The sequence below is a fragment of the Schistocerca nitens genome, chromosome 6, assembly GCF_023898315.1.
Source record: "Schistocerca nitens isolate TAMUIC-IGC-003100 chromosome 6, iqSchNite1.1, whole genome shotgun sequence".
NCBI classification, from domain to species: Eukaryota; Metazoa; Arthropoda; class Insecta; order Orthoptera; family Acrididae; genus Schistocerca; species Schistocerca nitens.
The window spans coordinates 22,416,905-22,561,083 of record NC_064619.1 but is presented as its reverse complement, the minus strand read 5'-3'; the positions used below and the strand labels follow the sequence as shown (position 1 = coordinate 22,561,083).

At 43.8% G+C, this 144,179-nt stretch overlaps 1 protein-coding gene across 1 annotated transcript; it reads right to left on the bottom strand.

The window, feature by feature from the left end:
* Positions 1-44,248: 44,248 nt before the first annotated feature.
* Positions 44,249-143,891, bottom strand: LOC126262720 (odorant receptor Or2-like). Its single transcript, XM_049959510.1, has 7 exons — positions 143,592-143,891; positions 116,744-116,977; positions 89,941-90,206; positions 74,809-74,911; positions 69,626-69,727; positions 62,174-62,329; positions 44,249-44,305 (listed from the first exon to the last, which is right to left on the bottom strand). Exons 1-7 carry the CDS (start codon positions 143,889-143,891, stop codon positions 44,249-44,251), a joined length of 1,218 nt encoding a protein of 405 aa, XP_049815467.1.
* Positions 143,892-144,179: the final 288 nt, after the last annotated feature.

Sequence of the window (144,179 nt, the reverse complement as noted above, 5' to 3'; positions counted from 1 at the left end):
AGGTACGACAAAAATATTGCTACACATTTAACTTTCAGGCAAAGCCGTCTTCAGAAAAGAAAAGAAAACCTTATAATGTAACGGACTACTGAAACTACTGATACCACTGGCTGGTGAGGTGTGCAGTGCCGTCAATCAACCTGAAGGAGCAAGTGAACTTTAACTACGTAAAGATAAAGTGAAATATTATTATTTTGTTACAAAACTGTTAATATGAGGGCAATCATGAGGTATATTTCCACAGAACTATATTGTAAACACTTTTCATTTTTCATACTATGTTTTCATATATGTATAAGTGCGATGTGTAAAATATCGATATACAACCAAGGTTGGCAGTACTGCACAGTTTGTAAGCTCTGTGAACAGGAGCCGGTTGTTGGTGGGTGTAGAGACAATGGGCAGTTGCCAGTTAGTGTTGAGACGTCTTGTAATACGCATGCTTTGAGAAGGTCAAGGATAGAGGGAATGAAATGATGTATTGGAAAAGCTGTTACATTGAAAATTATTGAATATCATCATGATCAGCATTTATAAAATAAAAGTTGGAAGTTTAACTGTGTGTCAGTTCGAACACAGCAAAATACACACCCTGGATCTCAAATTGATTTAACAAACAGCAGATGGCAAGATTCATCACTGGATGACAAGCGTGCAACAACGACCAATAAAGGTAAGAAAGTTATATTACTCTAAATTCAAATTGTGATACTACCTATATTTCTCCATGTCTTCAACCCTGTATGTACTCTGTTGTTAGAGTGAACAGCGTGACAGGGACTGGTGGTCAACTAGGCACACCAGGGAGACCACACAGGTTTAAAATGATAATATGTAGCTTAATATACTGCTACTGATAATAATTAATATTTGTCCCCTGGAGAAAGAGGTGCATTGCAACCTGTAAACATTTTCACACATGGAAGTAAACCTCATACACCTCTCTGACCGTTATGGCAGTTCATTTTTAGAGCTTCTGTAGCCGTAGAAATGCTAGCATGTGTGTGTTTAATGTAACTGAGAGTCACATACTGACAATAAACATTGTTTCAAGGACAACAAAGGTAAAACTGAGCTCCTATAATGAGTAGCCTTCAATACTTTATAAATAACTGTTTATAAATATCAGTTACAGGCTTTTTAACAATTTAGAGTGTGAAAAATAACTAATAGTGTTACTATATTCTATTAAAAAATTTGTTATGTTTATACTTCTACAGTGACACAAAATTAATTTAACCTCAATCTCTGGAGTAGTGCCATTTAAACCAACTGCACGAAATGTCAGCTTTTGTTGAAAAATATTTAGCAGCCGAGCATTTTTCTAGTTCAGTATCCAACCTTTACATCAAATGTACTTCCTTATTCTATGAAATAAGTATCATAAGGCCAATATTTTTTATTAAACATACAATATCAGATAAAGTAATCATAATTTTTGTTGAATAACAGTTGCTAAACAGATAGTCCAGACTTAAAAAAGTTGTTACAATGGACAAGTGTGGAAACCATTGTAGAGCAGCAAGTAATGGTCAACAGTGTGGAGACTGCCAATACTTTTTTAATGTTACATGATGTGATGCAGCCATTGTGGTATAGATGTGGCTAGCCTCTGGGACTGTAGTGCTCCTGCTTATCAATCCAAGGCTTTGGAAGAGGAATCATTGATATTAAAACTCAAATTGTATCTGACTGGTGGGAATGTGAAGGATTGCGCAACTGCTGCAGGCAGAAAGAGCTTGATAAACACTGGATACAAGCTACCATATGTTAAGTGTACATTAAAAGCTGACTTATGACTCTTCTAGAATCATGTTATCATTCCACCTGCAGTACAAGAAGGAATTTTGAATGATCTACAGGCAGCCCATATAGGTATCATTCAAATGAAGGCCATTGCACATGCCTTCATTGACAGACCATTTACATCAAGCCAACCCCCGGTACATGCACTTCTTGCAGACATTTTTACATGGACAATAGAACCTGTGATGACATCGAGGATGAGCTAATATCTGACACTATTCCTAGCAACATGCAAATAAGGTAGGACTAGAAATGGTATCTCATTTCACACCATAGCAAGTAACTGCATTTGAGGTCCATAGAACATGCAAATAGCCAATTAAATGAATAAAAAAATATAAGAAGTAAACACTCACAGATTATAGAGGTACAAAGTTGTGAAAAGCCACATAAATGAGACTGAGAACTTTGTTAGCGTAGGTTGACAATTGTACTCTCCCTTGTTGGAGGTGTAGCCAGGAGTGGAAAGTGATGTGGGCCTGTAATTTAATTAATACATGATGCTCAGATTTAGAAAAAGAACCCATATCTGTGTTTTTGCTCTTGGAGATTACATGGTGGGGATTGCCAGGAGGATGAGAGAAAGAGAAGATAAGTCCAGTAGACCCCAACCCATCTCAAATGAGAAAGGAAAATTGAAAGATGAAGGAACTAAGCCATTTAGCATCTCCTCTAAGTGGCAGCTTGAAACAGAAGAGAGAGACTTTTTTGGTCATGGCTGAAAGAGCCCTCAGTCTCACCTGTCAGGTGATCTCGCAACATGGTTTAATTGGCAAGGTGTCTTTGTTGATGATGATTCAGCTTATTCTAAGGTGAACTCATTGATTGTTATCACATTAGCTGAAAGATGATGGATGAAATAAGTGGACTCTTTGTAAAATTTAAATAACAAAAATTACTCATATTCGGAGCTCCGGGGTATCTTGAACTGTGATAGTACAACAGCTCATCTGGTATGATGGGATGTGTTAGGTGGAATGAGTGAGGAGAGGAAGGAGGCAGGGAGAGGGAGGGAGGGAGGGTTGGGGAAATGTAGCTGATAGCTGGAAATGAGAAGCAGCAGGTACATGGGAATGCACCAATACTGGTGAATTTGTTCAGGCCAGGCAAAGGAAGCTGTATGTGACACACGTGAAATATCTGCAAAGGAGCACCCCCTCATCATCATCCTGGACTGGAACAACTCAACCATATCCTTTGCTGAGACTCTGCCTGTTAATCATTGTGTCCATAAATCCTATCCATAATCCTTTCCATCATTCCCAAATTGGTATTCTGCAGTCTACACAATCTACAAAATATCCTATTCCATCTTTATGTCACACCCAGTCTCAGCCCCAGTCCCTTACCACATGGGTCATACCTCTGTGGAAGACTAAGGTGCAGGACCTGTCTAACACACCCACTTAGTCCTGTCACAGGCTTATCAAATCCCTATCAGGGGAAGAGCCACTTGTGAAAGCATTCAGGTTATATACTAGTTCTGCTGTAATTTCTGCGCACCATTTTATGTCAGCATGACCACCAACTAACTGTCCACCTGAATGGATGGCATCTGGCAAACTGCAGACAATGTAGATTTGACCAATCACCAGTGGAACACATTGTGCTTGATTTCAGTGGCTACTTTACAATGGGTATCATCTGGATCTGTCCTCCAGGACCAGTTTCTCTTAAGGGGATACGGAATCACCTATCCCCGCAATGTTAATATATGCCTACTATAGGGAACATTTTCTCACAAACTACTGGAGACAGAGAGGTAAAAATTTTACTGTATGTGCATTCATATGTTACAACAATACTGAAACAACAGTTTATTGTCAAAGTATTTTCTTACAGAGATATTGTACATTTATTTTTAAGTAAATTTTTTCCATCGCTTTTTACTAGACTATCACCCCTAAGTCTTTTGTAAATCAAGTAATTAAAAAATCGTTGTTTCAGTATGTAATAGGGACCTATGTCACTACGTCATAAAAATTTCAGACTTCTAGGTTGACCAGTACCTGAGATAATGTTCCTAGATGAAGTAAAAAGTAAACTTACGGGAAACGGAGAAAGAAGATTAAAACGTTCCTGATCCGTAGCTAATACCCCCTTCACAGTCTTCATAATCATCTTCAAGTCTTCTTTTGGCACCCCTCTGCACCTGTCTTGCTTTTTTCACTAATGTCTTGATTATATTATCAGCATGCCTTAGTCTGTGCTGATCTAAAAAGAACATAGCACGTACCGTACGGGAACCAACACACATACCCAACTTTTGAAGGACCTGGCATTTAGTTATATTTCCAAGATTGAAGGTTGCCATAGCATCATACACACCAAAATGTAGTGTATTAATTCCGACAAACACTGTTTTTGGGAGACGATGCCATATCACACTATTCAAGCACTCGTTGGGGTTCTGCGTTTTTCCGTGAAGACATTTCATCAGAAGACTTCTGTCAGCCAGATCTCTGAAAATGGGCTTTATTTCTGCCATGATGGCTGATGGTAGACTGTGGTGGTGAATGTATTTCTCTCCTGTTGTTAGTCCCCTATTGTATTTACACCAGCTGTTTTCACCTTTGGGGCACAAACCATGTTGTGGATGCTCATCCGTGGATGCGGTGTGGAAATATAAAGCCCATATAGCTCTCCTCATTTCTTCAAGATTGCCTGTATTTTGCCTGATTGCAAGGCCATAGCAGTTCTGAATGTGGTCTATTATGGAATCAGTCAATCTTCCTCTGCCATCCAAGGTTTTCCCATCATCTAGTTTTTTCCCTTTCATAACTGATTTTAACTTTCTCAGCCTGGCACCCATTCTCTTCTGCACATGTCCTATACATTCAAGTTTGCTTATATTTACACTGTTCCCATATGGTTTGCTTTCCAAAACTTCTTTGAATGCTTTAGAGTCACCATCTCCCAGATATTTGACATAGCGAACATTATACCACTGTGAAGAGCGATGAAAAATTTTCTTCACCCCAGCAACCTCCATGCCACCACTACTACCATAATAATTAGCAATACAGTCATCACTGTGTTCATTTTTCAGCCTGCCTGTGCACCTACAGTATTTAGACATTATTGCAACATCAATAACCTTGCCAGTATCAACACTAGTTGCTGTTACAACACCATTGTTGGAGGTGTGGCCCCTTTTCTGCCACGTGCCATCAAACGCCACTGTGAGGTCACGACTGCCGTCATTTTCTTCCACTGCTTCTTCCACAGCAACCTGCATTGACTTCTGTGCTACATCTTCAACTGCAGATCCTAGTACATAATTGTAAGCTTCAAACTTTGAAGGTGCACTTGGAAGATTTAGAACACCACATAGCATATCACCAGCTGCTTTGCCCTTACCAATTGCTCGCAATCCATAAACTAACCTAATATTTACACTATAAAGTTCAGTTTTCTTGTATCCATTATTTACAGTTACTGAAACCGAACTTGGAAACTTACAGCTGTATTTACAAACACTGCATATTAAATTAAACTGGGCAGCCAGGCCAACATGGGATTCTACTTTCAGAGAAACGTTTCCATGACATTTTTTGCAGCACAAACTGTTTTCAAGAGCTTCACACAATATATTCGTATCAATGAGTTCAAAAACTTCATTCCCTCTATCAAGTAAATTATATTTCTCTTCCAAATCTCTTAGTTTTTTATGAGAAGCACTGTTTTCATTTGGTGTAAGTTCGTTCGGCAAATCAGTAATAAGTGGATTCACATTTTCCAACAGTGATGATGATGAACTGCTTTGCTTTGCTAATGAATCATTATTTCTTTTCTTTTGCCAGTTCACACGCTTTTTAAATACTTTTGCTTTACCTCTAGGCATTTTCACTGCGAAAAATGAAGCACTAAATACGAAATAACTCAACAACAACTACTTTCTTATATCACACTGTTTACAAAACAGTCCCGCCACAAAGTCAAAGAGTAACTTGAGGAAACCAGAGAGAAACATTTTCGGGCAACTAGTGTATAAATAGTCGCTGGAAACCGGGATATTTGAATTCATGTCACTTTAAAGGTACTGCCAAAAAGTTCATGGTCAGCCACGAGAGACGTGTATAACTAAAGCGCAATACCCGATCTCACAAATATATAAAAATAAAATAGTTATAATTGTAGTAGAGCTATGTATGATACGTCATTTTAAAGAGGAAACATGGCAGAATATAATACGCCAATAAAAAAAAATTCGATTTTTTAACCCAAAATCCGATTCCGTATCCCCTTAATTACACAGATGTGAGATGTTTTTGCAACATACTTTTCAATCTTGTAATCCTCTTGGATTCCCTCTCCACTAGCCCCTATGACATCAGTACTTTTTAATTATTTTATTTTATCTTAATTTAATTAAATAAACTGTAGATCAAGTTTTACTTAATTCCATTGACATGTGAAGACAGCTGTATAATGGCTCTCTTGCAGCAGCTTAGGTCATCCATGATATTGGACACCACAAGGAAATACCTCCTATAAAATGCTTCAACAGAAAATGGTACTACAAACTACGAACTCAATGTGCTGAAAGATTCAGACCGGTGAACAGAGCAAAAATAAGCAAGCAAAAATACATAAATTTATGAAGAAATTATGGTAGATACCTCACTGCTCCTCCCCACAGTTACTTCCACCACTGCCCCAGGATTCTAACTTTACTTGTATTTCATCCACACCCTCTTCCCTGCATTTTCCCTTCCTGAGTTCTATCTTTCCCTCCCAATCCAGTCCCTCGTGTCATAGTGTGCTATGCATAACTCTCCCTGCCTGTGACCAGCAAGAGCTCACTGCTGCTCTCCCCTATACCTACTGCCTCTCCCCTCTACATTTCACCCATTGTAGCTGCTGCCTCTCACTCTCAGCCATCAGCCATCCTTTCAATGATTCAGTGCCTGTACTATTCAGTTAGTGTAGTCAATAAAGGAAAATTAGGTTATAAAGTTATGTAGTTGCAAATTTTAGCACAGTGGTGGGAGGGAGTGTCCTGAATAACATATTACAAATCCCCACTGGTGGGGTGTGAGCATGGGGGAGGGAGAGAGGGTAGGGGGAGGGGCATTTAAAGGCCATTTTTTTAAAAGTTTTTCTTGAACAACTCAAAAACTGTGGCTTCTAGTGAAAATGGTTCCCAGTGCAAAATTACATTACATTCAGTTTCCTGCAAATAAGATCTTACTCATATTTCCTCTTGGACTAGTAGTTTCTATGTTGCAGGTGGCAGAAAACTGTCAGTTTATTAATAATAGTGTTTAAATGGTATAAAATTAATGTTTATTGTTAAATGAAATAGGTTAAGGAAAACTATTAAATGTGTATACTGCATCTTACTGCAGTAGCGGCATATTAAGAAATAAATTGTACTCTGAGGTTGTACCACTGTGGAGGGGGAGGGAGGGGTTTGAGGGTAGAAGCACAAGGGAAGGTAGAGCATCAGATTGTGGTTATGTAATTCCCTCCTCGATAGACCTGCAAACTGAAGAATGAGCAGCTGATTCCCCACTCTCTCTACCTCACTACATCACATGAAGCAACTACTGGGTGGTTCACAAAGTTTTACAGACCCTCCACAGCACATCTTATGAGATACTGGTGAAGTACAGCACAGATATATCTAGGTATGTTTCTTTTCCTCAACATGCATTAACACCACATGGAATACAGATATGACCTACTGCTAATACTAGCTCAAAAAACACACATGGATTGAATCTACGTAAATCTCTGCACACTGTTCTACACCGCTAGAGGGGAAACTGATTATTAGTCATCCTGTATGGGAGCTGTAACACTCTTCTGGGAAAGGCAACTTCACACACCATGAACACCACTTGCTTGCATTTTACAAACGGACTAAACGTCCCCAACATTTCCTGCCCAGTTCTCTCATGTGAGTAGGCAAAATAACTGTACTGATCTTATGTTTATATAGTAGTTATTTTCAGTTTATTAAATGAATTGTTACGTGAGCTTTTATGTAAAACACATTCCTATAATCAGTGGCCGAGAAATGTATAATCTGTAAGTCTGTTGTCATCAGTGACCTTTTTAGTGCTGGTGGGAAAGGCACTAGACTGGTAAATGTGGCACTTTACTGCTGTCTGTTGTCAAGAATAATAAGCCATTACACAATTTTTTCTCCTGTTTGACGTTTTTGGTCTTCATTGACTAGGTTAAGTTGTTATCTTCAGTCTTCAAATTATTTAAATTTTACATTCCACCAGAACTTTACACTAACACAATTTTTGGTATTCCAGGAGCATAACTGCTCTTGCACCACTTACAGATTAAGTTTGTGTGTTGTCTCACTCACTGCATCATTTACAGGAAGATATCTAATACACTGGATCTGATGAGCAAAAGAGAAAGCTAATTTTTGATTGATGATGTGTAATTTGAAATTATATTTAACTGAATGTAATGTTTATTGAATAAGTGTGCTACCTGGATGGATTATACATGGTGTTACAAAAAGGTACGGCCAAACTTTCAGGAAACATTCCTCACACACAAAGAAAGAAAATATGTTATGTGGACATGTGTCCGGAAACGCTTACTTTCCATGTTAGAGCTCATTTTATTACTTCTCTTCAAATCACATTAATCATGGAATGGAAACACACAGCAACAGAACGTACCAGGGTGACTTCAAACACTTTGTTACAGGAAATGTTCAAAATGTCCTCCGTTAGCGAGGATACATGCATCCACCCTCCATCGCATGGAATCCCTGATGCGCTGATGCAGCTTTGGAGAATGGCGTATTGTATCACAGCCGTCCACAACACGAGCACAAAGAGTCTCTACATTTGGTACCGGGGTTGCATTGACAAGAGCTTTCAAATGCCCCCATAAATGAAAGTCAAGAGGGTTGAGGTCAGGAGAGCGTGGAGGCCATAGAATTGGTCCGCCTCTACCAATCCATCGGTCACCAAATCTGTTGTTGAGAAGCGAAATGTGCAGGAGCCCCATCGTGCCTGAACCACATGTTGTGTCGTACTTGTAAAGGCACATGTTCTAGCAGCACAGGTAGAGTATCCCGTATGAAATCATGATAATGTGCTCCATTGAGTGTAGGTGGAAGAACATGGGGCCCAATCAAGACATCACCAACAATGCCTGCCCAAACGTTCACAGAAAATCTGTGTTGATGACATGATTGCACAATTGTGTGCGGATTCTCGTCAGCCCACACATGTTGATTGTGAAAATTTACAATTTGATCACGTTGGAATGAAGCGTCATCCATAAAGAGAACATTTGCACTGAAATGAGGATTGACACATTGTTGAATGAACCATTCGCAGAAGTGTGCCCGTGGAGGCCAATCAGCTGCTAATAGTGCCTGCACACACTGTACATGGTACGGAAACAACTGGTTCTCCCGTAGCACTCTCCATACAGTGACGTGGTCAACGTTACCTCGTACAGCAGCAACTTCTCTGACGCTGACATTAGGGTTATCGTCAACTGCACGAAGAACTGCCTCGTCCATTGCAGGTGTCCTCATCGTTCTAGGTCTTCCCCAGTCGCGAGTCATAGGCTGGAATGTTCCGTGCTCCCTAAGACGCCAATCAATTGCTTCGAACGTCTTCCTGTTGGGACACCTTCGTTCTGGAAATATGTCTCGATGTAAACATACAGCCACGGCTATTGCTCCGTGCTAATCCATACATCAAATGGGCATCTGCCAACTCTGCATTTGTAAACATTGCACTGACTGCAAAACCACGTTCGTGATGAACACTAACCTGTTGATACTACGTACTGATGTGCTTGATGCTAGTACTGTAGAGCAATGAGCCGCATGTCAACACAAGCACCGAAGTCAACATTATCTTCCTTCAATCGGGCCAACTGGCAGTGAATCGAGGAAGTACAGCACATACTGACGAAACTAAAATGAGCTCTAACATGGAAATTAAGCGTTTCCAGACACATGTCCACATAACAACTTTCCTGAAAGTTTGGCCGTACCTTTTTGTAACACCCTGCATATTTTCATTTGCCAACTGTGTTTGTCAGCCTTGACTATAAGCATTCATTTATTTAACAGATGAACTACACTGATGTAATCAGGTTTGCTTAACATCTGTTAGGTATTGATCTGTTCTTTAGATTGTGCCAATGCTATAACTTGACCTGTTACTTGGATTGTGCAAAACATTTGTTTCCTTACTTTGTATCTGAAGTATGTGCCAATTTTCACTGAATATATTGCAGATGGCTTCATGAAATGAAAATTTGTCACATTTGTGTTGTTCTCTAGATTTGTAACAGGTCGTTGCTGTTATTTTGTTTACTTGTTTCATAGTGTCAGGGCTACATCATTGACTCACCTTGTGTGACAATGATGATTACTTACTGTATTTCATATTTGATGGAACACTATTTAATTGATTAATACCTTCCATTGGCACTGGAGGCTTAGTTGTATGAACTTCAATAGTTGTATACTGTAATGCTTCAAATGTGCTTGTGATTCCAAGTGCTTCTGCAAATGTTGTTGGTTTCTTTGCAATAATTTCTTCACATGAGTCACCATGTTCAGACTCACTTAAATTGTAGACATTATATTAAAATCATTCCTGCAACTACAATCCCTATTTGAGGGACATCTTGGTCAGCTAAATGTGTGAATCAGTGGACCGATGCGTGCAATAAGTATTTCAGTTTGAACATATCGGCAATAGAACACCGACAGAATTCTTACGTCACCTGAGATACTCCATCAAGGAAGAAGCAGTGTCAGATTCAGTACTACTTCACATTTGTAACAGTTGACCCAACTGCCATTGCCAGTGAAAACACTCACGGCAACATGTGAGAAAAGTGAAATTAATTCTTTAGTATCAGTAGCAGAAAAACCCATGCAATAATGGAATAGACAAGTACTTCAATGGTGACACATTCAAGTAACAATGTCAGTTCAGATGAGACTGCTAGAATACAACAGGAGCATTAATGAAAAGCTTCAAAGTTTACAATGTCAAATGGACACACTTCAGAAGCAGCTATTAGTGTGGGGTCTTGCCTGCTCGTTGCTTATAGGGGACCTAAAGGATGTTGCATTCTTGGACTGTTATACAACAATTCAAACAAATAACATTAGTAGTTTTATTTCAAGAAAGCAAATTGACAATACTTAACTTTGGTTACAGCAAATGTCGCTAGTGAGAGGCAATATGAAAACAGTAAAGTTCTTGCTATACACGAAGTCCTATTAAGCACTTGATATGGATCACAACAATATGATAGCATAGCACTAATGTGCGTTGCAGACTGGGTCGATCCGAGTGGCCGAGGCTAGCAGGGGCGGTGCTTATATTTACTTCTCGAAGGGGGCACTCCACGCACCATTGGCCGACGTTTCCTCACCGCCCTCTCTGGTCTTGCATTCTGCATCTTTGTTCTGGCAGTTGTGGTTTTGCCAGAACAATTACGGTAGTACTGACAATAAACAAGTGCGTTTGCAGCAGACGAACTAAAGAAGATAGTCACTCATTCTGCCAGTGGAACCAATAGGGCAACCAAACAGAACAATGGAAACATCACCACCCAGTGTGCGGTACCACAGCATTTTGGCTGTCAGGTCAAAAGGTGAATGTCTCCGTGAATGTTTCTGAATGGTCTCAGAGGCCTGCACTAGGCACAGCAGGCTGCACTGTTCCAGAAAAGCGCCAAATCATAAACAAAGGAGCCATCATTAGTCCTGTAAGCACCACCAACCACATAACCCAAATTAACCCAGATGCTGCACTCCAAATTGGTCCAGTTTGCAGCGACAAATCGATCACCACCACACTCGCAGCGACTCAAACGTGTTTGTTTATAACGCTATGCTATTTGTATGTGATGGTTGGGCAAGTGAATTATTGCTACGTTGTCCACTCAGGTTCAGATGTAAGTGCACTATCATACAGACAGAAGGGACCACTAGTGAGCACACCTCTGTTCCTCTCTGCAGCTAACAACTTGCCCATTACGACATGTGGTGAACATGAAGTAACAGTTTGTGAGGTAATGAGCGAGTTGGGGCACCCTGAAAATATTCTAAGTTCGAAGTTGGCGTGGCCGTGCAGGGGCCTCTCGGTGGGCCGCGGCTCGTCGGCTGTCGCGTGGTGCCACACATTGGATGGTGCAAGAGGGGTAGCCCCAGCGCGTGGTCCAGGCCGACTGCGTGGCTGGGAATTCCATGCTGACGCTGTGACGAGGACTGTGCTTTGTGTCGATGAAGGAGACTTGTATGCAAGGAGTGCCAAATATGGCGGACTTTGTGAAACCATAATAGCAGACATTTCACAACTCATGTAGAAATTAATAATAGCCAGACAAATCATGATACCTTAAAAAGAAACATGTACATTACCATTATTTGCACTACGATTCTGATGGTGTAATCAGATTTTCAATATCTTTATTAGTTTAAAGTTAGTATCTAACTGTAAATTATACAAGTAACACCCAGCAACGGATTTCCAAAATCCAAATGGTCCATCCGATTTTGTCGATTGACGTGTTTTTAGAAAGCTATTAGTGTAAACCAAAATTGGTATGAATTACAGGCATGAAACTTGAATAATACATGAGTTATTGGAGGTCAAAGTGGCCGATTACGGTACTATTGATCGTGTCTGGCCATAAGTACTCCACAGTTACACGAAAAAGCGTTAGCAGCATGCTTATAAATATATTTATTCGCCTATGTCTTTGTTTATATCCGATATATAATATTGTTCAAATGGTTCAAATGGCTCTGCGCACTATGGGACTTGACTTCTGAGGTCATGAGTCCCCTAGAACTTAGAACTACTTAAACCTAACTAACCTAAGGACATCACACACATCCATGCCTGAGGCACGATTCGAACCTGCAACCGTAGGGGTCGCGCGGCTCCAGACTGTAGCGCCTAGAACAGCTCGGCCACCCCGGCAGGCGATATATAATATTCATGAAGATAATCTACCTACATCTACATCTACATCTACATTTATACTCCGCAAGCCACACAACGGTGTGTGGCGGAGGGCACTTTACGTGCCACTGTCATTACCTCCCTTTCCTGTTCCAGTCGCGTATGGTTCGCGGGAAGAACGACTGTCTGAAAGCCTCCGTGCGCGCTCTAATCTCTCTAATTTTACATTCGTGATCTCCTCGGGAGGTATAAGTAGGGGGAAGCAATATATTCGATACCTCATCCAGAAACGCACCCTCTCGAAACCTGGACAGCAAGCTACACCGCGATGCAGAGCGCCTCTCTTGCAGAGTCTGCCACTTGAGTTTATTAAACATCTCCGTAACGCTATCACGGTTACCAAATAACCCTGTGACGAAACGCGCCGCTCTTCTTTGGATCTTCTCTACCTCCTCCGTCAAGCCGACCTGGTATGGATGCCACACTGATGAGCAATACTCAAGTATAGGTCGAACGAGTGTTTTGTAAGGCACCTCCTTTGTTGATGGACTACATTTTCTAAGGACTCTCCCAATGAATCTCAACCTGGTACCCGCCTTACCAACAATTAATTTTATATGATCATTCCACTTCAAATCGTTCCGCACGCATACTCCCAGATATTTTACAGAAGTAACTGCTACCAGTGTTTGTTCCGCTATCATATAATCATACAATAAAGGATCCTTCTTTCTATGTATTCGCAATACATTACATTTGTCTATGTTAAGGGACAGTTGCCACTCCCTGCACCAAGTGCCTATCCGCTGCAGATATTCCTGCATTTCGCTACAATTTTCTAATGCTGCAACTTCTCTGTATACTACAGCATCATCCGCGAAAAGCCGCATGGAACTTCCGACGCTATCTACTAGGTCATTTATATATATTGTGAAAAGCAATGGTCCCATAACACTCCCCTGTGGCACGCCAGAGGTTACTTTAACGTCTGTAGACGTCTCTCCATTGATAACAACATGCTGTGTTCTGTTTACTAAAAACTCTTCAATCCAGCCACACAGCTGGTCTGATATTCCGTAGGCTCTTACTTTGTTTATCAGGCGACAGTGCGGAACTGTATCGAACGCCTTCCGGAAGTCAAGAAAAATAGCATCTACCTGGGAGCCTGTATCTAATATTTTCTGAGTCTCATGAACAAATAACGCGAGTTGGGTCTCACACGATCGCTGTTTACGGAATCCATGCTGATTCCTACAGAGTAGATTCTGGGTTTCCAAAAACGACATGATACTCGAGCAAAAAACATGTTCTAAAATTCTACAACAGATCGACGTCAGAGATATAGGTCTATAGTTTTGCGCATCTGCTCGACGACCCTTCTTGAAAACTGGGACTACCTGTGCTCTTTTCCAATCATTTGGAACCCTCCATTCCTCTAGAGACTTGCGGTACACGGCTGTTAGAAGGGGGGCAAGTTCTTTCGCGTACTCTGTGTAGAATCGAATTGGTATCCCGTCAGGTCCAGTGGACTTTTCTCTGTTGAGAGATTCCAGTTGCTTTTCTATTCCTTGGACACTTATTTCGATGTCAGCCATTTTTTCGTTTGTGCACGGATTTAGAGAAGGAACTGCAGTGCGGTCTTCCTCTGTGAAACAGCTTTGGAAAAAGGTGTTTAGTATTTCAGCTTTACGCGTGTCATCCTCTGTTTCAATGCCATCATCATCCCAGAGTGTCTGGATATGCTGTTTCGAGCCACTTACTGATTTAACGTAAGACCAGAACTTCCTAGGATTTTCTGTTAAGTCGGTACATAGAATTTTACTTTCGAATTCACTGAACGCTTCTCGCATAGCCCTCCTTACGCTAACTTTGACATCGCTTAGCTTCTGTTTGTCTGAGAGGTTTTGGCTGCGTTTAAACTTGGAGTGAAGCTCTCTTTGCTTTCGCAGTAGTTCCCTAACTTCGTTGTTGTACCACGGTGGGTTTTTCCCGTCCCTCACAGTTTTACTTGGCACGTGCCTGTCTAAAACGCATTTTACGATTGCCCTGAACTTTTTCCATAAACACTCAACATTGTCAGTGTCGGAACAGAAATTTTCGTTTTGATCTGTTAAGTAGTCTGAAATCTGCCTTCTATTACTCTTGCTAAACAGATAAACCTTCCTCCCTTTTTTTATATTCCTATTAACTTCTATATTCAGGGATGCTGCAACGGCCTTATGATCACTGATTCCCTGTTCTGCACTTACAGAGTCGAAAAGTTCGGGTCTGTTTGTTATCAGTAAATCCAAGATGTTATCTCCACGAGTCGGTTCTCTGTTTAATTGCTCGAGGTAATTTTCGGATAGTGCACTCAGTAAAATGTCACTCGATGCTCTGTCCCTACCACCCGTCCTAAACATCTGAGTGTCCCAGTCTATATCTGGTAAATTGAAATCTCCACCTAAGACTATAACATGCTGAGGAAATTTATGTGAAATGTATTCCAAATTTTCTCTCAGTTGTTCTGCCACTAACGCTGCTGAGTCGGGAGGTCGGTAAAAGGAGCCAATTATTAACCTAGCTCGGTTGTTGAGTATAACCTCCACCCATAATAATTCACAGGAACTGTCCACTTCTACTTCACTACAGGATAAACTACTACTAACAGCGACGAACACTCCACCACCGTTTGCATGCAATCTATCCTTCCTAAACACCGTCTGTACCTTTGTAAAAATTTCGGCAGAATTTATCTCTGGCTTAAGCCAGCTTTCTGTACCTATAACGATTTCAGCTTCGGTGCTTTCTATCAGCGCTTGAAGTTCCGGTACTTTACCAACGCAGCTTCGACAGTTGACACAATACCGATTGCTGCTTGGTCCCCGCATGTCCTGACTTTGCCCCGCACCCGTTGAGGCTGTTGCCCTTTCTGTACTTGCCCAAGGCCATCTAACCTAAAAAAACCGCCCAGCCCACGCCACATAACCCCTGCTACCCGTGTAGCCGCTTGTTGCGTGTAGTGGACTCCTGACCTATCCAGCGGAACCCGAAACCCCACCACCCTATGGCGCAAGTCGAGGAATCTGCAGCCCACATGGTCGCAGAACCGTCTCAGCCTCTGATTCAGACCCTCCACTCGGCTCTGTACCATAGGTCCGCAGTCAGTCCTGTCGACGATGCTGCAGATGGTGAGCTCTGCTTTCATCCCGCTAGCGAGACTGGCAGTCTTCACCAAATCAGATAGCCGCCGGAAGCCAGAGAGGATTTCCTCCGATCCATAGCGACACACATCATTGGTGCCGACATGAGCGACCACCTGCAGATGGGTGCACCCTGTACCCTTCATGGCATCCGGAAGGACCCTTTCCACATCTGGAATGACTCCCCCCGGTATGCACACGGAGTGCACATTGGTTTTCTTCCCCTCTCTTGCTGCCATTTCCCTAAGGGGCCCCATTACGCGCCTGACGTTGGAGCTCCCAACTACCAGTAAGCCCTCCCTCTGCGACCGCCCGGATAATAGGTTATTTACTGTGTTTTAGAAAGCACAGAGACATTAGGCTACTGGCCTATCTTTTGTTTCTATTCCTTTGATATACGCTTGCCGACCGGAGTGGCCGAGCGGTTCTAGGCGCTACAGTCTGGAACCGAGCGACCGCTACGGTCGCAGGTTCGAATCCTGCCTCTGGCATGGATGTGTGTGATGTCCTTAGGTTAGTTAGGTTTAAGTAGTTCTAAGTTCTAGGGGACTGATGACCTCAGAAGTCCCATAGTGCTCAGAGCCATTTGATATATACTTATTTGATTTGTTTATGCATTGAATGTGTGTCAGAGCGTGTTTATGGTCCAGCTGTAGGAATATTTATTTAATTTCAAGTTATTTATATGTAAAACCAGTATTTAGTATGTGTTTCTATATGTTTGTGAGTGTGCGTTGGCTTGAAGAAATGGCGGGAGCACTCTAGCCAACCACAGCGCTCGTTAATGTGGAGACTGGATGGAAGTGCATCTAAATCTACATCTACATTCATACTCCGCAAGTCACCCCACGGTGTGTGTCGGATGGTGGGGGGGGGGGGGGGGGGGGGGAGTGTGGGACAGGACAAGGGGTGCTGCTGGACGGGGAAGCAGCGAGAGAGTCGCGGGAAAGACTTGGAGAGTGGAGCAGTTTGCGAGTGGTCACGTGAGATAGAAATATTTTGTAGTGCCGACTCGTGCACTTGTGAGACTTCCGTGGCTTCTGCAGTGAAGATGTAGTATGCATTTAGAAGTGAATATCTCGCGAGCTGTGTTGTTGTTCATAACTAATTACGTGAAGTAGGAAATTTTATTTAATTGCTGGACCATCGACACTAATAAGTGTTTTGTAATAATAAACGGCAGTCTTATAGGTACTTCTGCTATCGTATTCATCTATTAAAGTCGTTATGAATAGCACCTGCAAATTTTATATAATTGCAAATTTTCATTTATAAATGTCTATGTTACATTCAAAATTCGCAATTGCCGAGTCATGGGAACCTTCGACCATTCGATTCATGTGTGTATTCAAATGGTTCAAATGGCTCTGAGCACTATGGGACCTATAATTGTGTTGTACTGGAAGCTAGACAGGAAGTTAATGGCACATAGATGAAGTACAGCATACCACGGTGCACAATATTAAGACAATATGTGGCTACCAGTCTTTCAACAGCCATGGAAATTGGTACCTGGCCGTTTTCCTGCAGCAAAAGCAGAATATGAAGCAATTTTACAGATGTGTATCACATGCAGAGCCAACAGCAGGTGGGCATCACTTTACATCTGGTGAAGAAGAAAATGGCACATAGAGGCCCTGTCAGATTATGATGCTTTGAATTCAGTACCATCCCTGACTATTACCCATTCACTAATAGAGCGGATTTCACGAATGATTACCAGGAGCTACAATTCTTAGCATAACCGACTATAAAAAAAAAATCATAACCAGATTCTAGGGGCAAAAGAAGACGTTTCCAAGATAGTAGTGGTAATATCTTTCGGTCATCTCGAGTATGTATGCATGCCATTCCTTATAAAATAAGGCGCCCAGTCATGGCAGCATGTTGTAGATAAAGTGCTATGAGGATTGAATTTCTGTTTCGTCTATCCAGATGATATTTTGGTGTTTTCTCAGACAGCAACATTACACGAAACACCACAATGCAGTGTTCGACAGGATATTATAACGATACAGGCTTCCCTAAAACTTTAATGAAATGTCTGATGCCACCTTTTTTATATATGCATCCGTATAGTTATCGGACAATTTAGTGCTTCCTAAGGCCTTGTATGTGTGTTTTTATACATATCATTCTGTCCAATATGTTAAGACACTTGATATTCATTGTGAAAGCATATAGAAGGTTATGGAAACAAGCATATTATCATGATTGTCAGGGGATTGTTGTCATTAACAAAATTATGTACAGGTTTCAAATCAAAAACCTAGTTGAGAAGTTGAAGTAACAGATTTAGTAACAAACGTAAAAAGGCCGTGGAAATGTTGGCATAAGTGGCTGGCGCCTCTAATTACCATAATTAGAATTGAATGAGTAAACACAGAAAACATCTTTATCTTGAGAAACAGCTTAAAAGTTATTACCGAGCGATGTATTTTCATTTGTTATCTATTTTTATGTCCTCCTCTGTAATTAATATCCTTTAAAATTACATTTCTAATTAACTCTCCAATTGTTTACATCACAGAATTTTCCGATTTTCAGAATTTGAGGCCTTATTTGTAAACTTTCTCCTACGCAGTCGGATAAAGCACAAGATTTGTAATGTCATTGAATGTTGGTAACCAAATCCAAGCTGTAATTAATTACGTAACTAAAATAAGACAAGAGATATTATTCTAATTAAAGTTCAGATCGATTTTCATATTTAAAACTATTGATGATACTATAAAAATTACGGTATATCAATTAATATTGTATTTTTTACCTTATTCAGCTGTAACATCCGTTTCTTTTCGTTTTGTAAATTTTAATTGTAACATTGAAATTGTACAAATTTAATAATGGACTATTTTGTAATTTATTGCTAAAATTCTGTATAAAGCAAAGCAGCGATGCTGCCAGTCAGTCAGTTTTAGAGAGTCAGTTTTGAAGTTAGTTTTGGAAGTCAAAGAGATCAGTGATGTCAGTGTTTCGTTAACGTGACGAGTGTGCAGTTAAGTTGTCAATAAATTTTGTAAAGTTGGAAACTGTTATTTTCATTCATCAAATGAACTCCAGGCCATGTTAATTTAAGTAACGTTCAAGAATATAGCGACGTTACAGTATGAAAATATAGTTTGACAGTGAATGAAACAAAATGTGTTCTACATAAAAAACAAGTAACGTTCCTCAGCCGTACTGTTCCAGTGACCTGTGTTTGTTCACTGAAAGAGAAGACATAGGTTCTTAAAAACATCTCACATCCAACGGATTTTCAGGAGCTAAGAAGATTCCTGGGAATTGTTAACTCCTATTGCTGACACGTGCCAGAAGCTGGTGGGCTGCCTGAATTCGTGCGCGAATCAGCCTGATTGGCGAACTTCAACGCTAATGAACTTCGAAACGGCGCAACGTATAGAATTTTTTTCGTCACGTTTATTTCTCAGCACGACCTACCCTGCGACACCCCACCAAGCTTTTCAGACTATTTCTAACCGCCCTGTATATTTATGGCTATTGATAGATACCATTGTTGGGCTGAAGCGCTGCCAGTCAGTGGCACCTGTGTAATCACGTTTTAGCTGTTCAGCTCATGTCACTACTGAGAAGAGTGTCAATTTGAGTTGACGCTGTTCCTCGAACTGTCCAAGTTGTGTGGGTTCCAACACCACCATACAGTCAGCTATCATCCCACATGGGGGTCGAGTGCAGGCATAAAAGTCGCCCTTATGTGCCAACAAAACAGCTGGTTCTCACACTATAGCTGGTCGTACTGGGCCTCCGCACAGCTTTCAAAGCAGAGCCATGCATCCCGCCACATTCGCCTGCCTTAACTCGCCTGGAATTCGAGAGTAGGAAAAGGGAGAGAAGGAAACATAGTGGGTGAATATGGATTGGGGGAGAGAAATGAAAGAGGAAGCCATCTGGTAGAATTTTGCACAGAGCATAACTTAATCATAGCTAACACTTGGTTCAAGAATCATAAAAGAAGGTTGTATACATGGAAGAACCCTGGAGATACTAGAAGGTGTCAGATAGATTATATAATGGTAAGACAGAGATTTAGGAACCAGGTTTTAAATTGTAAGACATTTCCAGGGGCAGATGTGGACTCTGACCACAATCTATTGGTTATGAACTGTAGATTAAAACTGAAGAAACTGCAAAAAGGTGGGAATTTAACGAGATGGGACCTGGATAAACTGACTAAACCAGAGGTTGTACAGAGTTTCAGGGAGAGCATAAGGAAACAATTGACAGGAATGGGGGAAAGAAATACAGTAGAAGAAGAATGGGTAGCTCTGAGGGATGAAGTAGTGAAGGCAGCAGAGGATCAAGTAGGTAAAAAGACGAGGGCTAGTAGAAATCCTTGGGTAACAGAAAAAAATTTGAATTTAATTGATGAAAGGAGAAAATATAAAAACGCAGTAAATGAAGCAGGCAAAAGGGAATACAAACGTCTCAAAAATGAGATCGACAGGAAGTGCAAAATGGCTAAGCAGGGATGGCTAGAGGACAAATGTAAGGATGTAGAGGCTTATCTCACTAGGCGTAAGATAGATACTGCCTACGGGAAAATTAGAGAGACCTTTGGACAAAAGAGAGCCACTTGTATGAATATCAAGAGCTCAGATGGAAACCCAGTTCTAAGCAAAGAAGGGAAAGCAGAAAGATGGAAGGAGTATATAGAGGGTTTATACAAGGGCGATGTACTTGAGGACAATATTATGGAAATGGAAGAGGATGTAGACGAAGATGAAATGGGAGATACGATACTGCGTGAAGAGTTTGACACAGCACTGAAAGACCTGAGTCGAAACAAGGCCCCGGGAGTAGACAACATTCCATTGGAACTACTGACTGCCTTGGGAGAGCCAGTCCAGACAAAACTCTGTCATCTGGTGAGCAAGATGTATATGAGACAGGCGAAATACCCTCAGACTTCAAGAAGAATATAATAATTCCAATCCCAAAGAAAGCAGGTTTTGACAGATGTGAAAATTACCGAACTATCAGTTTAATAAGTCACAGCTGCAAAATACTAACGCGAATTCTTTACAGACGAATGGAAAAACTGGTAGAATCCGACCTCGGGGAAGATCAGTTTGGATTCCGTAGAAATGTTGTAACACGTGAGGCAATATTGACCCTACGACTTATCTTAGAAAATAGATTAAGGAAAGGCAAACCTACATTTCTAGCATTTGTAGACTTAGAGAAAGCTTTTGACAATGTTGATTGGAATACTCTCCTTCAAATTCTAAAGGTGGCAGGGCTAAAATACAGGGTGTGAAAGGCTATTTACAATTTGTACAGAAACCAGATGGCGGTTATAAGAGTCGAGGGGCATGAAAGGGAAGCAGTGGTCGGGAAGGGAGTGAGACAGGGTTGTAGCCTGTCCCCGATGTTATTCAATCTGTATATTGAGCAAGCAGTAAAGGAAACAAAAGAAAAATTCGGAGTAGGTATTAAAGTCCATGGAGAAGAAGAAAAAGGTTGAGGTGCGCCGATGACATTGTAATTCTGTCGGAGACAGCAAAGGACTTGGAAGAGCAGTTGAACGGAATGGACAGTGTCTTGAAAGGAGGATATAAGATGAACATCAACAAAAGCAAAACGAGGATAATGGAATGTAGTCGAATTAAGTCGGGTGATGCTGAGGGAATTAGATTAGGAAATGAGACACTTAAAGTAGTAAAGGAGTTTTGCTATTTAGGGAGCAAAATAACTGATGGTGATCGAGGTAGAGAGGATATAAAATGTAGACTGGCAATGGCAAGGAAAGCGTTTCTGAAGAAGAGAAATGTGTTACTATCGAGTATAGATTTAAGTGTCAGGAAGTCGTTCCTGAAAGTATTTGTATGGAGTGTAGCCATCCATGTATGTAAGTGAAACATGGACGATACATAGTTTAGACAAGAAGAGAATAGAAGCTTTCGAAATGTGGTGCTACAGAAGAATGCTGAAGATTAGATGGGTAGATCACATAACTAATGAGGAGGTATTGAATAGAATTGGGGAGAAGAGGAGTTTGTGGCACAACTTGACAAGATGAAGGGACCGGTTGGTAGGACACGTTCTGAGGCATCAAGGGATCACAAATTTAGCATTGGAGGGCATCGTGGAGGGTAAAAATCGCAGCGGGAGACCAAGCGATGAATACACTAAGCAGATTCAGAAGGATGTAGGCTGCAGTAGGTTCTGGGAGATGAAGAAGCTTGCACAGGATAGAGTAGCATGGAGAGCTGCATCAAACCAGTCTAAGGACTGAAGACCACAACAACTAGCCTGCGGCTGACTGCTGCGTTGTGTTGTCCGCACCGCCGGTAGTCGAGCTCATTTGTACTGGGAACAGAGTGCGCGAGCCGCGATGAGCCTTCCAGGCCCGCGGCTCGTTGTGGTACCTGGCCGAGCCCGAAAGTCAACTGGGTTCGGTGCAACAGGGAAGCAGGCAGCGCTGGGAAGGTAGGAATGACTGGCGACACATGAGTGGATTTGCTTTCTAAATCGTCGGCGCTTATCTGAGAATCGTGAACATCTGATGCGCTAGAAAGTGCGCGTTCTTGATCCTTTGTAATGAAAAATAACGCGTAAAGTAAAATAATGTATGTAACACGATAGTGCGTAACACTACAGTGAACATTGCATAAACTAATTTTTATAGGTTTATACAGCTCATCCTTTCCATTTCCTGCTTCCTTCTATGGTCTCCACCTTTCTGAGCTCTTTTCCGAAACTTAATCTCAAATTTTATACGTTGGAATAGCGTCCAAAAAGTTTCAACCACCTATTCCTAACCCTATTTCTTATATTCTTGTTCTTGTAATGTTTCCTGAATGATTTTCCACAAATAAGGTCTTTTTCGGTACAACTTTTTAAGTTTTCCGATGTGGTAAGTGGTCCATTCCTTCACCATACTGGAAACAACTAGAGCTCAGTGACACTTCAGAAACACAGGGAATCTCACGGCCTTTCTGAAAGTGGCCTGGTCCGTTGCTGCTGTGATCCGCACGTATGCGCCAGCTGATGAGACCAGATTGGCTGTTCCGAGAACTGCAGCTGGAGGACTCACGGTAGCGCTGTCCCCTATTGCAGACGGATCCTGCGGGTGTTCCAGAATCCATCGGGAAAATCCGTGGCCCGTCGCTAACATCCGCTCGTGCGTGGCCAGCTAAAGCAGCCCTATGCAGACAGCTCGGCGCAAGGCACGGATCACAGCAGTAGTTTAGGTTTCCTTGACAGTGCTTTTACCCTGGTGTGACTCCTGAATACCTGCAAAACGTTTGCTAATACTCAGATCAATAGTAGAAGTAACCTTCCGGCGACAGCAACGTCCATTATTCTGGAGAAGTGTGTAAGAACATATGCAAGAGATCTGTGGACATTCAGCACAGCTGCAGGACAAGGTTTTCAAGATCTCGCACAAACACTGCTATAAACAGGAGCTCAGTACTCCACTGCAAGTGCAAGAGACATGTTTCACCATCCTTCGACAATTTCTCGCAATCTATAGTCCCCCAAGTGCTGCGTGTGTAAGTATAACTGGCACGGGTACAGACATGTGCACTACAACGCATTATTTGATTCTTACTACTCATTCTACCTCGCGGGAGTTGCAGTGGAAAAATCACGTACTTTCTGTTGCAAAGTTCCCATCTCATACAGAGATAGATGCTACAAACATACGAGAGGAGACGGAAACTACGAGGTGCATTCAAGTTCTAAGGACTCCGATTTTTTTTTCTAATGAACTATTCACCCGAAATCGATGAAACTGGCGCTACTTCTCGACGTAATCGCCCTGCAGACGTACACATTTTTTACAACACTGACGCCATGATTCCATGGCAGCGGCGAAGGGTTCTTTAGGAGTCTGTTTTGACCACTGGAAAATCGCCGAGGCAATAGCAGCACGGCTGGTGAATGTGCGGCCACGGAGAGTGTCTTTCATTGTTGGAAAAATCCAAAAGTCACTAGGAGCCAGGTCAGGTGAGTAGGGAGCATGAGGAATCACTTCAAAGTCGTTATCACGAAGAAACTGTTGTGTAACGTTAGCTCGATGTGCGGGTGCGTTGTCTTGGTGAAACAGCACACGCGCAGCCCTTCCCGGACGTTTTTGTTGCAGTGCAGGAAGGAATTTGTTCTTCAAAACATTTTCGTAGGATGCACCTGTTACCGTAGTGCCCTTTGGAACGCAATGGGTAAGGATTACGCCCTCGCTGTCCCAGAACATGGACACCATCATTGTTTCAGCACTGGCGGTTATCCAAAATTTTTTTGGTGGCGGTGAATCTGTGTGATTCCATTGAGCTGACTGGCGCTTTGTTTCTGGATTGAAAAATGGCATCCACGTCTCATCCATTGTCACAACCGACGAAAAGAGAGTCCCATTCGTGCTGTCGTTGCACGTCAACACCCACCTGGATGACACTTTTCGCATTTTCAGGTCGTCATGCAGGATTGTGTGCACAGAACCCACAGAAATGCGAACTCTGGAGGCGATCTGTTCAGCAGTCGTTCAGCGATCCCCCAAAACAATTCTCTCCACTTTTTCGATCGTGTCGTCAGACCGGCTTGTGCGAGCCCGAGGTTGTTTCGGTTTGTTGTCACACGATGTTCTGCCTTCATTAAACTGTCACACCCACGAACGCACTTTCGACACATCCATAACTCCATCACCACATGTCTCCTTCAACTGTCGATGAATTTCAATTGGCTTCACACCACGCAAATTCAGAAAACGAATGATTGCACACTGTTCAAGTAAGGAAAACGTCGCCATTTTAAGTATTTAAAACAGTTCTCATTCTCGCCACTGGCGGTAAAATTCCATCTGCCGTACGGTGCTGCCATCTCTGGAACGTATTGACAATGAACGCGGCCTCATTTTAAAACAATGCGCATGTTTCTATCTCTTTCCAGTCCGGAGAAACAAAATCGGAGGCCTTATAACTTGAATGCACCTTGTAACATGAGCAAGTAAGGGATATTTACAAGTCATCTGTCGAGGGTTAAATTCGTAGCCGATTAGGGGCCAAATGCTTTCACAAGGCACTTGAGAATCATTGTCGCCTTCTGTGGAACAGTCACCCCCATTGCATTGTTCTACGGCAGGGGTCTCCAAACTACGGCCCGCGGGCTGAAACCGGCCCGCGAGGGCCTGCAAACCGCCCCGCGTTAGCTGGCCGGACATCCCCGGTGTCCGGCCCGCCAAATATTTGAGGTGGTACCTACACTGCCAACTATTGGGTTTCGAGGCCTGTCGCGACCAATAAACCGCGACATTGTCGGAGCCCTATCTTTACGAAGCAGAAGGTCACGTTTAAACTTGTGGCTATTCACAATAAACAGACAGACCATTCTCCGTGTGATAGTGAAAAAAAAAAAAGAACGGTTGACAGACTAGTTTGGCGAAAACATTTTAAGTAAAAAAATTCTTTGCATTTTATTCTACTCACGAGTCTGGTGCAAGTCTTTCAAATGGACGCCACTTCGGCGACTAGCCTTAGTGCGAGGTGCATTCAAGTTCTAAGGCCTCCGATTTTTTTTCCCCGGACTGGAATGAGATAGAAACATGGTTTTAAAATGAGGCCGCGTTCATTGTCAATACGTCCCAGAGATGGCAGATGGAATTTTACCGCCAGCGGCGAGAATGAGAACTGTTTTAAATACTTAAAATGGCGACGTTTTCCTTACTTGAACAGCATGCAATCATTCGTTTTCTGAATTTGCGTGGTGTGAAACCAATTGAAATTCATCGACAGTTGAAGGAGACGTGTGGTGATGGAGTTATGGATGTGTCGAAAGTGCGTTCGTGGGTGCGACAGTTTAAAGAAGACAGAACATCGTGTGGCAACAAACCGAAACAACCTCAGGCTCACACAAGCCAGTCTGACGACATGATCGAGAAAGTGGAGAGAATTGTTTTGGGGGATCGCCAAATGACTGTTGAACAGATCGCCTCCAGAGTTGGCATTTCTGTGGGTTCTGTGCACACAATCCTGCATGACGACCTGAAAATGCGAAAAGTGTCATCCAGGTGGGTGCCACGAATGCTGACGGACGACCACATGGCTGCCCGTGTGGCATGTTGCCAAGCAATGTTGACGCGCAACGACAGCATGAATGGGACTTTCTCTTCGTCGGTTGTGACAATGGATGAGATGTGGATGCCATTTTTCAATCCAGAAAAATTTCGGGTAACCGCCAGTGCTGAAAATATTATGGTGTCCATGTTCTGGGACAGCGAGGGCGTAATCCTTACCCATTGCGTTCCAAAGGGCACTACGGTAACAAGTGCATTCTACGAAAATGTTTTGAAGAACAAATTCCTTCCTGCACTGCAACAAAAACAAAAACATCCGGGAAGGGCTGCGCGTGTGCTGTTTCACCAAGACAACGCACCCGCACATCGAGCTAACGTTACGCAACAGTTTCTTCGTGATAACGACTTTGAAGTGATTCCTCATGCTCCCTACTCACCTGACCTGGCTCCAAGTGACTTTTGGCTTTTTCCAACAATGAAAGACAATCTCCGTGGCCGCACATTCACCAGCCGTGCTGCTATTGCCTCAGCGATTTTCCAGTGGTCAAAACAGACTGCTAAAGAAGCCTTCGCCGCTGCCATAGAATCATTGTGAAAAATGTGTACGTCTGCAGGGCGATTACGTCGAGAAGTAACGCCAGTTTCATCGATTTCGGGTGAGTAGTTAATTAGAAAAAAATCGGAGGCCTTAGAACTTGAATGCACCTCGTTATCAATCATTATGGAAGATGGCTTCTTAAGCGAAGTTTCACTTTCTTTTTATTACGTTGTAAAATACACATAGCAAGTAAATCTTAAAAATATTTTTATTTAAAGGCAATTCAAAGAAAATACAATACCTGGTGTACATAATGATATTGGATATTTTGGTTATAACTGATGTATAAAAATAACTGTGATTTATTTATATCTTGAAAACTCACATTGTTGGAGTATTCACGTAAAGAAATTAACGTCGTATTGATAATTAGTGACTTTTATGTAGCTGTAACTTTCCTTTCATAATTACCTCCAGTTGTGGATCAAGTTTACTGGTAGAGATAATCATCAGCGACTTCAAATGCTCATCACTTAATTTTGATCTGTAAATACATTTTGCATGTTTCTTTTTGGAGAAAGTTTTTTCACATAAATAAGTAGTGCCAAGAGCGGAAAAAAAAACCACGGGCAAATTTAAGTAAATTTGGAAACCGTGTGGATGGAAGACACTTATAAAATTCCAGTAATGTTGACTTTGAATGTTTTTCTTTAAAAAAGTCGCTACATTGCAAATCAATAATTTCAAACTGAAGTTCTGCGGGTAACGCTTCTATATCGACGTCAAAGGGATTTTGAAATATCTTGATGTTGTTTGAATTTGCATCGATATCTGAAAAACGTGATTCAAAATTAATTTTTAAAGCGCCCAAAGGTTCAGTTGCGAAAGTTACAGGAAACGGAATCTCAGTTTGCTGACTGAATGTTTCGCGTGTATTAAAATGCGTGAAGCATACTTTGTTCAACTGAGACTGAAACAAAGCAATCTTTTGTCGAAAAGACGTAACAAGCGTGTATAAATCAGACAGAAGCTGGTTTTCACCTTGCAATTTTAAATTAAGGTCATTCATATGTTTAGTTAATTCTGTATAAAATGCTAGCTTCCATAACGACTCACCGTGAGTGGCCCTTATGACTTCGTGGAGGAGTCAATGTGGCCCGCGGACTAAAAAGTTTGAAGACCCCTGTTCTACGGCCCACTCTTGGGGATAAATGGTTGCATGAATATTATCCTATGTTTGCTCAGCTATGGAAGCAACGTTTACTGTCGTAAATTATTGAAAGAGGGATGGCCATGTGGAAGACTCGTGATGCAATTTACCTGTAAGCAGCACGTTGAAATTCGCTGGACTACTTTCCGTGTCATGCTAAAAATCCATGTTTATGCAGCGTGAACAAATTGCTGAAGTTTTTCGTAAATTCGGGAAAATACACTTGTTTGGGAACTGAGATTACCAGGTAACTGACAAGTTACTTCAGTTTTTCGAAGTACTTATTTCAAGAGACTACCGGGGCAATGGAAGCTGGCAGTGTTCCGATGCTGCAGTTGTTTGTGAAGTGGGTGTTTCAACAACAGGAACACTACTGCGAGTGCGGCAGACACTGAGGTAAGCACTCCTATTTACCTAAAATCGTGCATCTACAAACGAATAAAATTCAAATGTTTCGTTAAATATTTTAAACACCCAGAACTGTGTAAGAGATCGTATTTAAAGATGATGGTATGCCTCAATACTGTCGATCATTACAGAAAACAGCACTGCTGAAAGCACGCGCTCGGAATCTCTTCAGTGAATCAATGGAAATAAAGTCAGTGCATTTGCTCGCATTGTTTCTAGTACCACGGCCCGTCGTCAGAACTCTGGATAAAAGAGAGAGAGGAGGTTTATACTGTGGCACGTTCCCGATGTGTTGTGCTTAGTTGACAAATGTAGTGTAGGTTTGGTATATAAATATTTTGTCTGTAATGACGTCTGCATAGGTTGATCGTATAACAGTGAAAATACGTAAATTCACGTGAACAATGGACCAAATTTATTAGCAGCTACGCGATATAACATATTTATCCACCATGTAGGCAAGTTGTATCATTTGGAGAATCCTATACAGAAGACGAAGCTTCAGCATCGACACTTTCAAAACGTACGAAGAGTGTCTTTGCTTCGTGGTCGGAAGAGGGGAAACTGTTGATGAAGTTCCCATGTATCTGGTGATGGGAAAGTCAGGTGAGGGGCAGTTGCTTCTGGAGTGGTGGAAAATCGAGAGCAACAACTTAAGTGCTAGACTGTAGGCAGAGGCATTCGGTTCTATGTTCACCTGCCTATAGTGCTTTTAGCGATAGGGTAGGGATGCGGTTGTCGTTACTGATTAACGCAGTGGAATATCCAAGGAAAATGTGAATGGCCTGCAGTACCATTGCAAGTTTCAAATACATTTACATAACGTCCATTTTCGTTATCACAGACCTCTGACAAATGTTTGTTTCAGGAATAAATTCATCCAGGAGGTCGATATAACATACGAAGTGAAGAAAATTTCTTTATTTACTTGAAGCAAGAACGTTTTCAGTAATCTTCATATGTTTTTCCTGTCTGCAGTTTGTATTCCTTCATTATTTTGCTTTTAATTCTAACAAATGTATTTGCATCCAACAGATAATTTAATGGCTTATTGTACAACTACGATATCATGTAGGTATTTTTTGCAGATATCTATAAGCAGTGGTTCCTAAACTTTATTTGACCTGTAACCCCTGATCAAAAAAATCTGACACGTGCGAACCTCCATCTTACAAAAAAGAAGAAAAGTGCTTATAGTAACAGGTAAGTAACTTAATTCCAAGCAAACTGTTTAATAGAAAATGCTTTTATATGGTGTACGTTTGAGGTGTATCATATAAAACGGCTTACGAAGGCTTTTGCGTAAGGGTAGGTCTAGTATGCAATATTAAAGTATTCTACACTTTTCTCTCTTTACCTACAAATTTTCATTACGGAATCAACTGGCCAACTCTTTCTTGTAATTCCATGAGAATGTCGACTAGCTTTGCACGACACATAAGTTTGAAATCAGGAACTACAAGAGTTAAAGACAGTCTTTACTTTCCGCGAGAAGTTTGTCTCTGTATTTATTTTTTATATAAATATAAGAATCAAAAGTCTTTCCACACTTACATGTGGACGAGACAAGTAATAAATTTGTTAGCGCTTTATTTGAAAGCATAGGGAGCTCCGCCTGTAAGCCGGCCGCTGTGACCGAGCGGTTCTAGGCGCTTCAGTCCGGAACCGCGCTGCTGCTACGGTTGCAGGTTCGTATGCTCCCTTGTGCATGGATGTGTGTGATGTCCTTAGGTTAGTTAGGTTTAAGTAGTTGTAACTCCAGGGGGCTGATGACCTCAGATGTTAAGTCCCATAGTACTTAGAGCCATTTGAACCATTTTGAACGCCGCCTGTAAGGTTAACAAGAAACTTATCGGTGACAAACATTTATAACGTTTGTGGGACTTAAAGTTTCGAGAACATGCTCATTTTCATGTACACTTCATATAGTTTCAAAAATTATTGTCTCTTCCAAAAGACTACGAATTCACCTGTTATTACTAGACAGAGTAGGGAAGCAATCATTGAAAATTTTTGCAAGTCCATTCAAGTGTTGGTTAATTATGTACTTGACGTTCGAAGTAAGACGAGTTTCTACTAGGAAATCGTGACAGGTATCGAAGTACTCAGTTTGACTGGGATTTAAAAATATTTCTCAGACTACAAGGTTTTTCATGAGCGATTCAGTGTGGTCTTGCATAGTACAAAGGTTTGTGTTTGGTTCCTCAAGTTATAAATTTATATTGTTGATTTTTTAGAAAATGTCTGCCAAATAAGCCACAGTCCGAAGCCAGACTGTCATAGGGAAGATGTAGCTCCTGAGAAAAAGATGAACTTCATACAATATGAAAACAGTTCTGCATTGAGGTAACCACCTAACATCTGTCTGCCTCAATAATAATTTTTAAATACCTCTCATTTCTCATACAAGTATTGCAAAACTTCAATTCTTAATACGATGACCTTTCATAAAATGAACTATTTTCAATACATTGTTAAGTACATATAACGGGTGGTGCATAAGTTCGTACCGATTTTGTTTTCCATCTCGGTTTTCCGGTGGTCATGTTTTTTTTTACCCATTGTCTTTTTTTATTTGTAGCTCGCTGTTGCTATTTGGGTTAAGATATTTTCATTCTGTCATTTGGAGATAGTGAGTGCAGTAGTGCACTGTAAAAAATGGAGTGCCAAGCGGAGAGATCGGAGCATTTCCAGTATATTCTTATGTTTGAGTTCAGCAGAGGGTTGACAGCAGGAGAGGCAGTCAGAAACACTTAGGCCGTCTATGGAGATAATGCCAGTGGACGGAGCACGGCGGGAAAATGGTTTGCTCATTTTACCGAGGATCGTTTTGACATTAGTCATTCTCCACGTTCGGGAAGACCTTCGGGGTTTAATGAAGATCGTTTAAACTCATCAGTCCATAATGATCCACGCCAGTGTACGGAAAAACTGGCAAATGCCATTAACTGTGACTATTCCACCATCATGCGACATTTACGTACAATGGGGAAGGTTCAAAAATTGGGTATGTGGGTACCGTTTGCTCTGAGCCAAAATCACAAAAATCAGCGAGTGACCATAGGTGCTTTTCTGCTTACTTGTCATCAATTGGCTCTTGAATTACACTGGCTATTCCTATCATTCATCGATACCGGTGACGAGGAATAGTGCCTTTATGCAAACATAAGGAAACGAAAGGAATGGTTGAGCCCAGACAGAGCAGCAACTCTGCATACAAAGAGTTGCGCGAATCCACATGCATCTCATGTAACAGCGACGATGTGGCGTACTGAGAATTGCTTCCCTCAGGTGTCGCCATCACTGGTGACATTTACTGTCAGAAAACGAGACGTCTTGCAGATGCAGTCCAAGAACAACGACCAGGAAGACGGCATGACGTGCTACTCCACGAGAACGTCCGCATTTTACCCGACTGACAAAAAACTCTATACAGAAGCAGTGCCGCATTAAGCAAGCGCGGGGCCCGCAGCAAATTTTGTCAATGTGCCCTCGGTTTGTTTAGGTCGTATGGTTTAGGATATAAAATAAAACAAGACTGGTACAAATAAACTTTTTTCGATTTAATTTCGGCAGATTTTGAAATTATATAAGTTAGATCAGTGTCTTTGAGCAAATCGTATTCAATGTTCATTACATTGAGATCATTTTTTAGACGTTTCTGTCCCATCGTATTTCTTAATTCATTTTTAACGCGCTTTAACGTTGAAAAAGAACAACAGTTGGTGATCATTAAGATAAGTAAATGGGCAAGGCCATTTCTACATTTGGAAAACACGATCCTAACGCATTTTCCATTAACAATTTGTAAATCTGTAGTTCCAAAGCTTTATTCTTTTTTTCTGTCAATAGCAGCAGCGATATCCGTTTTCAGCAGCTCAGCGAACTGTACCAGTTCGTCGCCTAGGGACTCTTCTAGATCACCCGGGAAAGCATTCACGATATTAGGAGTTCTTTTCAAGATCTCTTCTGCTGAAAGAGATTTAAAGTCCCATAATATTCCAAAAACATTAGTCAGGCGGTGGTATTTTTCAATGCACTTAGCTAATGTAGCCAGTACATTGTCAATTATTACAATAAACACCTGAAATTCAAAATGTTCTCCAGGTGTTTGATTTTCTACAACTTTATCGAGTGTAGTTCACTCACTAAAATGGTCGTACTTCGTATTTCGCTTGTGGTGGTGGTGGTGGTGAGTGTTTAACGTCCCGTCGACAACGAGGTCATTAGAGACGGAGCGCAAGCTCGGGTTAGGGAAGGATTGGGAAGGAAATCGGCCGAGCCCTTTCAAAGGAACCATCCCGGCATTTGCCTGAAACGATTTAGGGAAATCACGGAAAACCTAAATCAGGATGGCCGGAGACGGGATTGGACCGTCGTCCTCCCGAATGCGAGTCCAGTGTGCTAACCACTGCGCCACCTCGCTCGGTGTTTCGCTTGTGTCGTCTTGAAGTTTGTTTCTGATATTCTTCAGGGATTTGGCTTTTGCCTCAATTTCTGAAAATGTGAACCTCATTGCTTGGATATATTCATGTAAGGATTTATAAAGTGCATATCCGGTGTTCAGATCTTAATCAGACGACTGCAGCGAAACGCTAGTCGCTTGCAAGCGTTTTAGGATTGTGTTCCATGCGATACACATTATTACCGTTTCTAACTTACTCATTTTCAAAACCAGTCCGTAAGCCTGATTACGGCTCTCTACCTTTTGATGCATATTGGTAGATATGTCATTCAAAACTTGTTTGATCGTATGAAAACCAAATAAAAGCGTCTTTGTGGCATCAGCTCTGGCCGACCACCTGACCACCTAGTGTGTGATAACCTTTTCAAAATCGGAATTTTAGTACTGTCAGTTTTCAGTGCTTTCAAATGAAGGCCCCATCGATAGGTATAAGCGGAAAAAATGTGTTGATGCTTCCAAGGAAATCAAAGAAAATGGATGCTTCGATACAACATTCTGCAGCACACTTGGCTACCAAATTTAGTGAATGTGAAATACAGAGAATATATTCAGTGTACTTATTTATATCTTTAATTCGTGCTTCTACGCCGGTGTACCTGCTACTCATGTTACTGACATGACGTAGCTTTCCCCACGACGCCTGCCGTTGTGGCCGAGCGGTTCTAAGCGCTTCAGTCTGGAACCGCAGGTTCGAATCCTGCCTCGGCCATGGATGTGTGTGATGTCCTTAGGTTAGTTAGGTTTAAGTAGTTCTAAGTTCTAGGGGACTAATGACCTCAGATGTTAAGTCCCATAGTGCTCAAAGCCATTTGAACTTTGCCCACGACACTCTTTGATGTTAATGTCATCCTCTGTTAAAAAAGGTAGTAAGCTTTGGGAGAGTTGTTCAGCAGTATGACCTTCCATATCCCAAAACTTCACAAATCCTTCCACTGGACCGGATGGTGGGACATAGCGCACTATCATCGTCAGATGATCTACTTCAGGTATATCAAGAGTAGAATCCAATGCCACCTGACTACGCAAAGGCACATCTCTAAAGTATTCGTAATTAGCGCTCTCAACAAAACATCATCCACTTGGCTTAACGCTTTATAATTAATAAAGGTACCGTAGCACGCTGGTAAAATGTCGGCTCCCACAAATGACCTAGCTTGAGAATGTGGGCCATACGGTGAAAGCATGCAGGTAAGACCTGACTAGACTCGTGCGCACTGGTTGTTCGTCACTCGCTCTGCCACACTGCAGCCATTTTAAGCCTAAGCGCGAAGTACACACGCGACATCGACTTACCGGCTACCCACGAGCCACAGAGCTGTTGTTCATGGATTTGAATGGACGGTCAAATTGAAACGGTTGAATGTAAAATAGCGAGAGGCAGTAAAGACACGACTGACTGAAATCATTATTTTCCGGCTATTTCAGATGCAAGTGGACATGTATGGACTTTTCTTTGGGCTTTTATTTATACACATCAGTTTCGTTGCTGATATCATAGATAACTTTCCAAATGAAGATGCTTCTTTACAGCTTCCAATGGTGGTAAGGACAATGGACGCTAAAATGAGAAAGTAAGCGATAGTGAAGGCTGTTATGAAGATTTAAAATCATCAGTAGTATCTCGAGATGATAGCGAAGGAGTGCACGATACGGTCTGTCACTCTGTCACTTTCTGGAAGACTGAAAAGAAGAGAATCTTTCAGAGCCGTTAAGAAGATTTTTTAATTATTATAATAAAAACGATCTGTAAATTAACAGTAAATAGAGCGGAAACCGATGTACGCGTGTGCAAATGTTTTCAAAGGTCAACATAATCGATCTACATAAATTTAATATCGTATGTCACAATAAGATGATGCTGCGCGACGTTAGCCTATTGAGCAATGGGACGTTATAGCCACATTAACAGTGGGACCAGGTTTTGAAAATAATCTGTTACGTGGGTGTACGTATTCAATAAGAGTTCCATTGTGGTGCGAAAGGTAACCCATCTTACTGCAATAAAACAACAAGGTATCGTTATGAAACAGTCATATTTACTGTTTGTGTGAAGAATTTTTCAACGTCACACCAGCTACTATGCCTATGTTTTCGATATACAGAATATGTATGAGCGTATTTTCATTTTAAGAAATCACGTATGGTCGTCCTCCTATCAAAAAGGGACGAAAGACGACACACTCGTGCAGTCTGTGCCTCAGTAATAATGTACAGATCTACCAACATGTCAAAGGTATCTGCAGATCGACACTTGCTGTCCCCTCTGTTTCTACTTTTAAAGGAAGCGGCGCGCATACTAGGGTCACGAGATGAGCAAAGGTTGTTTTATGGGATCATATTTTAGCAGACAGGTCGTTTTATAGACAAGGAACGCTGACGGATGTGGCGAGAAGACATGTTTTCGAAAATCATATAAGATTACAGTAGATTAGTTTTCATTGCGTAATAGCCTACTGGTTTAGAGTTGTCACAGGTCTGGCTTTCTCCCGATTTGTCTTTGCTCTGACCGCATCCAAGGCAGTCCATTACGGGGAGGGACTGTCTGAGATAAGCCCGGATTTGTTTCTGTAGCTTTGAGAGATGAAACAGTGAAGCAATCAGAGGATCAAGTAGGTAAAAAGACGAGGGCTAATAGATATCCTTGGGTAACAGAAGAGATACTGAATTTAATTGATGAAAGGAGTAAATATAATAACGCAGTAAATTAAGCAGGCAAAAAGGAATTCAAACGTCTCAAAAATGAGATCGATAGGAAGCGCAAAATGGCGAAGCAGGGATGGCTAGAGCATAAATGTAAGGATGTAGAGGCATATATCACTAGGGGTAAGATAGATACTGCCTACAGGAAAATTAGAGAGACCTTTGGTGAAAAGAGAACCACTTGTATGAATATCAGGAGCTCAGATGGAGAACCAGAAAGAAGGGACAGCAGAAAGGTGGAAGGAGTATATAGAAGGTCTACAGAAAGGCGATGTACTTGAGGGCAATATTATGGAAATGAAAGAGGGCGAAGATGAAGATGAAATGGGAGATGTGTTACTGCGTGAAGAGTTTGACAGAGCACTGAAAGACGTAAGTCGAAACAAGGCACCGGGATGGACAACATTCCGTTAGAACTACTGATAGCCTTGAAAGAGCCAGCCATCACGAAACTCTACCATCTGGTGAGCAAAATGTATGAAACAGGTGAAATATCCTCAGACTTCAAGAAGAATATAATAATTCCAATCCCAAAGAAAGCAGGTGTTGACAGGTGTGAAAATTACCGAATTATCACTTTAATAAGTCACGACTGCAAAATACTAACACGAATTCTTTACAGACGAATGGAAAAAACTGCTAGAAGCCTACCTCGGGGAAGATCAGTTTGGATTCTGTAGAAATGTTAGAACACGTGAGGCAATACTGACCCTACGACTTATCTTAGAAGATGGATTCAGGAAGGCAAACCTCCGTTTCTAGCATTTGTATACTTAGAGAAAGCTTTTGACAGTGTTGACTGGAGTACTCTCTTTCAAATTCTGACGGTGGCAGGAGAATGTAGTCTAATTAAATCAGGTGATACTGAGGGAATTAGATTAGGAAATGACACTTAAAGTAATAGATGAGTTTTGCTATTTGGGGAGCAAAATGACTGATAATGGTCGAAGTAGGGAGAACATAAAATGTAGATTGTCAATGGCAAGAAATGTGTTTCTCATGAAGAGAAATTTGTTAACATCGAGTATAGATTTAAGCGTCACGAAGTCATTTCTCAAAGTATTTGTATGGAGTGTAGCCACGTATGGAAGTGGAACGTGGACGATAAACGGTGTAGAAAAGAAGAGAATAGAAGCTTCCGAAATGTTGTGCTGCGGAAGAATGCTGAAGATTGGATGGGTAGATCACATAACTAATGAAGAGATATTGAATAGAATTGGGAAGAAGAGAAATTTGTGGCACAACTTGACTAGAAGAAGGGATCGGTTGGTAGGACATGTTCTGAGGCATCAAGGGATCACCAATTTAGTATTGGAGGGCAGCGAGGAGGGTAAAAATCGTAGAGGGAGACCAAGAGATGAATACACTAAGCAGATTCAGAAGGATGTAGGTTGCAGTAGGTACTTGGAGATGAAGAAGCTTGCACAGGATACGGTAGCATGGAGGGCTGCAACAAACCAAACTGAAGACCACAACAACAACAAATAGTTTTCAGGTCACAAAACCTTGGCCGGCCACTGCGGCAGATCGATTCTAGGCACTTCTGTCTGGAACCGCGCTGCTGCTACGGTCGGTCGCAAGTTCGAATCCTGGCTCGGGCATAGATGTGTGTGATGTCCTTAGGTTAGTTAGGTTTAAGTAGTTCTAAGTCTCGGGGACTGATGACCTCAGATGTAAAGTCCCATAGTGCTTAGAGCCATGTGAACCATTTGAACAAAACCTTGTCAATGAATGAAGAACATGGAACTAAATAGTCAGCCGTCTCGAGGAAATTAGAATGATTGAAAACAACACATTAACAAACACTCCTTGCTAAAAATTTGCTAGATGGTGACAGCTGTGTGCGTTATTTCGTTCGACGGACATTAAAAAAAGCCAGTGCCACGCACACTTAACCGCTCTTCTGTACCCGTATTTTTTTCGCCGCCTCCCGCACAATATAGTTTTGAGTGTTCATGTGCTTTATTAGTCTGTAACTGGTGCCAGAGACATCTTTGTTTTGCACATTTTTATACTGCGACTAGCTTTTACCCGTGACTTCGTCTGCGCATAAAAAGACGACGGAGCGGGCAGCATCTCACAAACTTTGACGTCCTGCCGGCAAAATTGACTGTTTGCAGCAAGCGACAATGTCGTATGCTGTGTAACAGCAAATGCTTTTATGGCGAAACTGCGATAACTTTGGTCCTGCCCGGCGTGTCAAAATGAAAGCTGTATCACATAGTTAGACCTGCAAAAATAGATCTGAAAATCACATCCAATTCCGTGCATTAGTTTTTGTGTGGTGCGCGTTGCAGACACACACACAAAAATTCTAAAAATAATTGTTTTCGCTTCGATAGCTAATATGAAAAGGACCCTCATATTCAGTTTTCTTAAATATCTCCTATGTACAGACATCTTCAAGTTAGAATTTTATTACAAGTTCACAATGCAGTGAGAACCACTGAGCGTATCATTCAAAGAGTAACGGCTTATATGCAGTAGAGCTATGTCCAATATTGAACGATTTTTGCTGCCAATGTACTGAATAGCTGGGTGGGCGTCACTCTAGATCACCATCCTTTGAAAAATTGTTAAGAGGTACCGTTAAGGAACACTTATTTTGAATTGTAAAGCTGACAATATTAATGTGAAGTACAGACTCAAGAGCTACACCATTCTTCAGCACTACGGGTTTGTAAATTGAAAATTATTAACCTGTTATTAAGGTAATTGTTTAACCAATTAGCTGTGTTCAAGCTTCACGCTTTACCATTATGAGGATACAGTGGTGTGGGGTAATGCAATGTGCTAATGCTTAAAATGTACATCACAGATGATTAATGCTGCACACTATCAAAATTATTGCTCAAATTTTGACGCAAAATCGATTGCAAGGTTCTTATTTCATCAGTGTTCTGTTTTGCTCTTTAAAATCTGACTTCAAGTCGATGACGTTCCATTGTGGTATTAAAAACTCTCAAGTATATACCAGTACTAAGGGTGAACAAATTCTGAGCGCTAAATAAATGTCTGCTGAAATCGAAATCATCCATATAAAAACTAGTGTTTTATGATTATATCAAACATGTAGCAAATTCCTATGTAGTTACATACCGAGAACCAACGTACTTTTTTATTGTTTATACTTCGGGGTACATATGAACAAACAAGAACGTTACCTTATGCTTCAAAGCTTCTCTCTTTTCAGTCAGCAGTTTTCGAATCGCTGTATAAAATCGATGTCACTCACTTAATAATGTTCTACTTTGAAAAAGAAGTTGACGATTGACCTCCAAGCACCGATTGTTAGATGTCTGTACCTCTCGAGACTTATGTCGATTGCCCTTTTTCACTCGCTGTTGCCAACGTCAAAACTCCCGCACTTTTACATTAGTAATTGTTGTGATACGTGGCGTTCGTTGCATGCAAGGGGTTTGTTGCATGAACTAAATGTCACTAAGAAGCTATTGCTGACCATCGAGCTTAGCTCCGACACACCGATTACCCTGTTCATCGTGACGCCAGAAACATTAATCAGTTGGCGGAATATTAAAACCCTGTAAGTTGACAATGGTTTTCGCGCCCAGTCGCCCCCCCCCCCTTTCTCAAATAATTGCATGGGCCCGTAGCATTTGCTTCTTTCCTAAAGCTGGTCGCTCCAAAAACGAACAGTAATACTGTGCATTGACGGTGTGCCGTGGAGGAACGTAATGCGTTAGGATAACACCCACACAGCCGTACACGAGAATCACCATAGCTTTCACCATACTGGGGCTCTGATGCACTTTCGACTTTCGCGGCGACCCATAATGCTTTGCGAAAGAAGCGGCGACACAGACATTTTGCACGACAATGCGCGAGCGCATACAGCGCAAGCTGTGGCTGCTCTGTTCGGTCGATGGGACTGGGAAGTACTGTACCATCCACCATAGTCCCCGGACGTAAGTCCTTGTAACTTTGATTTGATTCCGAAGATGAAAGAACCACTTCGTGGCATTCGCTTCAGAGCTGTTCCAGAGACACGACAGGCCGTAGACAGCTCCATTCGCACCATCAACAGAACAGGCCTTGCTAACGGTATATTACCCCTTCCACATCGCTGGCAACGGGTTCTACACAACGCTGGTGACTACTTTGAAGGACAGTAACAAGTGCAAACATGTAACTCTTTTGTATCGGTTGTGAATAAATAGTTGCCATTATTTAAGTTCCAACCCTCCCAATGTAGGCGAATATTATGTGTTTGCAGTGGCAGTAAGAATGAGTTAAATTCGTCTTGGCCCAATGTTCGCAGATCAAATAAAAAATCCACTCCCATAGGACACAGTTGGTAGATGTAGTTAGGAAATTATCAATGACCCGTTTGAGAAATTTACTGCAAGAATTAAAGGAACAAAATTTGCAATTCAGATGGATGAATCGAGCGACGCGCAAGATGTTTTCATATAATGAGACTGGAGATGTCATGGGATAGCTCATAATATCGTGTCGGATTTCCTTTTGTTGCGCGGCTTAGTGCAGCTACTTGACGTGACACGGAGTAAACAAATCGTTGGGAGTCCTCTGCTGAAATATTGCGCCTTACTGCCTCTATAGCTGTCCATAATTGCGAAAGTGTTACCGATGCTGCATTTTGTGCACAGACTGACCTTCAGATTATGTCCCATAAATGTTCGATAGTATTCATGTCGGCCGATCTGTGTGGCCAAATGGTTCTCTCGACTTGTTCAGAATTTTCTTCAAACCATTCGCGAACAATTGGGCCCGGTGATATGCCGCATTGTCATCCATAAAAATTAAGTCCATGAGTGGCTGAAAATGGTCTCCCAGTAGCAGAACATAACCATTTCGGGTCAATGAGCCATTAAGTTGAACTAGAGGACCAAATCCATTCCATGTAAACAAAGCCCGCTTTGATTTCTGCTGCTGAGTGTCCGTTGACTATTAGCACTGAAAGCTCTACCCAAACGCGCTGCTCTCAGTCGTTAAGAGAAGGCGATCAGCCACTGCGTTGTCCGTGGTGAGAGACGATGCCTGAAGTTTGGTTCTCTCGGCACACTCTTGACACGGTGGGTCAAAGCTGTCAAAAGCCTACACCATTACGGAGCCACCACTACCCTGCACAGTGCCTCGTTGACAACTTGAGTCCATAGCTTCGTGGGGTTCCGCCATTACGAACCCTGTCGCCAGCTCTTGCCAACTATAATCTGCACTTACAGGGTGTTTCAAAAATGACCGGTATATTTGAAACGGCAATAAAAACTAAACGAGCAGCGATAGAAATACACCGTTTGTTGCAATATGCTTGGGACAACAGTACATTTTCAGGCAGACAAACTTTCGAAATTACAGTAGTTACAATTTTCAACAACAGATGGCGCTGCGGTCTGGGAAACTCTATAGTACGATATTTTCCACATATCCACCATGCGTAGCAATAATATGGCGTAGTCTCTGAATGAAATTACCCGAAACCTTTGACAACGTGTCTGGCGGAATGGCTTCACATGCAGATGAGATGTACTGCTTCAGCTGTTCAATTGTTTCTGGATTCTGGCGGTACACCTGGTCTTTCAAGTGTCCCCACAGAAAGAAGTCACAGGGGTTCATGTCTGGCGAATAGGGAGGCCAATCCACGTCGCCTCCTGTATGTTTCGGATAGCCCAAAGCAATCACACGATCATCCAAATATTCATTCAGGAAATTAAAGACGTCGGCCGTGCGATGTGGCCGGGCACCATCTTGCATAAACCACGAGGTGTTCGCAGTGTCGTCTAAGGCAGTTTGTACCGCCACAAATTCACGAAGAATGTCCAGATAGCGTGATACAGTAATCGTTTCGGATCTGAAAAATGGGCCAATGATTCCTTTGGAAGAAATGGCGGCCCAGACCAGTACTTTTTGAGGATGCAGGGATGATGGGACTGCAACATGGGGCTTTTCGGTTCCCCATATGCGCCAGTTCTGTTTATTGACGAAGCCGTCCAGGTAAAAATAAGCTTCGTCAGTAAACCAAATGCTGCCCACATGCATATCGCCGTCATCAATCCTGTGCACTATATCGTTACCGAATGTCTCTCGTGCAGCAATGGTAGCGGCGCTGAGGGGTTGCCGCGTTTGAATTTTGTATGGATAGAGGTGTAAACTCTGGCGCATGAGACGATACGTGGACGTTGGCGTCATTTGGACCGCAGCTGCCACACGGCGAACGGAAACCCGAGGCCGCTGTCGGATCACCTGCTGCACTAGCTGCGCGTTGCCCTCTCTGGTTGCCGTACGCGGTCGCCCTACCTTTCCAGCACGTTCATCCGTCACGTTCCCAGTCCGTTGAAATTTTTCAAACAGATCCTTTATTGTATCGCTTTTCGGTCCTTTGGTTACATTAAACCTCCGTTGAAAACTTCGTCTTGTTGCAACAACACTGTGTTCTAGGCGGTGGAACTCCAACACCAGAAAAATCCTCTGTTCTAAGGAATAAACCATGTTGTCTACAGCACACTTGCACGTTGTGAACAGCACACGCTTACAGCAGAAAAACGACGTACAGAATGGCGCACCCACAGACTGCGTTGTCTTCTATATCTTTCACATCACTTGTAGCGCCATCTGTTGTTGAAAATTGTAACTACTGTAATTTCGAAAGTTTGTCCGCCTGAAAATGTACTGTTGTCCCAAGCATATTGCAACAAACGGTGTATTTCTATCGCTGCTCGTTTAGGTTTTATTGCCGTTTCAAATATACCGGTCATTTTTGAAAAACCCTGTATCTGACCCGGCCACGGTTTTCCAGTCGGATAGGGTCCAACCAGTATGGTCGGCGCCCAGGAAAGACGCTGCAGGCGATGTCTGCTGTTAGCAAAGGCACTCGCGTCGGTCGTCTGCTGCCACAGCCCATTAACTCCAAATTTCGCTGCACTGTCGTAACGGATAAGTTCGTCATAGGTCCCATGTTGATTTCTGCAGTTATTTCACGCAGTGTTGATTGCTGTTAACGCTGAAAACTCTACACACACGCGCTGATCTCCGTCGTTGAGAGAAGGCCGTCGGCCGCTGCGTTGTCCGTGGTGAGAGGAATGCCTGAAATTTGAAATTCGCAGCACAGTCTTGACACTGTGGATGTTGGAGTGCTGAAATCCCTAACGATTTCCAAAATGGAATCTCCCATGCTTCTTGCTCCAACTATCGTTCTGCGTTCAAAGTCTGTTAATATCAGTCGTTCGGCCATTATCACCTTTCCACGTGAAATCACCTGAGTTCAAATAACTTCGCCGACGCACTGGCCTTTTATATTTTGTGTACGCGATACTACCGCCATCTGTAAATGTGCATATAGCTATCCCACGACTTTTCTCATCTCAGTGCATGTCAGATATTGATATGCTGGGTATGTGCACGAAGATTTAGGCCCTGCTATTTTGTCTGACGTAACAGGGCATTTTAAGGGTGTGGGGATTTTAAAAAAAAGTCAGCTAATTTTTCGACGAAATGTTCCTGGAATAGAACAAATCTGATTGCTGTATTACAAAACGTTATTAAAATTACCAATATGATTAAAAGTTGTACACTTGACATTCGTCTTACGGCTTGGGAGACTCAGTTGACTATTTGTGCGTCTTATTGCCATCATGGTGTTGAGCTCGAAGTCAACTGTTATAATTAGCACTCTTGTGTTTAATAATGTGTGTATACGTTATCTGTGCTGTACATCAGCTAGTAATCAACCGAATACAACAAAATAAATTATTAGTAGTTTTCGTTTGTTTTCAGTTATATCTGAGTCGTTCTGAACAATGTTCTTAGTGATAAAGTGTTTGTTTCCGAGAATTAGCCGTGCATAACTAAATAGACGGCCTTACTGGTGTTTGAACTGTCACGAGAACTCAGCGTTACTCAATCTAGCGCTTTGTTCATAATGGTGCGACAGTGTAGTAATTAAAAATATGGATATTAACAGAATCTTCCGTCGGTTCTTGGTAGAACCACATTATAATAAATGAAAAGCACCAGTTTGCTTTTGTTCTACAATATTACTTTTATTGTAAACCGGGTTTCGGCTTACAAGGCCATCTTCAGACATTTACTGAGTATTATCACCAAAGAAGTTAAATGTTAGCAGACAACATTGGAAGAGAAGTAACACATCTAGACTGATGTAGAAACATACAGTAAGTAACATCTTTGCAATGAAGAAGTAAAAACTTAACTGTACATGAATAACAATGGAGTAGACAGGAAAACTTTTAGCACAAAATAGGAATAGCATGCCTACATAACAGTTTCTATTAATAAACAAAACTAATAAAATAAAATAAAATTAGTACTAGACAAGGCTTCATCAGGAGGTATGAAACATGGTATTTACATTGATAACTGTCTCTTCTTTTAATTTGTAGTGTATCACTCTCCATGTTATTCCATTGTTATTCATGTACAGTTCAGTTTTTACTTTTTCATTGCAAAGATGTTACTTACTGTATGTTTCTACATCAGACTAGATGTATTACTTCTCTTCCAATGTTGTCTGCTAACATTTAACTTCTTTGGTGATAATACTCAGTAAATGTCTGAAAATGGCCTTGTAAGCCGAAAACCGGTTTACAATAAAAGTAATATTGTAGAACAAAAGCAAACCGGTGCTTTTCATTTATTAAAAATATGGATGTTGATAACGCCGATGTGCAAGTATGTTAGTAATGATTTTATTGAACTTTCTGCTGCCTCCGTTCATAAGTGAGTTGTTGCTGCTTTTAATATTTTCTGTGGATCTGTTCTTTCTGCGTAATCTCTAGGTGAAGGATTCTTAGGCTGCTGTTTTGAGATACTTGGTTATTTTTTGATACGTAACATATTTCTACATTTTTCGCCATACTTAATTTTAAATGAGAAAGAAAGGTAACGCTAATTTTTGGATAAGCACTTTATTGGTTAAATAGAGGTGGAGAACTTTGTGCTAGAGCTACATGGCGGCGCTAGTGTCTTTCTGGAAGTGACGACTATTCGGCGTTCAACTCCCTCAGCACCATGAAGTACGAGAAGGAAGCGTTCATCAGCTGCAACAAACACAATTACACAGCTAATTAGACACGCCTGCTTATGCTGCAATATTTACAACAACAACAAAATATAGGCCGGAGTCGGCATCCATTTTCATCCGGATTGGTGACAGATTCATGTTACAATATAAACTAACACTTCTGCCACTCTTGCAAGCCCCCTTCATCAGGTAGGCCGTACGTCCTACATTATGACACTCACGTACTCATACAGCCCCTGTGTCATTCGCTCAAACCGTCATAAACCAGTATTCATATTACTGTTTATTATTTGATGGTTATTTCTCTCTGAAAATCACAAATATCCAACTTTGTGGCATTCATATTTACAAACAAAAGCGTAGACAACCAATAAAATAAAAAAAATAAAAAAAAAATAAATAAAGACCAGTGTCCAGGTTTTCCAGCCACTTGGTTGTTTTGGAGCTATCTTGATTAGTTTCTTATAAAAGAGTCAAAGCAAGGAAGGTAGATTCCTATAGGATACGTGGCGCCGCATGCCCTACTTCACTGCAGAAAAAAATCTTGGAGAGTTTCACCAAATGAGTAGCTGTTGTTCTTCCTGAATCACATCTGACGTGGTCGAGTTTGTGCCTGGTGACACAAGTAATGCTGAAACCCGGAAAAGTTGTGGAGTCGAGGATTTACATTACGGTACTTTTTCGAATCGAACGCCTCTAAAGCCTTAATTCACACATACAAGTCCAAAATACAAGTATACATCCTACAATTACTGGTCTGCTATTTTCAATCCTTCATATGTTACTACAAGATGAATCGTGAGCACAAGTTTGTTAACCAGCGCTCTTAAGACTAAAAGTTGACTTTTAATTGCAGTTACGTTTACAGAACTGCCTCTTAATTTAAACACTCGCATAATGAACAGATTATACACTGAAGAGCCAAAGAAACTTGTACACCCTCCTAATATCGCGTAGAGCCCCCGCGAGCACGCAGAAGTGGCGCATCACGACGTGGCGAGGACTCGACTAATGTCTGAAGTAGTGCTGGAGGGAACTGATACCATGAATCCTGCAGGGCTGTCCATAAATCCGTAAGAGTATGACGGGGTGGAGATCTCTTCTGAACAGCACGTTGCAAGGCATCCCAGATATGCTCAATAATGTTCATGTCTGGGGAGTTTGGTGTCCAGTGGAAGTGTTTAAACTCAGAAGAGTGTTCCTGGAGCCTCTCTGTAGCAAATCTGGACGTGTGGGGTGTCGCATTGTCCTGCTGGAATTGCCCAAGTCCGGCCCAATGCACAATGGACATCAATGGATGCAAGTGGTCAGACGGGATGCTTACGTACGTGTCACTTGTCACAGTCGTATCTAGACGTATTAGGGGTCGCATATCACTCCAACTGCACACGCCCCACACCATTACAGAGGCTCCACCAGCTTGAACAGTCCCCTGCTAACACCAGGGTCCATTGATTTATGTGGTGGTCTCCATACCCGTACACGTCGAACCGCTCGATACAGCTTCAAACGAGACTCGTCCGACCAGGCAACATGGTTCCAGTCATCAACAGTCCAGTGTCGGTGTTGACGGGCCCAGACGAGGCGTAAGGTTTTGTGTCATGCAGGCATCAAGTATCCACGAGTAGGCCTTCGGTTCCGAAAGCCCATATCGTTGATGTTTCGTTGAATGGTTCACACGCTGACACTTGTTGATGGCCAGCATTGAAATCAGCAGCAATTTGCGGAAAGATTGCACTTGTGTCACGTTGAACGATCGTCTTCAGTCGTCGTTGGTCCCGTTCTTGCACTATCTCTTTCCGGCTGCAGAGCCGGCCGTCGTGGCCGAGCGGTTCTAGGCGCCTCAGTCCGGAACAGCGCTGCTGCTACGGTCGCAGGTTTGAATCCTGCCTCGAGCATGGATGTGTGTGATGTCCTTTGTTTAGTTAGGTTCAGGTAGTTCTAAGTCTAGGGGACTGATGACCTCAGATGTTAAGTCCCATAGTGCTTAGGGCCATTTGAACATTACTACACTCCTGGAAATGGAAAAAAGAACATATTGACCCCGTTGTGTCAGACCCACCATACTTGCTCCGGACACTGCGAAAGGGCTGTACAAGCAATGATCACACGCACGGCACAGCGGACACACCAGGAACCGCGGTGTTGGCCGTCGAATGGCGCTAGCTGCGCAGCATTTGTGCACCGCCGCCGTCAGTGTCAGCCAGTTTGCCGTGGCATACGGAGCTCCATCGCAGTCTTTAACACTGGTAGCATGCCGTGACAGCGTGGACGTGAACCGTATGTGCAGTTGACGGACTTTGAGCGAGGGCGTATAGTGGGCATGCGGGAGGCCGGGTGGACGTACCGCCGAATTGCTCAACACGTGGGGCGTGAGGTCCCCACAGCACATCGATGTTGTCGCCAGTGGTCGGCGGAAGGTGCACGTGCCCGTCGACCTGGGACCGGACCGCAGCGACGCACGGATGCACGCCAAGACCGTAGGATCCTACGCAGTGCCGTAGGGGACCACACCGCCACTTCCCAGCAAATTAGGGACACTGTTGCTCCTGGGGTATCGGCGAGGACCATTCGCAACCGTCTCCATGAAGCTGGGCTACGGTCCCGCACACCGTTAGGCCGTCTTCCGCTCACGCCCCAACATCGTGCAGCCCGCCTCCAGTGGTGTCGCGACAGGCGTGAATGGAGGGACGAATGGAGACGTGTCGTCTTCAGCGATGAGAGTCGCTTCTGCCTTGGTGCCAATGATGGTCGTATGCGTGTTTGGCGCCATGCAGGTGAGCGCCACAATCAGGACTGCATACGACCGAGGCACACAGGGCCAACACCCGGCATCATGGTGTGGGGAGCGATCTCCTACACTGGCCGTACACCACTGGTGATCGTCGAGGGGACACTGAATAGTGCACGGTACATCCAAACCGTCATCGAACCCATCGTTCTACCATTCCTAGACCGGCAAGGGAACTTGCTGTTCCAACAGGACAATGCACGTCCGCATGTATCCCGTGCCACCCAACGTGCTCTAGAAGGTGTAAGTCAACTACCCTGGCCAGCAAGATCTCCGGATCTGTCCCCCATTGAGCATGTTTGGGACTGGATGAAGCGTCGTCTCACGCGGTCTGCACGTCCAGCACGAACGCTGGTCCAACTAAGGCGCCAGGTGGAAATGGCATGACAAGCCATTCCACAGGACTACATCCAGCATCTCTACGATCGTCTCCATGGGTGAATAGCAGCCTGCATTGCTGCGAAAGGTGGATGTACACTGTACTAGTGCCGACATTCTGCATGCTCTGTTACCTGTGTCTATGTGCCTGTGGTTCTGTCAGTGTGATCATGTGATGTATCTGACCCCAGGAATGTGTCAATAAAGTTTCCCCTTCCTGGGACAATGAATTCACGGTGTTCTTATTTCAATTTCCAGGAGTGTATATCTCTCTATTAATGAAGAATACCGCACTGAGGACGCAGTGCTATCAGCACTGGTTCGCTAGCTATGTGGTAATGCTTTGCCACTGCCTTGTACAGGAAACACTGTCTCGCTGACTTTTTTTCATCTCTGAGCTTGATTTAACCATGTAACTGATCAGATTATATTGAGACATTGAGGTGTTATAATTAAATGAGGTATTATTCAAAAGTAATTCTTATGTCCTAAGATGATTTTATCCATTGTCTTTTCTACATATAATCTAATTTGTAACACGAATGAAACTAAAAAAAAAAAAATACACATAATACACAAAAAATTAGGCCAGACACAGAATTAACCTGTTACAAAATTTCAACTGAGTACATTCTGCACGGATATTAAGATGTTTTAAATCTGAGGCTATGGTGATTTTCTTTTCTATATTCTTCCTCTTAGAAAAGTGAGCAATGTGGCACAGTGTTTTAAACATTAGATTTTCTTTCAGGAGGATTGGGATTTAATCTCTATCTGGCGGCCTAGATTTAAGTTTTCTGCTCACAATAAATACCATGATGATTCTTTGGAAAAGATGAAATTGACTTCCATCCTCATCCTTATGCATTCTGTATCTACATACATAAATACACTGCAAACAACTGTGAAGTGCACAGTGGAAAGTACTTTCCATTGTACCACATATTAGGATTTCTTCCCGTTCGACTCATATATGGAACACAGGAAGATTGACTGTTCAGGTGCATCTGTGCATTCAGCAGTTACTCTATCTAGTCTTCGGGGCCCCTTCAACAACGATGCATATGACTCTGCAGTATGCTCAGCGAGGCATACAGGACGTAAAAAAAGTTACTGCAAGAAGGCATATGCAGAATAGTTACACAAAAATTAATAACAAATGAAGAAATAGGTACATTAAAGTGTATAAAATAACTTATAACTGTATAAAATTTATATATAGCCAACAAAACCAATAATAATCGACTGTGAGAACATCGATAGCCATCTGTGGGTATTTGCCAAAAACTCGTAGATCGTATGCCACCCAAGAGGGCGGCTAACTTACGCGCCAATAGTTCCTACGGAGACGGCATTGAGGTATCGATAAGCACCATCCAGCAGAAGACGATTTCAGAGGTGCGTTAGCGAGTGGATGTTAAAAACGCTCTGGCATGCAGGCAGACTTGTAGAAATGCATGTCAGGTATTGTAGAATGCTCCTAGACCGTAGTACCAGTGCAAATACAGGGTTATTACAAATGATTGAAGCGATTTCACAGCTCTACAATAACTTTATTATTTGAGATATTTTCACAATGCTTTGCACACACATACAAAAACTCAAAAAGTTTTTTTAGGCATTCACAAATGCTCGATATGTGCCCCTTTAGTGATCCGGCAGACATCAAGCCGATAATCAAGTTCCTCCCACACTCGGCGCAGCATGTCCCCATCAATGAGTTCGAAAGCATCGTTGATACGAGCTCGCAGTTCTGGCACGTTTCTTGGTAGAGGAGGTTTAAACACTGAATCTTTCACATAACCCCACAGAAAGAAATGGCATGGGATTAAGTCGAGAGAGTGCGGAGGCCATGACATGAATTGCTGATCATGATCTCCACCACGACCGATCCATCGGTTTCCCAATCTCCTGTTTAAGAAATGCCAAACATCATGATGGAAGTGCGGTGGAGCACCATCCTGTTGAAAGATGAAGTCGGCGCTGTCGGTCTCCAGTTGTGGCATGAGCCAATTTTCCAGCATATCCAGATACACATGTCCTGTAACGTTTTTTTCACAGAAGAAAAAGGGGCCGTAAACTTTAAACCGTGAGATTGCACAAAACACGTTAACTTTTGGTGAATTGCGAATTTGCTGCACGAATGCGTGAGGATTCTCTACCGCCTAGATTCGCACATTTTGTCTGTTCACTTCACCATTAAGAAAAAATGTTGCTTCATCACTGAAAACAAGTTTCGCACTGAACGCATCCTCTTCCATGAGCTGTTGCAACCGCGCCGAAAATTCAAGTGTTTTGACTTTGTCATCGGGTGTCAGGGCTTGTAACAATTGTAAACGGTAAGGCTCCTGCTTTAGCCTTTTCCGTAAGATTTTCCAAACCGTCGGCTGTGGTACGTTTTAGCTCCCTGCTTGCTTTATTCGTCGACTTCCGCGGGCTACGCGTGAAACTTGCCCGCACGCGTTCAACTGTTTCTTCGTTCACTGCAGGCCGACCCGTTGATTCCCCTTACAGAGGCATCCAGAAGCTTTAAACTGCGCATACCATCGCCAAATGGAGTTAGCAGTTGGTGGATCTTTGTTGAACTTCGTCCTGAAGTGTCGTTGCACTGTTATGACTGACTGATGTGAGTGCATTTCAAGCACGACATACGCTCTCTCGGCTCCTGTCGCCATTTTGTCTCACTGCGCTCTCGAGCGCTCTGGCGGCAGAAACCTGAAGTGCGGCTGCAGCCGAATAAAACTTTATGAGTTTTTCTACGTATCTGTAGTGTGTCGTGACCATAAGTCAATGAATGGAGCTACAGTGAATTTATGAAATCGCTTCAATCATTTGTAATAGCCCTGTACTGCTCAAGAGATGCCTTTGTTTACCACGGAAGCGGCTTAGAAGTGTCGAAATGCCTGTTTTAGAGGAAGACAATTTCATAGCTGCGACTGCGACGACCTGATACAGAATACTGGAATGCAAGTAAGACAGCAGTAGTGTTGTACGTCAGATCTCCAAGATGACTGTGACCAAGAGACGGACAAGATAACAAGTAAAATATGTGTACATTAATATCTAACGTACGGAAATAGGTTACATCAAAAGAAGCTATGACATGAAATATCACGGACCTATCTGGGTAGTCAAAATATGAAACAAAAACATAAGCAGTCAAAATTTAGAAGATGCTGTAGATATAATTGTTTACAGTCAAGAAAAATTCCATAAAATTGCAACAAACATGAAATTGGTTCAAATGGCTCTGAGCACTATGGAACTTAACTGCTGATGTCATCAGTCCCCTAGAACTTAGAACTACTTAAACCTAACCAACCTAAGGACATCACACACATCCATGCCCGAGGCAGGATTCGAACCTGCGACTGGAGTGGTCGCGCTTTTCCAGACTGTAGCGCCTAGAACCGCTCGGCCACTCCTTCCGGCAAACATGAAATTAAAATTATTATTTGTAGAAATAAAAAATGATGAATAAAAGCGAACATAAGGGAAAATCTGATGATCTTGTTGTAGGCTTACTATAGAATGCGTTTTCCCTTCTTTTTGTTTTTATTGCTCTTTTTATTTCTCGAAATAATAATTTTAATTTCTTATTTGCTGCTATTTTACAGAATTTTTCATGCCTGTAAATGACTATATTCACAGTTTTTTTAAATTTATACTGCTTATCTTTTTGTTTTACATTTACGACTATCTTAATTGGTCAAGATGTTTGGCGTCGTAGTGTTTCATTGATGTAATCTGTCTTTGCGCCCATCTGACATTATGTGCCCACATTTCATTTAGTTTCATGGAATATTCGTGATTGTAAACAACTATGTTTGCAGTATCTTTTAAGTTTTCATTTCTTAAGCTTATTGTTTCATATTTTGAGTGCCTTTATATGTCCATGATTTTTGTGTCATAGCATTCTTTTGATGTAACGCATTTTCACACATTAGATGTTAATGAACGCCTATTTTACTTGGTATTTTGTTGGACATTTGGTCGCAGTCATCTGAGGGATTGACATACAGCGCTACTGTTGTCTTCTTTGCATACCAGAATTCTGTATTGGCTAGTCGCTCCTGCAGCTTTGGAATCGTCTTCCGTCAAAACGTGCATATCGACACTTCCAAGCCGCTTCCGTGGTAAACAGTGGCATCAATGAAGCAGCATTTTCACTGGCACTACGATGCAGGAGCATTCTGCAATAAATGATATGCATTTCTACAGGCGTGCCTGCATGCCAATGCATTTTTAAACTCCAGCCGCTGAAATCGTCTTCTGCTGGATGGTGCAAATCGATACATCAATGTCGTCTCCATGGGACATGCTGACGTCACTTAGCCACTCTCTTTGATGGCAACGACCTACGAGTTTTCGGCAAATACCCACAGACAGCTATAGATGTTGTCACAGCCGATAATTTTATTGGTTACCTCGGCTATGCCGGCCGCGGTGGTCTAGCGGTTCTAGGCGCTCAGTCCGGAACCGCGCGACTGCTACGGTCGCAGGTTCGAATCCTGCCTCGAGCATGGATGTGTGTAATGTCCTTAGGTTAGTTAGGTTTAATAGTTCTAAGTTCTAGGGGACTGATGACCACAGATGTTAAGTCCCATAGTGCTCAGAGCCATTTGAACCATTTTTGAACCTCGGCTATATGCAGGGTGTACCATTTATCTTGACCACCCTAAATAACCGTTTTTCCAGATGCTAATTACAAAATGTTTCAAGCAAATGTTCTTTAGCCGTCAGGGGGACATCAGTCAGCACGACTGCCTTCGTTTTAGCGTTGTTTTTTTACAAAGATATGAACAGCGGTATGATTTTTTCACATGGCTTCCTGTATTTTTTATTTGGTAATTCATTTCCTCTCCTAAAGATCTATTCAGAAATTCATCACAGTGTACCATTCACTGGAACACAACGTTCTTAATTACATAACCCAACAATGACGTTGACGCTCCCAGCGCTTAGTGCAGGTACTCGGGGTAATGGAACACATCCAAGTGCTGACGTTGACAGAGGACAAATGTACACACAAGTAGAATTCACACCCGTCATTCCGTCAACCATCGTCAGTTGAAGAGTTGTGTGAGTAGAATATAGACCAACGAAGAGAAGGTAGAAATGCTACTGATCTATGGGGAATGTAAGTTAGGAGAACAGTCACTGCAATACTGTTTTCTTACGTACGGGGACATTTAGTACAGTCCTTTTAAATACTGTTCTGTAGAGTAGGCATGCCGGACGCTGTGATCGAGCGGTTCTAGGCGCTTCAGTCCGGAACCACGCGGCTGCTACGGTCGCAGCTTCGAATCCTGCCTCGGACATGGATGTGTGTGATGTCCTTAGGTTAGCTAGTTTAAGTAGTTCTAAGTCTAGGAGACTGATGACCTCAGATGTTAAGTCCCATAGTGCTTTGAGCCATTTGAACCAAGAGTAGGCATACAGTAGAGGCTGTCCTTCCTACAAACTGCATCGACATAACGTTTCTTTTATCGTTGTTTTTGATGGTAGGCGAAATGCTACGCAAGCAGCGGAACTGTACAGAGAGCGATATCCTGACAAGAACCCACCTTCCCGACGGGTGTTTTCTCTTCTTGTTGCGACGCTTCAGGAAACGAGAAGTTTCAACCCACGACAATGCAATCGTCGTAGCACTCGCACAGACGAAGCTGCCGAAGTTACTGTTCTCGCTTCCGTTGCTATGAATGCACGTGTGAGCACACGACAGCTTGAACACGAGACTGGCATTCCTAAAACCAGTGTGCATCGTATTCTTACACGTCACCGTTTCCATCCTTACCATGTACACCTACATCAACAATTGCATGGGAATGATTTTCAGAATCATGTACAGTTCTGTCAGTGGGCACAGCAGCAAATCCTCGCCAGCCCGAACTTCTTCTCCAATGTTCTATTTACCGATGAATGTTGCCTCTCAAACAGAGGACAGGTAAATACAAGGAACATGCATTATTGGTCCAGCGACAACCCACGATTGCTTAGACAGGTGGAACATCAGCATCTATAGAGAGTTAACATCGGGTGTGGGATGCTTGGTACTGCAATTATTGGCCCTTATTTTATCAATGGTAGTCTAAACGGCACAGCGTATGCCAACTTCCTCAGACGAATTCTTCCTCCTCTTGTGGATGAAGTGCCGCTAAGAACCAGAATGCTTTGTGGTATCAACACGATGGATGTCCAGCACATAATGCCTTGCGTGAACATCGTGTTCTGAACCGAAGGTATCCTGCCAGATGGATTGGTCGAGGAGGAAAAGTTACTTGGCCTGATTTAAATCCTCTGGACTTTTTTCTTTGGGGGTGCATTAAAGACGTTGTTTATCGCGATATTCCAACAACTCCAGAGGACATGCAGGAACGTATAGTGCTAGCTTGTAATTCTCTTCAGCAGGCAACACTGGAAGCGGTAAATAATTCTTTCATTCAACGAGTGCACCAGTGTATCGGTGTCCACGGTCACCACTTTGAGCAGCTTTGAATGTTCTACTCCTGGGCAATGGTACAGGAGAGTCAAAGTCAATTTTGTGTAATGTTTTTACTTGGTTTTCATTTGTTTTCTGACAACTCCAGCAAGTGGACGAGTTTGTGATCCCGGGCTCAAAGTCAATGTTGGTTCAAAAGCCTCTGAGCACTATGGGACTTAACATCTGAGGTCATCAGTCCCCTAGAACTTAGAACTACTTTAAACCTAACTAACCTGAGGACATCACTCACATCCATGCCCGAGGCAGGATTCGAACCTGCGACCGTAGCAGTCGCGCGGTTCCGGACTGAAGCGCCTAGAACCGCTCAGCCACCGTGGCCGGCATCAATGTTGTGTTACGTAATTAATAACGTTGTGTTTCAGTGAATGGTACACTGTGATACATTTTTAATTAGATCTTTAGGAGAGGAAATGAATTACCAAATAAAAAATACAGGAAACCCTGTATATCAGGTACTGACGAAATGCTGTCTACGTCTGTTATTTTATGTAATGTGATGTAACTATTTCGCCATTTGTCATTAACTTTCGTGTAACTATTCAGTAAATATCTTATTGCAATAACTGTTTTGCGTTCTGTGTGCCTGACTGGCTATTGCTGACGTAATGCGGTAAGCGGTGGGTGGAGCACCGTACATTTAAGCAACAGCTGTGTTCCTCTTCTCATCAGTTGACGTTCGTGGAGCCACAACAACTGATCCGTTTGGTTATATACCATGTAATTTGCATGTTACTACTATTATCAGACTTCCCTCTAAAACCATCTTGTATTTACATTTGTGTATAAATGGTCTGAAGATGGACGCATTTCGACTGAGACCGGTTATGATTACAAGTAAATATATTTATGTGGACAAGACTCCTCTTAATCCATTTTAAAAGGTTCATTAGGCTCAACGTAATGTGCAGAGATAGTAACAGAATGTTTTCTTTTGATCCGTGAAGTTCCCGCGCAAAAAGATTATGTGCCAAAGAACTGGTCACAGTGGTAACTCAAAGTTATATATAGAGTGCGGCGAACTAATTGATCTGAATGCGGTATGCGGTGGACGGACGCTGTGAAGGGACGGCGTCGTTCTAGGCGGGAAAGTTTTTTTTTATAATCCTCCTCAGAAGAGACAATGCTTCTGCTGAAGGGACAATGCGCGTTTGTCGTGGAGACCTACTTTTCCCAACGTCCGGTTGGTTGTCGCCGCGCAGTCAATTGTTTCAATGTGTACACTTTCAGGGCAATTGGGGATTTACAAAGAAAAAGAGTGGGGCAATCACGGTCCGTGAGATCACTACAAAACACCGAAACTGTAAGACAGTAATTTTGGTGAGTTCCTCGGCGCTCAAGACGCTAACAAGCTAATATTTTGAAGAATCATCCTCTGCTAAATTAATCTATCCTTCTTCAGAAGCATAACCAACGTAGTTGCCGCTGCCAACCGAGCGCGTGGTGAAGAGATTCCGGGACTGGACTTCACCTAAGTAGTTTTAATTCGTCATGGTACCACGGTACTGTAGGTTTTAATTTTAATGTTGACTGTGCCTTACTCTGGCATCTTACAGTGATTTTATGCTTCTGAAGAAGGCTAGATTAATTTAGCCGAAACCTGGTAAAGACCAGAAAATGTGTGCAACTGAGGCTGATTCTTCAAAATTTTAGTCTATGACAGTTGCTGACGGGGCTGGAATATGCTAAAAGTTCTTACTCTAACAAGCAGCTACCTTTCGAATTTCGGACCACTCTGTGAGACAAATTCTTCGTGAAGGCCTCCATTTGCACCCATACAAGCTGGCTGTGATGCAACAACTCAGTGAACACGATTTTGTTGTTCGACAAGCTACTTGAAGAACTGCCTCACGACGCGCTGCTGATCGTTGCGTGTTTTTCGCGAAAAATTCCCCGGGAGTCCGATCTTCTTAAGAGGGTATGTTCCGTTGCCGCCATCCTCGCCTAGTTCTGCCTGATGTGGCTTTTTTCATGGGGATATATAAAATCCATTGTTTATTCTTGCACATTTGAGTGAAAATGTTTACCAAGCAATAATCCGCCTACCCAATGTTACGCAGGAAAAATTGACTAGTACTTCAGAATCCGAGTTAATCGGTGTATTGAAAATAAGGGGCGTCGTTTGTGAAACCATTTTCAAAAACGTGTAAGTACCAGTTACCGATTACGTAGAAACAAAAAAAGAAATTTAAACAATGAACACATTTATTTTTGTTCTGTTCTTTCAAATCGGCAGGTTTCGTCGCCATGCATGTATTAAACTGTCCAACGACTGCCACCATAGTTTCAACTACATATTACACGGTCCAGTCACACTAATGAGATTACCACCCACGTTCCACGTCAAGGTGAATAAACACTCACAGACGGCAGGTGGGAGCAATAGCAGTGGAGGTTTCACAAAGCGTTTCGTGGCAGGGGGAGGGGGGGGGGGGGGAGCGAACTATCTGATGTCCAAAAGAGAATGAAAATACCGCTTCAGTTGTAAATTTCTTTGTTTCACACGACCGGTTTCGGACTGTTACAAGCCCATCCACAGGTGTCGTAGCTGTGCTGTGGTCCCCGTGCGAGGCGTGTACCAGGTCCGGTGTGCTGCCTATGAGCGCAGAACAGGGAGTCCTAGGAGGACAACAACCAATGTTAAGGCGAACAGTTGCTTGCATAAGAGCCAGAGGTGGATCAACGCGTTATTGCCTTGCTCAGTTTGTGAAGCTCTTTCTCTTGAATTTATCACCCAGTTTTCCAGAAACTGTGATCATTTGTTTGTCTGTACATGTATGTCACATCTACCGATTTCCGTCCCATTAGGATAATTCCTTCCTGTTGTGGCGTTCTTTTTATCACTATTGGTTATGACGTCACGGGACGGTTGATGGGCCTTGTCTCTAGGTGGTGTTGACTGCACTCGGCTTGTCTCGTCAGATAAATAATAAATATCCGGATGATTTATCGCAGAGGCACTTAGCAATTATCACACGCGGGTTTGTAAGTTTAAAAACGGTGGAATTTAAGGTTCTTAGAAAACCGTAATTTCAACTGGCTACGATCATATTCCTCCCCCAGAGCTTATAAGGTACCACATTTTACAAAATACACATGATAAAATATTACAAAGGTTATATATGCGGTGTCTGTTCTTTCGGACATGTCCGAAAGAAGAGACACTATGTTTGATTCTGCAGCCACTATGAATCAAGACACAATGGAATTAAGGACAAGAGTTGCCGGTAGCCATTGATTTAAAACAAAGGGGAAAATTGAAAATTTGTGCTGGACCAGGATTCGAAGCCGGGTCTGCTGTTTAGTGGACACATCAGATGCACTGACCACTATGGCATCTGGACACAGTGGTCATCGTAACTGCACTGGTTACCCTGATACACCTCGCGTCAGACCCAAATTATCATCTTGTCCACACACTGCTGGTGTAGTGCCCCTTGCCCACTACGCTCATTACTCGCGGCATTTCGCTAGTTCCCGTAAGGGTCAAGGCTTGGTATGCATCCACACTGAAGAGATCATTGGTGGTCCTTACTTAAATATTCAGGGCGTAAATTTTAAGTGGACAAACCAGAATAACTCGAAAAATAAGCTTCACACGATAAATATGTAGAATCCAAACTTGATTATTTTCGAGGGAAACATCTGCTGGTGCTAAAATTAGCCCGCCGCCACAGCCCCCTGGAGGTGGGGCGGGAGGAAACTTTAAAATTTCAAATGGGAACCCCCGTTTTTTATTACAGTATCAGATTCTACATAATAAACTACGTATATTTTTTGTTCAAATGTGTGTGAAATCTTATGGGACTTAACTGCTAAGGTCATCAGTCCCTAAGCTTACACACTACTTAACCAAAATTATCCTAAGGACAAACACACACACACCCATGCCTGAGGGAGGACTCGAACCTCCCCCGGGATCAGCCGCACATCACTGCAGCGCCTGAGACCGCTCGGCTAATCCCGCGCGGCGTACATTTTGTCTTAAACATTTGTTTTGATTCTTGTATTTATTAACTTCGTAGGATGTTGGGTTAGTTAGTTAGCTAGTCAGATGATTTGTTTGATAATTAAAAGTTGTGTGGCCTCATGACCACGAAACAAACAAAAGTTATCCGAATTTGCGGAAAAAAATTAATATTTGGGTCAACATTTGTAAAACTCGCTCAAACCCCACCCTATGGGGAGAGAGGGAGAGTTTTAGTTTTAGCGATTCAAAATTTACGAAGTAAATGAGTATTTTTTTATTTATCCGTAACCATTTTCCACGCAAGAATATTCTTGAACTACAGTGCCAACTACCAATAATCAAAACAAATGTCTAAGACAAAATGTACGTAGTTTTTTATGTAGAATCTGATTCTGCAATAAATAATGGGGGTTCCCATTTGGAACTTTAAAGTTGCCTCCCGCCCCAGCCCCAGGGGTCTGGGGTAACGAACTAATTTTAGCACCTGCAGATATCCCCCTCGAAAATAATCAACTTTGGATTCTACATTTTTTTCGTGTGAAGCCTATTTTTCGAGTTATTCTGGTTGTCAACTTAAAATTTACACCCTGTATATGTCATCATCAGGGTGTCCCATTTATCTTGACCACCCTAAATAACTGTTTGTCCAGATGCAAATAACAAAATGTTTCAAGCAAATGTTCTTTAGCCGTCAGGGGGACAACAATCAGCATGATTGCCATTAGTTGTAGCTTTGTTTTTCAAAAAGATATGAACAGTGATATGACTTTTTTAAATGGCACACCCTGTATGTTTATTCGGTAATTCATTTCCTCTCCTAAATACGTATTCAAAAATGCCTGCCAGTGTACTTTGATTTATATGACTGGGACAAGTTGCACATTTGTGCCAGACCCTGTTTCGAACCCGGGTCTCCTGCTTACTAGGCAGATGCGCTACCCTCTGCTCCACCAGCATACAATGGTCGCTGTAACTGCACCGACTACCCTAGCGTGGCTCCCGTCACATACAAATTCTGAACTTATAAAACGCGCTGCTGATGTAGTACCCCCTAATGATGAGCCTCATTACTCAATATATAATTAAGGTGATGACGGCCAGCCGGACGACATAGCCGAGCGGTTCTAGGCGCTTCAGTCCGGGACCGCGCGGCCGCTACGCTCGCAGGTTTGAATCCTGCCTCGGGCATGGATGTCTGTGGTGTCCTTAGGTTAGCTAGGTTTAAGTAGTTGTAAGTCTAGGGGACTGATGACCTCAGAAGTTAAGTCCCTTAGTGCTCAGAGCCATTTGAACCATTTGATTTGATGAGGCCAATGACCCCTTCAGTGCAGATGCGCATCAAGCTCACACATTTACAGAAATTGGCGAGACGCCGCAAATGATGAGGCTAATAAGCAGGGGCACTACATCAGTGGTGTGCGGTTGTTGTTGTTGTTGTTGTTGTGGTCTTGAGTCCTGAGACTGATCTGATGCAGCTGTCCATGCTACTGTATCCTGTGCGAGCTTCTTCATCTCCCAGTACCTACTGCAACCTACAACCTTCTGAATCTGCTTAGTGTATTCATCTCTTGGTCTCCCTCTAAATTTTTTACCCTCCACGCTGCCCTCCAGTAACAAATTGGTGATCCCTTGATGCCTCACAACATGTCCTACCAACCGATCCCTTCTTCTAGACAAGTTGTGCCACAAACTCCTCTTTTCCCCAATTCTGTTCAATACCTCCTCATTAGTTATGTGATCTACCCATCTAATCTTCAGCATTCTTCTGTAGCACCACATTTCGAAAGCTTCTATTCCCTTCTTGTCCAAACTATTTATCGTCCATGTTTCACTTCCATACATGGCTACACTCCATACAAATACTTTCAGAAACGACTTCCTGACACTGAAATCAATACTCGATGTTAACAAATTTCTCTTCTTCAGAAACGCTTTCCTTGCCATTGCCAGTCTACATTTTATATCCTCTCTACTTCGACCATCATCAGTTATTTTGCTCCCCCAATAGCAAAACTCCTTCACTACTTTAAATGTCTCAATTTCTAATCAGTCCGTAGCTCGTGGTCGTGCGGTAGGGGGTTCCCGGGCTCGATTCCCGGCGGGGTCAGGGATTTTCTCTGCCTCGTGATGACTGGGTGTTGTGTGATGTCCGTAACTTAGTTAGGTTTAAGTAGTTCTAACAAGGGAACCTCCCCATCGCACCCCCCTCAGATTTAGTTATAACTTGGCACAGTGGATAGGCCTTGATAAACTGAACACAGATCAATTGAGAAAACAGGAAGAAGTTGTGTGGAACTGTGAAAAAAGAAGCAAAATATACAAACTTAGTAGTCCATGGGCCATATAGGCAAGATCAAGGAGAACGTGAGCTCAGGAGCGACGTGATCCCGTGGTAGCGTGAGCAGCTGCAGAAGGAGAGGTCCTTGGTTCAAGTCTTCCCACCAGTGAATATTTTACCTTCTTTATTTTTGCATAGTTATTATCTGTCGGTTCGTTCATTGACGTCTCTGTTCACTGTAATAAGTTTAGTGTCTGTGTTTTGCAACCGCACCGCAAAACCGTGCGATTAGTAGACGAAAGGACGTGCCTCTCCAATGGGAACCGAAAACATTTGATCGCAAGGTCATAGGTCAACCGATTCCTCCACAGGAAAACACATCTGATATATTCTATACGACACTGGTGACGGCATGTGCGTCACATGACAAGAATATGTTGTCGACCCACCTAACTTGCACACTTGGCGAATGGGTAAAAAGATTCTTCTACCTTGACCGATTTAGGTTTTCTTGTGGATGTGATAATCACTCCCAAAAAAGTGATGAAAACATAAGAGTTTGTCACATAAACTGAAAATAAAAAATAAAAGTTTTCTCTCGATGGAAGATTTGAACCAAGGACCTTTGGTTCCGCAGCTGCTCACGTTACCACGAGACCGCGGCGCTTCTGCGGTCCCTGTGTCCTTGATGTTGCATATCTTCCCATGAACTACTCAGTTTGTATATTTTTCTTATTTTTTCACAGTTCCACACAACTTCTTCCTGTTTTCTCAATTGATCTGTGTTCAGTTTTTCAAGGCCTATCCACAGTGCCAACTTATAACTAAATCTGAGGGGGGTGCGATGGGGAGGTTCCCTTGTAAGTTCTAGGGGACTGATGACCATAGATGTTAAGTCCCATAGTGCTCAGAGCCATTTTTTTCCTAATCTAATTCCCTCAGCATCACCCGATATAATTCGACTACACTCCATTATCCTCGTTTTGCTTTTATTGATGTTCATCTTATATCCTCCTTTCAAGACATTGCCCATTACGTTCAATTGCTCTTCCAAGTCCTTTGCTGTCTCTGACAGAATTACAATGTCATCGGCAAACCTCAAAGTTTTTATTTCTTCTCGATGGATTTTAAACCTACTCCGAATTTTTCTTTTTTTTTCATTTACTGCTTGCTCAATATACAGATTGAACAACATCGGGGATAGGCTACAAGCCTGTCTCACTCCCTTCCCAACCATTGCTTCCCTTTCATGTCCCTCGACTCTTATAACTGCCATCTGGTTTCTGTACAAATTGTAAATAGCCTTTCGCTCCCTGTATTTTACCCCTGCCAACTTCAGAATTTGAAAGAGAGTATTCCAGTCAACATTGTCAAAAGCTTTCTCCAAGTCTACAAATGCTAAAAACGTAGGCTTGCCTTTTCTTAATCTAGCTTCTAAGCTAACTCGTAGGGTCAGTATTGCCTCACGTGTTCCAGTGTTTCTACGGAATCCAAACTGATCTTCTCCGAGGTAGGCTTTTGCCAGTTTTTCCATTCGTCTGTAAAGAATTCACGTTAGTATTTTGCAGCCGTGACTTATTAAACTGATAGTTCGGTAATTTTCACATCTGTCAACGGCTGCTTTCTTTGGGATTGGAATTACTATATTCTTCTTGAAGTCAGAGGGTAAGCTGAGAATTTGGATCTGAGGGGAGGTGTGGTAGGGTAGTCCGTGCATTTGGGGTGACCATCGTGTCTGGACGGCGTAGTGGTCAGAGCATCTGCCTGCTAAGTGGGAGACGCGGGTTCGATTCCCGGTGCGGCACAGATTTTCAACTTGCTAAATCAATCTCCACTGGCAGCTAATGTCTCTAATTCCTTTGTGTACCGGATATTAGCCGCAACTGTCACTTAATAGAAACAAAAGAACGTGTTCTAGCGCGGCTGTGCCGCTGGCCGCTGGCGAGGTGGCAGAGCGCTACCCACCGTGAGGAAGGTCTCCCTGGAGATGGTGTAGAACTTGCTGGCTGTGAGCCTGAGCGGCCGGTGGGCGCGGCACAGCAGCAGCCGCAGCTCCTTGCGGAAGCGCGGCGACGCCGCCGTCCAGTCACTGCTGTACGCAGACACCTGCAGACGCTCGCTCTGTCGGCACACACACATACACACCTTACGTGTCGCACTGCGCACCCTCTGCTGTCTACAAACCGATCCACAACGTAATAATCATAATCGGGAAATTGAGGAGGCGGAAAGGGAAAGAAATGGAAATTATGTAAATGGAAGGTGCGGGGGAGAGAAAGGAAAGGAACTAATGACATTAGTTGCATCGGGAGTTTATGCGGAGCCAGCGGTGGCGAGAGAAAATGTGTATCGGACCAGTATGTTGTCCTCGATGGTGAGTGTTCATTGGAGGTGAGGGTATCATCTGGAGTGCCCCAGGGAAGTGTGGTAGGTCCGCTGTTGTTTTCTATCTACATAAATGATCTTTTGGATAGGGTGGATAGCAATGTGCGGCTGTTTGCTGATGATGCTGTGGTGTACGGGAAGGTGTCGTCGTTGATTGACTGTAGTAGGATACAAGATGACTTGGACAGGATTTGTGATTGGTGTAAAGAATGGCAGCTAACTCTAAATATAGATAAATGTAAATTAATGCAGATGAATAGGAAAAAGAATCCCGTAATGTTTGAATACTCCATTAGTAGTGTAGCGCTCGAGACAGTCACGTCGATTAAATATTTGGGCGTAACATTGCAGAGCGATATGAAGTGGGACAAGCATGTAATGGCAGTTGTGGGGAAGGCGGATAGTCGTCTTCGGTTCATTGCTAGAATTTTGGGAAGATGAGGTCCATCTGTAAAGGAGACCGCTTATAAAAAACTAGCCGGCCGGTGTGGCCGAGCGGTTCTAGGCGCTACAGTCTGGAACCGCGCGACCGCTACGGTCGCAGGATCGAATCCTGCCTCGAGCATGGATGTGTGTTATGTCCTTAGGTTAGTTAGGTTTAAGTAGTTCTAAGTTCTAGGGGACTGATAGCCACAGCAGTTGAGTCCCATAGTGCTCAGAGCCATTTGAACCATAAAAAACTAATACGACCTATTCTTGAGTACTCCTCGAGCGTTTGGGATCCCTATCAGGTCGGATTGAGGGAGGACATAGAAGCAATTCAGAGGCGGGCTGCTAGATTTGTTACTGGTAGGTTTGATCATCACGCGAGTGTTACGGAAATGTTTCAGGAACTCGTGTGGGAGTCTCTAGAGGAAAGGAGGCGTTTTTTTCGTGAATCGCTACTGAGGAAAATTAGAGAACCAGCATTTGAGGCTGACTGCAGTAAAATTTTACTGCCACCAACTTACATTTCGCGGAAAGACCCCAAAGATAAGATAAGAGAGATTAGGGCTCGTACAGAGGCATACAGGCAGTCATTTTTCCCTCGTTCTGTTTGGGAGTTGAACAGGGAGAGAAGATGCAAGTTGTGGTACGAGGTACCCTCCGCCACGCACCGTATGGTGGATTGCGGAGTACGTATGTAGATGTAGGACTCGAACCTGGGATCTCTCACTTGCTAGGCAGTTGCGCTGAACACAGGACCACAAAGAGGTGGTGTTTGCCACAATTGCGGGAACTATCTTGGCATGTTGCCCGGCTGACCCACATTCCCATCTAGCGCCATCTATCAGCAGTCCCTTTTCATGTCCTACGAGGGCAGTTCAATAAGTAATGCAACACATTTTTTTTCTGAAACAGGGGTTGTTTTATTCAGCATTGAAATACACCAGGTTATTCCCCAGTCTTTTAGCTACACAACACTATTTTGCAACGTAATCTCCATTCAATGCTACGGCCTTACGCCACCTTGAAATGAGGGCCTGTATGCCTGCACGGTACCATTCCACTGGTCGATGTCGGAGCCAACGTCGTACTGCATCAATAACTTCTTCATCATCCACGTAGTGCGTCCCACGGATTGCGTCCTTCATTGGGCCAAACATATGGAAATCCGACGGTGCGAGATCGGGGCTGTAGGGTGCATGAGGAAGAACAGTCCACTGAAGTTTTGTGAGCTCCTCTCGGGTGCGAAGACTTGTGTGAGGTCTTGCGTTGTCATGAAGAAGGAGAAGTTCGTTCTGATTTTTGTGCCTACGAACACGCTGAAGTCGTTTCTTCAATTTCTGAAGAGTAGCACAATACACTTCAGAGTTGATCGTTTGACCCGAACAGAATAACCCCTTCAGCGTCCCAGAAGACTGTAACCGTGACTTTACCGGCTGAGGGTATGGCTTTAAACTTTTTCTTGGTAGGGGAGTGGGTGTGGCGCCACTCCATTGATTGCCGTTTTGTTTCAGGTTCGAAGTGATGAACCCATGTTTCATCGCCTGTAACAATCTTTGACAAGAAATTGTCACCCTCAGCCACATGACGAGCAAGCAATTCCGCACAGATGGTTCTCCTTTGCTCTTTATGGTGTTCGGTTAGACAACGAGGGACCCAGCGGGAACAAACCTTTGAATATCCCAACTGGTGAACAATTGTGACAGCACTACCAACAGAGATGTCAAGTTGAGCACTGAGTTGTTTGATGGTGATCCGGCGATCATCTCGAACGAGTGTGTTCGCACGCTCCGCCATTGCAGGAGTCACAGCTGTGCACGGCCGGCCCGCACGCGGGAGATCAGACAGTCTTGCTTGACCTTGCGGCGATGATGACACACGCTTTGCCCAACGACTCACCGTGCTTTTGTCCACTGCCAGATCACCGTAGACATTCTGCAAGCGCCTATGAATATCTGAGATGCCCTGGTTTTCCGCCAAAAGAAACTCGATCACTGCCCGTTGTTTGCAACGCACATCCGTTACAGACGCCATTTTAACACCTTCGTACAGCGCTGCCACCTGTCAGAAGTCAATGAAACTATACGAGACGAAGCAGGAATGTTTGAAAATATTCCACAAGAAATTTCCGGTTTTTTTAACCAAAATTGGCCGAGAAAAAAAATGTGTTGCATTACTTATTGAACTGTCCTCGTATATTCTCGTTAATTTTAAATTCCTGCTGGAGGTCGAACATAAATGTGCATCTGAACTGAAGCTTGCTGATCCATTGCCCATCGAGGTGAACTGATTGACTTCGATGGTCAGTCAATCCACAACCTTAAGTGGTGATGAATATTTATGTTCGATCTCCAGTGGGAATCTAAAATCAGCAAGCATGGAACACATCAACTGAGACTGCAGTGGGAATGTGTGTCATCCGGGCAACGTGCCGAGATAGTTCGCGCAATTGTGACAAACACTATATCTGAGTGGTACAGTGGTTAACGCAACTGCCTAGTAAATGAGAGATCCTGGGTTCGAAGGCCGGTCCGACACATATTTTCATTCGTCGTCCGGAGACCAGTATCAGTCGCAAAGCGATTTAGAAAAGATTGCTGTATGGTGTGGCAGGTGGCAGTTGACGCTAAATAACGAAAAGTGTGAGGTGATCCACATGAGTTCCAAAAGAAATCCGTTGGAATTCGATTACCCGATAAATAGTACAATTCTCAAGGCTGTCAATTCAACTAAGTACCTGGGTGTAAAAATTACGAACAACTTCAGTTGGAAAGACCACATAGATAATATTGTGGGGAAGGCGAGCCAAAGGTTGCGTTTCATTGGCAGGACACTTAGAACATGTAACAAGTCCACTAAAGAGACACCTTACACTACACTCGTTCGTCCTCCGTTAGAATATTGCTGCGCGGTGTGGGATCCTTACCAGGTTGGATTGACGGATGACATCGAAAGGGTGCAAAAAAGGGCAGCTCGTTTTGTATTATCACGTAATAGGGGAGAGAGTGTGGCAGATATGATACGCGAGTGGGGATGGAAGTCATTAAAGCAAAGACGTTTTTCGTCGCGGTGAGATCTATTTACGAAATTTCATTCACCCACTTTCTCTTCCGAATGCGAAAATATTTTGTTGAGCTCAACCTACATAGGTAGGAATGATCATCAAAATAAAATAAGAGAAATCAGAGTTCGAACAGAAAGGTTTACGTGTTCGTTTTTCCCGCGCGCTGTTCGGGAGTGGAATGGTAGAGAGATAGTATGATTGTGGTTCGATGAACCCTCTGCCAAATGTGAATTGCAGAGTAATCATGTAGATGTAGATGTAGATGTAGATGTAGATGTAGATGATTCTGGTGAAGTCCTGATGCAACTGGTATCCTTAGTTCCTTCCCTTTCCTTTCCTTTCTCCCCCTCCACTTTCCATTTACGTAATACATATCACAGCTGTGGATGTCCAAAAGAACAGACACCAAGCATTCATATAAAGGGATGGACAGTTACAACCTCCCTCCTGTGATATTTTGCCGATTCTCAAGTGAAAGATTTTTCTTGGTGGCTATTGGACATGGTTTATTAGTCCATTCTTTCGCGGCTACACCAGCATTTCACTTCATCGCACAGCATCTGATGAAAAGTATCCCAGCACTGCTTTGCAGTCCGACATTGAGACCTATAAGTCACAAGAAGCGGACCCGCCAGCATACAAGGAGGCGAGGATTACTGTGTTCTCAATAGAGAAGCAGTAAAGGCGGAATGGATCGGCTAGGAGAGCTCAGTGACTTTGAGGCTGGACTAGTCATTGGATATCAAATCCAGCAGGTACATTTCTGCCCTTCTAAGGCATTCCAAGCTGACTTTTGGTGATGCGACGGTGAAGTGGATATGCGGAGCAGCCCCACAGCTAGAACAAGACCATGTAGGCTTCGTGTACTCATAAGCAGGGATCGTCAAGCAATGCAGATGTTTGTAAAAAAAATTTGCACGAAATCAGAGGAAGAAATCACTCTTGAGTTCCAAAATGCTATCACAATGATTGTGCACAGTGAGCCGTGAATAGCTCACGTTTATCCCATTTATTGTTTGTCATCTTCTATTACGGTACTGCAGCCTCGTTTTCGTATTCCATTTACTGGCATCAGTAACTTCCTGCCTTACTTGCCCGTAAGTGGCAGCAGCAGTGCGTATCGATAAGTGCACTGTTGTACCCTCTCTGGAGCGACCGATAGTAAATCCGGATCGTCGTGTGTCTGGCAGTCAGTTGGAGATGGACCAGCAGTGCAGTCGGGACGCAGTAGCAGTGAAGTTGGGGACAGAGCGCTGGCGAGGCGCGGACAGCCAGTGCTCGCCGACCGCTGGCGACGTACATGAACTGTCCGACGGAGGGAGATTGGAGCGGGATGACCGTTGGTTGGTCGTTCGGTTGGTCGTCTCATCGGACGACGTACATTTGATCCTTTCACCATTTCCGGGTCTGCAGTTGATCTGTTGGTGTGGAGCAGCGAGGAAATCTCCGTGGTGCGTGGTTTGGCCGGGCCTGCTGGCGGCCTCTATGCGGTTTCCGAGTGTGTGGTGCTGTTCCCTTTGTTACGAGGTTCGTGGCTCTCCGATCCTGGACATGAAAGTTGAGTTTTGACTTAATCTACCAGCAAGTCATTGTGTCCTCTGGAGTTCGTTGTCGGCTGTTGGAATATTCCTGTGAGCAACAACGTGTGTTTTCAAGTTGGCAAATTTTAGCAACCCTCTGGTGGAATGTAACTGTACTTGGTTATTTGAATTGAAGTGCACGAGCGGAACATTCTGTCTTGTGGCCGTTAACGTTCCGGTTACATGCTCTGGCCGTTGACGTAAATTCAGGCAGTGTATTTTCCTCCTCGTGTTGTCGCTGTCCAGCATGGTGTGTAGTTTGACAGCTCAATGTATAATTGGTTGTGGGCGCCTGTACCTTCTACGTTGTTCCATTGAACTCCCTGTTGTGTGCTGGTCGGGTGAAGCGAAGGTCTGTTGACTGTCGGTCGGTTGGTTGGGTTGTCGTCGGATTGTGAATGGTTGGCCCGACTGCCTGTCTCATCTAAGCGAGCATTAGTGTTTGAATTCCAGGCCGACCCTCGGAATTTCTGAGCGCCCTTGGGTGTACTGACTTTTCTTGTTGGTTCTTGTTGTTTGTACTTGTATGGTTTCTAGCCGATTTTTTTGATTAAGGTTCTTTTGCCCTTAAGGCGTCAGATGGTTTGGGCCTTCAGCCTAATTTAGGAACTGTTTTACGTAAAGCTTTTGGCATTTTTTTAAATTAATGTTATTGAATCTTAAGTGTTAGGTCTTCAGCCGATTTTCAGTTTAAGTTGTTTGCTCTTAAAGTGTCAGATTCTTTGAGCCTTCAGTCTAATTAAGGAACTGTTTTAAGATAAGGCTTTGCCTTTTAAATTTCTGATTTTGGTTGAGCTTTAAGTTATTGGCTTTCAGCCGTTTTTAAATTAAAGTGGTCTTGCCCTTAAGGCATGAGATGGTACGGTGCATTCAGCCGCTAATTAAGTTCCAAAACTAAAGCTGTGTTTTTTTTAATTTTCTTGGCTCTTGTAATGTTTGATCAAATAAAAGGCTGTATGTTCGAGTGTAACTGACAGCCGCTTATTTTGTCCCCTTTCCACTACTTAAACTATTTGTCCTGTCCTGCGGGTTTAGCAGGGTGTCTCACACAGGTAGTTGAAAAGACTGTGGTATAATGGCCGATAAGCTGCTCGTAAGCCGCACATTTCTGTAGCCACTGCTAAGTGACGCTCGAGGTGGTGGAAGGAGCGACGCCATTGCACAGTGGACGACTGGAAACGAGTGATTTGGAGTCATGGATAACGCTATACCCTGTGGCAATCCGATGGAAGGGCTTCCCGGAGAATGTTCCTGCCATCATGTGGTCAGGGCGTGGTCCTCGTGCAGCATTCGAGGAAATGCTAAATGCAGGAGGATATGAACGCAGTGTAGAGCACTGTGTACTGCGTATAGTTAAGGAACAGCCCGGGGACGATGTTTGTATCTGTAAGGCAATGGTTTGCGGTCAACAACATTCCTGCCCAGAGTCTCGACTTGAAGCCCATCAAACACTTTTGGGATGAGTTAGAACGTCGTTTTCGTTCCAGACCTTAGCCTTCAACATCATTAAATCTTCCGGTTTCACTTATAGATAAAGGATGGGTGCCATCCCCCCTCCCCACAGGCCTTTCATTGAAAGTATCCCCTGCCGAGTTAAAGACGTCATCAAGGCGAAGAGTGAACATATGTCCTATTGATGTCTACTAAAAGGTGTCTGGATACTTTTCATCATCTATCTCTAATAGTTCATTTACACACGGGCTACATCCAACGTATGTTTTTCTACTTGGGAAACATTAAAGGTAACGATGACAATATTTGGTTAGCGCAGTAGTAGTTGCTACTAGTGCTAGAAAGACGTAACTAACATAAGGAATTTCCAATATTTCCAGCCTCTTCGACGGTACATCTTAAACCCTATGGTAGCAATATACCTCAGTCCAACGAATGGAGAATCTGAGTTCATAGGGAAAGCAAAACAATGAAAACACACAACAGGTAAAGCCAGCAGATGGTACGCACCTCTGTAACGATGTCATTTCCGAACCAGCAGTACAGCAACAGTTGCACTGCGATGGCGAACAGGTAGGAGCCGTACTTGAAGATCCACGCAGAGTCCGCTTTCTGAAAGCAACACGTTACTGTTATGCTCCACAGCTGTGCACACTTCATCTAATTTCTTAGGAGAGCTAATTAACCATTTGAGTGTGTTTCTATGATGATTTTACGAAATTCCATGAAAAACTGAGAATTGCAAGTACTTCAGTTTGAGATGGAGAACTATTGTCCGCAAACCATGTAAATTTATTATCGAATAGACAAAATTTTCAAGTAAATATAAAAGTAGAAACATTTTACTACGAGTGGCGTTCCAAATTGACTTACACCTTTTTTCCCGCCATTCCCGGTGCGCCATTTCACCCACCATTATAGTTGGAAGTACTTAGTACTTCGGTCTAACTCTAGATGCAGGATAATCACTACAAGCTTAAACCCTACACAGTATAGCCCATTTTCCCAGTTGAGCGGACAACGTGTATTCTGGCCATCAAGAACAGTGTTGGACGAGGTAGTTTGAGTGTAAGAAGCGTGTAAGCACTGCGGATATTCATGGGCGGTTGGTGGCAGTGTGTGAACAGTGTGCACCATTACTAAAAGTGCTCTTGAAACACATCAGCGATTCGGAAAACCATGGCTTCCATCGCAGACACGGAGTTCCTGGTACTGCCTTATCAACCGTATTCTCCTGACTTGGTCGCTTCCGATTACCACCTGTTTGCAGCTATGAAGAAACGTCTGCTCGGGCATAAATTAGTAGACTTCCAAGAATTACAAGCAGCTGTCCTGCGGAGGGGGCGAAAGGCTCCAGAAAAGTGGTTCGAGGAGGGCCTACGGAAGTTAAAGGGGCCAAGACAGGAGAATAACGGTGGGTGTGGCAGTAGCTGGAATTCTGCCTCAGCGATGGCAGACGTTGGCTTTCCGACTCCTATGGCGACGAGCGTTATAGAATTGCGAGAGGACTTTTCGTGACCGTGCACTCTCCACACACACTGCCAACAATCACAGTGCTCGCGACGTCCTTGCACAGAAACCATTTCGTCCAACGCTGTCCTTGATGAACACACTCCATGTTGTACGCTCACTTAGGAAAATGGGCTGTACTGTGCGGAGATTACGCTTCTAGTGGTTGTCCTGTCACCTACGCTTAGACCAAAGTACTACTCGTACAAACTCGCAACTGAAACGACAAGTCAGATCGTGCACCATGATTGATCGCAAAAAATAAAGTGTAAATCAATTTGGAACGCCCCTCGCAATAATTTTACGTAACTGCATAACTGGGCGTAAGGTGGTAAATTAAAAAAAGGTGTTCCAACGAGGGAAGCACAATAAAAATGATTTTAAAATACGAAGACATATCTGTTTTACCACCAACCAAAATGAAGCTCTGTATCTGTTTACACTCGATGGTTGCAGGTCAGACAGTCAAAAGGCTACAGATCTTTTAAAACACACAATGCTGTGCACCATGAGCTGCATGTAAAATATCTACCAGATCAGCTTTCGGATACAGAGCCCCTCGTGAATGGCATCCGACACAGAGGGCAAATAAACAGATGTATGCATTTAATACTTACAACATACTGATGTACGTTGTTTACATATAGATATCTAAAACATATCGATGTACATAAAGTTATTTGTTTGTTTTAGGTGGCACTGAGGATGGGTTCTATATCCGAATTCAGGTCTGGCAATAAAATATTTTACATGTAGATCATGGTGAACAGCAAGATGTTTTTTACAAATACTTACCAGCTGCGGACCACCAAACATACAAGAGTTTTCCAAAAGGCTACAGAGGCACCAATGGCTGAAGAGAGAATACCGCGTGACAAACAGTTATGGTCACCAGATTTGCAAGAGCCATAAGTGACGTATTGTATTTGGCAAAAGGCTTAACACTCGATTGAAGAAATATATGTTGGCACATGCAGCGCTAACAATTTCTATTTGCCAAAATAAAAGTTGCTGTGTTATCGCACGTTCTACCCTTATTCGTCATCGAAGTGCAAATGTGCAGTTTCAATGAAGAGATAAAAACACAGTGGAATGGAAAAGATCTTCAGGGAGATGTCCAAAACGTAATTGCTTTGGCTTTTGACACTGAACTGCTGCAATTCGGACACACCGAAAATCATGTAGATGTACCCTTGTTGTCCCTGTCAGCTGTGCATACCGTTCCATTCCCCTGGGTTTCCGTGACCTTTGATCAGAATCGTGATGGGCACGATACCCGTGCCTCAAACTAAAGCCACAGGTATTACAGAAGGAGTCACAGGTTGTTGCTGTATTGCTCCTAACGTTGATCAACGACCCTCGTCAAGAAACAGACTAAGAATCCGAAATGGTCCTAAATGAGCACATAAATTAGGAAGGGCAGTTTACCAAAGACACGTAAAAATAACTGTACAATCAGGCCCATGATCAATTTCAAAAATGCACCATCTTACCACCTAGCTAGAGACTTACATACATTACAACAGAAATTATACACTTTCACAGGTAACAGAAACCTACAAAATACTGGTGAACTGATAGAAAAGATAAAAGGTATAAACATACAATCAACAGCAACCCTGGTATCTTTTGACATCACATCCATGCACACAAATGTGCCAGTAGAAGAAACAATCAGCATTGTTAAAAAAACAGCTGCAGTATCAAGGGGACATAACAAGTACACAGATAGATGAAATAGAAGCCACCCTGAAGATTATAACAGAACAGAACTAATTCACTTTCAAGAAATAGTTCTACCTGCAAATAGATGGCCTACCAGGGGGCTCACCCATCAGCGCTCTACTTGAAAACATATTTCTAAACCACACTGAAAACAAAAAATTCAATGAAATCATACATCCAAAACAGTTCAAGATTATATACTGGTACCGATGTGTAGATGATATCATTTGCTTCATTGATGAAACTGATACCTGAATAAAACAATTACACAGTGACACAAATACAGTTCACCCAAAAATAAAATTCACCATTGAGACAGAAGAGGAAATAAAGCTTAATTTCTTAGACATTACCACACACGGAATCAACAACAAATATAATTTTGGTATTTTCAGGAAACGTGCAGCCACAAGCACAACCATTCACATCAACTCCAACCACCCCCAAGCACACAAACTCTCAAGTTTCAGACACATGCTACACAAGCTCAACAGAACTCCACTGGACAAACTCAACTACACATAGGAACTAAATACAATACACCAAATAGCCAGAGAGAATAGGTACAACACACAAATGATAAACAAACTAAACACCAAAATTTAAAAAAAATTAAAAGAAAACCACTAGCCACAACAGAGAACCAAGAAAACAAGATGCAGTGAAACACAGGATACGAGGAACACCCTACAAAGAGTACAGCATGACATACTAACAAACAGTAACAATAACGTCCACAGGGTGTGAAACATATTGAAGAAACAAGGGCTACAAATATCATTCCGCACAAATAACACAGTACAGAAGAATGTAAGATCTAAGAACACCTATGCAGACAAATTCTCCAAAGCTGGAATATATCAGTTACCCTGCAGTTCATGCCAGTCGATCTACATACGCCAAAAAAGCAGAAATTTCAAAACGAGGTACTCCGAACATCTCAGAGTCCTAAGAAGTGATAGTACACACTCCACTTCTGCAGACTATCTAATACATGAAAACCACCACCCATAAAACATGGAGACTGAACTTAAGATACTCAGAGACAGCTCCAGTCTCTATCAAAAACTAGAACTACCACATACAAAAAGCAATACTACAGGGAAAGAGTCCTGAATGAAAATACAACACTCTTTCCCTCTTTCTATCTCTCTCCCTCTCCCTCTCCCTCTCTCTCTCTCTCTCTCTCTCTCTCTCTCTCTCTCTCTCACACACACACACACACACACACACACACATATATATATATTAAAAATCAGCACCATAACAAATACCAGATCAACGACGAACAAGTGACAACGACAATAACATAAGATCTCTTAATGAGTGTGTTGTCACAAGTGTCTGCTCAGGTCACATTTCGCCACATTTTGTGTAAGTGCATGAAAGGTGAAGCAGTGAGCGGGAATTTGTGAAAAACTGAGTGTAAACAATGCACTAAATAGCAGTTGATTGACACAACATCCAAGGAGACGAAACAGGACGGCCGGCCGGTGTGGCCGAGCGGTTCTAGGCGCTTTAGTCTGGAACCGCGCGACCGCTACGGTCGCAGGTTCGAATCCTGCCTCGGGCATGGATGTGTGTGATGTCCTTAGCTTAGTTAGGTTTAAGTAGTTCTAAGTTCTAGGGGACTGATGACCTCAGATGATAAGTCCCATAGTGCTCAGAACCATTTGAACCATTTGAAACAGGACGAAAAGTATAACTACAGAGATGTACATAACCCCTAACCTCGAAACAGCTCTCCACAAATACGCAATAATTTTCTCCATGGCTAATTTGCAAATGACATGCTGTCAAAAAATTAAAAACCACGCCGCAAACGAGCACTAAAATCGATGTATAATAATACAATTCAGTTAGCGATGTAATTTTAAGGTGAGTGTCTGAACCAAACTAAGCAAATTGCAAATATTGTATTTCATAGGCCTACAGCAGTTAAATTATTACAAATGTTACATTGTACTTTACAGAAATAAAAATTTGACCCACAGAAGATGACACATTGAGGTCTAAACACGTCTGGGTAAATATAAAAATAAACTAATAGTGTTTGCATAAGGCTGATTTCCAAACCAACGCAGTTTTTAAATTGCAAACACGGAAGAACGAAAAGAGGAGATTCAAATCTTAGTAAAATGAGGAAGGGCAGAATATAACGGCATGCACGCAATTTGTCTCTTGCTTAAATGATATTCAGAAATTTAGGAAAATATTTCCACCTAAAATAAAACAAAAACTAGTCGAGTCGCTAGCCTTGCCAAACCTATACTACAGTGATATTCATAACGGCACAAATTCTGAGAACTCCAGGCAACTCGAGGCAGCCATGAGTTCTTGCTTAATATATGTGTGTGTAACATTAGGTTTTTTATCATGTCAGTGCTTCTTACGCTCAGTTAGGATTAATTTGACGTTGAAAGAGGAGCTGAACATCGTATGGCGGTATTGCCTCTTACCAGCGTTATGGCGATGAAAGCGGTGGCGCTAATGGTGATAATATTGACGATGAACTGTCCCAGCAGGATGGGTCCCAACATACCACTTAGGAGCTGCACGCACCTGCAACATTATAGTTAGTGAGTCATCAACCATTCTGCGCGTCTGTTTCGTTCCTCTACACGCTTCTAACTAATTCTTATTTTCGTATTGTATTTACACCTCACATTTTCAATAACTGTATTTTATTCGTCTGCACAAGGAAGTTGGTTTCCATTTGTTTGCTAGGTAAATGTTTTCATGTTACATAGATCATGTTCACGATATCTCACCAAGAAGTGCTAAGCGTCAACTGGCCTGCAAAAATGATATGTTTTCTCAATGAAAATAGGCTATAGTTGATTATTTAAACATACACACCAAAAAGAGAGAAAGAGAGAGATTTTATCCATTCATAAACTCTTTTATGAAGTTGTTGTTGTCAAGTAATAATGTTTCAGTTCGCTTATAATATTTTTGTTATTAAGTATATCAGCATCTTCAATCTACTGGGGAGGTCGCTGAATACCTTAATGGACATATACTTTTCTCCTCTCTGTGGCAGAAACAGGCTAATCCTTGAGTAGTGAAGGTCGTTTAAATCGTAAACAGTGCTGTTGTTTTTGAATTCTGAACTATTCACAAAGAAGAAAACTTGACTACGAAGCCACAGTTGATACCTATAATTGAACAGTTGTGTACAACACGTCTGAGGATATACTCTACACATAATACTTCTTGCACATCTTTGTACAATGAATATCTTTCGAGGGGACTTGGTATAAGTTGCATATTATTATGCCAGTCAGAGAAACATTTTTTGAATGCTGCACGTGTCTTCAAAGTGACACATATATATGACACTATTTTTCAACATAGTCACCAAATTTCTGCAGAAAACGACCGGAACGTTCTACAAATCATTCAATTCCTCAACGATACAAATCCTCTCCTTGATGGTAGAGTCATTCTAGGACTGCTGTATGAATGTTCTCAACGATGGAAAATCCGCGACTCTACGAATCAGTTCCTCAACCGCCTGAACAACGTCATCTGCGGTCGACGTTGATGGGCTTTTTTTCCCAGTCAGCCTCATCCACATCTGTGCGGCCTCGGTCAAATTGCTGGCACCATTCCACTACAGTTGGAAGAGACATTGCATTTGGTTCACATTTCACCAGAATTTGCAGTTTAGACTTTTTGCCAACAAGAATCTCACTGACATGTGGAATAATCGGGTCTACTGCCAGATGTTTCTGTCGCTCTGGCACAATATTTCGGCCACGCAACTCGTTGCTTTCTTCAGGTGCTACCTGAGACTGCCGTCCAGGTTGTCTCTTCCCTTGGGGAAGAGACAACACATTACAGGCAGCACCAGGCGGGCGCGGACGGCAGAGAGAGCACCCAGCGCCCTCTGAGCATAAATACTGGAAAAGATCCTCCAATACGGCAGTCTCAGGTAGCACCTGAAGAAGGCAACGAGTTACGTGGCCGAAATATTGTGCCAGAGCGACACAAACATCTGGCAGTAGACCCGATTATTTAACATGTCAAGATCTCGCCGTGAAAGCCTGAAGAGTTACAAGGATCTCACTATCCTATGAATATCAACTTTGGAGTACGTTTCCAGTTCCGCAGCATACCACTCCCCCACTGTAATGCTGGAACAGGCAATAGCCTAATTTTTGCAAGAAAGACGACGAGACTGTGATGCATCTGTTACGCGCACAACAGAACATGTACTCGTATTCTTTTCCGACAATGCATCACTCTTGTCTTACAAGGAGAGGGTCTAACATCTGTATGGCCGATTTTCATCAAGTTTTGCAGTGACTTTCTATAGTGAAAATAAAGAGACACTCCGTAGTTTTTTAAAAAAAATCGAGGTTAAAGTTGATGATGAAAAATCGTATTTTCAATGCTTTACATCGAAAGATCGTCTAAAACGAGCCATTGTTTTGCTAATATTGAAAGGTGGTGAACCTCTGAGAGGCACTGCAGTCATCTCAGCTACGTAGCGAGCCGTCAGAACGAGTAATTTATAGGTATGACAGGGAATGACAGAGTTTGTTTGGCGCTAGCAATAATACGTAGTTGTAGCATTAGATTTTTTTCTGTGCCGGTGAAGACGGCAGGGAGATGTGACGAGGGTGCCAGCAGTGAAAGAAAGAGCCGTAGGCTCTTGTACGAAAGCATCCGGGCTCCTGACAAAAGCGTGACCTCTTTGTTTGTGAGTGCACACGGTGGCATAGCCATCAAGACGCCTCATGACGGCCGCCCCGTCTTCAGGAGGCAACGGCCAGCGGCCTGCATTCTGGAAGCGTATTGTCCACCTCAGGTGTGGGAGTGACAGAGTTTTACGAAAGCTCTGGGAAGGAAAATATTGTCCGCCGCGGGTGAAAAGTACGTGTGTTTCTCTGTCGCCAAGTTTAGAGGGGGGGGGGGGGAGAGAGCTGCGATTTTGGCGGCAAACTTTCACATTGGAGGAAGCCCGCTATGCCGTGTCTTGGCAGGAGATCTGGCGCGGTGTCATTGTTGTTGTTGTGGTCTTCAGTCCTGAGACTGGTTTGATGCAGCTCTCCATGCTACTCTATCCTGTGCACGTTTCTTCATCTCCCAGTATTTACTGCAGCCTACATCCTTCTGAATCTGCTTAGTGTATTCATAACTTGGTCTCCCTCTACGATTTTTACCCTCCACGCTGCCCTCCAGTACTAAATTGGTGATCCCTTGATGCCTCAGAATATGTCCTACCAACCGATCCCTTCTTCTAGTCAAGTTGTGCCACAAACTCCTCCTCTCTCCAATTCTATTCAATACCTCCTCATTAGTTATGTGATCTACCCATCTAATCTTCAGCATTCTTCTGTAGCACCACATTTCAAAAGCTTCTATTCTCTCCTTGTCCAAACTATTTACCGTCCATGTTTCACTTCCATACATGGCTACACTCCGTACAAATACTTTCAGTAACGACTTTCTGACACTTAAATCTATACTCGATGTTAACAAATTTCTCTTCTTCAGAAACTCTTTCCTTGCCATTGCCAGTCTACATTTTATATCCTCTCTACTTCGACCATCATCAGTTATTTTGCTCCCCAAATAGCAAAACTCCTTTACTACTTTAAGTGTCTCATTTCCTAATCTAATTCCCTCAGCGTCACCCGACTTAATTCGACTACATTCCATTATCCTCGTTTTGCTTTTGTTGATGTTCATCTTATACTCTCCTTTCATGACACTGTCCATTCCGTTCAGCTGCTCTTCCAAGTCCTTTGCTGTCTCTGACAGAATTACAATGTGATCGGCTAACCTCAAAGTTTTTATTTCTTCTCCATGGATTTTAATACCTACTCCGAGTTTTTCTTTTGTTTCCTTTACTGCTTGCTCAATATACAGATTGAATAACATCGGGGAGAGTCTACAACCTTGTCTCACTCCCTTCCCAACCATTGCTTCGCTTTCATGTCCCTCGACTCTTATAACTGCCATCTGGTTTCTGTACAAATTGTAAATAGCCTTTCGGTCCCTGTATTTTACCCCTGCCGCCTTCAGAATTTGAAAAAGAGTATTCCGGTGTCATAAGTACGCTATAGTCGCGGCTTGGTCATTAGAGTGGACAATTTGTTTCACGAAGATTTTGTGTCGTGGACAGAAGAGGGGAGGGATTTTCGAGGCATTCGGTGGCTGTCCACCGGAGAGGACGGTCTGGACAGTTCGGGCGAGGTACGTTGTACGTTCGGCACAGAGGACAGTCTCCACAGAGGACAGTCTTCACAGAGGACAGTCTTCACAGAGGACAGTCTTCGTTCTTTCGGCGCGCTAGCCGTGATTCTCCGCACATCCCGGCGCGAGTGTACGCCGGCCGCGGAGTTTGCAGCTGCGCACCTACAGTCTCCACATGACCCGTTGGGCAGTTCAGTGATGAGCATATCGACAGCCCTGGTCTATTAGCAATCTCTACCTGAGGACTTCGTCTTCACTGCAGCGAGTCCATCTGACCTGCAGCCCTGTATTCCAACCAACCTATGTCATATTGACGTTTAGCTAGCGGTTCACGATCTCGGTCTGCACCTCACTTAGTCAGAAAGCGTCGTCGCTATTACCCCGAGGGAAGCATCGTTTCAGGTTGACCCACCTTCCGCTTAAATAATTTTGTCCGGGATAGACAGCATCTGTCAAAGTGAGTTTTCTTTCGCATTCGTGTTTTTTAATTTGATCTCTATGCTGATTCTGAGAATGTACGTGTTGGATTGGTAGTAAATTACGTCTGGGAAGAGCAGTATTTCATTGCAGTGCCTATTAATCCCGAGCATTTGAATGATAATAAATTTTTGTGAGTTGAGGGTACGTAACAAGTGTAGGAAAACTTACAATATAGTATCGGATCGAAAGTCAATAATGTTCGAGCTATTAACGTTTTTGTGTCTTCATACTGTAGCTTGGGTATCCGTCATTCTATGTAATTAGTAGAGCGTGGTCGCCGATCCAGCGATCAAAGCATTAGACTACCAGACTACTGGTCCGTGTTCGTTTCCTGGTCTTGGCTTATTTCCACTCCATACTTTTTTCGTGTGTCTGATAATGTTTTGATAACGGGAATGCCTTTCTTTCTTTACTTTGTTTGAAGCAAAACATCGGCAAGTGTTATTGATAAGCAAAAAAGTATGTATAAAGTACTCACAGTTATTTTACGTCATGATACATGACACGCTACGATAGGACTACTGTAGAAGAAGGTGCTCAGCCGACCTGCAACGTGAAAGTGATACCAGCGAAATGTACCTCTCTTCGTCAGCCTTGTGATGTGTACTTCCTCAAACAGGTAAAGACTTTTACCGCACGACTTCAAAGTAATGTGATATTAGGGTAGGGCAGAGAATTACAAGGAAGGTCCATAACTAGTTTTCCACGTCTGTCTTTCAAGGTATACTTTTACATGCTTGGTACGCATCCAAATTAATATATGATTGATCTATTTGTAGCAAAGTGAATCTTATGTTTTCGACTAACAATGTACCAGAAAATATCTCAGTGTGTCGAAATTTAATTCGTGTGTTGTTCCTGGTGCGATAAGTATTTATGTCTTGCCTGTTTCTATAAATTTCACCCCACTGATTACGAGAACTCTCACCAATAGTCGATCAGTTAGGACTACGCGGTAATATACTTTAGGTGTATTTTTATACTACGTATCACGATGAACTGTCAATACATTACGCACGGTATACATTTTAAGTGAAGTCGTTGAAATATCTCGAAAACTACGCATCGAATGAAAAAAAGTTATAGTACCACTTCTTTTGTCTCGAGAGGGACATCCAACGATACCATCCCGTGTGTGGGTGGCGGGGGCAACTTTTAAACCTTCAGTGGAAACCCCCATTTGTTATTGCAGATAACGATTCTATGGAAAATCTACACAAGTTTTGACTGAAGCATTTTCTTCGTTTCGCCACAGATGTCGCTGCAATCGGGGGAATAGAAATGTGTACATAGTCGTAATTTACGACATGCTACTCAATGGCCCTTGAATATCAAATGGCACATGGGACCCAACCTCCACGCTGTAACAGCAAGCGTTCTCAGAAATAATAAGTTCACAAAGGTACATGAATCACATTGGAACAACAACAATTTCAGACAGTAGCTCCATCCACTGTGTCCACCATGAGGTCCGTAGTCCAACTGACCTAGTACACAGTACTACCACCAGAGTTCACTTTCATTCCATGGCGATCTGGGGGAAAAATGGCGGGAAAATGACTCAGCCATTGCTGGGCTCCTGGAGAGAGGAAGGAGTGTACTTTATTGATTTTCGAGCAATTTATTTAGGGATAGATTTGCCATAGTATGTTTATTGCACTGATACAAAACATTCGCCCTGACGTGCTTGGGGGTCACAATACACAGCATACAGACATGAAAACTACTCGTAAATCACCGAAAAAATGCAGTACACTGATATGCAGACACGCAAACAATTCGTCAATTGTGAAAATAATGCATGTAAAACGCTCTGCAGACACGATCACTAATTAAAAACTGTTGAAATAATGCATTACAATGATACAGAGACACACAATAGACTCGTAAATTACTGAAATAATGTATGGTACAGCCTACAGACCTGCTCGCAAAATAATGCAACAGACACGCAAGAAACTGGTAACTGTCAAAATAGTGCAAGTAAAAGGCTCTGCAAACACGCTCACAACACTTAAACAGAAGAAAATAATTCTGTGCACAAACACCCAGTACACATAAAAAATGCTTTTAAACTAGTGTCAACCGCGATGTATCAGCGAACTGTTCCAACGTGCGCATATGTCGACACCACAGACACCACACGGGTGCTTTGCAGCCCACGGCCTGCAGGTGAAAGTAGCGTCTATTTTCGGTATACAGTTCGAGTTCTTTGAGTGTTATATTGGCATCACATGTCTACGTAAATAGGAGCCAAGCCACCCTCTTGGTGCGCAAGCCGGGGGGCGCATTTACGCTGCTCGCACACACGTCACACTTCTGGGCTGCTCACATGTGTTTACTGTTGCTGGCACGATACCTCTCTACTTATGCATACTGACGTCACAGGTCGCGCTATAGAAATCCGTTCCATTGCTTCTCAGAACAGCATAGGGTGCAATCTTCCTAGTGATCCTAACAGGACGTGTGAGCTGCATCTAGCCATGCACGTGTTTACCTCCCCAACGTGGCTGACACATCGCCGCAAAATGTTCACGTGGTGCACGAAAATAGCCCAGAATAACAACGATTGCATTCTTCGTGATGGTCCCAACAAGGCACTCCCTCCATCACGTGTTACCCTTCCTGGAATGTACCGAGCGAGGTGGCGCAGTGGTTAGCACACTGGACTCGCGTTCGGGAGGACGACGGTTCAATCCCGCGTCCGGCCATCCTGATTTAGGTTTTCCGTGATTTCCCTAGATCACACCAGGCAAATGCCGGGATGGTTCCTTTGAAAGGGCACGGCCGACTTCCTTTCCCATCCTTCCCTAATCCGAGCTTGTGCTCCGTCTCTAATGACCTCGTTGTCGACGGGACGTTAAACACCAATATCCTCCTCCTCCTTCCTGGAAATCGTTAAGTCCTGCTTTGAACAAACATCTCCAAAACACATACGTTCTCATCGTTATATAGAGGCTCCTATGCCCCAGCGCAAAGGATGTCTTGTGGATGAATGGAGCATTCTGATTGGCTCTTACTGAATTTACCTCCATATCACAGATGTTGCCGGTGTGGAAGCACTATCTGCCTTTTTCTCTTTGCAGACGAGTCTTTCAGTGGCAAAAAACTATTTTGTACAGATTGCCATATTGCATTGACAGTTAAACCCTGCAAAAGTGATCTACAGATCGTCAAAAACATCCCACGTATTCACTGTGCCGCTGTGCAGTGCCGACGGAGGAAACTGCCGCCGTAAAGGCGGCCCATGACCGCAGCTATGGGAGACCATGTCAACCATAGAGAGAGGCCAGCCGGCCTTGGACGACCCCACATCCCAGGAGAATGCTATCCATACTCGCAGTGCAAACACTCGTTGTATTGAATCTCCTCAAATTTCCGCAGAGTATATACGCGACACACGCGGTCCCGAAGGCAACTCAACGCAAACTGGGTATTATTTCACCTGCCCAGGGGGAGCCGCAAGTCATAAGTAGGGTGACCAGATGCTATTATTTAAAAAGGAGGACAAACAGCTTCAAAGAGGAGGACAAAGGAAGAAAAAAAAGAGGACACATCAAACGGGTCAACTGCAGATGGGGATACCACCCGTCAGCTTTGGACAAGTCACGTGACTGCTAGGAATTATCGGTAAAACTAGTAGTTAATTTTTATTGATGGTCAGGTGGTGGTTAACTGAGCAATATAAAAAAATTAAAAACATCGATTGTGGTGACGGTGTGGCGTCACTTGATTTGTTATGTCAACAACACGGAATTCTTTACAAAGCGAGAAACGTAAGACCTTTCACCTCCCTTCATTTGACGCACAGCTACCAACATCTACAATTCAAACAGCAGCTTACGACTTGTAAACTGCACTTTAACCTTCCGAATACAAATAAATTGAATGACTATGAAACGATGAAATAAAACCATGACAGTTAATCTGTCGAGTTATTTCTTACCTTTAATGGCCACTGAGACGTACGTTCCAACTCCACATATCTTACATTCCGCTTCAAATTCATTTCTCCCTTTCTTAAAGCCGGATATTTGCAGGAAAGGACATCAGAAAAAGTACACTTTCGTTTAGGCATAGCCAAATATTTTACGTAACTCACTCGGTTAAAAATTACACTCACAAATCACACGTGCACTACAGCAAGCCAAGCCTATACAAAGCGAAGATACGAAACGAAAATTTTAAATAACCGATATTTGCATTCGCTTATAGGTCGATCAACGATAACATCGACGATCCTGGTGCCACCTACCAACACCGCCTTCCTGCGTGTTTATCACGAAGGCTGTGCCAATAGTTGAAGTATTTAAGAAAAGAGCAATAGAACGGGACAAATTGTAAATTTAATTGTATTACGCTCAACTTTGCGAAAAAGCCGGACACTGTAAAAATCCGCCCGGACCCCGGACAAAGAGCGAAAAAGGAGGACATGTCCGGATTAATCCTGACGTCTGGTCACCCTAGCCATAAGCTTTCTCGGACTCTCTGAACTGATGTACAAAGGATGGGCAAGACCCATCTCAGAACAAAGGCGTTACCGAAAAATGATCAAATGTTTGTGAAATCTTATGGGACTTAACTGCTAAGGTCATCAGTCCCTAAGCTTACACACTACTTAACCTAAATTATCCTGAGTAGAAACACACACACCCATGCACGACGGAGGACTCGACCCTCCGCCGGGACCAGCCGAAAGGCGTTACTGTTTCTGGCTCCGACCTGTTCGCTTGCTGCTACGCTTTCTACGGCCATCTCCAGACTCACAATAATACTGGGAACCAGACACATGTTGATCACTGTAACTAAAATAAAATATTATGATTGCTGCCGTAGTCTGGCACCGAGCAATGTACTGGATATGTCTCCTGTTTACAACCGTCGTTCTGTAACGAATTTCAGTGCCTATTGCGCACATAATTAAAAAAAAATCTTTCATTTCCCTTACGGCTACCGATGTGCTGAATCTGTACCTCCCTGGAGAGTATAGAAAATTTAAAATGTGCCCCTTCCCACACTTAATCCGTTAAGTGAGTATTTTGCGTGCGCCCTGCTCTCTGACTCAGTCTGTAATTTCCCCTCGCACTGCACGTTGGAGTATTTGTACTCTAAAACCCGTCAAAAATCAAAATCGCAAAGTTGCTTTAAAATCCTTTCAAACGTGTTAACCTTCGAGGTCGACAACATGCCCGTCGTTCGGCAGCCAGAACCGTACACTGGCGCCACCTGTTGCAGAATCAGATACAAACCAGACATAGAGTGAAATAAGTGTGCTCGTCCGTGGTCTCTTGTTTGTGACATTTGTTTCTCTCGCTTATGTTGTTAAGTTTAAATAAAAACACCTATTGCATATGGAGATGAAAGACTTCGCCTGAAGATGATGGAGACGCATTCCATCGAAACGTTGCTACGAGACGACGATGCTCCTCGGCTGACAACCCGTGAAGACTTCATATAAGACATGTACTTTATTTTACATTGTACCTTAATTGTTTTATTGTTTAAATTTTATATTTGTAGACATTATTTGTGTGAGTATATTTGTTACTTAAAAATCTTGATATATAAGTGTTACTAGTTACCAGTCAGGTTATGTCAAGCCATATTTTTTTCACAGGCTTGAAATTTAGACCGATGTCAGTTATTTAACACAATAACATAGTCTGTCCTCGTCCGCCATTTTGTTTCTTATTCATTCGAACTGAAATATCAGATTAGTTAAACTATCGCACCATAGCAGTTTTTCGCTTATTCTGTTGTTTCTTTGGGTAGAGTCAAGAAATTTACCACAAGTGATTTGTACGATGTTCTGAAGCAATTTAAAGGGAAGAAATGGATGAGGAGTTTTCGTTTACGTAAGAAAGACTTGCAAAAATGCTAAAATGTCCAGCTGATCAAACATGTGTTTTATGTCGTGCTTTGACATATTTCAAAAGCGATTTCAAAAAACAAAAATGGACAGCCGCTAGTTACAAATATGAGCGTCTCGTGAAGACAAATGAACAATGTCGTAATTCTACGGTGGAACTGCGTTACTGGTCTGCGGAACATACATCAGGGAGGACGTCCGAAAGCATTCCAAGAATTAAGTGACGCAGGAAGCGTCGAAAAATTCAAGGTCTGTGACAGTAGCTATTTGTTGAGAAGATGACACATGCAGAAGATTATTTGCCGACTCAGAATGCTCGGATCACTGGCCTCAGTGTGCATTTAATTAAACGATTCAAAGTAATCGTGGAAATGATTTCGAGTGGCAACAGCACTGGTACTGAGGAATTTGATGCCTTTGCTCGTCAAACTGCAAAAATGTGCACAGATTTGTGTGTGACCAACTCTTCACAAAGTTGTAATGCATGGTGTTGAGGTCATATCTACATCAGTTTTACCTATAGTCCAATTGCCACAGGAAGCCATAACGAGCACATGTGGCAATATACAATAAATTTTGTTAGTAAATTTTCACGTGTGGGTTGTAACATAGATGTAGTACGCAGATTGATACTAAGTTCAGACCCATGGCTAAATGGCTCTAAGCACTATGGGACTTAACATTTGAGATCATCAGTCCCCTAGACTTAGAACTACCTAAACCTAAGTAACCTGAGGACATCACAGACATCCATGCCCGAGGTAGGATTCGAACCTGCGATCGTCGCAGCAGCGCGGCCCCGCACTGAAGCCTCTAGAACCGCTCGGTCACAGCGGCCGGCAGTTCACACCCATATTTAAGTTCTAGCAGACCACAGCGTCATAAGAAAAGTATCTCGTTTTCGCAAGAGGCAATCATTCCAATGGTCGCAAGCGCAACGTATTTACCTCTAGATGAAAGTGATAGCAACGAAACTATAGAAGAAAAAAAAATGGAAATGAGCGTTTGTCGTCATTGGCCGGGAGGCCCCTTATGGGGCATGTCCGGCCGCTTTGGTGCAGGTCTTATTACATTCGACGCCACATTGGGCGACCTGCGAGCCGGATGGGGATGAAATGATGATGAAGACAACACAACACCCAGTCCCTGAGCGGAGAAAATCCCCGACCCAGCCGGGAATCGAACCCGAACCCGGGCCCGTAGGACGGTAAGATGTCAAGCTGACCACTTTTTTTTTTAGTTTATTTCATTTTGTTCTATATTGTTCGTTGAATTTGTTCGAGGCGGACGTACGATGAAACCCGTTCAGGTGCTTCGTTGATCCGTTCACTCAGTTTTCTTATTACAGAGGGTAGCTAAACCCTCTGACAGAACACGCTGAGCTACCGTGCCGGCGACCACTCAGCTACCGGGGCGGACACTATAGAGCAAGGCGAAGGTGACTAAGAGGACGATGGCCAACAGTTTCACACTTAATAAAGATATATTGTAGTAAACTTCCTGGCAGATTAAAACTGTGTGCCCGACCGAGACTCGAACTCGGGACCTTTGCCTTTCGCCTTGCCTTGCCCGCGAAAGGCAAAGGTCCCGAGTTCGAGTCTCGGTCGGGCACACAGTTTTAATCTGCCAGGAAGTTTCATATCAGCGCACACTCCGCTGCAGAGTGAAAATCTCATTCTGGATATATTGTAGTAGTTTGCATGCCAAGTTAGAATATTTTTTAAATAAATACATAATTAAGTTCAAATAATTTCACTTCATCCCAATGCGAAAAAATGCGTGAAATAATTTTGACCAATTTTTCAGTGCAAATACTCGTCCGAGCGTTGGCACAGTCGCTCACTCATTTAAACATTGTTGACTTTACTTTACGGAGCAAACGATAGTTGATTATATCGAACAGAAAGTATTAAAGAAGAGAATGTAATTTTATTTTCACATAATTACTGGTCGTTTTCTTTGTGTAATGTTTTAAAGTACGAGCGGTTCTAGGCGCTTCAGTCTGGAACCGTGCGACCGCTACGGTCGCAGGTTCGAATCCTGCCTCGGCCATGGATGTGTGTGATGTCCTTAGGTTAGTTAGGTTTAAGTAGTTCTAAGTTCTAGGGGACTGATGACCTCAGATGTTAAATCCCACAATGATCAGAGCCATTTTTGTTTTAAAGTATGGTGCTGCACAGAAAGGAAATTCACGCTCTACATAGTAAATAAGATGTCTCTTTTCAGAGGCCTCTTCACTTGCATACTCAACACTTCCTTGATGGCCATTTGTTGGTTGTGCTTGGCAGAACTTCTGGAAAATGTTGGCTATAAGGCGAGTCGCTTTCGGTGTTTCACGTCGGCGTCCGGATAAACCCTGTTGTGGAGAGGATGCGGCTATCTGTTCCCTGAGCCTAACCATCAATTAAAATCTGTTTCCTTCGCCGGCAAGTTTTTTGTACAGAACGTAAGCACTGAAGCATGCAGCGTCCAATAAATAGTGAAAATCTCTGCTGGTGGACGTTTGGTAGCTTTGCAACTTGGAATCGCTATATTCTTGTTGTAATCAATAAGAACACTTTCTTTTGCACGACGTCATTACTTCCTAAAATGTGTCGTAATAGGACGCGCTGTCCATCAAAGTGTCTCCCTTATCCTTTCATATCCTCAACATCCGCTTGGTTCTGTACGCCTTTACGTATTCGTGCTTTGTCTGTTTGTAATGTTTCGTGAAGTCAAAAGAATTCTTATCTACACTCCTGGAAATGGAAAAAAGAACAAATTGACACCGGTGTGTCAGACCTACCATACTTGCTCCGGACACTGCGAGAGGGCTGTACAAGCAATGATCACACGCACGGCACAGCGGACACACCAGGAACCGCGTTGTTGGCCGTCGAATGGCGCTAGCTGCGCAGCATTTGTGCACCGCCGCCGTCAGTGTCAGCCAGTTTGCCGTGGCATACGGAGCTCCATCGCAGTCTTTAACACTGGTAGCATGCCGCGACAGCGTGGACGTGAACCGTATGTGCAGTTGACGGACTTTGAGCGAGGGCGTATAGTGGGCATGCGGGAGGCCGGGTGGACGTACCGCCGAATTGCTCAACACGTGGGGCGTGAGGTCTCCACAGTACATCGATGTTGTCGCCAGTGGTCGGCGGAAGGTGCACGTGCCCGTCGACCTGGGACCGGACCGCAGCGACGCACGGATGCACGCCAAGACCGTAGGATCCTACGCAGTGCCGTAGGGGACCGCACCGCCATTTCCCAGCAAATTAGGGACACTGTAGCTCCTGGGGTACCGGCGAGGACCATTCGCAACCGTCTCCATGAAGCTGGGCTACGGTCCCGCACACCGTTAGGCCGTCTTCCGCTCACGCCCCAACATCGTGCAGCCCGCCTCCAGTGGTGTCGCGACAGGCGTGAATGGAGGGACGAATGGAGACGTGTCGTCTTCAGCGATGAGAGTCGCTTCTGCCTTGGTGCCAATGATGGTCGTATGCGTGTTTGGCGCCGTGCAGGTGAGCGCCACAATCAGGACTGCATACGACCGAGGCACACAGGGCCAACACCCGGCATCATGGTGTGGGGAGCGATCTCCTACACTGGCCGTACACCACTGGTGATCGTCGAGGGGACACTGAATAGTGCACGGTACATCCAAACCGTCATCGAACCCATCGTTCTACCATTCCTAGATCGGCAAGGGAACTTGCTGTTCCAACAGGACAATGCACGTCCGCATGTGTCCCGTGCCACCCAACGTGCTCTAGAAGGTGTAAGTCAAGTACCCTGGCCAGCAAGATCTCCGGATCTGTCCCCCATTGAGCATGTTTGGGACTGGATGAAGCGTCGTCTCACGCGGTCTGCACGTCCAGCACGAACGCTGGTCCAACTGAGGCGCCAGGTGGAAATGGCATGGCAAGCCGTTCCACAGGACTACATCCAGCATCTCTACGATCGTCTCCATGGGAGAATAGCAGCCTGCATTGCTGCGAAAGGTGGATATACACTGTACTAGTGCCGACATTGTGCATGCTCTGTTGCCTGTGTCTATGTGCCTGTGGTTCTGTCAGTGTGATCATGTGATGTATCTGACCCCAGGAATGTGTCAATAAAGTTTCCCCTTCCTGGGACAGTGAATTCACGGTGTTCTTATTTCAATTTCCAGGAGTGTATTTTGCTGCACAGTGCCACAACGTCGGTGTTCTTACTCATTGGTTGGACTAGCGTATGAGTTGCCGAGGTGGATACAAAACCTTTTCTGAGCAAATTGTGGACAAACCCCCAAAAAATTCAAGAAATTATTTTCCCTTCAGAATAACGAATGCCATAATTTGTGTCTTTACTAGCACAAATAATGAAAACATAACTGACTGAGAATACATTGTTTGACTGACGAGATCTAGCGTCTAGTGCATAAAGCATTAAGTAAAAGTACTGTAACACCTGGTGGCCTAAAACTATTCATCCCATTATGAATGAGACTTTCACTCTGCAGCGGAGTGTGCGCTGATGTGAAACTTCCTGACAGATCAAAACTGTATGCCGGACCGAGACTCGCACTTGGGACGTTTGCCTTTCAGTGCCAAGTCCTCCACCAACTGAGCTACCCAAGCACAAGTCACGACCCGTCGTCACAGCTTCAATTCTGCCAGTACCTCATCCCTACCTTCCAGACATCAAATAAGCTCTTTTGCGAACTCTGCAGAACTAGCACCCCTGGAAGAAAGGATGTTGCGGAGAAACAGCCTGGGTATGTTTCCAGGATGAGATTTTCACTGCCCTGGTAGAGCATTTGCCCGCGAGAGGCAAAGGTCCCGAGTTCCAGTCTCGGTCCGGCACACAGTTTTAATGTGTCAGGAAGTTTCTTAGTCATCCGATTAGCTGCAAGCCACAGAATACTACGGACGAACACATCTGTCGGATCCACCGAGAACTAGCAGAACATAGACGAATACATCCGTCATGCCCCCTGAAAAGGTTACGGTAGACAAGCAACAGATGCAGATGTAGGTTTGTGTTTCATACACGAGACGGCAGCGCAGTTTCGAACCTGTCGATGTCGTTGTGGTAGCGGATGCACTCTCGAAGACGAGACCTCATTTGGTTGTCGGGGTCTAGTGACGCTCCCGTCTTCTTCCGCTTGTAGCTGCTGGCCGCATCCTCTCGAACGACGCCTGAGCAAGTGTTTGCGAGCATCATGTTGAGGAAGCGCAGGTGACCCGCCAAGTAGATGATGAGCGTGCAGAAGAATCCGTCCAGGCCGGTGGACACGTGGCTGCCGTAGAAGAGCCCCAGCGACAGCACGGTGTACACCATCTGGAAGATATTTCAGCCGGTCGCACACTCAGGCGTTGAGAAGAGCAGTGTGGCACTGTTGGCGCGTCAGTACATCTACATCTACATTTATGCTCCGCAACCCACCCATCGGTGTGTGGCGGAGGGCACTTTACGTGCCACTGTCATTATCTCCCTTTTCTGTTCCAGTCGCGTATGGTTCGCGGGAAGAACGACTGCCTTAAAGCCTCCGTGCGCGCTCGAATCTCTCTAATTTTACATTCGTGATCTCCTCGGGAGGTATAAGCAGGGGGAAGCAATATATTCAATACCTCATCCAGAAACGCATCCTCTCGAAACCTGGACAGCAGGCTACACCGCGATGCAGGGCGCCTCTCTTGCAGAGTCTGCCACTTGAGTTTGCTAAATATCTCCGTAACGCTATCACGCTTACCAAATAACCCTGTGACGAAACGCGCCGCTCTTCTTTGGATCTTCTCTATCTCCTCCGTCAACCCGTCCTGGTATGGATGCCACGCTGATGAGCAATACTCAAGTATAGGTCGAACTAGTGTTTTGTAAGCCACCTCCTTTGTTGGTGGACTACATTTTCTAAGGACTCTCCCAATGGATCTCAACGTGGCACCCGCCTTACCAACAATTAATTTTATATGATCATTCCACTTCAAATCGTTCCGTACGCATACTCCCAGATATTTTACGGAAGTAACTGCTACCAGTGTTTGTTCCGCTATCATATAATCATACAATAAAGGATCCTTATTTCTATGTCTTCGCAATACATTACATTTGTCTATGTTGAGGGTCAGTTGCCACTCCCTGCACCAAGTGCCTATCCGTTGCAGATCTTCCTGCATTTCGCTGCAGTTTTCTAATGCTGCAACTTCTCTGTATACTACAGCATCATCCGCGAAAAGCCGCATGGAACTTCCGACACTATTTACTATGTCATTTATATATACTGTGAAAAGCAATGGTCCCATAACACTCCCCTGTGGCACGCCAGAGGTTACTTTAACGTCTGTAGACGTCTCTCCATTGAGAACAACATGCTGTGTTCTGTTTGCTAAAAACTCTTCAATCCAGCCACACAGCTGGTCTGATATTCCGTGCGCTCTTACTTTATCAGGCGACAGTGCGGAACTGTATCGAACGCCTTCCGGAAGTCAAGAAAAATGGCATCTACCTGGGAGCCTGTATCTAATATTTTCTGGGTCTCATGAACAAATAAAGCGAGTTGGGTCTCACACGATCGCTGTTTCCGGACTCCATGTAGATTTCTACAGAGTAGATTCTGGGTTTCCAGAAATGACATGATACGCGAGCAGAAAACATGTTCTAAAATTCTACAACAGATCGATGTCAGAGATATATGTCTATAGTTTTGCGCATCTGCTCGACGACCCTTCTTGAAGACTGGGACTACCTGTGCTCTTTTCCAATCATTTGGAACCTTCCGTTTCTCTAGAGACTTGCGGTACACGACTGTTAGAAGGGGGGCAAGTTCTTTCGCGTACTCTGTGTAGAATCGAATTGGTATCCCGTCAGGTCCAGTGGCCTTTCCTCTGTTGAGTGATTTCAGTTGCTTTCCTATTCCTTGGACACTTATTTCGATGTCAGCCATTTTTTCGTTTGTGCGAGGATTTAGAGAAGGAACTGCAATGCGGTCTTATTCTGTGAAACAGCTTTGGAAAAAGGTGTTTAGTATTTCAGCTTTACGCGTGTCATCCTCTGTTTCAATGCCATCATCATCCCGGAGTGTCTAGATATGCTGTTTCGAGCCACTTACTGACTTAACGTAACACCAGAACTTCCTAGGATTTTCTGTCAAGTCGGTACATAGAAGTACAGGTAGGTTTGAATCTTAAATGCCCGTTCAGTGAAGAGAAACGGCCAAGTCACGTCTTGGGAGGGAAAACGCCGCCGGCGCTTGTCTGCTCGTGTGCAAGCTGGCATCAGAGGGGACTTGGAGGGGTAAGTGCCTCAGCCGTTAAGGCAGCGAAATCCTGCGGAGTCAGCTGCAATGACTGGTATCGGAGCCTGCTCTCCCTTGCCGCCTCCATACAAATGGAACAATCTCTGGCCGGCACTTGAATTGTAGATATTCTCTTTACCATAAAATGACCAGTTAACTTCACTGAAACTACGTAGCGAGAGGCCTTGTTCCAGTATGTCATCTGGTAATGTTCTTTTTCTTGTACAAACGCCAGTTTATATAAAAATTAATTATGAAGAGTTGAGAAACGTGGGGGATATGCCGGATCCCTTTTGGCTAACGCAACCACTGGTCACTTGAGCCTGTCGGGAGATGAAGTCTCCAAAAGTCACCAGTTACTGGAAGCTCGAGACAAGCAGCGTACAGAGACAAGACGCCAGGTTTGAGTGATGTGTTTCACTGGTGAGGTGTGGCTCGTTCACAACTTTGCTCGGTTGGCGTTGTGTTTTCCCCTCAACCATCCATGCGTGGCATAAGGAAGGGATTAGAATCTGCTCTTAGTTGAGTAAGAGCCGGCCGTGGTGGCCTAGCGGTTCAAGGTGCTTCAGTCCAGAACCGCGTGACTGCTACGGTCGCAGGTTCGAATCCTGCCTCGGGCATAGATGTGTGTGATCTCCTTAGGCTTAACTAGTTCTAAATTCTAGGGGACTGATGACCTCAGATGTTAAGTCCCATAGTGCTCAGAGCCATTTGAACCAGTTCAGTAAGAATTAATCTTCCAAGAGATCCTGAGACCACAAAACGAGATAGGTTCTACTATTTCTGGCCACAGGGTGGCCTCCTCCTTTCTACAGAGTGTTCAAATGTTCAACTGTGTGTGAAATCTTATGGGACTTAACTGCTAAGGTCATCAGTCCCTAAGCTTACACACTACTTAACCTAAATTATCCTAAGGACAAACACACACACCCATGCCCGAGGGAGGACTTGAACCTCCGTCGGGACCAGCCGCACAGTCCATGACTGCAGCGCCCAAGACCGCTCGGCTAATCCCGCGCGGCTCAACAGAGTGTCTTCACAGAGAAATTATGCAGTATCTCTTTCTTTAGCTTGTAGGTGGCTCCGAAAAAGTCTCCAGGACGCCAAACTCGCCTTCGGGCCACCATCTTGACCCTTTGTTCACCCGGCCTGCTATGCCTTATTGGACAATGAAAGTTGATTAATAAATACACACATGAACTGTCTCCTAGCGCATGACTTCTCCCAATTAACTAATAAAATTAGCAGATCATGCATGTGCTGTCAGTGGAACAACAAATACATAGGGCAAAAGAGTGAAAAATTTAAAAGCTCGTTTTCAAGAGCACATTGACTGGACTTTACAAGTGCAACAAATCTGCTATAGCTAAACTCTTCGAGGAAACGGGTGACAGTGTTACAACGGAATACTATCGTCAAGTAATAAATACTTGACAAAAGAGCTGGAGAAAGGACGTATTAGAAGAAATGGAAGTAATCATCCATGGCCAAAAGCGGAAATATGAGATTCTGAATGACATTCCGGATCTCTTAATCAAATTTAGCCAAACACTGGTAACTTAGAAAGTCCATAATGATCAATGGCATGTGTGAATATGCACGTTCAGTAGCTATGTTTTGTAATATTAGAATAATTGTTCACCAGTAATAACGAATAACATGCATTCTCTCTCATCGTAAGTAATATCATCTGCTAACATCAAAGATTATCCGGCGTGTGCGCAGAAGGTGTAGGAAAACCGTTGGCCTTCAAAACAGCTTCCTGTCGTCTCGGAATGGATAAATGCAGTTCCTGTACGGTTTCCAGGAGAATCTAATACCATTATTTTTCATAGTATGCTGATGCATTAGCTCCATAATTGCCAATCATATACAACCGTTCGCTCGACGAAAGATCCGTACCCAAAGACTGGAAAGTTGCACAGGTCACACCAATATTCAAGAAAGGTAGTAGGAGTAATCCACTAAATTACAGGCCCATATCATTAACGTCGATATGCAGAAGGATTCTGGAACATAAATTGTGTTCGAGCATTATGAATTACCTCGAAGAAAACGATCTATTGACACACAGTCAACATGGGTTTAGAAAACATTATTCTTGTGAAACACAACTAGCTCTTTATTCGGATGAAGTGTTGAGTGCTATTGACAAGGGATTTCAGATCTGTTCCGTATTACTGTATTTCCAGAAGGCTTTTGACACTGTACCACACAAGCGGCTTATAGTGAAATTGCGTGCTTACGGTATATCGTCTCAGCTATGTGACTGGATTTGTGACTTCCTGTCAGAGAGGTCACAGTTCGTAGTAATTGACGGAAACTCATCGAGTAAAACAGAAGTGATTTCTCGCGTTCCCCAAGGCAGTGTTATAGCTCTTTGCTGTTCCTTATCTGTACAGACGATTTGGGAGACAATCTGAGCAGCCTTCTTAGGTTGTTTGCAGATGTCGTTTATCGGCTAATAAAGTCATCAGAAGATCAAAACAAACTGCAAAACGATTTAGAGGAGATATCTGAATGGTGCGAAAACTGGCAGTTGACCCTAAAAAACGAAAAGTGTGAGGTCATCCACATGAGTGCTAAAAGGAATACGTTAAACTTCGGTTACACGATAAGTCAATCAAATATAAAGGCCGTAAATTCAATTAAATACCTAGGTATTACAATTAAGAACAATTTAAATTGGAAGGAACACATAGAAAATGTTGTGGGGAAGTGTAACCAAAGACTGCGTTTTATTGGCAGGACACTTAGAAAATGTAACAGAGCTACTAAGGAGACTGCCTACACTACGCTTGTCCGTCCTCTTTTAGAATTCTGTTGCGCGGTGTGGGATCCTTACCAGATAGGACTGACGGAGTACATCGAAAAAGTTCAAAGAAGGTTAGCACGTATTGTATTATCGTGAAATATTGGAGAGAGTGTCACTGAAATGACACAGGATTTGGGGTGGACATCATTAAAACAAATCGTATTTCGTTGCGGCGGAATTTTCTCGCGAAATTTCAATCACCAACTTTCTCCTCCGAATGCGAAAATATTTTGTTGACACTGACCTACATAGGGAGAAACGATCACCACGATAAAATAAAGGAAATAAGAGCTCGTACGGAAAGATATAGGTGTTCCTTCTTTCCGCGCGCTATACGAGGTTGCAATAATAGAGAAATGTGAAGGTGGTTCGACGAACCCTCTGCCAGGCACTTAAATGAGAACTGGATAGCATCCCTGTAGATGTAGATTCTTGCTGCAAACAAGGGCAAGTTCCGGTAACGATGAAGGAGGTGGACAGAGTTCACTCACCGATCTCTCCAAAGCACATCACAAAGTTTCAGTAATAATGAGATCTGGTGGCTGGTGGTCAGAGGAGATGCGACATGTCATCCTCGTGCTGAAGCCCTGGACGATGTGAGTTGCGTGAGCAGGGCCCTTGTCGTTTTGGAACACAGCATCATCACTGGATAACAAACATTGTACCCCATGATGGACCTGAGCAGTCAAAATGGTCAAATAACCCTTGGCAAGAATGCAACATTCTACACTAATCATGGGTCTCGTGGAACACTACGATACGGCTGCCCAAATAATAAACGAACCGCTGCCATGTTTCACTCTTGGGACGTAAAACTCGTCCAGAAGTTGGAAACAGAGTGACACAAGACTGATGGGACCAGATGACAGTCTCCTATTTCTCCATAAATCAGGTTCTGTGGCTTCGGTGCCTCGTTTCCCTGTTACGGCCATTTGGATCACTGATGAGTGATTTTGGAATTCCAATTAGCCAGCAATTACCTACTTATGCAGTTCCTTTCGATTTTTTTCCTTTTTTTTTGTGCAGACAGGATTCGGGACTGCGACGTTCAGTTCTGCAGTGACTTTTGCAACTGTCGTCCTCTTGTTTTTCTTCGCAACGCTCTTCAGCGACTCTCTGTCACAGTTACTAAATACACACGTTCGTCAGCGTTGTGACTTAGCGATAGATGTTTGAGCCGTGGCGGGACTGGCGCCAGTAGTATCTCTAACACGAGTACGATCGATTTCCTAGTGCAGAGGTTTGTCTTGGGGCTTGGGCCGGCTCGAGATATAAGGGTGTGCCGACCGCGACTAGGAGAGAGGACAGAACGCTTTGAGAACGTTACGCCGCGGTGCGCGAGTCGGCGATTGGCTGGCGGTCAGAAGCGAAGACGGCGTGTCTGAGGTCGGGCGGCGGTTGTCACGTGGTTATACTGGAGTCGGCGGGAGTTGGCCGGCGCTGTGTATTCTCCAGCAACCTCGTGAGCTGTGGATGTGCCCGCTTCCTTGGAGGGACTCGCTGTTATGGTCTTGCGAAGCGATGGTTTGACATCTTCGGAAAAATTACCCCAGCATCAAGACACCAAGTACGCTATTTACTAGGAGCGCTAGGTAACTGTCACTGTGGTCGCTCTTGGTACAGTAAGACGTTGCAAGACGCGTGATGTTTTGTTTGTTTGATTTCATTTGAGGCCTCTTACTAAGCGTGTGCTCTGCTACCGCAAAATGTCGATGTATTTTCAGATGTGTGTCCTTAAGTTCTAGCCAGTGTAGGTTCTCGTGAGCCAGCTCATTGTCCACGCTTAGTATCTATCAAGTACTGTTTCACTTGAAGGACTTGCGAGTGAAATTAGTTGTTGTTTAGCCTTGATTTTATAGAGTTAATTTACTGATCTATCTTAGACGTTACAGTTAAGAAAAGTTTTCTGTCTCCTGTTGTCGGGTGTGGTCTGTGTTTCAGGGAGCTGAGGCAGCGGGCAACCGAAGCGTAGAGCTTCCCTTTCGATTACAAGTTTGGCTTACGGGCGGTGGACTTCGCCTGAACTCGTGTGTTCCTCTTCGGTAGTGTTTGCCTGGTTCACATTTTGGTGGCCTACCCGACGTGGGGTTGCAAATGGAGCCACGTCTTGTTCCGAAGTTAAGTATTACTTCTCTCAGTCGGTTCCACCGTTCGTGGTTAAACTTCGCCATTGCAGGCTTGGGCCTTGCTTCGGTTGGTACACGTTTTCTGTTGTGTGTTAACTAGAGTTGCTTTGTTAACGTTATGGTTATATTTTGCCTGAGTGGCGATTCTTAATGTTTGTCTAATGATCTATTAATTTGCTAATGATTTTATGTAATGTAAGTCTCTTAAATAATCGTGCCTGAGTGGCGCCTGTCAAATTTTATGTGATTGTTTTGGGTAGCTAATAAACCCATCGGAACTGAAATGTTCTCTTTATTGGGTCAGCGCTTCCACCTCCTTTAGATTTAAAGGTTAAACAAACAGGTGTTAAGTAACATCCGTACCAATGTAATTCCGCTTTCGCTGTATGTGGTACAAATTTCCGATACAGCGCATCTTGAAACACCAAACACTTCAGCTACCTCAGTTACGCGAGGCACCCGTCATACGAGCAGTAACAATTTGCCCACGTTCGAATTCACTTAACTCCGACATAGCGCGCTCACAACTTCACAGAACACTGTTCTGACACCGACTGACACCTGCAACGTATTGAGGACATTTTACAGGCATCGTCCGTGGTCAAGTACAACAGCACAACCCGCGGGTTTGGCTTGCTTCTGCGTTTACGTTCAAGCATGCATTTCTCCTGGTGTTTCCATATGTTTGTCCAACTCCTGTAGGGTGGGTTAACACTGTGTTTGTTGTGTGTATAAGGAAAAATTAGGCAGCGGGTATCTGATTGAGAAATCTCATTTGAGTATTGTTTGTTTGTGAGAAGATCGTGTTGTGCCCCGTGTAAGAAGGAGAAACACTCGTCGGCACGTGTCGGAATTCGACAGCGTCAGGACGTGGACTGTCGAGACTGCGGTTTACCGTTTTGCGATATCGCTGCTCGCATTGGCCGCGATCCGACGACTGTCAATCGAATACGGAGTCTGTGGCTTCAGCAGGGCCACACTCAACGCCAACATGGCGACCACTGTTGAAGCTTCCCTTGAGACGGCAGCAGAGGGAGGAGAGCCCATAGTATGCGCTCAGCAGCAACAGATTGTTGTCGATTTCCGGATATGCACACAGCATCACGATTTATGTATCCGTACGTGGAAACTCCGAGAAGAACGAACGGTTCCAGATCGCATTCGAAATCGTCATAAAGCCCAGTATCTGGAGTGGTAGTACGTAGTGAAACGCCTTGTTAAATCCGCAGGACGGAACAGGTAGTTGGAATTGTGGAAAGGGGCCAAAAATGAGCGGCTGTCAGTTACACTCGAACACATATAGCTTTATTTAGTTGCCCAAACAGCGCAAATTTCCGACCTTAACTATCGACTGAATATGTCACACAATCTTATGGCTTAAGGGCACAACCTCTTTAATTTTTAAAACGGCTGAAGGCCCATGATTTAAAACACAACTACAATAAATTTTCAAAAGGCGAAAGGCCCAAAGCTTTATCCAAAAATATTTTAAATGAGGCTGAAGGCCAAAACAATTTATGACTTAACAAGTAAGAAATTTTAATTTTAAGATGGCTGAAAGCCCATGATTCAAAACAAAACTACAATAAATTTTTACAAGGCAGAAAGCCCAAGGCTTTATCCTTAAATATTTTTTTAATGAGGCTGAAGGTTCAAACAATCTAAGATTTAACAAGTAAGGAATTTGAATTTTTAGACGGCTGAAAAAACATGATGATTGAAAAACACAACTACAATAAATTTTCAAAAGGCAGAAGACCCAAAGCTTCATCCAGAAAAAGAAATATTTTAAATGAGGCTGAAGGCCCAAACAATCTAAGACTTAGCAAGTAAGGAGTTTTAATTATAAGACGGCCGAAGGCCCATGATTGAAAAACACAACTACAATGAATTTAAAAAAGGCAGAAGGCCCAAAGCTTTATACAAAAAGCATATTTTAACTGAAGCTGAAGGTCCAAACAATGCAAGACTTGACAAGTAAGGAACTTTCAATTTTAAAACGGCTAAAGGTCCATTACTTAAAACCCAACTAAAAGAATAGAAATTCAAACCATCGGCTATGAGCCATTAAAATACACAATCAAATACCAATAAGAAAAGGCAGTACAGCCAGCGGCGCTCAATAGTTTCCGTGGGTCGGTGTGCACTTGAAATATTAACGTTCGCTTACATGAGACAGTTAGTCGGCCCAACTATATCCGATCCGGCGGCAACCCAAATATGAGACAGTCAACGGACCCACCGACAAGACGACTTGCTTTCCACCCGACCAGTACACAAGGAACTCCAAAGCCAAAACGTAAAACGCGTAGCCGCCCACAACCAAGTATGCACAAACTATCAAAACTACACACGCGTGTTGGACAGCGACAGCACGGTGAGGAAAGGACACTGCCTGAATTGTACGTCAGTGGCCAGGGCAGGTAACAGGAACGCTAACTGCCACAAGGCAGAAAATTCCGCTGGTGCGCTTGGACTTCAAATAACCAAAATACAGTTAAACTCCACCGGATGGTGGCCAAACTTTCGCCAACTCGAACACTCGCTGTTGCTCACCGGAATACCCCCAACAGCCAACCATGAAAACCAATGGCACAGTGTCAACAGACTGGCTTCGGTAATTAAATCACCACTCAACTTTGATGACCTGGGTCGGTGAGTCACGAACCTCGTAGCAATCGGAACAGCTCCCACGCACTTCGACACTGCGTAGAGACCGCCAGCGGGCCCGGCCGACTGCGTCGCGGGGAGATTTCCTGGCTGATCCACACCAACCGACCGACTCCACACATCAGCACAGAGACAGCACTAAAATAACTGAGCAGTCGACATGACAAGCTACACACAGTTTCACGAACAGTGGCACGAAGGACTAGACAAGACTAACGGCAGCTACTGTGCAATAACAAGGACGAATCACGAGTCGGCACATGCAGATAACCCATAAGCGATCGCCGGCCAACATACACGTCGTCCGACAAGACGACAGATCGACGACCAACCGAGGTGGTCCCCACTCAAGTGATATGTATCGGCAACCGTCGGGCGAGTCATGGCTGTCCGGACTTCATTGCAGCCGCTCCCCGACTGAACTTCCGCCGTGTCCTAAGTCAAACATTGCCAGGTCAGAACTGTACTGCTAGCGCCTCCCAACTCACTGGCAGATGCGAACTCACTCCCAACACACGACAACCGGGAAGTAATAGCAAAGATAATGCGCCAGGGCTTATATCGATAAGCGCCGCTGCTGCCACTCACGGGCAGGCAAGGCGGCAACTCAGTGACACCAGTAATTAACATAACGACGTGGTAGTACAGTAAAAACAGGATGTCAAATGAGAAATGGGACGAACACGAGCCATGCAGTGCTATTGAGTATACAACAAGATCACTTCTGATTTGCATAGCTGTGTGACATGGATAGAAGGTTCTCGAGTTGTCTCACCCATTGAAAACATCTGGTTATACAGGGTGAGTCACTAGCTATTGCCACCTAGAATAACTCCGAAACTATGATAGTAGCTGAAAAGTTTGTGGGACAAATGTTTCAGTGGACAACAGGGGCCACAATACGACGTTGGTTTTTTTTTTTTGCTGGGTGGTGTCGCGTCAGAGATATGAAGGTCAACTTTGTTTCTTTTTAATGGGATGACATAGTTTGGTACTTATTTTCTGATAGCGGCTATCGAGACGAATCCAATGAGGTGTAAAAGTAAGGCCTTTGAAGGTCAACGAAGGTCACGAAGGTGGCATGAACGGCTATTTACAGAAGGTGTTCGAAGTGATGACCATTGGTATCAATGCAGTGCTGCAATCTTCTTATCATGGATTGAGTGGTATTGCTTATCACTGCGGCACTTGTCGAAGCACATGCTCTGACAATTCTCTGTAGTATATCGTGTAAATAGTAAATATTCGCCGAATACGGCGTATCCATCTAACGTGTCATTGACAAGTAAACACCATCCGACGGTTTCGCAATACAACACTAATAGGAACGGTAAGACTAGTATCGCCGAATCAAGCGAACGTGAATGATGTATTCCTTCGAAGAACTAGTCGATATGCTTCTCATTTACGGAGAATGCTAACGAAATTCAGTGAGAGCTAGAGACTTATTTGGCTCAAATGGCTCTGAGCACTATTAGACTTAACATCTGAGGTCATCAGTCCCCTAGAACTTAGAACTACTTAAACCTAACTAACCTAAGGACATCACACACATCTATTCCCGAGGAAGGATTCGAACCGTAGCAGTCGCGCGGTGCCGGATTGAAGCGCCTAGAACCGCTGGGTCACTGCGACCGGTAGAGACTTATGCGCTGAAAGATATTCTCAACGTACTCGGCCTACACGACATACATTTAAATATTTGTATGATAAACTGAAAACAACTGGATCTTTAAGGCATCGGAAATATATCCGGCAAAGGAAAGTTACTAACGAGGAAATGGTAATTGGTACTCTTGCCACAGTGGCTGGAGATCCTTGTGTTAGTTCGTGTCAGAGCGTAAGGAAATCTGGATTGAGCCAGAGTAGTGTTATCGTGCTCTGCATCGCCATAAATATCATCCTTACCATATCAGTTTCCACCAAGAATTAACTGGCACGGATTGTATGTGTCGCATTGAATTCTGCCGATGGGCTCAACTTCATATTCAGAGGGATGAAAGATTTATTAATTTGATTTTATTTGCTGACGAGGCTACATTCACGAATCATGGAAATGTTAATTTGCACAACATCCATTGAAAGGTCTCTGTTGGATTCCTTTCATGTTTAATTTCTTAAATCTGTTGTCATTTACGGCATAAATTCCTCTTCTAAATTTACTGTGGCGTTTCTGACTATCTGGGAGGAGACTGAGTAGTGGAACGTGTTACTTTTACACATAAACAAGAACGATCTGTCACACTACTACACTTTAAAACACAGTTTATATGTAACTCATGTCACACAGTCTCATACGGAACCTACATCCGCTTTCTTTTATATACTGTATATGATAAGATACTGTCATCCCCCTTCCCTTCTGTGTGAGAGGATGAATGAGCAAATGTATTTCTAGTTGCATGCTTGAGGGTAGCAGACAAGGCTGTCTGCTAGAGAACAGTAGGACCAACGTCGGAACAGGTAGCTACGCTTTCTAAAAGCAAAGAGGTTTCTATCCTTAGTATGGTCCTGTCCGTCCGTTGTCATGTTGGTATAGGAAGCTGCCCCTCTGGCCACTTCCGTTTGTATTGGTGAGCCACCCTCAGGAAGCACGCTCGGTAGTAGCGCAGGTCAGTTGGTCCGTGGCGAGCGTCTGAAGTGGTAAGATCTCCGGCTAAGCGCGTGTCTGCTAAGTCCGTAGGACAATGGATTTCTTAAGTTCAGCCTAACTGAAAATTTAATCACCTTTATTTCGGGTTTAGCTCTAAAATATCTAAGGTTATCTTAAATTGCAGCGCAGTGTAATTCTCGTGTGAAGTTCAGATTATTTTCCGGTAGTTGCTTTGTCACTACTTTGTGAGTAAAGTGGAACCACGTGTTGATCAGTAACTCTAACTAAGATAAATCTTAAATGTGAATGCTTGTGTGATTATAACGTCTCGTCTTGACAATATTTTCAATATAGCAACTTTTCTTTATGTTCAACCCACGTGGGATGTACTTTGCGAGACCAGTACCACGTGCTTATATAACTGTTTGACCCGTCAGGTTAACAGTAAGACGTTAATAACCAGTTCGAGGTTTTTCTTTTGGAAATTGCTTTTGATCTAATTTATTTTAATTATCAAAATTATTGTGGAGTTATAAGCTTTGTGTAAACCAAGTTGACCACGTGAAGCATGTGGTGTAATCATCAAAGTAGCCCTCAGGTATTCTTCTTGGGAAGATTTCACAGAGAGTTGGTATGAATTTAGTATACCAGTGTGTGGTAATTACATGACGGACAGGATTGTGCTACGAACGTAATTTCTTTGGGTGAAAATTTGAATCTGTTGGTAGTGGTTAACTTTCTCTTGCATACGTTTCAACATTCTTTGTGTGTTGTTTTATGAATGCAGTGTTGTATGCAGTCTCCCAATCTTGGCTCCATATTTGATGAGTTCCGTAAGATTGCAATCTCACATTTTCACAATCCTAAATAAGGCACCAGTTTAGTTAGGAATCAAGTGTAATATGCTGAAATTTCAATGATCAATCTTAAAATAAATTTCCAAATATAAACTGATTTCTTTCTTTTTATTTAAATTCTCTTTTATATATATATATATATATATATATATATATATATATATATATATATATATATATATATATATATATATATATATATACCGGTTGTTGTATGACTATTAAAAGATTATAATTAATGTTAGTCTGTTTGGGAATTTGGTAAACCTAGACTAGATACCTGATGAAACAGTTGCTTAGTAATGCAAGATTAACTTCCCCAGACAGCTCACAGCGTTTAACCCGCTTTTATTGGCTAGCAGTAACGCTTACATAGCAAATCAAAGTAACAACGTTACACCATTACTGGACGACTGAAAATCCTTTTTTGGCTGCGCCAAGTCACACACCAAAAACCATGGTCGGTTAATGTATGGTGTGGGATTCTGGAGGACAGAATTATAGGCCCCTATTTCATCGAAGGAAATCTTAATGATAGGAAGTAAATCACATTCCTGCAAGAAACATTAGGTCTGTTATTGGAAGAAATACCTTTAGGAACAAGGAACAGAACGAGGTATGAACACGATGGGTGTCTGACAGATTTTTCACTGGTGGCTAAAAACGAGTTGCAGAGACAATTCCCAAATCGTTGGATTGGACGCGGAGGAGATGTGTCGTGGCCGGCTGTTTCGCCAGACTTGACGCCTCTGGATTTTTTCTTGTCTGGATTCTTAAAAGACATTGTTTATAAAGACGTTCCAACTATACCTGAAGATAAGCGAGAGAGAATTGTCAGAGTATGTGCTTCGATAAGTGCCGATATGATAAGGAATACCACTCAATCCGTGATAAGAAGATTGCAGCACTGCACTGATACCAATGGTCATCACTTCGAACACCTTCTGTAAGTGGACGTTCATGCCACCTTCGTGACCTTCGTTGACCTTCAAAGACATTACTGTCACACATCATTGGATTCGTCTCGATAGGCACTATCAGAAAATAAATACCAAACTATAGCATCCCATTAAAAAAAAAAAAAAGGTTGACCATATCTCTGAAGCGACCCCACCTAGCAACAAAAAACCAACGTAATATTATGGCCCCGTTGTCCCATGCAACATTTTTTCCACGACGTTTTCAGTTACTATCAGACATTCGGAGTTATTCTAGGTGGGAATAGTTAGTGACTCACCCTGTAGCCCTGTAGGTTGCGGAGAGATGGGCATATCACTGCTCGCTGGCCACTAAGATTGATGGCCTCTAGCGTAGGGTTGAAGGAGCATGGAACGACGTACCCATATCATTTATCCAAGCACACTTTGACTTGATTTTCTGGCGGGTTAATACATTGTTACAGCTAGAGGTCGCAGATCTGTTGTTGTTGTTGTTGTGGTCTTCAATCCTGAGAATGGTTTGGTGCAGCTCTCCATGCTACTCTATCCTGTGCAAGCTTCTTCATCTCCCAGTACCTACTGCAACCTACATCCTTCTGATTCTGCTTAGTGTATTCATCTCTTGGTCTCCCTCTACGATTTTTACCCTCCACGCTGCCCTCCAATGCTAAATTTGTGATCCTCTGATGCCTCAGAACATGTCCTACCAACCGGTCCCTTCTTCTAGTCAAGTTGTGCCACAAGCTCCTCTTCTCCCCAAATCTATTCAGTACCTCATCATTAGTTATGTGATCTACCCATCTAATCTTCAACATTCTTCTGTAGCACCACATTTCGAAAGCTTCTATTCTCTTCTTGTCTAAGCTATTTATCGTACATGTTTCACTTCCATACATGGCTACACTCCATACAAATACTTTCAGAAACGACTTCCTGACATTTAAATCTATACTCGATGTTAACAAATTTCTCTTCTTCAGAAACGCGTTCCTTGCCATTGCCAGTCTACATTTTATATCCTCTCTATTTCGACCATCGTCAGTTATTTTGCTCCCTAAATAGCAAAACTCCTTTACTACTTTAAGTGTCTCATTTCCTAATCTAATTCCCTTAGCATCACCCGTCTTAATTCGACTACATTCCATTATCCTCGTTTCGCTTTTGTTGATGTTCGTCTTGTATACTCCTTTCAAGACACTGTCCATTGCATTCAACTGCTCTTCCAAGTCCTTTACTGTCTCTGACAGAATTACAATGTCATCGGCGAACCTCAACATTTTTATTTCTTCTCCATGGACTTAAATACCTACTCCGAATTTTTCTTTTGTTTCCTTTACTGCTTGCTCAATATACAGATTGAATAAGATCGGGGACAGGCTACAACCCTGTCTCACTCCCTTCCCAACCGCTGCTTCCCTTTCATGCCCCTCGACTCTTATAACTGCCATCTGGTTTCTGTACAAATTCTAAATAGCCTTTCGCTCCCTGTATTTTACCCCTGCCACCTTTAGAATTTGAAAGAGAGTATTCCAGTCAACATTGTCAAAAGCTTTCTCTAAGTCTACAAATGCTATGAACGTAGGTTTGTCTTTCTTTAATCTTTCTTTTAAGATAAGTCGTAAGGTTAGTATTGCCTCACGTGTTCCAACATTTCTACGGAATCCAAACTGATCTTCCCCGAGGTCCGCTTCTACCAGTTTTTGCATTCGTCTGTAAAGAATTCGCGTTAGTATTTTGCAGCTGTGACTTATTAAACTGATAGTTGGGTAATTTTCACATCTGTCAACACCTGCTTTCTTTGGGATTGGAATTATTATATTCTTCTTGAAGTCTGAGGGTATTTCGCCTGTCTCATACATCTTGCTCACAAGATGGTAGAGTTTTGTCAGGACTGGCTCTCCCAATGCCGTCAGTAGTTCTAATGGAATGTTGTCTACTCCCGGGGCCTTGTTCCGACTCAGGTCTTTCAGTGCTCTGTCAAACTCTTCATGCAGTATCCTATCTCCCATTTCATCTTCATCTACATCGTCTTCCATTTCCATAATATTGTCCTCAAGTACATCGCCCTTGTATAGACCCTATATATACTCCTTCCATCTTACTGCTTTCCCTTCTTGGCTTAGAACTGGGTTTCCATCTGAGCTCTTGATATTCATACAAGTGGCTCGTTTGTCTCCAAAGGTCTCTTTAATTTTCCTGTAGGCAGTATCTACCTTGCCCCTAGTGAGATAAGCCTCTACATCCTTACATTTGTCCTCTATCCATCCCTGCTTAGCCATTTTGCACTTCCTGTCGATCTCATTTTTGAGACGATCTCGATACGTAATTCTGTCTGGTATCTGTATGTCTGTATGTATGAGTGTGAAATCTTATGGGTCTTAACCGCTAAGGTCATCAGTCCCTAAGCTTACACACTACTTAACCTAAATTACCCTAAGGGCAAACACACACACCCATGCCCGAGGGAGGACTCGAACTTCCGCCGGGATCAGGCGCACAGTCCATGACTGCAGCGCCATGGACCGCTCGGCTAATCCAGCGCGGCGGCTGATCTGAGTAGAAAATTGAGCACCTTCTGCAGCCCCAAATCACCTCTAAATATAATCAGTTCCCGTCAGATCACTGAAGTTACGCGCTGTCGGGCGGATGTGTAGCATTCGGATGTGTAACCGTTCGGGTCTGCCGAGCGCTGTTGACAGACATGGTGCACTCAGCCCTTGTGAGGCCAACTGAGGAGCTGCTTGCCTTAGAAGTAGCCGATCAGGTCAAGAAAACTGACGACGGTCGGGAGAGAGGTGTGCTGACCACATGCCCCTCCATATCCGCATCCAGTGGCGCTTATCAGCTGAGGATGACACAGCGGCACATAGACAGCTAACACATACCTACGAGAGAAGTCGCGGCGATTTTAGTGACCTCGATACGTTATTCCGTCTGGCATTTCTTCGAAAACGGACTATTCGCCGAATAGAAAGCTAGTCTACATTCCGAAGCAGAAATATTAAGACTGAAGAATGAATAAGTAACAAATCCTAGTTGTAGCAAGTGCAAGTGTGAAGATTAGTCAAGAGTGAGAGTGATCAGTTGATTGTGAAGTGTTAATAATAGTAATTCATAATAATTTCTCTTTATTACGAGGGTTGTCCAGAAAGTAAGTTCCGACCGGTCGCGAAATGGAACCCACAGTGAAAACCAGAAACGTTTTATTTCCAGCAGTTAGGTACACCTTCACCTACTTCTCTACATAGTCGCTGCTCCAACTTCGAGTTTTGTCGTAGTGTTGTATCAACTTTCCAATATCCTTGTCATAGAAAGCAGCCACCTGTGCTTTCGGCCAGCTATCTGCACTGGTCTGCAGCTCGTTGTCTGTGGAAAAAATTTTGTCTTCATAGCCAGCGGTTCTCATGAGCAAAGATGAGACTCAGGGAGAGCCAATTACTGACTGTATTGTGGGTGATCAAACACTTCTCATCGGAAACGCTGCAGGAGCGTCTTCATTGCCCCTGCAGTGTGCGGCCGAGAATTGGCATGAAGAAGGAACTGCTAGACAGTTGTGTTATGTGGGCTGCATGACACAGGCGAAATCTCCAACCAGGCCCTCATACCTGGCGGGAGACGCTATTCCCTACACATCTTTACGTGCTCACTGTTCACTCAAAACTGAGAAGAGCGACGCGACACGATCGACGGGTCTAGAGACACTGCCCAACACATCTCGTGAAAGCTTTAACGGATTTTGCCAGTGGTTTCCTTTTCGCGACTGATCGGAACTTATCCTCGTATTTTTTATTGCGGTAAAAGTAAAGGCAGCTCAAGATATCTTTAGCGCCCCCGCCTTGAGGTTTTTCTGTATCCGCCACTGTGTGGACCTGAGCACTAGATGTCACGAGAGGCAAATCCACTACTATAAAAGGAGGTGGGGTTTTTGCGTTGTCAGTAGAGAAACAGTAGTAGCAAAATGGGTCGGTCAGGAGACTTTATTGACCTCGAATGTGGACTAGTCATTGAATGTCACCGGAGCAACAAGTGCTTCAAAGACAGTTCAACTCTCCTAAAGCTGTCCAAGTAGATTGTTGGTGACGTGGCTGTGCAGTGGAAATGCAAAGAATTAACCAAGAACAGGCAGACCTGATCTATTGACGGACTGCCAGCACAATGTCCGTGCGTAGGGAGTTAAGGCGAATGGGGTGCAATGGTTGAGAAGCTCCTGGTGAGCCCCACATTTATGTAGTCAGCACTAAGAGCCTTCTGACGTGGTGTAAAGAGCGACGCCACTGGAGAGCGGATGCGATTTAGATTTGCGAATCACTCTATACCCTGTGGCAGCCCGATGGAAGGGTTTGGGTTTGGTAAATGCCTGCAGAAAGTTAACTACTATCATATATAGTGTCAAGCGTGAAGTATGGAGGAGCTGGTGTTGCAGTATGGAAGAGTTCTACTTGTTTAGCGAGTGGTCCCCTCACTGCGCTTAAATAATGGCGAATGCGGAAGAATATGAAAGCATTGGAAGCGATGATTGTAGCAGCCTAGTAATGCACCCTGCCATAAAGCAGCATCAGCGAAAGAATGGTTAGTGGGCAAGAACATGGCTGAAATTAGCTCGTCTGAGCGCAGTGCCGACTTCAATTCATTGGAACTACTTGGGATGAGTTAGAACGTTGATTTTGTTCCAGACCCCAGCGTCTTACAATTCTGCCCTCTTGAGGAAGAATGGGCTGCCCTGTCATTTCTCCACAGACACTGAGACATCTCATTGAAAGTGTCCCCAGCAGAATTGAAGTCATCATAAAGGCGAAGGGGCGACACACGCCATACAGGGTGCGATTCAAAAGTTTCAAGACTTAACTCAGAACCAGAAATTTATAGGACATTTAAGTACAGCGGACTAAAATTCTTCAAAATATGATCCTTCAGCATCAACACAGAGCTTCCAGCGCGTCTTCCACTGTTCGTAGCCCTTCTGGAAGGCCTCGGGCGTCATGCTGTCAAGGGCTCTCGTCGAAGCCTGCTGGATGGCGTCGATGGAGTCGAATCGCCTTCCTTTTAGGCCTGTCTTGATTCGGGGGAAGAGGACAAAAGTAACTTGGAGCCAATTCGGGGATGTAGGCTGGCTGCGGCAGTGTTGTCACTTTGAACTTGACCAAAACTTTGGCGGCGGCGCGCGACGTGTGAGCGGGCGCGTTGTCGTCGTGGAAAATCCAATCGCCCTTGATCGCCGGACGGACGCGGCTAACTCGATCCCTCAAGCTGCGGAGCACTCCAGCGTAAAAGTCACCTGTGACAGTCTGTACACGAGCAACGAACTCCTTATGTATCACTCCTTTACCATAAAAAAAACAATCAGCATTTTCACACACGACCTGCTCATGCGAGCTTTCTTGGGCTTCGGCGACGAAGCAGTGTGCCATTCTGAGCTTTGCCGCGCGGGATTAGCCGAGCGGTCTCAGGCGCTGCAGTCATGGACTGTGCGGCTTGTCCCGGTGGAGGTTCGAGTCCTCCCTCCGGCATGGGTGTGTGTGTTTGTCCTTAGGATAATTTAGGTTAAGTAGTGTGTAAGCTTAGGGACTGATGACCTTAGCAGTTAAGTCCCGTAAGATTTCACATACACATTCTGAGCTTTGACGTTTCGACTCGGGATCGTACTTGTAGACCCAGGTCTCATCACCAGTAACCACTTTCCCCAGAAGGTTCGGATCAACATTCAACCGTTGGAGCATTTCCTGGCTAACAATCATGCGCCATTTCTTCTGATCCACCGACAAAACTTTTGGCAACAGTTTGGCACACACTTTTCACATCATCAAATTCTCCGTCACAATCCTCGACACCGTACTCTGACTGAGTCCCAGTTCATCGGCAATTAACCTAGTACTAAGGCGACGGCCATTGCTTAAAACTTCCCTCACTCTCTCCACATTTTGATCCGTTCGGCATGATGATGGCCTCGCAGAGCAGTCGTCGTCTCCAACGTTCCCGTGGCCATCTTTGAAACGTTTGCGCCACATGAAAACCATTGCACGGGACATGGCTTCTTCCTTAAAGGCCTCTTGAATCTTACTGAGAGCCTCCGTGGCGGTTTTGTTCAGTCGCACACAAAACTTAATCGCATAGCGCAGCTCCAAGTGCAGCTCCATTTTCACCTCTCCTACTTTTCGACCGAGGTCAATGACAGGCAGTCACGATGCAAACTATGCGCACTCTCCAGGGTTCCGGAGGCAACTGCAGCAGCGTCAGTTCGTTTCCTGAGAACCACACTACTTCCGCCATACGTCGGAACCGGTCCGCGCGCGCTCCCCTACTCAGAAATGAATCAGTCTTGAAACTTCTGAATCACACATTGTATTAATGTCCACCAAAAGGTTTCCGAATACCACTGGTCGGATAGTGTACATGTACACTACTGGCCATTAAAATTGCTACACCACGAAGATGTGCTACAGACGCGAAATTTAACCGACAGGACGAAGATGCTGTGATATGCATATGATGAGCTTTTCAGAGCATTCACACAAGGCTGGCGCCAGTGGCGACACCTACAACGTAGTGACATGGGGATAATTTCCAACCGATTTCTCATACACAAACAGCAGTTGACCGGCGTTGCCTGGTGAAACGTTGTTGTGATGCCTCGTGTAAGGAGAAGAAATACGTACCGTCACGTTTCAGACTTTGATAAAGGTCGGATTGTAGGCCATCGCGATTGCGGTTTATCGTATCGCGACATAGCTGCTCGGGTTGGTCGAGATCCAATGACTGTTAGCTGAATATGGAATCGGTGGGTTCAGAAAGGTAATATGGAACGCCTTGCTCGATCCCAACGGCCTCGTATCACTAGCAGTCGAGATGACAGGCATCTTATCCGCATGGCTATAACGTATCGTGCAGCCACGTCTCGATCCCTGAGTCAACACATGGGGACGTTTGCAAGACAACAACCATCTGCACGAACAGTTCGACGACGTTTGCAGCAGCATCGACTATCAGCTCGGAGACCATGGCTGCGGTTACCCTTGACGCTGCATCACAGACAGGAGCGCCTGCGATGGTGTACTCAACGACGAACCTGGGTGCACGAATGGCAAAACATCATTTTTTCGGATGAATCCAGGTTCTGTTTACAGCATCATGATGGTCGCATCCGTGTTTGGGGACATCGCGGTGAACGCACATTAGAAGCGTGTATTCGTCATCGCCATACTGGCGTACCACCCGGCGTGATGGTAGGTGGTGCCATTGGTTATACGTCTCGGTCACCTCGTGTTCGCATTGACGGCACTTTGAACAGTGGACGTCACATTTCAGATGTGTTACGACCCGTGGCTCTACCCTTCATTCGATCCCTGAGAAACCCTACATTTCAACAGGATAATGCACGACCGCATGTTGCAGGTCCTGTACGGGCCTTTCTGGATACAGAAAATGTTCGACTGCTGCCCTGGCCAGCACATTCTCCAGATCTCTCACCAACTGAAAACCTCTGGTCAATGGTGGCCGAGCAACTGTCTCGTCACAATACGCCAGTCACTACCCTCGATGAACTGTGACATCGTGTTGAAGCTGCAAGGGCAGTCGTGGACAAAACAAGCGAGACCCCTCGCCTTTTCGTTATGCTGATCCGCACAGCTTTAAAGTCTTCTACACAGTATAACAGGCAAGGTGACGAAGTGCTACCAACATGGTATGAACAGGCGTGAAATTGACAAACTATCCGAACTTTGTCAGATTGTTTTCAATCATGTCTAAGACTATACAAGGGTTGGAACTTAAATAGTGGCAACTATTTATTCACAACCGATACATAAGAGTTACATGTTTGCACCTGTTGTCCTTCAAAGTAGTCACGAGCGTTGTGTAGAACCCCGTTGCCATCGATGTGGAAGGCGTAGTGTACCGTTAGCAGAGCCTGTTCTGTTGATGGTGCGAATGGAGCGGTCTACTGCCTGTCGAATCTCTGGAACAGTTTTGAAGCGAAAGCCACGAAGTGATTCCTTCATTCGCAATCAAATCAAAGGCACAAGGCCTTTGGCTGGTACAGTACTTCCCAGACCCATCGACCGAACAGAGCAGCCACAGCTTGCGCTGCATGCGCCCTCGAATTATCGTGCAAAATGATGGATGGGTTTTGCAGAAAGTGTCGCCGTTTCCTTCGCAAAGCCGGTCTCAGGCGATGCTCCAAAAACGAACAGTAATACTGTGCATTGACGGTCTGGCGTGGAGGAACGTAATGCGTTAGGATAACACCATCACAGTCGTACACGGGAATCACCATAACTTTAGACCGCTCTATTCGCACCATCAGCAGAACTGGCTCTGTTAATGGTATACTACGCCTTCCACATCGATGGCAACCGGTTCTACACAACGCTGGTGACTACTTTGAAGGACAGAATCAGGTGCAAACTTGTAACTCTTTTGTATCGGTTGTGAATAAATAGTTGGCACTATTTAAGTTCCGATCTTCGAATTAATGCTGATTGATGTGTTAAACACAGCACGTAAATATAAGATCTAAATGAAAGAAGAAACGCTAATTAGTATGAACTCTACTAATAAAAATGAATATCAGCTTATCGAGATAACACAACTGTTCGAGTAAGACAAAGTACGAATCAGCAAAATATTATGCGCATTCGTCCGCGAAACGGCTTGTGTCAACGTTCAGATCAGTCATAGTGGATTGTTGTTGCTACCTACCATGAAAGTGTGTAAATTTACCAATGCGTGAAGATTCATAACGAAATTCAGTTACAAAATATTCGGTGTCACACGTAAGTCTATTCAATTACTGACAGAAGCGGAAAAAGGAAGGCAGTAACAAGTATGAAATTCTACAAGAGGAATTACTTGACTCTTATAATCAATACAAAGAATACAAGTGTCCAATGGATTCAAAAGTTTGCTATAATCGCGAATAATTGCTTTCAATGACTCCTTCATTCCTACGTTTTCACAGTCAGACAATGTTTGAAACTAGGACAAGCATGGTAAAACATTTTTACACAAACTGTCAAATTGGAAGTCGAAGAGCAAGTTACATAAATTACCATGACAGCAAGAGTTTTTCAAGTAGACTGACCACTGTAGGGATCCAACGCTTTTGTTGTGTGCTACATGCGCAGTGTGTAAACTGGTAACGCTACCAACACACAATACGACTAAGCTATGAAACAACTGTAGCAAAACAGAGCATCCTCGTTGTCCATGTGATGGATAAGACGACTAATTCGCAACATAAATGTCAATGTAAGCAGCAATTTCTGTTGGAACGTGCTTCCTGGACCAAATAACATACATTTCCTACGTCTTCAGTGCGAATCATGTAGCAAATGTAATTTAAAGGACATAAAAATATCGAGTGGATTTACTAACATAATTTTGAACCACTCAAGAACGTAAATTGATGGTCACATAGTTGTCAAGCAGAAAACAAACATGTGATAAATGAACAAACACACATCAGCACAGGCTCCCTACTACACTTAATAACGGAAATGATAACATAAAAAAAACTCATCCCCACACCATCTGGAGACAAACACACACAGCAAAAAAAAAATTATATAACACCAAAATACACACACACACACACACACACACACACACACACACACACACACACACACACACACACACACACACATACAGCACAGACAAATATATATCACACCAAAAAACACTCACACACGCATACACAAACGCACACACAAATGCATACACGAACAGACCACAGATACTCCAATTGTTACACTCATAAGTTTGGCAATAACATTCGATCTTTGGCAAAAACATTTGACAGTCGGCAACAGAAACCAAAACATTGCATTAAAACAAGCATTGAGTGCATAGTGCTGTGGAATGTGGAAAAAACCGCAAATTGGCGTTCATAAGAAGAACAACACCAAAAATGCAACAGGAGCGTAATATGTAAGAAATTGTCCACGCAACCTGTAAGTACAGTTGAAAACATTACTACATAATAGGAAATACCAACCACCAGAACTGTTTATAACCTATAGGCACAATGACAAAAATGTAAATAAAATAGCTAACATATGTACATATTCCAGGCCACTGATGATGCCTTGCAGAAAATAAAGGCGAAACGCGTATGGCACTAAAATTGTGTTTTATTCAGTTGCTGTCAGACGGTCCATAAGTAAAAATTATCAATATACCGTATTCTACGGTGTTGCCATTGTCCTTTAGACTAGTAGCAGGAAGAAAACGTTCGCTCAGCTGATGTGCTGAGATAGCTCGCGCTTCGAAGACGCTGCAGCATCGTCTTCCACCACTTCGTGGGAAACTAAATACCTCAAGTATAAGCCAATGTGTTGTATTTGCATATCTGTGACTATGACTTGGCGCTAAAGTGTGGTTATGGATAGTACGTATGCTCAGATTGCGAATCTCACACCATAAACAAAGACAAGGGGAAATCAATTACACGTCCTTCCTCTTCCGTAACATCAAATATATTTTAGTTATTCTATCTTAAATGAACTGCGCAGAAAATCATTCACCAGAAGTGAATAACTTTTTAGCAACACCAGATGATATTAACAGCTTGCCGGCGCCGGTTAGCCGTGCGTTCAACGGTGTCATATTGCGGACCGCGCGGCTGCTTGCGCCGTAAGTTCGAATCCTTCCCCGGGCATGGATGTGTGTGATGTCCTTATGTTAGGTAGGTTTAAGTAGTTCTAGGTCTAGGGGACTGATGATCTAAGCAATTTGGTCGCATAGTTCTTAGAGCCATTTTTTGACCTTTCGTGTAAATTTTCTTTAGATTGCGGTGACATAGAAGCTCACTTTTTTACACCACCAAGGGACCATATACCGCAGGAAGTGCGATATATTTCCGCTTATTATGTCTACGCGTACTCGAGGTAAACGGGTTAAGGTTGGGTAGACAGATAGACGGTGAAGAAACTGAGACTAGTAGGGTTCAATTTTTACCGATTTAGTTGACGAAATCCTAATAACGAAAATAGCTATGACAGTTACTGAAAATGAGGGCTGCATAAATAATCCTCCCTACTCTTTATTCGAAATGCTCTAGTTGCAGTCGATACAACAGCATATTACTCGTAGCTACACTTTCGATCCAAATCACGTTTACAGGAATGCGAATAAAATCCGTTTTCTTACTCACGTGTTAATTCAGATCACAGTATTAATGCCACCGCGTTTTAGAAGTGCGAGCATTCCCCCCCTAGCTTAAGAAACACTTCGGCTAATGTACGTCTTCTGGCTGTGGCGAGTCTAATAGACAATTCGAAACATTGTAGAATACGTTTGGCAGCTATGTAGCCGTTTATTTCCTGGGGTGGTGCAGAATTCTCCTACGAAATTTACTCGCTAATAACAGTATTTTGTTATTTCGATTAACATCCCGAATGATTGTCACATAAGCGGTGACATAAAGGTAGAAAATTCATGTTTTAGAGTCCTGAAAGCTTTATGCAACACAAACTGCAGATCATTTTGCCATTCTTTTTGCGAAATTGCCGGCTTATTCATGTCTGGGGTAATAATAGAGGGCAGTTTGCCTGGGTTGTCTGCTAGCGTAGTGAAGGGTGTTTGCTACTGCAAAAGAGGTCTGGTTTGTTTTCGGTTCCAGTCTCGATGGAGGCAGATAGACTATCAGTAAAGCAATTTTAAGAAATTCTCGCGCCCCCATACGTTTTATTGCCACCTTTATTCTGTACTGGTACCCTGTGGATGTCAATATGAAACTGTTGTAGAATTTAATACTTGTTACTGCCATCCTTTTTCCACTTCTGTCAATAATTGAATTGACTTACGTGTGGCATTGAATGATTTTTAACTGAATGTCGTTATGAATCTGCACGCATTGCTAAATTTGCACACTTTCCTAGTAGGTCAGCAACGGCAATCTACTATGACTCGTCTGGACGTAGACACAAACCGTTACGCGAGCGAATGCGCATAATATTTTGCTAATTCGTAACGATCTGGTGTACTTTGTCTTACTAGAACAACTGTGTTATCTCGATAAGCTGAAATTCATTTTTTTTACTACAGTTCATACTAATTAGCGTTTCTTCTTTCATTTTTATCTTATATTTACGTGTTATGTTTAACACACTAATCAGCATTAATATAATAGTCTTACACATGATTGAAAACAGTCTGGCAAAGTTCGTATAGTATGTCAATTTGACGCCTGTGCATACTATGTTGGTAGGACTTCGTCGCCTCGCTTGTTATGCTGTGTAGCAGACTTTAAAGCTGTGCGGATCAGCATAACGAGAAGGCGAGGCGTCTCGCTCGTTTTGTCCACGACTGTACCTGTACACGCCATCCAAGCTGTGTTTGACTCAATGCCCAGACGTATCAAGGCCGTTATTACGGCCACAGGTGGTTGTTCTGGGTACCGATTTCTCAGCATCTATGCACCCAAATGGCGTGAAAATGTAATCACATGTCAGTTCTAGTATAATATAGTTGTCCAATGAATACCCGTTTATCATCTGTATTTCTTGTTGGTGTAGCCAATTTTAATGGCCAGTAGTGCAGGTTTCGTTGGCAGGAAGTATGCCAGATTTACGACGAGTAGCGCCTACCTCGTAGGCCGGCTGCTCGGCGTAGTCGAAGGGCAGCCAGATGAGCGCCGGGAAGCCGCCCTGCTTGCGGCAGGCGGCGGTCTCGCACGCGCGGGCCCTGAGCGCGGGCTGCGCCACCCAGCTGACGTAGAAGACGGCGGCCAGGGCCAGGCGAGCGCCGGAGACGCGCAGGCCGCGGCGCGCGCACGCCGCGAACACCGCCCGCTTCTCGGCCTCCAGCTGCCGCCCGTACTGCTGCAAGGCCGCAGAATAAGGTGCCAGGGAGTGACTAGTGGTGGAGGGCTGCCTTCAACCCTAAGGTTGTTTTGGTATGACCACACCACGTGTTTGGTCACGTTTGTAGTTGCTTTATATACAAGAATTTTTATGTCTTTGACGATACTTTTCTGTTCCTATGTTAGTTGACGTGCATCCTGTTTCATTTTACGATATTGACCACATCATCCTTGCTTGTTTCCAGTTCTAAAAGTTTTGCTGAGCTGTTATTATATTGTATGCCTTAATCTCCATATGGATTGCAATTCGTTTTCATTTTATGTATGAACTTCTCATCTGTCATATTAAGTTATTACTGCGTTCGACGATAAAATCATATAACATCTATATTTCCTAGGTTTTTTGCTATCACATCCACATACAATGTCGCATAGAAACAAAGTATTTAGTAATAGTAAATGCTTTAATGTTGTTATAATTTTTTTTTCATCTCTGCTTAGTACATTCCTTTAGAGTAATGTTCAAGAAATTATTCTTCGGAGAAATATAACACTTAAAAAGCATTCATCAGAGAACTGGAGATCTCCCTGTGTCATGCGATCAATTTAAGGACAATAGCAACAACCGCACACAACTGTGAAAGCATCGTAATTTACACGGTATAAAATCGAAGTGGCACCCAAAATGATCGGTATTTCATTAAGTGCTACAGTTATGAACATACTTATGTTCATAAGTCTGCACACCGTCTCTTTGCGACGGCGTGAATGAGGGGAGGGGAGGTTCTTTCAGTCGTTTTCGCCTAAGATTGGTAAGTCAGTCTTTTTGTTATATTTCATGTCTTAGTGGAGTGTTCTCCCCTTTCTGTCCTCCTTCGGTTCCCTATGCTTTGCTGTTCTTCCTCTGGATTTACGAACAGCGTTGGGTTTGTTCCTTGCAGCCGGTGAACATGAATTTTTAGATGACTGGAATGTAGCCGGTAAGACTGAAAGCCCATCCATTTCTGCAGGCTCTCACACGAACAGCTGTCAAGTATACTGTGCTAAACGTAGCTACCAATTTCTAGACTTCCTTGCTATTTCCGACACATTTAGTTTCCATGTCGTTTTATTCTTCTGTCAAATTTGGAACCTAATAGGCAAGTAAACATACAGGGTGACAATTATTGAACTATATCAAAAAGACGTAAATTGGTTACAAACTATGGCATGCACACACTTCATTCAACACATTAACGTCGCTACAGATATTCGGATTTAGGTTATGGCGTGTTCGATATGCCTGCCATCATTCGCGATGATGTGGCGCGGACGAATAGCGAAATTCTGCATGACCCGCTGAAGTGTCGGAACATCGATGCTGTTGATGACCTCCTAAATGGCTGTTTTCAGCTCAGCGACGTTTCTTGGGTTATTGCTGTACACCTTGCCTTTAATACAGCCCCACAAAAAGGAACTGCATGTGTTCAGATCCGGAGAATATGGCCGCCAATCGAGGCCCATGCGAGTGGCCTCTGGGTAGCCCAGAGCCAGAATGTGCTTCCCAAAGTGCTGCACCAGGACGTCAAACACTCTTCTGCTTCGATAGGGTCTAGCACCGTCTTTCACGAACGACATCTTGTCGAAATCAGGGTAACTTTGCACAATGGGGATGAAATTATCTTCCAAAACCTGAGAGGTGGCATGAGCCCCCTCTCATATTTCTATCTTACGACTCTCCTCTCTATTTGCATGCGGTGGAGGGCTGCTATTCCTTCACACGCGGACTTCCCACACAGCGTCTCTCGTCACCCGGGTGGTCCGGTGACAGGCGGGTTAAGCCGACGTGTGTGAGGCAGTCGAGTGAATGCTTTGCAGACGCCGACATTGTCAAGAGACACGCCCGCTGGGGTGTGAAGTAGCGGCTGGGCTAGAGGTTCCGTTACTTCGGAGAAACTTAGCGAAAACACTTTCTGGCGGGCTACCAGCGAGGCGTGGGAATGACTTGTGTACCCTGGCAGTTGTGGCGGGAAAATTCCCGCACTTTCTGCAAAATAGTAACGGTGATTGGTTTGCTCAGGGCATAGCGCCGTGACGTAGCAAAATCAGCACAGAAATTGGCGCCAAGAATCTCCATTGGTGGAATGGTAGTGCTCCGGCAATGGAGTGGAATTTCCGCCGGTTTTCGAGTTGCTGATTGGAACGTTTAACCTCGGCCACTGTCGTGGGGGCGGAAATGTTCTGTGTTCGGCCTGTACGGGTGCTCTTGTGGGAGTCGGCAGTCGCCTTTCGGTCGAGGACGTCGAAGCAACCAGCCCTCGCCTGCGGTACGCCAGATCGTGTTCTGGCAGTCAAGAAGACAGTTTTGGTAATGTATGTCCGCAGCACCGGCAGATAGGGATTTTCCTAGGTGATAATCAGAGCTCAGCAGAGCGCGCCTGTTCGTCTTTTTCTAACTTTGTTCTGTCTAGAGTAGCAGCAATTACTGTTGGGTTAGCGGTGTGTCTCTCTTGAGATTTGAGTGGCAAGGAATTGGCTCCACATACCACTTCGTCTTATACCTCACGATCTAGTTTAGGGACAACTTCACCTTTACAGTGTTTGTATGAATCTCCAAATTTGAGCCAATTTGATGTATTATATTTCCTGTGTTTCTTTTACTATTCAGTGTTTAGTCTTAATAAATCATATTGTTATTTTGGACAGAACTTTCATTCTGTTAATCGATAGAGCAACCCTATCATTCCTCACTATGCAAATGAAACCTTTGTTTATTTAACTTATTTATAAAATTAAATTATTGCAGGTGCCAAACTCTCTTCTACTCCACTGGCAGGGTTGATTAGAGTCAGTTCGCGTATTTTTTTTATCCTTGTGCAACAGCAAAAGTCGGAGTTAGAATAGGGGGGGCTTAGAGCATGATTTACATATGTGGATTCTAGTAGAATTTAGTGATAAATACACTGATAGCCCCGGCACCTCGCAAACCTTCATGTACCTTTCGGTAGTCACCTTGCCAAAGGAATATCGCACCGATTTTTCTGTGACTGGAGTTTGCACACCACACAGTCACCCGTTGAAGGTGAAGAGACTTCTCGATCTTGAAGTGAGGATTCGAAGTCCCCCAAATGCGCCAATTTTGATTATTGATGAACCCATCCATACGTAAGTGGGCTTCGTCGCTAAACCAAATCATACAGCACATACTACTCCCCATTACGCCCTGTGGCCAACCTTGCAGTTTGATCGTCCTAACGCGAACCGTTAAGAAGTTATGACGATTTTATTTCATATAGTTCAATAACTGTCACCCTGTATAAACACTTATCCTATATTTTTATTCGCGCTACGCTTCAACCCTCACCCCATGCATCCGTGCTTGCATAATGCAATCGAATCAGAAACTGCTGTAAAGTTAGAGGTTATTTATTAAATCTGCCCTAAATACTTCTTGCATTTGCTTCGAGCAGCTTTTTAACATTTTTCCTTATCTAGGTTTCACTGAAGAACACGGAGCAACTCCAGACATTTTCACGGCGCTTGCTAGTGGCAAGACAACAAGCTCAGGACTGACGGCGCAGAGAAAGTGACTCTCCAATGACATCAGAAACAACTACACAAGTAAATTTAACATGGTGACTGTTTCATTATGTCATGACGATCCTCAAATACACAAAGCCCTTTCATTGTTATCTACGTGACTGTAACGCGTAAACATGATGTTTTTTTGTCCCGTCTGTGATTGGATCAACACATTAATCTCCAGGTGTGTATACATCCCAATCTGTGTTGAGGTCTTTTTATTTTATACTTTATCTCGAACTAGTAAGTCCAGTTTTCTTAGCTGTATCTATTGTAGCTATGTGAACATTGTAAACTATTTACAAGCCATTGTTCCAACTTTTTGTATTGTGATTCCTCTGCATATAATCCGCCTCCCCTCCCCCTATGAACCATGGACCTTGCCGTTGGTGGGGAGGCTTGCGTGCCTCAGCGATACAGATAGCCGTATCGTAGGTGCAACCACAACGGAGGGGTATCTGTTGAGAGGCCAGACAAACGTGTGGTTCCTGAAGAGGGGCAGCAGCCTTTTCAGTAGTTGCAAGGGCAACAGTCTGGATGATTGACTGATCTGGCCTTGTAACAATAACCAAAACGGCCTTGCTGTGCTGGTACTGCGAACGGCTGAAAGCAAGGGGAAACTACGACCGTAATTTTTCCGGAGGGCATCCAGCTTTACTGTGTGGATAAATGATGATGGCGTCATCTTGGGTAAAATATTCCGGAGGTAAAATAGTCACCCATTCGGAACAAGGCCCCCGGAGTAGACAACATTCCTTGGAACTACTGACGGCCTTGGGAGAGCCACTCCTGACAAAACTCTACCATCTGGTGAGCAAGATGTATGAGACAGGCGAAATACCCTCAGACTTCAAGAAGAATATAATAATCCCAATCCCAAAGAAAGCAGGTGTTGACAGATGTGAAAATTACCGAACAATCAGTTTAATAAGCCACAGCTGCAAAATACTAACGTGAATTCTTTACAGACGAATGGAAAAACTGGTAGAAGCCGACCTCGGAGAAGATCAGTTTGGATTCCGTAGAAATACTGGAACACCTGAGGCAATACTGACCTTACGACTTATCTTAGAAGAAAGATTAAGGAAAGGCAAACCTACGTCTCTAGCATTTGTAGACTTAGAGAAAGCTTTTGACAATGTTGACTGGAATACTCTCTTTCAAATTCTAAAGGTGGTGGGGGTAAAATACAGGGAGCGAAAGGCTATTTACAATTTGTACAGAAACCAGATGGCAGGTATAAGAGTCGAGGGACATGAAAGGGAAGCAGTTGTTGGGAAGGGAGTGAGACAGGGTTGTAGCCTCTCCCCGATGTTATTCAATCTGTATATTGAGCAAGCAGTAAAGGAAACAAAAGAAAAATTTGGAGTAGGTATTAAAATCCATGGAGAAGAAATAAAAACTTTGAAGTTCGCCGATGACATTGTAATTATGTCAGAGACAGCAAAGGACTTGGTAGAGCAGTTGAATGGAATGGATAGCGTCTTGAAAGGAGGATATAATATGAACATCAACAAAAGCAAAACGAGGATAATGGAATGTAGTCGAATTAAGTCGGGTGATGCTGAGGGAATTAGATTAGGAAATGAGACACTTAAAGTAGTAAAGGAGTTTTGCTATTTGGGGAGCAAAATAATTGATGATGGTCGAAGTAGAGAGGATATAAAATGTAGACTGTCAATGGCAAGGAAATCGTTTCTGAAGAAGAGAAATTTGTTAACATCGAGTATAGATTTAAGTGTCAGGAAGTCGTTTCTGAAAGTGTTTGTATGGAGTGTAGCCATGTATGGAAGTGAACCACGGACGATAAATAGTTTGGACAAGAAGAGAATAGAAGCTTTCGAAATGTGGTGCTACAGGACAATGCTGAAGATTAGATGGGTAGATCACATAACTAATGAGGAGGTATTGAATAGGATTGGGGAGAAGAGAAGTTTGTGGCACAGCTTGACCAGAAGAAGGGATCGGTTGTTAGGACATGTTCTGAGGCATCAAGGGATCACCAATTTAGTATTGGAGGGCAGCGTGGAGGGTAAAAATCGTAGAGGGAGACCAAGAGATGAATACACTAAGCGGATTCAGAAGGATGTAGGTTGCAGTAGGTACTGGGAGATGAAGAAGCTTGCACAGGATAGAGTAGCATGGAGAGCTGCATCAAACCAGTCTCAGGACTGAAGACCACAACAACAACAATCCGCCTCCGTAGCTAAGGAGTCATTGTGAGTGTCTGGTTATAGAGGACCTAGTTTCGGTTCCAGGTACTGCAGGAATATTTCCTTTGTGGGACTGGAATGGGGTGTACTCCGCTTCGTTACGTCTATTGAGGAGCTACGTGAGTGAGAAGTAGCGGTTCAAAGGGCTCGGAGCACTATGGGACTTAACATCTATGGTCATCAGTCCCCTAGAACTTAGAACTACTTAAACCTAACTAACCTAAGGACAGCACACAACACCCAGCCATCACGAGGCAGAGAAAATCCCTGACCCCGCCGGGAATCGAACCCGGGAACCCGGGCGTGGGAAGCGAGAACGCTACCGCACGACCACGAGATGCGGACGAGAAGTAGCGGCTACAAGGTCGGAAAAGCTAGGAGAGCGGCGTGCTGACCCATGCATCTTCCTTCATATCACACCCAATGAGGCCATCGATCATGGATGACACGGCGTTTGTTCGGTCCCGATTGCCCGTAGCTCGTGGTCGTGCGGTAGCGTTCTCGCTTCCCACGCCCGGGTTCCCCGGTTCGATTCCCGGCGGGGTCAGGGATTTTCTCTGCCTCGTGATGGCTGGGTGTTGTGTGATGTCCTTAGGTTAGTTAGGTTTAAGTAGTTCTAAGTTCTAGGGGACTGATGACCGTAGATGTTAAGTCCCATAGTGCTCAGAGCCATTTGAACCATTTTTTTTTTTTCGGTCCCGATTGGCCCAACAGGGCTAGAATGCGGAGCTTTCATTTCCTGTTTCTCTGCACGTAAGTTTTACGGTTGAAATAAGTTGTTGGCAGCACGGTTTAATAAACCGAAGCCAAACATAAAAACCACGGTGACTGACAAAAGAAGTGTAGACGTTCAGTGATTTAGCGTACCTCTTTGTAACGTTGACGATATAATAACAAAAAAGTAACTGATACATACTACGAGTTATTTCCTGTGGCGTCGGAACAGCTGGTGTACACCGTCCTCCCAAAACGTTCCGAGACTGAGTTCATTCCATATGTATGAATGACGTCAGCTACGGTGGCAGTTTGAACGAATAACTGTAAACAACAGATTTGCATTCGACAAGTGAGCGGGCAATCTTTAGTACTGAACGTGCGACCATACTGTGTCAACGTTTTTGTGTTAGAAACAGCAATGGAGTAGTATCTCCGGGTGTTCAAGACATCCGCAAGAATACATGAAATGTATTTGCGGTTGCAAATATGGACAACGATGAGCTGTTTAATGGCATGACACAGTATAAAACTTGTGCCAGTCCGGGACTTGAACCCGGGTTTCCCGGTTATCGTAAACGGTCGCCTTGCCACTAGACCAGGACCAGTCAGAAATTCTGCCCACATGGGGTCCTGCTGCGCAGGTGCAGCTTCCTGGTCGCATTGTGCGCACTTACCAGACGTGAATATAGGACAAAGGAACCGTCACCGATCACTTAGTGTATGTCTCTATGCACAGATATCGCCGCTTCGCTTTACCCACTCGCTGAGATACACTGTACCCGGGGCGCTCTCATGCTCTTTTCACACAGTGTAATGCAGTCACGGGAGGGTATAACATTATTCCATCGCCGTATCGAGAAAAGTCACTGTTCTACAACAAAAAATAAAAACAAATAGTGCGTAAATACGCCGGATTTGTTTTACGCCACTGTTGGATTGCTACTTACCCTTCGTGGTAAGGGTATCAAACATATCTCTCAATACTTAAAGGACAATTTTTAATATTTTCAAAATTTCGCGCCCCTGTCAGCAACTGTATAAATATTAATTTTAAATTAACAACAGCCTCAGTTGCAATGTTTACCTAGATTTACCTAGGTTTCAGTTGGGAGAACCCAACCTTCTTAGAATAAATGGAACTACGATATGTCCATAATGGACGTCAAAAACTAAAAACTCTAATATAGTAATACATCGTCATATTGCAATAACTTATCTGGGAAACAGACTCGGCCCCACTTCACGACCACAGTACGGCAGCAACGGATGTTGTACTGGAACTGGCTATAGCCTATTCCATTCATAGGTACAGTTTCATATAAAATAGGACGTCTTCTAAAGAACCAGGGGTTCAAGACAATTTTTTCTACTAATAATAGCCTGCACAAGAACCTGATACACACTTTAAAAAAGCCTAAAGATAAATTGTCATTATCCGGAGTTTACAAGATTACATGTGGCAATTGCCCGAAATTTTACATCGGCCAAACAGGAAGAGCCTTGCTAGCAAGGTACAAGGAATACATCCCTCCAAAAGTTGGAGATGGTACGCGTGGTTCGACATTCGCTGAACACTTTCTGCAAACGGCTCACGCACCCAACCCTCCGGATAATACTCAGCTCTTGCACTGCGAAGTGAAGGGTGCGAGGTTGGATATTTTGGAAGAAATGCAAATTTTTAAACACTTACTATATGACAAAAATGACCTTCTTAACGACCAACTGCAGCTGCGAAACAAAAACTTTTTTGAAGGTTTTCAACCGTTATTCCATTCGCCATAATTTTAGGGAGCAATCATTATACCCTTGCGAACATGTTTTTAGCACTCCCGTTTGCTGAATAGCTGGGATTATCTGGCATTTCAAACCAGTAGTTATCCTCGTGCAGTCAAGTTCGATTAGCCGGAATATGCTAGGCTGGCTTAAAATAATAAACGTATTGCTCCCTTCACTTTTGACGTCCAACAAAATATTACAAATGTTAAGACAGTCGATATATCTTTGTTCCTTACAGGATAACGTATACGTCAATTTCGTTAGCCGCACCTGGTTATTCATAGGAGTACATGTTGGTACCAGTGTTAACAAGTACGCATGACACAGTACAGCGCATGCGCTCTCGAGGCTCTAGCCAGTTCCAGTACAACATCCGTTGCTGCCGTACTGCGGTCGCGAAGTGGGGACGAGGCAGTTACCCAGATAAGTTACTGCAATATGACGATGTATTATTATATTATAGTTTTTAGTTTTTGACGTTGTCCATTATGGACAAATCGTAGTTCCTTTTATTCTGAAGAAGGTTGGATTATCCCAACTGAAACCTAGGTAAATCTAGGTAAACATTGCAACTGAGGCTGTTGTTAATTTAAAATTGACAATTTTTAAGCCTATAAGTATACCTTGAATAAGCAGTTTAATACCAAATTTTTCAAGTAACAGTGGTCGCCTGGGTTACATGGAGCAGGATGAGGCGCAGTTTGTAAATAAAAATTTTAAATCCGAAAAAGGCAACATGTTTATAATTGGTAATGAGAAACGATAAATGTCAGGCACAAAAGCGCGGTACATTGATAAAAGCAAGCAGTTATGAATATTTTCCTCACTAATACTCGATCGAAACCTTGATTTATTCATTTTCGTTATGGAGAAGAATCTTCCACACATATAAGTAGATCCCAACACTGATATAACTCCCACAGATTCGTTTGGCTAGGCGTGGAAATTCTTCCTGTGGAAAGTTTTCGTACAATTCTTTTGTACCTCGTGCTGAAAAGATTTTGTCCTTTAGCCGTGTACTGCACTGTAGGTTGACCAATTCCATCTGTAAACGATTCGGAGCACCATGAACTGATGCTGAATGCGGTCGTGCAAAGTAACGAATGAAAGGAGACACACTCGTAACATCCACAAATCGTGTTACATATTGCAAATTAATTTTTATAATTATTGACAAGTATTCTTGTAATCTAGCACTTTAATGGATCAAACCAAGGGTAGGGAAATGTGCAGCGTTTTCAGACAATAGTCGTCTCTCCCAAAGAGCAAACTAACTTTCAAAAGCAGTTAGTTTTCCCAGCATGTCAGAAATTAAATTACCTTCACCTTGGAAACTGACGTTCATGTGAGGCGTAATGTTCACGAGAAATGCAAGCTCTGATATCCATCAAGGGTCTTCTAATTCCGGTTTAGCCTTTCCCCTCTCATGTAAAAAATGTTCTACGGCCAAACGTAAATCAAAAAATCTTTTTGCGGATGATATAGTAGTACTTGCTGACTCAGTTAAGGAAATGGAGTTTATGTTACTACAATTTGCCAAAATCCTAAGAGAATTTAATCTAAAAATAAATAAGAAGAAAACAAAAACTATGGTAGCAGGGAAGACAAAATAAAATGGTAAAGTTAATATTAAACTAGAAGATGATGTTCTAGAGCAGGTTGAGAACTTCTGTTATTTGGGGAGCACAATCACTGACGACAATAAATGTATCACAGATATAAAGAGAAGAATAGCCTTGGCAAAGCAAGCTTTCCAAAATAAAAGGAATTTACTAACAGACAATGATATAGGCCTAGAAAGTAGGAAAAAGTTTGCCAAAACTTTAGTTTGGAGCGTCTTAACATACGGATGCGAAGCGTGGACTCTGGGAAAGGCAGAGAAAAAGAGACTGGAAGGAATGTAAATGTGGATATGGAGAAGATTGACGAAATCAAGCCGGGTAGATAGAAAAAGTAATGAGCAGGTATTAAGAGAGGTGAATGGGAATAGAACGCTGTTAAATTATGTAGGAAGAAGAAAATAAAAAATGATAGGGCACATAATGAGACACAACCAGTTCCTAAAGAATGTATTTGAAGGAAAACTTTTAGGGAAAAAGCCAAGAGGCAGGCCAAGAGCAACGTATTTTAATAACATCAAAGAAGATATGGGGGTAAAATCGTATAGAGAATTGAAGCGGATGACGATGGGGAGAGCGACGTGGCTAAATCGACAAGGCGTAGCCTTTGGTTTATGATGATGAACCAGCGTACTTCGGTATAGAAAGGTATGTCGCCGTACTCCTCTCCTAATTCTCCCAAGAACTCCCGAAAGTGGCGATGCGTAAGCCTATGTGTTTTCAGATAGTTTACATTAGCACAACAATTTGCGTGACGTTTTCTACCGTCACTGATATTGCACAAAGCGCCTCTCGATGTAGAATGCAGTGAATCCCACACAACGCCTCTTCTGTGAGTCCTAGCTTTTTGCGCATCAGTGCTATGAGTCCTCTCTGATGGTCTAGCATTGACGGTGCTCCGTCCTTGGTTACTGAGACTAAACTAATTCCAGTCCATACCGACACCATCAATCGCTTGCTCGACAGCTAGGAGTAAGTCTACACCTGTCCTAGTTCCTTCAAAGGCACTACGTCCAAAACGTCCTCTGTTACATGCAGAGCATTATCGACACATCGTATGTACCGGGTGATCAAAAAGTCAGTATAAATTTGAAAACTGAATAAAATGGTTCAAATGGCTCTGAGCACTATGAGACCAACTGCTGTGGTCATTAGTCCCCTAGAACTTAGAACTACTTAAACCTAACTAACCTAAGGACATCACACACATCCATGCCCGAGGCAGGATTCGAACCTGCGACCGTAGCAGTCGCACGGTTCCGGACTGCGTGCCTAGAACCGCGAGACCACCGCGGCCGGCTCCTGAAAACTGAATAAATCACGGAATAATGTTGATAGAGAGGTACAAATTGACACACATGCTTGGAATGACATGGGGTTTTATTAGAACCAAAACAATACAAACGTTCAAAAAATGTCCGACAGATGGTGCTTCATCTGATCAGAATAGCAATAATTAGCATAACAAAGTAAGACAAAGCAAAGATGATGTTCTTTACAGGAAATGCTCAATATATCCACCATCATTCCTCAACAATAGCTGTAGTCGAGGAATAATGTTGTGAACAGCACCGTGCCGGCCGCGGTGGTCTAGCGGTTCTGGCGCTGCAGTCTGGAACCGCGGGACTGCTACGGTCGCAGGTTCGAATCCTGCCTCGGGCATGGGTGTGTGTGATGTCCTTAGGTTAGTTAGGTTTAAGTAGTTCTAAGTTCTAGGGGACTTATGACCTAAGATGTTGAGTCCCATAGTGCTCAGAGCCATTTGAATTTGAACAGCACCGTAAAGCATGTCCGGAGTTATGGTGAGGCAATGGCGTCGGATGTTGTCTTTCAGCATCCCTAGAGATGTTTGTCAATCACGATACACTTACGCCGGCCGAAGTGGCCGTGCGGTTAAAGGCGCTGCAGTCTGGAACCGCAAGACCGCTACGGTCGCAGGTTCGAATCCTGCCTCGGGCATGGATGTTTGTGATGTCCTTAGGTTAGTTAGGTTTAAGGAGTTCTAAGTTCTAGGGGACTAATGACCCAAGCAGTTGAGTCCCATAGTGCTCAGAGCCACGATACACTTGCGACTCCAGGTAACCCCAAAGCCAATAATCGCAAGGACTGAGGTCTGGGGACCTGGGAGGTCAAGCATTACGAAAGTGGCGGCTGAGTACACGATCATCACCAAACGACACGCGCAAGAGATCTTTCACGCGTCTAGCAATACTTTTTTTTGTTTTTTTTTTTTGTTCTAATAAAACCCCATGTCATTCCAAGCATGTGTGTCAATTTGTACCTCTCTATCTACATTATTCCGTGGTTTATTAAGTTTTCAAATTTATACTGACTTTTTGATCACCCGGTATATCACTACCTGAGGTGTATCTGTAAGATCTTTTGCTTCATCCAACGTAACAGAGAAAGCAACGACGCCCTTATCCTTATTTATTAACTGCCTTTGCACATCGCCGGCCATAACACTTACACGTCGTGTCACTGATTGGAAAGACCGGTATCTTGAAACCTGCTAACGTTCACGGGACAAAAAAAGTTCTGCAGCATCGATGAGACAGTCTTTTATAAACACCCTTTCGGAAAACGGTTTCCCGGACCTTGCTACTCTTAATGCAATCTTGAAACTTGTTCGCAGTCCAGATGCATTGTGATTGTCATTGTGGAGAATTGAAAACGAGAAATTGTACAGTAATATAGATACAAATGTAACACAGAAACGAAGAGTTCAAGGTACAGTAATATAGATACAAATGTAACACAGAAACGAAGATTTCAAGAGCTATCAGTTATTATGACTTACATTAACTGTAGTGGACTGACAAGGCAGCCAGTCCACAGTGACGGGTAGCCGAAAGGGCACACGTACACACACGCCGACTGGCGCGAAGTCTGGAACAGGATTCGTAATGAATGTGATAAAGAAAAGAACGTAGCTACTAGAACACTTAACTTTTATATCGTCCTTTGGTATACAGCATTCTTGATGATACAAGTGAGACTATCTTGAGATACATGCAATGTTACAAATGGCGCCTTGCTAGGTCGTAGCCATTAACTTAGCTGAAGGCTATTCTAACTGTCTCTCGGCAAATGAGAGAAAGGCTTCGTCAGTGTAGTCGCTAGCAACGTCGTCGTACAACTCGGGCGAGTGCTAGTACGTCTCTCGAGACCTGCCTTGTGGTGGCGCTCGGTCTGCTATCCTGACAGTGGCGACATGTACTAATGGACCGCGGCCGATTTAAGCTACCACCTAGCAAGTGTGGTGTCTGGCGGTGACACCACATTAACTACCTGTTGATGTGCCTCATCCATTTTCTTATGCGCACTTAATTTGGCTTGCCCCTCTTCACTGTTCAATACACTACACTCGTCTGTGTGAAATGAGTTGTAGAGGGTTGGGTTGTTGTGGGGGAGGAGACCAGACAGCGAAGTCATCGGTCTCATCGGATTAGGGAAGGACGGGGAAGTAACAATCCCGGCATTTGCCTGGAGCGATTTAGGGAAATCACGGAAAACCTAAATCAGGACGGCCGGACGCGGGAATGAACCGTCGTCCTTCCGCATGCGAGTCCAGTGTGCTAAACACTGCGCCACCTCGCTCGGTGAGTTGTAGAGTCTTTCAGTTGTCACCTTGCGCTGTCGCCTATTATTCGGCGGCACAGCAACCACTGTGAGTTTTCACCTGCTGCTGTAAAGAAGCATTGCAGTTCCCAGTCGTGTTTAACACAGATCTCCCGTTCTTTGCTTGTTTGCAATATTCGGCATTTCTCGGTACGTCTCACGTAAGGCTAGAGGCGCCAGAGAGAAGCAAAAATGCGTATGCTTCAGTCCTCCCGATACTGCGCAAACATGGAAGCGCTCATTTGGTATACGTGCCTAGTCACAGACGCCGGCATTCCGCTTTGCCCGCTGGCTGAGATGTGCGCACCTCTGCCGCACTTCCGCACTATTGCACAGCGTGCAGCATTTGACCACTCCTGTACTGGGCAATCCGAACATGACCGAGGCCTACGACAAAGACAGGCCGCGGCGTGTACGTCACGAAGATAGTCCTGCGCTCGCTCGCTCGCTTAAATCAGCAGACAAACTACGTTCCTATACCTGTTAACTCGTAACTAGGCGTGTCCGTACAAACGAAAACTGAATCTTCTACTGGAATCCGCTATTATGGAATCTTACTGTTATTAGTGCTACAATGATGGGAAGTCCATGAGCCTACTTATAATTTGTTACAGCTGTACTGGCGTACAATAAAATAAAAACATGATAAAATGATTATCAGTTGCATAAAGCACCACTTCCAGCATGTAATGAGTACTGTTAAGCAGAAGAGACTAAACGCTATAAACAAGCCGTTATACGATTTATATCGAGTATTGATCTTAAATTAAATTTTGCTGTAGTACTGATAATAAGTAAGACTTCATAATAGCAGATTCCAGTGGAACTTGCAATTCTCGTTAGTAATTACACGCCCAGCTGCGAGTTAACAGGTTTAGAAACGCATTTTGCCTGCTGAGCTGAGCGAGCGAGCGAGTTTCAGGACTACTTCCGTGACGTACGCGTCGCGGCCTGTCTTTCTCGTGGGCCTCCACATGACTCAAGTCCAGACCCACACTTCCGTATTTCTTCAATCAAGTGTTTGCAACCTGTGCAGGGTGCGACGCTTAGATCCGGACAAATTTCAGTTTGCATTTGCCGCCCATATCGTAGTTCCGCCGCAGGTCGCGATTGGCGTCTCGAAAGCCATAGGCATCTAGTAAACAGTTAGAACCTGAAAATGGCCGAGATGTTACGGACAAATGTGTACAACCGAAGAGCTGCGATTATCGAAAGTTTTCGCGTTGGGCGTTAGCCCGCTGAAATAGTTGGATTCTTCGGGTACCCGAGACCAGTTGTTTACGATTTGTGGCCAAGTATATTGATTCGGAGAAGTCTGGGGAAGGTTCCGCTAACCCGGCGACGAAACCTCATTCCAGGAAACGCGTATCACGACATGTGGCAGTCATCGAAAAGGCTCAGGCGCTGATTTCAGAGGATCAGGGGCAATCGCTGAGGAAATTGGCGTCAGTACTGAATGTCAGCGAGTGAACAATGCGTCTGATGGCAGAGGAGGAGATCACACGAGCCATTTAGTCCAAAACTGGCTCTCGGATAACGTTGGCATGTTCTGGTCAAAGGAGTTCTGACCCCCGAATAGCCCGGATTTGAACACCCTCGAGTACTGTGTTTGGAGCCGAGTCGGAAGAGTTACCAGTTAGACGGGACACCCTAATGTCGCATCTCTATCAAAGCAGCATTTGCGGATATGGACAGCGCTGTTTTGAACAGTGCGTGCGATCGCTTCAGGACAAGATTGGAGGCAGTCATTGCGGCTAAACGGGATTACATCGAGTAACGTTACTCTTGTAAGATACCACTATTCACATGTAAAAGGATTTTTAATTTCATTTGGATGTTGTTTTATTACGAGGGTAATCCCAAAAGTAAGGTCTCCTATTTTTTTGTAAGTACATAGACCTGTTTATTTCTACAATGTTTTGCATCAGTTTACAGCTTGAACATTTAGCTATTTTTTGAGATAATCACCATTTCTGTCGATGCATTTTTATTGACGCTGTGGTAGTTTTTGTATGCCCATGTCATACCAGCTCGCCGACATGCTGTTCAGAAAGTTATGAACCTCTTCTTTCACCTCTTCGTCGGTGCTGAATCGCTGGGACCACAATTAACAATTAACAGGTACTGTGAGACTCCGAAAAAACTCAAACGGGCAGTTCAGAACCGGAGAAGAGGAATGTTGAGCAAGAGCGTACACATTCTCCATGACAACGCTCGCTCACACATCGCTCGGCAAACCGTTGCTCTCCTGCAACAGTTTCAGTCGAACATAATCATGCACCCATCCTTTAGTCCTGACTTGGCGCCCAGTGACTATCACGTGTTCCCTAGGTTAAAACAACATTTGGCCGGAAAGCGATTCAGCTCCGACGACGAGGTGAAAGAAGAGGTTCACAACTTTCTGAACAGCATGCCGGCGAGCTGGTATGACATGGGCATACAAAAACTGCCAAAGCGTCCACAAAAATGCATCGAAAGAAATGGTGATTATGTCGAAACATAGCTAAATGTTCAAGCTGTAAACTGATGTAAACCATTGTAGAAATAAACAGGTCTGTGTACTTATAAAAAAACAGGAAACCTTACTTTTGGGATTACCCTCGTAAAATTCTTTAAAACAGTTTCATTTGTCCGGATTTAAGCGCCGAACCCTTTGTATTCCCGCACAGGAGAGACATTTTACTTGAAAATCGCATGGAGTCTGTCGGCTGTTAAATACGATACTGCAGTGCGTATGTGACTACGAATTACGATGCAATGTTCCTTTGGGCATGCACGCTTGTGCGAAGAAACATTGTATTGTAATGTGGAACTGCGATATCGTCTTCTGAAAAATGTTTTGAGGGCGAGAAAAGTGTGTGCAACGTTTGTCCCGCGCACTTTGACTTCTGAACAAAAATAACGATGAGTGGACGCCTGCCATGACATGACTGAAATTCAAAATGTGGATGGTTTTTTTCCGTAAGTAAATCTTCGTGGGTACGAGACTTTGCATTATCAGTATGAAATACCACAAAACGACAAAGTGCAGAATGTGATCTGATGGTTTGCCAACACCGAAGAAGGGGACAATGTGAGGCGCGAGTTAAACAACATTCCAGAGAAGGGTTATTCTGACAGTTTCACATGGGTATATGAACGTTCTGCGCGTTGCGCTCAAGTGGCGTAGGCGACTACTTAGCACACGTCATGCGTTAAAAGCAGCATCCTAACTTTTCTGTATTTGTTATTACTTCAGCCTCTAATACTTCTGGCTTTGCAGTCATCATATTCAGGTACAAGAAGCTCTTCTTAGAGTAGTTGAGAAGCCAGCATGGAAAGATGACGTAACGCGGTGTGAGGTACCGGTGCTGATGTTTTATTCGGCAGAAGTATCGTGAGAAAGACTTCCTAAATTGTGGTAACTCTGCAGTATTGGCCGCTAGGTACGGAAGTAGCGCGCCAAAATGATAAACTTCTGTCATTAATATTGGGAAAACTAAATAGTGAATTTACTAATATTTCATATAAAAGCATCTCACACTAGTGGGCTATCATTCCACTATTTCAAAGGTGTTAATTGCCGGCGGAATATTAAACAATTGCTGAACGAAAAGGCAGACGAAACACTTCGGAGATGTTCGGTTCGCTCCTAACTGGGATGGCGGGCGAGGTGGTTGGGCTGTCAGACAAGAGATCGCTCGGCAGTCTCGGAGGAGAGGCATGCTGTCTGCCGCAGTCGGTATCAGTTACGACTTAAATAGCAATCATTGGTTTCTGAATGTGAGAGCTCTATCGGTATTTAAGGAGGACAAACATATTGTCTGCCATGGTCGGTTTTGGTTAAGAGCTTAATTAGCAAACTCTGATATTTGGACATGTAATTGAGAACTACTTTGATGGTTCCAGAATGAGATTTTCACTTTGCAGCGGAGTGTGCGCTGATATGAAACTTCCTGACAGATTAAAACTGTCTGCCGGACCGAGACTCGAACTCGGGACCTTTGCCTACTGGCAGAAGTAAAGCTGTGAGGACGGGGCGTGAGTCGTGCTTGGGTAGCTCAGATGGTAGAGCACTTGCCCACGAAAGGCAAAGGTCCCGAGTTCGAGTTTCGATCCGGCACACAGTTTTAATCTGCCAGGAAGTTTCATATCAGCGCACACTCCGCTGCAGAGTGAAAATCTCATTCTGGAAACATCCGCCAGACTGTGGCTAAGCCATGTCTCCGCAATATCCTTTCTTTCAGGAGTGTTAGTTCTGCCCTGTTCGGAGGAGAGCTTCTGTAAAGTTTGGAAGGTAGGAGACGAGGTACTGGCAGAAGTAAAGCTGTGAGGACGGGGCGTGAGTTTTGCTTGGGTAGCTCGGATGGTGGAGCACTTGCCCGCGAAAGGCAAAGGTCCCGAGTTCGAGTCTCGTTCCGGCACACAGTTTTAATCTGCCAGGAAGTTTCATAGTTTAGTGGTAATTATGCAAACATGCAATTCATTATTTTATTTCCTCTCTGTGAAAATGTGAAGAATGAAAATTACTTATTAGTGATTAATACAGTGCACTGCAACTGTGCTGTTTCTCGTACTCCGCTAATAAAAAACGAGTGGCATCCCGTTTAAACAAACCAATTCAAAATTTGATTATTTATATAATACCAGTTCCTCGCTAACAGTTACAGCCTCAAGATAACTGATTCACGACCTACGTGCTGTTTTCTGTGCAGGGGACAACAACTATAGAAGACTTAGAACTTAAGCATTCCACTCAGGGCGGTGGAAGCAGCTAGGCATCTCGCGTGTACTGCAGTCTTAACTACAAATGAGATACGTAACACGTCATCTGTGTTAACAGGGAGGAGGTACGACGGAAGGAAATTTTCGAGGGAAGGGATTTCTCATACACACTCTAGTATAATATAAATATTTACAGGGTGGTCCATTGATCGTGCCCGGGCCAAATACCTCACGAAATAAGCGTCAAACGAAAAAAAAACCACAAAGTACGAATCTTGTCTAGCTTGAAGGGGGGAAACCAGATGGCGCTATGGTTGGCCCGTTAGATGGCGCTGCCATAGGTCAAACGGATATCAACTGCGTTTTTTAAAATAGGAACCCCCATTTTTTATTATATATTCGTGTAGTACGTAAAGAAATATGAATGTTTTAGTTGGACCACTTTTTTCGCTTCGTGATAGATGACGCTGTGATAGTCACAAACATATGGCTCACAATTTTAGACGAACAGCTGGTAACAGGTAGGTTTTTTAAATTTAAATACAGAACGTAGGTACGTTTGAACTCTCCACACTGCCCAGGCTGTACAATGTAGTCCTGTCCACCGGCAACTACCCCGACCTGTGGAAAACCTCCCGTATCCTGATGTTCCTTAAACCCGGTAAACCGCCGCCCGCTGTCTCCTCCTACCGTCCCTTCAGCCTTACCTCGGTCTTCAGCAAGGTCCTGGAATCCATCCTCACCCGACGCATCCACCAGCATCTCCGCCAGCACCGCCTCCTTCCCGTTACCCAGTGTGGCTTTCGGCCGTCCTTCTCTTCCGACGACCTTCTCCTTCACCTCACTCATCTCCTCTCCGAACAGCTTAATTCCCGTCGCTCCGCTATCTTCCTCTCCCTTGACCTTGAACGAGCCTATGACCGCGTGTGGCATTCTGGTCTCCTCTTCAAGCTCCAAACCTACGCCATTCCTATTAACTACGTCCGTCTGATCGGATCCTTTCTTTCCCAACGTCCTTTCTACGTCACCATCCACAACACGGATTCCTACACCTTTTTCCCCTCCGCCGGTGTGCCCCAAGGTTCCGTCCTCTCCCCTCTTCTGTACCTTTTGTATACGGCGGACATGCCTCTGCCGTCACCCCCGTCCACCTTCTCCAGTACGCCGTTGACACCACCTTCCTTGTCCTCGCCTCCACCCTGCAGCGCTCCCAACACCTTCTCCAATCCCATCTTGACCGGTTCACCGCTTGATGCAACCAGTGGTTGCTTAAGGTCGATCCTTCCAAAACCCAGGCGATCATTGTAGGCAAAACCACCCCTTTCTTCCGCCTCCTCGATTTCTACGTCACCATCTATGGCCGTCCTATCGCCCTCACCCCCACCCTAAAGTGCCTTGATGTCACCCTCGACCGTCGCCTCTTCTGGACCCCCCACCTCCGGACAATCCAAGCCAAGGCACGCTCCCGACTCTGTCTCCTCAAGCTCCTTTCCGGCCGTACTTGGGGTCTGGACCCCTCCACCATCCTCCATACCTATAAATCCCTCATTCGCCCTATCCTTTGCTACGCCCACCCTGCCTGGATCTCCGCCCCCCCCCCCTTCCTTTTACAAACCCCTTCAGATCCTAGAAAGCCATGCTCTTCGCCCCGCCTATCACATCCGTCTCCCCTCCCCCATGCGGATCCTGTACGACCCTATTCCGTTCTCCCACCTCCTCCTTTTCCTCGAACTGATACGGATCCTCTACACCTCCCATAAACTCGATCCTCCTCACCCGCTGGTCTCTCGCATCCTCTCCCACCAGTGTCCGCTGCTGCGCCTGTATTTCCACGTCCCACCTGCTCTCCATCTCTCCACTCTCCACACCCTCTCCCAAGGTGGCTTCCACCAACTCCCCCTCCCTGATGATGCCCTCCTCCCCTCCATCTACCCCCCCTACCAACTTTGACACTCCCTCCCTCTTCCTGTGTTTGTTCCTATGGGCACCCTCTCTCCCTTCTCTCCCCCTTCCCTCCCTTCTCCCTTTCTCCCCACTCCTCCCCCGGGTCCGCATCTTGTGGTCGTGCGGTAGCGTTCTCGCTTCCCGCGCCCGGGTTCCCCGGTTCGATTCCCGGCGGGGTCAGGGATTTTATCTGCCTCGTGATGACTGGGTGTTGTGTGATGTCCTTAGGTTAGTTAGGTTTAAGTAGTTCTAAGTTCTAGGGGACTGATGACCATAGATGTTAAGTCCCATAGTGCTCAGAGCCATTTGGTCGGCTGCGGTGGCCGTGCGGTTTTAGGCGCTCCAGTCCGGAGCCGCGCTGCTGCTACGGTCGCAGGTTCGAATCCTGCCTCGGGTATGGGTGTGTGTGATGTCCTTAGGTTAGTTAGGTTTAAGTAGTTTGACCTATGAGAGCACCATCTAACGGGCCATCTGGTTTCCCCCTTCAAGCTAGACGAGTTTCGTTTTTTGTAGTTTTTTCGTTTGACGCTTATTTCGTGAGATATTTGGCCCAGTCAGATCAATGGACACACACACACACACACACACACACACACACACACACACACACATATATATATATATATATATATATATATATATATATATATATATAAGTTGTATGTAATGTGGTAAGACGATAGTAATTATACTACATCTTGAACTCACGATAACTTTTTTACCGATTTTGGTGCAGGTTGGAGAGAGAGAAAGAGAGAGAGAGAGAGAGCAGATTTTGTGAACTGCGTTGCATCAGTTCTCGATTGTGTCCAGGAGGAATAGTGTTTGATTACGCGAAGGTGGTTTGAACCTGACATTTAAGCCGGATTGCCTTCACACAATCTGATTTTCGATACAAATGCCTAAGGGACCTAACTAAATATTGAAAGTGAAACGAAGGAAAGTGTGTTATGGTAATGGTTATCAAATCTGAGATTGAATATATTAGTAGCCTCCCGAAAACGACCAATATACCGCTGTAAAGAGCTGTCCTGTAACATAGTTTGCATACTACGGAAAAACACTGAGGTTACTCAAAGAAAAAAAGAAAAAAAAAGGTTTTTCATTATAACACATCAGTATATTCTGAAATAATCCGTACCACTAAGCATGAACAAATAACCATGGAATATAAAACTTACATTTTGCACTTCTACATCTACATCTACATTTATACTCCGCAAGCCACCCAACGGTGTGTGGCGGAGGGCACTTTACGTGCCACTGTCATTACCTCCCTTTTCACTTCCAGTCGCGTATGGTTCGCGGGAAGAACGACTGCCGGAAAGCCTCCGTGCGCTCTCGAATCTCTCTAATTTCACATTCGTGATCTCCTCGGGAGGTATAAGTAGCGGGAAGCAATATATTCGATACCTCATCCAGAATCGCACCCTCTCGAAACCTGGACAGCAAGCTACACCGCGATGCAGAGCGCCTCTCTTGCAGAGTCTGTCACTTGAGTTTGCTAAACATCTCCGTAACGCTATCACGCTTACCAAATAACCCTGTGACGAAACGCGCCGCTCTTCTTTGGATCTTCACTATCTCCTCCCTCATCCGATCTGGTACGGATCCCACACTGATGAGCAATACTCAAGTATAAGTCGAACGAGTGTTTTGTAAGCCACCTCCTTTATTGATGGACTACATTTTCTAAGGACTCTCCCAATGAAACTCAACCTGGTACCCGCCTTACCAACAATTAACTTTATATGATAATTCCAATTCAAATCGTTCCGTATGCATACTCCTAGATATTTTACAGAAGTAACTGCTACCAGTGTTTGTTCCGCTATCATATAATCATACAATAAAGGATCCTTCTTTCTATGTATTCACAATGCATTACATTTGTCTATGTTAAGGGTCAGTTGCCACTCCATGCACCAAGTGCCTATCCGCTGCAGATCTTCCTGCATTTCCCTACAATTTTCTAATGCTGCAACTCCTCTGTATACCACAACACCATCCGCGAAAAGCCGTATGGAACTTCCGACACTATCTACTAGGTCATTTATATATATTGTGAAAAGCAAAGGTCGCATAACACTCCCCTGTGGCACGCCAGAGGTTACTTTAATGTCTGTAGACGTCTCTCCATTGATAACAACATGCTGTGTTCTGTTTGCTAAAAACTCTTCAATCCAGCCACACAGCTGGTCTGATATTCCGTAGGCTCTTACTTTGTTTATCAGGCGACAGTGCGGAACTGTATCGAACGCCATCCGGAAGTCAAGGAAAATAGCATCTATCTGGGAGCCTGTATCTAATATTTTCTGGGTCTCATGATCAATAAAGCGAGTTGGGCCTCACACGATCGCTGTTTCCGGAATCCATGTTGATTCCTACATAGTAGATTCTGGGTTTCCAAAAACGACATGATACTCGAGCAAAAAACATGTTCTAAAATTCTACAACAGATCGACGTCAGAGATATAGGTCTATAGTTTTGCGCATCTGCTCGATGACCCTTCTTGAAGACTGGAACTACCTGTGCTCTTTTCCAATCATTTGGAACCTTCCGTTCCTCTAGAGACTTGCGGTACACGGCTGTTAGAAGGGGGGCAAGTTCTTTCGCGTACTCTGTGTAGAATCGAGCTGGTATCCCGTCAGGCCCAGTGGACTTTCCTCTGTTGAGTGATTCCAGTTGCTTTTCTATTCCTTGGACACTTATTTCGATGTCAGCCATTTTTTCGTTTGTACGAGGATTTACAGAAGGAACTGCAGTGCGGTCTTCCTCTGTGAAACAGCTGTTTAGTATTTCAGCTTTACGTGTGTCATCCTCTGTTTCAATGCCATCATCATCCCGGAGTGTCTGGATATGCTGTTTCGATCGACTTACTGATTTAACGTAAGACCAGAACTTCCTAGGATTTTCTGTCAAGTCCATACATAGTATTTTACTTTCGAATTCACTGAACGCTTCACGCATAGCCCTCCTTACGATAACTTTGACATCGTTTAGCCTCTGTTTGTCTGAGAGGTTTGGGCTGCGTTTAAACTTGGAGTGATGCACTCTTTGCTTTCGCAGTAGTTTCCTAACTTTGTTGTTTAGCCACGGTTGCCGGCCGAAGTGGCCGCGCGGTTCTGGCGCTGCAGTCTGGAACCGCGAGACCGCTACGGTCGCAGGTTCGAATCCTGCCTCGGGCATGGATGTGTGTGATGTCCTTAGGTTAGTTAGGTTTAACTAGTTCTAAGTTCTAGGGGACTAATGACCTCAGCAGTTGAGTCCCATAGTGCTCAGAGCCATTTGAACCATTTAGCCACGGTTGGTTTTCCCGTCCCTCACAGTTTTACTCGGCACGTAAAACGCATTTTACGATTGCCTTGAACTTTTTCCATAAACACTCAACATTGTCAGTGTCGGAACAGAAATTTTCGTTTTGATCTGTTAGGTAGTCTGAAATGTGCTTTCTATTACCGTTGCTAAACAGATCAACCTTCCTCCCTTTTTTTATATTCCTAATCACTTCCATATTCAGGGATGCTGCAACGGCCTTATGATCACTGATTCCCTGTTCTGCACTTACAGAGTCGAAAAGTTCGGGTCTGTTTGTTATCAGTAGGTCCAAGATGTTATCTCCACGAGTCGGTTCTCTGTTTAATTGCTCGAGGTAATTTTCGGAAAGTGCACTCAGTATAATGTCACTCGATGCTCTGTCCCTACCACCCGTCCTAAACATCTGAGTGTCCCAGTCTATATCTGGTAAATTGAAATCTCCACCTAAGACTATAACATGCTGAGAAAATTTATGTGAAATGTATTCCAGACTTTCTCTCAGTTGTTCTGCCACTAATGCTGCTGAGTCGGGAGGTCGGTAAAAGGAGCCAATTATTAACCTAGCTCGGTTGTTGAGTGTAACCTCCACCCATAATAATTCATAGGAACTATCCACTTCTACTTCACTACAGGAAAAACTACTAGTAACAGCGACAAACACGCCGCCACCGGTTGCATGCAATCTATCCTTTCTAAACACCGTCTGTGCCTTTGTAAAAATTTCGGCAGAATTTATCTCTGGCTTCAGCCAGCTTTCCGTTCCTATAACGATTTCAGCTTCGGTGCTTTCTATCAGCGCTTGAAGTTCCGGTACTTTACCAATGCAGCTTCGACACATTCCGTGCTACGACAATGTCCTTTCTTGTATGTCCAGTATTTTCTCAAAATTAACCCTCCTTGGGTGCGCGTGAATATTTCATGGCGTCGCACTGTTTATCGAAGCGTTCGTTCGAAAATTTACATTACTGGTACAAAAATGGTTCAAATGGCTCTGAGCACTATGGGACTTAACATCTGAGGTCATAAGTCCCCTACAGCTTAGAACTACTTAAACCTAACTAACCCAAGGACATCACACACATCCATGTCCGAGGCAGGATTCCAACCTGCGACCGTAGCGGTCGCGCGGTTCCAGACTGTAACGCCTAGAACCGCTCGGCCACCCCGGCCGGATTTCTGGTACACAAACATTTTATAAAACTTGTAGCGATGGTACACAAACATTTTATACAACTTGTAGCGATGCTACACTGCACTTCTTAACACGTGAGCATCGAAACAGTAAAGGTAACCAAGTCTTTAGAACTATTCATAACAAAAGAAAAAATTTTTATGATTCATATGTTTCGTATTTTATTAGGATCGCGCGCTGCGGCAATTATTTGCATATCTGCGCTTGGCGGGTCATAGTGGTTATTCGAAGCAGTTAATGCTGGACTCGCGTATTTGTGTAGACGCACATTACAATTTTTTTCTTTTCTTAACATTTGCGCTGTGATGCGTAATAGTTTACCAACTACGGCTCGATGGCTGTCCTTCTCTTTTATGACAAATACACTACTGGCCATTAAAATTGCTACACCAAGAATAAATGCAGATGATAAACAGGTATTCATTGGACAAATATATTATACTATAACTGACATGTGATTACATTTTCACCCAATTTGGGTGCATAGATCCTCAGAAATCAGTACCCAGAACAACCACCTCTGGCTGTAATAACGGCATTGATACGCCTGGGCATTGAGTCGAACAGAGGTTGAATGGCGTGTACAGGTACAGCTGCCCGTGCAGGTTCAACACGATACCACAGTTCATCAAGAGTAGTGACTGGCGTATTGTGACGAGACAGTTGCTCGGCCACCATTGACCAGACGTTTTCAATTGGTGAGAGATCTGGAGAATGTGCTGGCCAGGGCAGCAGTCGGACATTTTCTTATACAGGAAGGTCCGTACAGGACCTGCAACATGCGGTCGTGCATTATCCTGCTGAAATGTAGGGTTTCTCAGGGATCGAATGAAGGGTAGAGCCACGGGTCGTAACACATCTGAAATGTAACGTCCACTGTTCAAAGTGACATCAATGCGAACAAGAGGTGACCGAGACGTGTAACCAATGGCACCCCATACCATCACGCCGGGTGGTACGCCAGTATGGTGATGACGAATACACGCTTCCAATGTGCGTTCACCGCGATGTCGCCAAGCACGGATGCGATCATCATGATGCTGTAAACAGAACCTGGATTCATCCGAAAAAATGACGTTTTGCCATTCGTGCACCAAGGTTCGTTGTTGAGTACACCATCGCAGGCGGTCCTGTCTGTGATGCACCGTCAAGGGTAACCGCAGCCACGGTCTCCGAGCTGATAGTCCATGCTGCTGCAAACGTCGTCGAACTGTTCGTGCAGATGGTTGTTGTCTGTCAAACGTCCCCATCTGTTGACTCAGGGATCGAGACGTGGCTGCACGATCCGTTACAGCCATGTGGATAAGATGCCTGTCATCTCGACTGCTAGTGATAGGAGGCCGTTGGGATCCAGCACGGCGTTCCGTATTACCCTCCTGAACCCACCGATTCCATATTGTGCTAACTGTCATTGGATCTCGGCCAACGCGAGCAGCAATGTCGCGATACGATAAACCGCAATCGCGATGGACTACAATCCGACCTTTATCAAAGTTGGAAACGCGATGGTACGCATTTCTTCTCCTTACACGAGGCATCACAACAATGTTTAGCCAGGCGACGCCGGTCAACTGCTGTTTGTGTATGAGAAATCGGTTGGACACTTTCCTCATGTCAGCACGTTTTAGGTGTCGGCACCGGCGCCAACCTTGTGTGGATCCTCTGAAAAGCTAATCATTTGCGTATCAGAGCACCTTCTTCCTGTCAGTTAAATTTCGCGTCTGTAGCACGTCATCTTCGTGGTGTAGCAATTTTAATGGCCAGTAGTAATGTTATATACAGAGCATCCGAAACCCAATAATATTACAACACACAATTCCCTCTCACTATATCTCTCTTTCACTTGGTGTATGCCTCGAAACATTGCGGAGTAGCGGACGTAGGTGCACTGCGTGCGACGACGAATCGCCCAGCGTGGTGAGCATTGGGACTGACTCCGGAGTAAACAAAGTGAGGGAGTAGCGTACTTGCATGCACCTGTCGAGGTCTGCGACGAGGCAGTCGACGGAGCGGCGCATCCTGAGGAAGGCGACGAGCTTGAAGACGGCCAGGGAGTAGGTGAAGGTGACGCAGGCGTTGGTGGTGACGCTGAGCAGGTCTCCCCAGAAGTGCAGCATGGCGGACAGCTGGCTGGCCACGAAGGCGAGCAGCGACGCGGCGACGGCGGCCGAGTAGCCGGCGTACAGGCGGGCCCACGGGCGGCCGCGCGGCGACCACGCCCCCACGGCGCGCAGCAGCGTCCGCGGCAGCCGAGCGTCCGTCCGCATGGCCGGCGCCGCCCCTGCACAACACGTTCGTACCCCGCGTCACGGGCCCTATTCTGTATCGTTCATACCGATCTGTGCAGTAGGTTAGTCTCGTAGTGACGTCATTTTCGGATCTTTATCGAAATATCCTATTCAGTAAGCTTCTGAGACCTGTTACTGAACCGTCCTCCCACCGATTTTACGACAATTGTACCGAGAGGTTTTGGATTTCGGTGTGGCCCTGTCGATCGCTGAGCTGTGGTTCATGTACACCTATAATTTGTTATTTTAAACATATTTAGCGGTTTC

What these genes read in the sequence shown, in the direction of transcription:
- LOC126262720 (XM_049959510.1), bottom strand. Translation starts at nt 143,891, where the DNA reads ATGCGGACGGACGCTCGGCTGCCGCGGACGCTGCTGCGCGCCGTGGGG. An exon ending in CCGAGCAGCCGGCCTACGAG is followed by an intron (nt 90,207 to 116,743) that starts GTAGGCGCTACT and finishes AATATCTTCCAG; the next exon opens with ATGGTGTACACCGTGCTGTC. An exon ending in TACCACAACGACATCGACAG is followed by an intron (nt 74,912 to 89,940) that starts GTTCGAAACTGC and finishes ATAATGTTGCAG; the next exon opens with GTGCGTGCAGCTCCTAAGTG.